We start from the raw sequence: 144,179 nt of genomic DNA on the forward strand, positions 1-144,179 counted from the left end.
CCAGAGGGCTGGGGCCACCACAGAGAAGGCTCTTTCCCGGGTCCCGCCAAACGACATTGTTTAGTTGACGGGCCCTGGAGAAGACCCACTCTGTGGGACCTAACTGGTCGCTGGGATTCGTGCGGCAGAAGGCGGTCCCGGAGATAATCTGGTCCGGTGCCATGAAGCTTTAAAATCTTTGTTCTGATACTAGACAATTTTACACAAGCCCATCTTTTTTTAGTGTGTCATTGATATATGACATTTTACTCCTGGCTTAAAAAAAAGAGGGACTCCGAGGCAGCGAGGAGGAGCACGCCCCTCCAATATACCCAGTGTGAGGCTGCCTCCCATACACTGTGCCAGAGAGAGAAACCCAGGCGGGCAAGAGGGGGGAACCTCCTGCTCCTTTGACCGAAAGCAGCTACTGCTGCTGCTGCTACCTACTTCCTCTTCCTTCCCATGGTGAAGGGCTCCCCTCTCCTCTCGTTTACTGGTTCGCTCCTCAGTTTGGCTGAAACCGAGTTGATCCAGCCGGGGCAAAGCACCACTTTTGCCTTTCCACACCCAGATGCTCTGGGAGGGAACTTCGCGAAGGGTGTATGGGAAGCAGTGGAAGGGAGTCACCACGGCGAAGTGGTTTATTCCCTCTCCAAGTGCCCAGAGAAGTGAAAATGCTTTGTTTGCTCTGGATTGCCAAAGCCTCCTTAAGCGGCACTGAAAGGCTCCTCTGGCAGCCCAGAAAAGCCCGAGATGGCCAGGATTAAAGGGGGAATGGCAGGAAACTGGCCAGGCCTTCGTGCCTCTCTCAAATTTCTTGGGAAATTTTTCCAGGCTCAGTTTCTTAAGTAGAAAATGGTTCTTAAGAAGAGGCAAAAAAAAAAAATATCATGAACAACCGGTTCTTATCTAGAAAAGTTCTTAAGTAGAGGCGTTCTTAGGTAGAGGTACCACTGTAAATAGTTTACACCCCTTTGCATTACTCAAGTGATGCTAATGACATAGATGAACAGTGTAACAGTTTGCTAAAAGAATGCAAATGGACAGCTGTCTGCAAGGAGTATAAATCTGTCCACAAGGACTATAAATCCTTTCATTCCCCACCATCCAGTTAGAACTGAAGAAGCTTCTTGGATGAGAAGTGAAACGTCTTCAAAGAAAAACAAGAAAGTCCAGTTGCTTCTTGAAAAATCCGCTTTGGGACAACCATGACCGGGATGACTGAGAATGTCCATAGATAACCATAACTATAGGTAATTAAGCTGTCCAGAGTTACCCTATATTATTTTATAATAAAATATTATTAAATAAATAAATACATGCGTAGGATTATTTAATAAACACATATTTCTAACACATTCTAATTCTAGTGGCGTAGTGATTAGAACCAAGTGTTGCAGGCAAAGCCTGGATTTTGATCCCGACAGAGCGCAATATGATGGCTGTCAGGATTCTGACGGATGTCCTAATTAATTAATGAGCCTCCAGCCAAATTTCAAAAGAAATCCAGTTATTTATTAGGAGCAACATGTTGGCATATACCCAAATGAAGTCAGCTCTGTCTCATGTAATTTACGTCCCAATCAAGGGTGGTTTCCTCTTATCTTTTCCTACCGCTGTGCTGTGAGCGCGTCACCCAGTGCAATTTTGCTTCCGCACATCCGCAAAGGGACAATTTTCCTTCTGTGGGTTGCCATGTTGCTCCATCAGCTTTCCCCCTTCCTACCTATGGCAACTTAAGAGCAGGTCAGGAATGCTTTACAAGTTGACATTGTCATTGTAAACTACCCAGAGAGTAAGAATGAAGGTCCATTCTCTGAGTTTCTGAGTTGGTTTCCAAACGTTTTGTTAGCAGGCTGGGTAATATTTTCAGCAGAGTTTAGTGGAAGAGTTTTTTTTACTAGACTGCTAATTAAACATTTGGAATTTCAGAGAATGAACCTTCACCCTCATCCTACACCCGAACTACAGATATTCACCACGATTGTATGGTGTGTGTTGTAAAGAGTACTGTAAAGCACTATGGACTGTTATATAAGTCTAAGTGTTACTTCTATTGCTATTTCTCACACTGATAAAGTTATCGTGGTTATGAGAATGACATGAGACTTGGCAAAAATCAGTAGGCAGGAGAACGATCACAGCTCAGTTCAATTCAGTCTTCTATTGCCGGTCAGGAAAAAAATATACCTTAGATTATTTTACTTGGAATTGGAAGACTATATAGGTTTGATTAATAGGATTGAGCTTTTTCAGTAATATTCATAATGCTATTGCTAAGGGATGTCCTGTTTTAGAGGGGCTGTGGGAGAATTTCTGCTTACTTGGGATAAATTCAGGAAAAAACACTATCCATGCTATTTTTTCATCTAGGATTTTGATGGAGGAATTCAATGGGCTGGTTTTGCCCAATTCTGTATCTATAAATAAGGTATAAGGGGGGAGGGGAATGAGATCCCTCTCAGAAATAACTTATGTTTGAAATAATCAACTATGTGGATTAGATTATTATTATTATTATTATTATTATTATTATTATTATTATTATTATTAATTAGATTTGTATGCTGCCCCTCTCTGTAGACTCGGGGCAGCTCACAACAATAACAAAGACAATGTAACAAATCTAATAATTTAAAATACACTAAAAAAAACATTATTAAAAGCAAGCATACACACAACATACCATGTATAAACTACAGTAGTCCCTCACCTATCGCTGGTGTTACGTTCCAGACCTGGCCTCGATAGGTGAAATCCGCGATGGGGAATTTATCGACTGATAGTACTTATTTAAGTATTTATATTGTAATTGTTTGGTAAGTTTTCATTGTTTTAAGTGTTTATAAACCCTTCCCACACAGTATTTATTTTATATACAGTATTTAAATACAGTATTTACAATTTTAGATATATATATATTTTTTAAACCTGCCGATCAAGTTCGGCGGGCTGTTTAAATCTGCCGATCGGCTTCCTCAGAAACCCGCGATGAAGTGAAGCCGCAGTAGGTGAAGCGCGGTATAGCGAGGGACTACTGTATATAGGCCCGGGGGAGAGGTCTCAGTTCCCCCATGCTCTCCTATATCTCCTATACCTTTCTTCTATTCCTATAGCTCTTCTTCTATTTCTTTCATTGATATATTTTATTCCTATATCTTCTCTTCTATTCTTTCTTAGATAAATTTTACTATGAGTATATCCTCTATAACCATCATTATGTATTTTACTATGTGTATACCCACTAAAACCCTCATTGTGTAATGGACAAAACCAATCAATAAAATTAATAAATAGATAAATAGTGTCAGGGTTCCAAATAGCATCTGAAATTAAATCAGAGTCTGAGGCACAGCATTCCTCAAAATTCCAATTTATTAACAGAGCCATGTTGGCACATCTGTGAGAAACCCAAATCTAAAGCTATAAGGGTTTCTCCACCCAGTTTAAAGTTCATTCCCTTGTTTCCACATCCACAAGTTTGTGACATTGACCAGTCTTCTGCCATGATATCCATTACTTCTATCAACTTCCAGTCAGGTACTGAATAAAGGATGACCTTGAAAATCTAGAAGAAACTTGTTATGGCTACATCTCTACATCCTTCATGCAACAGCCCCTCCTACCTTCCCACAGCACGAATACATTCTAAAGCATAAAGTGTGGCAAGCCAAAGTCTCTAAGTCAATGATGACTACCTTCATACAAAGAAATTTTCCAACTATAATATTAACAGTGATGGGCTCCTACAGGTATGGTCAGGTACGCAGTACCGGTAGAAAAAATTTGGGTATATTTTTCCTATAGCAGTAACTGAGGTTGAATGTGTATAGTTTTAGAAGAGCTGTGCGTCCGTGGGTGGGTGTGTACATACACATACAGTTTATATAGTATATAAAGTATATTTTTGTGTGCCTGTGTGTAATATGTATGTACACTTATGGCATATGTACATAGAATTAAATAGTATATTTTGGATGTTCAGTAATTGTAAATAGATAGGGAAATTGTATCTCTTTGAGGCGAGGAGAGGACAGGCACCCTAATCCTAACCCTAACACTAACCCTTGATGTGAGTGACGTCAAGTTGGCCACCTTTAAGCCAGTCACATAACCTTTAAGCCCCCTCACGGTCACATGATCATCAAGCCACTCCCACCTGGTCACATGGCTGGCAAGCCACACTCACAAAAAAGGGCATGCTCACATTGTGGTAGTAATTTTTTTTGTAGCCCTTCACTGAATATTAACCATAAATTTATGCAGGACTCAAGGTCAAGCACCTTTAACATCTGCATAATTTTAAGGAGTTTAAATTTCATGATGAGTATTAGTACTATAATGTGATGGTGATTGTGTAAAAATCTGTTTAGAATCGTCAGATGGGGGCAAAAAACTATTAACAATATATTATTTGGATATTTACTATCGTTTTTTCAGATATTCAATAATGTTAAGAAGCATTTGGAGGCGGGTTTTAAAAAAAATAAATGTGGATTACATTAAAACTACGGAGAGGGGCAGCATACAAATCTAATTAATAATAATAATAATAATAATAATAATAATAATAATAATAATAATAATAATAATAAAAAAAACAAATAAATTTGAAGACCTTCCAAGGTATCTTCACTTTTGACTGATGCAATATGCTATCATATCACATTTCCACCTATGCTCATAAAGAAACATTATAGTGTGGCTCACTAGTTTGCCAACATTTCATTTTTAGTCCTTTTAGTCCATTTTAGTTCAATAATATATTTGATCTTGTTTCAATTTTTTTATTCTTTGGAAAATATTGTTTAATTATTTTATGAATGTTAATTTAAAAAATTAAAAGTACTAGTAGTATTTTTTCTTCAGTCATTATTAGAAGAAAACTTTAATGGTTAAATCAACTTATTTTTGTCTAGTATTTTCTAACCAGTTGCAAAGAAATAGTGAGAACCATTAATCAGTAGAACAACTTGCCTTCAGAAGTTGTGATGCTCCATCATTGGAAGCTTTTAAGAAGAGTTTGGGTAGTCATTTGTCCAGAATGGTATAGGATCTCTACTCAAGCAGGAGGTTGGACTAGAAGACCTTCAAGGTCCCTTCCAATTCTATTATTCTGTATTCTGTATAAGATGAGCAAAAAACAGATTAGGAAGAGGTGATAGTGATAGTTGTTTTTGGATATCTTAAATGGTAATTAGAAAGTAATTAATAATTGTCAAGCAATCATGGGCTTCCCTAAATATGCCCATGTCACACCGACACTCTGCAGTCTGCATTGGTTGCCGATCAGTTTCCGGTCACAATTCAAAGTGTTGGTTATGACCTATAAAGCCCTTCATGGCACCGGACCAGATTATCTCAGGGACCGCCTTCTGCCGCACGAATCCCAGCGACCAGTTAGGTCCCACAGAGTGGGTCTTCTCCAGGTCCCATCAACTAAACAATGTCGCTTGGCGGGACCCAGGGGAAGAACCTTCTCTGTGGCGGCCCCAGCCCTCTGGAACCAACTCCCCCCAGAGATTAGAATTGCCCCCACCCTCCTTGCCTTTCGTAAGCTACTTAAAACCCACCTCTGCCGCCAGGCATGGGGAAATTAAGATTTCTTCTCCCCCTAGGCCTTTACAATTGTATGCATGGTATGTTTGTATGTATGTTTGGTTTTTGTATATTAAGGGGTTTTTAATTCGCTTTTAGTATTGGATTATTATTGTATACTATTTATGATTGCTGTTAGCCGCCCCGAGTTTTCGGAGAGGGGCGGCATATAAATCCAAATAATAATAATAATAATAATAATAATAATAATAATAATAATAATAATAATAATAATAATAGGAAGAGGGAAGATACAACTGAGAGTGAGCAGTGGAGAATACTAGTCCTATTCTATGAGGTTTTTGAAGAGGTATGTAAACTAGAAAGCTTTAAGTAATATTACAGATACCTATCCAAGATATCTCAAATCTTCCTGTGTTGCTTCATCATGTTATTGGTAATGGATGTTTCTGGGAAGTATGAATGAAGAATGTAATAAGTGTTTGCCAAAAATTGTGGAATGAACTTGAAGACATTATTAAGAGTGAATGCGAAAAGAGACTTCCTAAATGAATAAGAAGCAAACTGGATATCACAACAAACCTTGGAAGAGAAGAGAAGCCAAAGCCAAGACAAAATATTCAGTAATTAAGTTCAGGAATGAACTTAAAGCGTGTCAATGAAATGTTAGAAGCTAGAAGAAACAGTATTACAGCATCATCAATAAATGCACTGAAAATGGAAATAGACATGGAAAAGAAGTAAAGTGTTTCAAAAGATCTCTGATCTCAGAAGGAAGTCCCAACATCAAAGCTAACAGATGCTAATAGTAATAATTAATTAAAAGAAGATCCAAAATGGTGAAAATATTTTGTAATAGAGATGTAAATATCCAAGATACCTTTTTACAGTACCATCCAACCTTATGGGCACAAGGGATCAGTTCCATAGAGAGAAGTTTCTTTGAGGAGCAGAGGAAGTGTGGTTTTGTGTACTACCTGCATCCCATGGAAGGAGCTTCACTTGTTTGCATGGATCCCTGCATGCCATGGATCATTGCTGAGCCATGGATCAGCAGTTTTGACCCCTGTATTAGAAGATATTTCCTGCTTACAAGAACCTCTAGTAATAACAGATGACGTAAACATAGAAACATAAAAGATTGACGGCAGAAAAAGATCTCATGGTCCATCTAGTCTGCCCTTATACTATTTCCTGTATTTTATCTTAGGATGGATATATGTTTATCCCAGGCATGTTTAAATTCAGTTACTGCGGATTTACCAACCACATCTGGAAGTTTGTTCTAAGGATTTACTACTCTTTCAGTGAAATAATATTTTCTCATGTTGCTTTTGATCTTTCCCCCAACTAACCTCAGATCGTTCCCCCTTGTTGTTGTGTTCACAAGAACACAAGTTATGATCTTGTGTAAAATCATCACTCCAGTCATTATCAGGTTAGAAAGTTACAGGACTTTATAAAATACCGAACAGAAATTTGTCAAACTAACAGAAGACAAATAATTAAACATTCTAACCAAATTATGACAGCAAATCTGAAAAACAAAACAAAATTGCCAACAGATTGGAAAAGATCCATCTACATTTCAGTAGCCAAAAATAGATTTAATAGTGTACACAAATATCCTTAATTTTACATGCTAGCAAAATAATGGTTAGGATTGTGAACCATGGTGGTGCAGTGGTTAAAATATAGTATTGCAGGCTAAATCTGCCCATAGTCTGGAGTTCGATCCTGACTGGTTCAAGGTTGACTCAGCCTCCCATCCTTCAATCCTTCGGAGGTTGGTAAAATGAGAAGCCAAATTGTTGGGTGCAATATGCTGACTCTTTAAACTGCATAAAGAGGGCTGTAAAGCACTATGGAGTGGTACATAAGTCTAAGTGGTATTGCTGTTCCAATGTAGATTGAAGCCTGATATGGAAAAGGAAGTGCCAGATGTTCAAGATGGTTTTAGGAACACAAAACATCATTGGTAACTCATGCTGGATAATTACAGAAACCAAAGAATTATTATTATTATTATTATTATTATTATTATTATTATTATTATTATTATTATTATTATTATTATTATATTATTATTATTATTATTATTATTATTATTATTATTATATTATTATTATTATTATTATTTATTAGATTTGTATGCTGCCCCTCTCCGCAGACAGAAGTCTTGAGTATTTCATTGATTATAGAAAGGAATTTGGTTTTTTTGTCAATGTGGAATGTACTTAGAAAAAGGGGAATTCCTCCTGATAGGATCACACCTGCTGGTTCTCTTTACTTGGCCTTGTGTTGAACATCACGTTAACAGAAGGGAGGGAGGAAGGGAGAGAGGGAGGGAAGGAGAGAGACAGAGAGACACAGAGAGAGAGATCGGTCCAGTTTTCTTCTCAGGATCTGGTGAAAGTCAATTTTGAATGATTTGTAGTGATGTCTAATCATAGCCTAATGCAAATGAAACACTCAACAAGGAGATATTTCTGTGTGATCGTTATCTGTCCTGTTAGTCATATTTTGGCATGCGTACCAACATTACTCAGATTCAAAATTTATTCTGAAAAGAAAATCTGTGATTGAGAAAATGAGAAAGTAAACAAATTGGTATTTCAAAGTATTCCAGGGACAAAACTTTTTTTTTAATGCTGCTTATTGTATTCTTTTTAATTCACTGGCAAAGGATGGAACCTTATATTTCCCCCCAAAATATACTTCTAATTAAATTATAAAATATAATGCATTTAGATACATCCAGTTTCCTTGTACTTCAAATAATGAAAAATAATTCATTAACCTAGTCTAAATTTGAGAACAATGCTGATTAGGCAAAATAAATGTCCAATCTGATATTTAACCATATTTTCTATCTATTATCCAAACCCACTCTTGGGATTAAAAAAGATAAATAAAACAGGAAACAGGCTTTATTTTCTGAAATCTTATGGCATCTGAAGCTTATTTAAGCAAGAGATGTTTTATCGATAGATAGATAAATAGAGAGATAGACACACACACACACACACACACACACACACACACACAGATTCTTGAAATCAATAGGATGTGCCTTATGCCAAGCCAAGGGCTTTCATTTCCTGTGTTAGAGTTTCTACTAATTAAAGCATTACAACCAAACCATTTGTCACAGAAATTTTTTTGCATACTCATGTATGGAGTAAATTTGCATAGCTGCTGCTGATTGGTCAATATAGTAGCGGCAGATTTAAATGACTGTCACTGGTTAGCTGGGCTGTAAGGAAGCCCTTAAAAGCAGCTTCCCTCCCACTCCCACCAGCTTTTTCTGCCTGGCAGTTCTTCACTATAATAAAGGTGCTGAACTGTTCTATGTCTTGCCTCATCATTCCTGCACAAATGTAACAAAAAAGAATGTTGATTTTCAAATTTGTTAGGACCCTGTCCATAATGGTTGGGTTGGCAATATATAAACCAACAATATGTATTATAACTGAACTATGTCTATTTAGCTGAGGTGTTGCAGACTGCCAGAAGAGGGAGCTAGAGTTTATAGCTTATTTGTCTGAGTCACCCTCTCTGTTTCTCTTTGTCTGGCTAGTTACTGTTAATGACTACTAGCTGTTAGATTTGCTCAGCATTTTCTCTGAAATCTCTCTGCATTGTAGTTATATATTATAGCTAAAATTTGTTTAGGTTTGATATCTTTGTTTATTGATTATGACAAAGACAACTGGTAAGAAAGACTATGTACTTGGTAATATTTGGGTTGTTATTCTGATGTGTATGACTTTAGACTGTTTATCTGAATATGTTATTTCTCAAAGTAAACGTTAATTCAAGTTAGTGTATCTCTGTGTGGGTGAGTAGTTATTCACAACTAATCTAAATCTAAACATTTCTGTGTGTGCACAACCTTGGTAAACAAGGATTACTTTACTCATACATTAACAAAACTCATTAATGATACAGAAATTTTCCCAGTGACCTTTTGGAGAAATAACTTGTTTGTGTGCCATACAAGAAGAAAAGCCTTCATATGTAGATGGAAATCAATGGTTTTCTTACTATGTGAGATTTTTAGATGGTATTTAGGTAGATTTATTTGATTACATGTAAATAGGCAATATTCTCATTGCAGGGAGGCAATATACTATTTAATAGCTGCTTGACATTAGTTAATTTCTTCAGTCATTTAATCACTTCCAACTCTTCTTGACCTAACATAATTGTTCCTTTAAATTTTGCAAGTTCATACTTCTATTGTCAATAAATGCATGCCCAGCAATTTAAATCGCCTGCTGAAATTGCCCCCAGAGCTGGGCGACGCTGCCTGCAGCTCCGTGGAATTCCGAACTTCCGGTTTCCGGCAAAACCAGAAGTTCGGCTCTCTGGGGGAGGTCCTAGACTGCCCTATTTAAGGGTGGTCTGAACAGGACCTCCTCCTTGCTTCTCGGGGTGCCAAAAGCGAACACCCACCCACCCTCCTCTATCATACAGTGTGTCTTGAAGGGGTCGCTTCGGGGCCGAATAGGAATTTTTTGCAGCTTCCCCTACAGGGGCAGCCGTTTTTTCGACTATTCTACACTGACGGTAAGGATGGACTGGTTAGGGGGTGCGGCGCTATGTAGATATCATTCAATTAATTTGGCTTCCCTCTGGTCACTGGGGTTTGGCAGGTTAGGGGTGAAAATGGACAGTAGGAGCAACTGCACGTTCTTCTTTTGGGCATCTTTTCAAAAGATGATGGACCGCCTCTCTCCATGAACTATAGGTTGGTGCAACTTCGGGGATTGGAGAGAGGATGCCCATGGGACTCACCGGATCCAATTGCCCTCAGGGATTGGAGGGTGAGTTCCTCCTACATGCTTAAGGGCGTGGCTCGGATCCAGGTGAAGGTGGCTATCTTCAGCTGGTTCAGCAAGGAGTTATGCCCAATAAGTTGCCTAGGAAGATTTTGATAGGAATTTCCGCCCCGTTAGCTTTTGGCCTCGGCAGGTCCTTTGTTTACAGTTCAATTTGAATTATTTAAATTTACATTATTTAAAGTTACGTTATTTAAATTTATGCTAATTTAATAAAGTGACCCTATATATAAATCCATATACTGTCTCAGCTTCTTTACAATAGTATCAATAGTATCTTTCAATCCTTCAGTTTGTTTTTCAAGTGTAGTCAGTTTTTTCCAAATATCAGGAACTTGTTTTAATGATCTTTGCCTTTACATCATGCATCTGTAACATCTATCTTCTTTTCAGAATTTGATAATGCTGGATAAGGTGGAAGGAAAGAAAGCATGACCAATAGCAAGGTGGATGGACTTAATTACAGTGATGCTGGATACACCATTAGGAATCCTGAAGCACCAGATAAGCAGATTATCCTGGAGAATGTCTATCTGCATAAATGGTAATAGTGAATGCCAATTTGATGAAATGCAATATCAACAATTAAAAACACCTATTTACTTTTATTTATGTATATTTATTTATTATTAGATTTGTATGCTGCCCCTCTCCGAAGACTCGGGGCGGCTCACAACAATGGTAAAAACAATATTATAATGGCACAAATCTAATATTAAAAGAAATAAATAAAACCCAATCATATTAAAACAAGACAACACATACATACCAAACATAAATTATAAGGAACCTGAGGGAAAGGTGTCTCAACTCCCCCATACTTATCATTGTTAAGCTGTAATAGCAAAATGAGCAGTCCCATTTGCCTTATTCTTGAGTTCCTGAAATCTGCAACAGAAAGTAAAGCATATATTTAAACAGATATTTCAATAGATTCAATAGTAATTTCTATCCCCTCCCCCCCGATATTCTTGCCAGACCTCCATTTTTGATGCTACCTTCAGCATGTCCCCAAAAGCAAAGTATATCCCTAACTCAAATGAGAGGTCCATTCCTGACTTAGAGAGGAAAAATAGAAAATATATGGTGAGAGATATGGAAAGTTTGGAATTAAAAAAGGGAAGATGGATGATGAGATACCTAGATATATAAAAAACATGATATACCATTTCCCTTGTCAAGAGGTAAAACAAACTTTAAAAAGTCAATGGAGAGAAAATTGAGTATTGGGCTTGTTGGGCATGATACATGTTAAGAGAGAATTTATAGAAGTGAACAAAGTCAATAGCCTTTAAAACAGTTTTGAAATCTAAGCCACAACGAAGTGACTGTAACATTGAACTTCAATCCTCGACACTACAGCAAATGTTTTAACACGGCCTTGCTGTAATCCATATAAAATGCCTACCTACACTGCTCAACTATATTCATTAATAGAGGAAAGGGGGAAACCGTTTTTTGCCCTCCTCATACTTTATTTTTATTTATTTATTTATTTATTTTGTCCAATACACAATAAGGGTTTTAGTGGGTATATATCTATATACACATAGTAAAATATATGATGAAGGTTATAGAGGAGATACTCATAGTAAAATATATTTAAGAAATAATAGAGAAGAAGGTATAGTAATAGAACATATCAATGAAAGAATAGAAGAAGAGATATAGGAATAGAAGAAAGGTATAGGAGATATAGGAGAGCAATAGGACAGGGGACGGAAGGCACTCTAGTGCACTTGTACTTGCCCCTTACTGACCTCTTAGGAATCTGGATAGGTCAACCGTAGATAATCTAAGGGTAAAGTGTTGGGGGTTTGGGGATGACACTATGGAGTCCGGTAATGAGTTCCACGCTTCGACAACTCGGTTACTGAAGTCATATTTTTTACAGTCACGTTTGGAGCGGTTAATATTAAGTTTAAATCTGTTGTGTGCTCTTGTGTTGTTGTGGTTGAAGCTGAAGTAGTCGCCGACAGGCAGGACGTTGCAGCATATGATCTTGTGGGCAATACTTCGATCTTGTTTAATACTATTTGGAGAACAAAATAAGATCTGATATCTCAGAAATTAACAGTGCCTTGCATAGAAATTGCCCTGTGAAAAGTGGCAAGTAATTGAGTTCTGGTTGGCTTGGAATTATGGATATATAAAGAAAATTAATACAAAGGATACAGCTACCATACCTGGGCTGCAAAAATCTATTTAACCCCAGAGAGCAGGGGTTAGATTTACTACTTTCTCCGTGTGCTTGTAGGTAAAACAATAAATATGGAGAGCTGGAAGTATAAGTGTTAATTTTATCATACTTATGATTCTGAGACAAAGTCTGATTCAAAAGAGGGAGGAAAAGATTAATCCTAGTTTGTATACTGTTCTGCCGGGCTCTCTGGTAGGAGCCTCCCGAAAATTCAAGAGTACAAATTTCAGACACACACACGTTTGAAAATTCAAAACAATGTTCTTTATCACAAAAGTCAAAATAAACTAAGCACTCTTTTTGTATTGCAAAGAGTATTCTTCCCAAAACAACCGGGTAGTCTGTACAATTTCCCTTAAGCAGTCATTAAGTACTTAGACAGCAGCTGCGGAGAAACTTCACACCCCTTCTTCTTCCAACGAAGTGAGACACACACATACGTTGCTCTGCTTGGGTTTCAAAGGCGTGAAAAAGCAACAAAGTCCAGCACACAAGATTCCTGACGAAACTGCAACAGATATTCTTCCACAATGGCCAAACCCACATGTTGCTATTTATAGCAGCAGCCCTAATAACTATAGCCCCACCCAAACACAGGTGGCCTCCCTTATTTCCTGTAGTATGTTCTTACTTGGTCTCTTCTACGCATAATTCTGCGCTTGCGTGGATCCAAAATGTCATCATCTGAAGCTATAGAAGATAAGGAAGATTGACTGCCTTGGCTGTGTGCCAAGCCCTCCTCTGCCGAGTCACTCCCACCTTCTTCTTCGTCCGAGAAAACTAAACTCTGAACTGATTCTGTCAACAATAACACAGGCCTGTGACATGTTGAAGTTTCCCCTGCATCCACCTCCCCATTCCCTGGGGCAGGAGCTGGGCCAGAGCAAACCACAACAGATACTTTGATGATTTACAGATCTCCCGGTAGCATGGAAATTACACCTCAAATGTTCATCAATGGTTCTTTAATGAGCCACAGAGAGGTGTTGAATAAAGGCTATTGTCAAACTCAAGGCAAGTGTTAAGTACAAGCCACAAAGCTAAGGCCTAGACCCAACAGTTTTCAACATTTTTACTAATCGGTTGAATGATGAGGTGGAAAAAATGTTGGCCAATTTTTCAAATGAGACAAAATTGGATGACACAGGTAATATCTTAGAGACAATCCCAATCCTAACACTTTCTGTAGAGTCCATCTAAAATTATTTTATGGCAATTTATCGCATGAGAAAATAGGATTTAAAATTAACTATCCCTGGATAGTTCAATGGATTTCAAGCTGGCTGAAGCGTAGACATCAGAGAGTTATTGTAAATGGCGAGTATTCTGAGCAGAGACAGGTTACAAGCGGTGTGCCACAAGGGTCTGTTCTGGGACCTATTCTTTTTAATATGTTTATGAGTGACATAGGGGAAGATTTGGTAGGGAAGGTTTGCCTATTTGCCGATGACTCTAAAGTGTGCAATAGAGTTGATATTCCTGGAGGGGTCTGTAATATGGTAAATGATTTAGCTTTACTAGATAAATGGTCAAAGCAATGGAAACTGCAGTTTAATGTTTCCAAATGTAAAATAATGCACTTGGGGAAAAGGAATCCTCAATCTGAGTATTGCATTGACAGTTCTGTGTTAGCAAAAACTTCAGAAGAGAAGGATTTAGGGGTAGTGATTTCTGACAGTCTCAAAATGGGTGAGCAGTATGGTTGGGCAGTAGGAAAAGCAAGTAGGATGCTTGGCTGCATAGCTAGAGGTATAACAAGCAGGAAGAGGGAGATTGTGATCCCCTTATATAGAGCGCTGGTGAGACCACATTTGGAATACTGTGTTCAGTTCTGGAGACCTCACCTACAAAAAGATATTGACAAAATTGAACGGGTCCAAAGACGGGCTACAAGAATGGTGGAAGGTCTTAAGCATAAAACATATCAGGAAAGACTTATTGAACTCAATCTGTATAGTCTGGGGGACAGAAGGAAAAGGGGGGACTGAAAGAGTAGTAGATCCTTGGAACAAACTTCCAGCAGACGTGGTTGGTAAATCCACAGTAACTGAATTTAAACATGCCTGGGATAAACATATATCCATTGTAAGATAAAATACAGGAAATAGTATAAGGGCAGACTAGATGGACCATGAGGTCTTTTTCTGCCGTCAGTCTCCTATGTTTCTATGTTTCTATTAATTTAAATTGCTATCAATTTTTTTAAAATATTCCAGCCACAGGATCCAATAGTAAGGAAGTTGAAAAGCTCTGGATTATTAAGATTTTGGGGGAGGAAATTGGTGCATGGCTGGACACAAGAAACAAATTCAACGCTTACATGACATTTGATATGTTGACATTAGAGAAAGGTTGAGATGAGCTCTGCCAGACAACTGTAGCTGGATGGGGAACAGAAGGTATTTTTGCCAGACAAAACTGAGCAAAACTCACTGGAATAAAAGACAAAATCAAGCTGAATTTTAGGAAAACAATTCTTAATGGGAACTGTGTGACATTCAAGTCAGAATGATCCATGTGCACATTTCCTGCTGCCTAGAGATATGATGGACCTGAAAGAAAGTCATGATGGGAACGCTGCTGGGAATTGGGGCTCCTAAGTCCATAAACAAAGTTATTGCATAACTGCCCTATTAAATTAGCCTCTCTTTAAAAGAGCAAAATACTATTGCAATGTTGTTTGGTTAACTGAAGAAGTAACTAATATATTGGGTGCTGTACAAATTAAAATACAAAAACTTCTGCCCATAGTTTACAATCTCATCAGACTCTCCCTTCATCTCCAGTTAACTTAAATACAGTACTCTAAAACTTTGAATTGACTTTTAAAGACTAGAAATTAATGGAAAGTTTCAAGAAGTAACTTGTTCACCATCAATTAAGAAATTGTTTATTTTTATTTATTATATATGTCAGCAATGAGCAGGCAAAATTTTTACGGACACACTGTGGGTGCGGCTTATTTTGTGGGTGTGGCTTAATGGTCATGTGACTGGGTAGGAGTGGCTTGCCAGCCGTGTGATGAGGTGGGAGTGGCTTGAACGATCATCATTGTTCAAGTGAACTGTTAAGTCCTCCACTTACAACCTTGTCAGTTGCGTCACTCGCTGGGGTGACAATTTGCTTCGTGTTTCCTGTGTTCCCCTTCCTGGGTCATCCCCCATGCCTCAGGCTGTGTAGCTAGGCGAACGGGTGCTGCCATAAGCATAAATGCTGCCAGCACTGCTTCCACCCATGCCTTCTTGTGAAGAAGGCACAAAAGAAGCTGTACTTCCTGAGAATGCTCAGGAAGATAAATTTATTTCATCATCTACTGTTATCCTACTATTGCAGCACCATTGAGAGTGTCTTGACATACGGCATACTGGCTTGGTGTGGGAGCAGCTCTGTAGCGAACAAAAAGGCTCTACAGAGAATTATTAAAACTGCCCAGAACATCATTGGACTCCAGCTACCCGCCCTGGATGACATCTTCACATCTCGCTGTTCTAGGAAGGTGCATACCATTCTCAAAGATTCTTCTCATCCTGCTTACAATCTTTTTGAACTGTTGCGTTCTGGCAGAAGATACAGAACAACTAGAACTCGGACCACACGTTTCCTGAATAGTTTTTATCCCAGAGCTATACTCGCACTTAATAACGAATTAAGGGGTCACCATCAGTGAACTGTTGGACAATATTACTCAGTTTGTCATGCAGATGGTTGAGTGGTTTAGGGTGGGGAATTTGTAGTGGGTGGGACATTTTATTCTATTTTTTTATTCTATTTTTTATTCTATTTTTAAATGTACCTATTCTAATTTTATGTATGGTAGGACTGGTCTCTGGGTGTCACACGACTTTCGTTGCCAATGACAATTCATTGTTTTTGACAATGACAATAAATTTATTATTATTATATTCTGCTTGCACCTTAGGTGGGAGGTGGCCGTGGCAGGCTGGAAGGGAGGCGGGAAGGGAGAGAGGGAAGCTCTTCCAAGGCCAGGAAGGAGGAAAGAAGGAAAAAGCAAGGAGCCCAGGTGCAGCAGCAGCATCAGGGGAAAAAAGGAGAGCTGAGCCAAGACCAGTAATCCAGGAAGTGACAGCTGCCGATCAGCTGAAGCTGCACACAAATCCTCATTTACGTGGATGGAACTGTGTTCCACCCCATCCTGCCTGTTGCCCACCCTTGATATTTGTATCCTACCTTTATTATTTTTTACAAATAACTCAAGGTAGAGAATATATATATATCCAGCATACCTTTCTCCTCCTATTTGACTCACAACACTGTTGTTGGCTTTCATGGCTATGGCGGGCCATGAACTCACTGTCTCCACTTTCTAGCCTGGTGCCTTAACTACCAATTTGGTTCTAGTTCAAATTAATTAATTAATTAATTAATTAATTAATTAATTCGATTTTTATGCCACCCTTCTCCTTAGACTCAGGGCGGTTTACAACATGTTAGCAATAGCACTTTTTAACAGAACCAGCATATTACCCCACAATCTGGGTCTTCATTTTACCCACCTCGGAAGGATGGAAGGTTGAGTCAACCTTGAGCCGGTGATGAGATTTGAACCGCTGACCTTCAGATTTACCGTCAGCTTTAGTGGCCTGCAGTACAGCACTCTACCTGCTGCGCCACCACGGCTCAAATTACTAGTTTTGTGACTTGGTAATGCTCAGGAAAGCATATGATAAATTAATTGTCCAGTTGTGTTGAATCTTAGAGAGCTGTACATTTTTACTCAGGAGAAAATTCCATACTACCATATTTAATAATGATCTAATATGTGATCATATAAATGTTTATAAGATCACAACAGTCTTCATCAAATTGGTATCTTCCAGATACTCTGGACCTTGCTGCTGTAATCTTCTAATCTTTAGCCGTATTTGAGGATTATGGAAATTGAATTTCAGTGTATTTGAAAAGCATATTTAATAACGGTTCTATATTTTCAGGGATATTCAGGATATTGATCAGCTATGGCAGAGATTAACAACCCACTAAAGCTCTGGGTGCTTTTATTTGAAATCTTATTGATTGTCAAGATTTATCACAACATTTGTGAAGATTTTGATAATCTCATCTAAACTTTTCTGAGGTCACTGAAATTGAATGAGATTTTGAATTTTTGTATGTTTCAGCCTCTTAGTAGTTAAAAATGAAATTGCAGGCATAATTTGGAACTAGAGGTGTTCTATAATCCAAGAATATTTTGTCTCTGGATTAGCATTTTAGTATTTTACTCTTATTTCCACTATTTAGGTCATTTTTACAATGATAATAACTAGCTGCAGCATCACAGACATAATAGCTGTTTTTGCTAAAATCATACCAAAACTTAGTTGAAAACAGAAGGGCAATCAGAAATAGACTTGGATTTGAATTAATGACATAAATTTCCAGATGATGTAGCTCTTTCCAGACAGAACAAAAAAGAATGCACATGCATTATTTTATTTCTGATTCTTATAGTATATTTAAATTGTTTTAAAATTATACTGGAATTTTATTGAATTTTATCTTTTAGTATTGTTGAATTAAAAAAAACCATATACATTTCATAGATTCAATTGATAGCAACATACATGATTTCCCCCCTGTAAATCATTGCAATGTTGAGTAATGTTTTGTACATTTGTAATACTGTGAAGTAAGCTTTCATAATTACAGCATGCCAACACCCCCCTCCATGTTCAAGTCTTGATTTGTTTATGTATTCAACATGCTAATGAAAAGCTGAAATGATTGGAAAGTAAGACCACAAGGCCATAGTTAATTACAGGATATTTTCACAATTGGCTCCTTTCCATAGGTGTTGAACTACAGTCCAAAATTCTGGGGGAAATACAACAAATAAATTAGCATTCTTATGAATTTTCCCCATATTTTACTTCAGGGACTAATGATCCACATCAGGTAACAAATCCTAAAAAATGGAATATCCATTTGTATCGCTCATATTTAAAAAGAGAGGTACCATTTTGAAAGACATGACCTTTTGTCTTCGTGCTGTGCTGTATAACAAAATTCATACTATGAGGTCTTGGCACCGTTCTCCTTTTATCTTGATGAATTGATAAATGCTGCACCTGGTATACAGGGTGCCCCAAGGAAATGGCTTAATTAATCTGGAGGAAGGATAGAAACTTGGCTAGTTTTATGCAATCAGATTATTCTTTCCAAGGTGTAACATGCTAGTTTGGATGTATTAAAGGAGGCTTCATGTTACGCTTTTATATTTTCTGAGAATCCAAATTAGTATTATAATTTATCATGATTTTAGTCATGTTCATCTGAGTCATGAAATGTGTATACTATTAATTCAATCTTAAATTGATGACAAAAAATAGGGTTTAATAATGGACGACTGTGATTTGAATTGAAAGTCTGTCTGTCTATCTATCTATCTATCTATCTATCTATCTATCTATCTATCTATCTATCCATCCATCCATCCATCCATCCATCCATCCATCCATCCATCCATCCATCCTACCTACCTACCCACCCACCCACCCACCCACCCACCCACCCACCCACCCACCCACCCACCCACCCACCCACCCATCTATCTATCTATCTATCTATCTATCTATCTATCTATCTATCTATCTATCTATCTATCGCATTTATATGCCACTCAGTCCAAACGGACTCTGAGCAGCTAACAACAGGTATACATATAATATAAGTTAAAAAAAACCACAATTAAAATATCGCTAAAATCACATGTATCATAAAACTATACTTGCAACCACCAATCATAATTCCAGGCCTGCTGGAAAAGCCAGGTTTTAACAGCTTTCCGTAAAACTGGTAGGGAGGAGATAATATGAATCTCTGGGGGCAGTTGATTCCGTAGGGTCGGAGCAGCCACAGAGAAGGCTCTTCCCTGAGGTCTCGCCAACTGACATTGTTTGGCGGATGGGACTTAGAGAAGGCCGACTCCATGGGCCCTTAGTGGCTGCAATAAGATATGAGGGAGGAGGCAGTCCCATAAATAGTCTGGCCCTAAGCCATTTAGGGCTTTAAAGGGGATAACCAACACCTTGACTTGTGCTCGGAGACTGACTGGCAACCAATGAAGCTTGCATAGAGATGGAGTAATACGGGTGTACCCAGGTGCACTCATAATTGCACGCGCCGCTGCATTTTACACCAGCTGAAGTCTCCAAATACTCTTTAAGGGTAGCCCATGTGGAGCGCATTGCAATAGTCAAAAGTTTTCTGAGTTGTAAATCAGTCACACAATTCTTGGTTTACAAAGTGGATTACTCTAAACTAACCATATTTTTTTGACCACTTGTTGTCTGTTTGATAGTAATGCAGTTACCCAGTCATGTAGGAGTCCTGAGATGCCATAGGATTTCAGTTTCAGAAGTAGTTTATCACGAGCCCACTGAGTCGAAGGCTTTACTGAAGTCTATATAAATTATACAAATTATATGAATATATCTTACCCCTGATGAATGATCTTGGATTGATATGCAATGATGCAAGAACCTTGTTTAGTGGCATGTAGGTACATAGACATTTTGTAGTCTTCCAAGACTCTAGAAAGGAGATCATTGAATCCAACCAATCATCACCTCTAAATACTACACTGAAAGTTTGTTTGTTTTATTTAGTCTTTAAAATAGAATTTGCTTTCTATCGATTTTGCATAGTGCCTCCGGGTTCTCTATAGACACAGATTTTGTTAACTTGTTGAATGATCCAGGAAGGGAGAAGACAATCTATCCATTGAAGCATGATACAGTTGCTTAGCAGTCTACCCAAACATTTGAGAGCATTTGATTTACATTACCAGTATTGGCAAAGCAAAATGTGACTTAAAATCTGATACAGGTAGAGACCAGAAGGTTAGGTCTGCCATATCTAGGCTGCATATATCCATACGACTCTTGCAGATAGCAGAGGATTAGAGGTCTTGGTATCATTGCTGCCATCTAGTTAGTTCTCAACCTGTTTTTGCAATTGGGCTCAGTTAGGGTAAGTAAAGCAGTTTAGAACAAACCAACAAGCCAGCAAGCAAAAAGGAAACAAACTGTACAGTATAAATTTGGGTCACAGGAAAAAAAATGAGTTTGCTATCAAGGATATTGGCAGATTATTGTATATATCAGTGATGGTGAACCTTTTTTTCCTTTGGGTGCTGAAAAAGCGTATGTGTGTGCTATCGTGTATGTGTGAGTGCCCACACCATAATTCAATGCCTGGATAGGACGAAAACAACTTCCCCTTCCTCCTGGAAGCCCTATGGAGGTCTGAAACAGTTCATTTCCAAACTTCTGGTGGGCCCAGTAGGCCTGTTTTTCACCCTCCCCAAGCTCCAAAGGCTTCCCTGGAGCCGGGGGAGGGAAGAAATGTCCTCCCCCATCCCCCTGGAAGCTCTCTGAAAGCCAAAAATTCCCTCCCAGAGCCTCTGTGCAAGCCAAAAATCAGCTAGCCAGCACACACATGCATAAGTGCTAAAGCCCACTGCAACAATATCGCCAAAAAGGCTTCTAGAGTTGTTAACCTGATCCTACGTAGCTTCTGCTCCGGCAATCTCACACTACTCACAAGAGCGTACAAACTTTTGCCAGAACCATCCTTGAATACAGCTCATCTGTCTGGAACCCATACCACATCTCGGACATCAACACCCTTGAAAACGTCCAAAGATATTTCACCAGAAGAGCCCTTCACTCCTCCACTCGAAACAGAATACCCTACAAAAATATACTAACAATCCTGGGTCTAGAAAGCTTAGAACTACGGTGCTTAAAGCACGATTTAAGTATTTCCCACAAGATCATATGCTACAACGTCCTACCGATCAATGACTACTTCAGCTTCAACCGCAACAACACAAGAGCATGCAACAGATTCAAACTTAATATTAACCGCTCCAAACTTGACTGTAAAAAATATGACTTCAGTAATCGAGTTGTCGAAGTGTGGAACTCATTACCGGACTCAATAGTGTCAACCTCTAACCCCCAATATTTCTCCCTTAGACTCTCCACGATTGACCTCTCCAGGTTCCTAAGAGGTCAGTAAGGGGCGTACATAAGTGCACTGGTGTGCCTTTCATCCCCTGTCCAATTGTCTTTCCTTTATCTCATATATCATATATATTTTCTTCCTTTCATATATCTTCTCCTCTATTTTTACATATTATCTTTATATATGTATTGTGTATTGGACAAATGAATAAATAAATAAATTTTGGAGCTGAGCTAAGGCAACGGCTCGTCTCCTAGCAGATATGGCTGCACTTGCTACTTGTGGCACCCGTGCCATAGGTTCGCCATCACTGGTATATATCATCTATCAAGGTGTTGCAAAAGAAAAAAAAATCAAACCTTGAGTTTTAATCTCTTAAATTGCATTTTATGGCACTACTTTCATATTCACTTTCTGGAATCACAAAATATCATTTCTGGTTGAAGTCTTATGGGAAATATTTAAAAAGGATGCTTATTTCTGGGCATTGTTTGAGTCAGTGACCTTCTAGCCTTAGAACCCTTGCAGAATCCTCTCTCCAGTAATCAGTAATTCCATGAAGGCTTGAAGAAATGTTATGATATAAATCTGGACTCATATCTTGGTGGTGCCTGGTATTTTAAGGGGGATCATGGTGAAGAGCAGGTTAAGAACCATTGATCTTGAAGGCTTTCAACTTGTGCCATAAGCACACAAACAATATGAATACATATTGAATGATTTTACGAATTTATGTATTCAGTGCATCATTGCATTCAATAGGCATATATTAAGAAAGTTAGTCTCATTGAGGACCATATTTAACATGCCACAAAATCACAAGTAGTCCATGACTTACAACCATTCAATCATTCAAAGTTACAATGGCACTGAAAAAAATAACCTAGGATTGTTTTTCACACTTTGGACCAATACAACACACCCATGGTCATAGGATCAAAATTTGAATGCTTAGCAACTGTATTTGTGACAGTTGCAGACATGATCACCATTTGCAATCTTCCCAGCCGACTTCAACAAGCAAAGTCAATGGGAGAAAGATAGATTTGCTTAAATGACTGCATGAATGTGGAAGTAATGTGCCGGTGCCTGGAGGCTGTTGGGGTCTGGATGGGTGTCAACAGACTCAAACTCAACCCTGATAAGATGGAGTGGCTGTGGGTTTTGCCTCCCAAGGACAATTCTATCTGTTCGTCCATCACCCTGGGGGGGGAGTCATTGACCCCCTCAGAGAGGGTCCACAACTTGGGCGTCCTCCTCGATCCACAGCTTACATTAGAGAACCATCTTTCAGCTGTGGCGAGGGGGGCATTTGCCCAGGTTCACCTGGTGCACCAGTTGCGACCCTATTTGGACTGGGAGTCACTGCTCAGAGTCACTGAGGCCCTCATCACCTCGAGGCTGGACTACTGCAATGCTCTCTACATGGGGCTACCTTTGAAAAGTGTTCGGAAACTTCAGATCATGCTGAATGCAGCTGCAAGAGCAGTCATGGGCTTCCCCAAATATGCTCATGTTACACCAACACTCCGCAGTCTGCATTGGTTGCCGATCAGTTTCCGGTCACAATTCAAAGTGTTGGTTATGACCTATAAAGCCCTTCATGGCACCGGACCAGATTATCTCAGGGACTGCCTTCTGCTACACGAATCCCAGCAACCAGTTGGGTCCCACAGAGTGGGCCTTCTCCGGGTTCCATCAACTAAACAATGTCGTTTGGTGGGACCCAGGGGAAGAGTCTTCTCTGTGGTGGGCCCGGCCCTTTGGAACCAACTCCCCCCAGAGATTAGAATTGCCCCCACCCTCCTCGCCTTTCGTAAGCTTCTTAAAACCCACCTCTGCCGTCAGGCATGGGGGAACTGAGATATTCTTTCCCCCTAGGCCTTTACAATTTACGCATGGTATGTCTGTATGTATGTTTGGTTTTTATAATCAGGTTTTTTTTAGTTATTTTAGTATTGGATTGGATTGTTACATGTTGTTTTTATCATTGTTGTTAGCCGCCCCGAGTCTACGGAGAGGGGCGGCATACAAATCCAATATATAAATAAATGATTCGCTTAACAACTGTGGCAGAAAAGATTGTAAAACTGGGGCAAAATTCAATTAACACCTTCTTTGCTTAGCAACAAAAGTTTGGGGGGTCAGTTGTGCTCGTAAGTCGAGAACGACCTATAATATGTGCATCACACTGATCATAAATCAGCTATTTGCAGAAAGCTTTGATTCAAGCTAGATGTCATAACCTATTGGGGATAAATGACTAATGCTGTTAGACTGTGTAATTCCAACAAGCCCAGAAAGCCCAGACAACACAAGCAAGTGGGAAAACTGCTAGAGACAGTGATGGAGTGAATGCTTAATTTATTCTGATTCTTGTTTTTATTGTAAGTTGACTTGGAAATCGACCTTAATTAAATAGCAAAGATTCTTTTTTTTCTCATCTATGCTGTCCAGACACAGTCCTTCTCCGATTGTACTAACCATCCCTGTGCATGACAAAGTCTTAATTTTGAGAATTCCCCATTTCTAATTTCCAATATGCATTTAACAGATGTAGTTGCCAACTATGTCTTGAATTTTACTGAATAATAAGCCTTACTGAATTTCTTTAAAAAAATTTTTTTTTATTAAGATATAAAATGCAAGTATATAAAATACACAAGCAAATAAGAGGACAGTGAGCACTGTCAAGCATGAAGTTCAGAAGCAGTTTCCCTGTGGAAACAAAAGTACTTATATTCTTTTCATTAAACAAACTAGCCAATTTTGCCATTTCAGCCAATTCCGTCAGCTTCTGCAACCATTTTTCCATAATAGGAATCAAAGAATCCTTCCATTTTTTTCTATTCAGTAGTCTCGCTGCTGTTAACATATATAGTAACAAAGTTCCAAACTTTTTCTTCAGTTCTTTCTCCATTAGACCCAAGAGAAAAAGTTCTGATTTCATTTTTATCTCCATTTTCAGGATTTAGATATGAGTTATAAGTCTTTTTTTTTTAATTTATCATGTGTCCAAGCCTTACTGAATTTCTATTGTTGGGATTACTACAGATAATGACCCTACAAACATATAGATAATGACCCTACAAACATATAGAGAAAAATATGTACTATAGTAGCATTTTACTCAGATGGTAATAACTGTATTTTAAAGAATAGTAGTATAAAATATTGAAGCTGTTTAGAACTATCCTTACCCTTAGACTATCTACTGTTGACCTCTCACGATTCCTAAGAGGTCAGTAAGGGGCATGCATAAGTGCACCAGAGTGCCTTCCATCCCCTATCCTAATGTTTCTCTCTTACTAGCATCATGCATATAAACATTGCTATATCTTTGGATACTGCCAATCGCCTTAAACACGACCTAAGCATAGCTAATAAAATCATCTGCTACAACGTCCTTCCTGTCAACGACTACTTCAGCTTCAACCACAACAACACACGAGCACACTGTCACGCTGAATATTGCCAGCCTCAGAGACATTTAGTAATTAAAGAGTTAACATGTGTGCCTTGTCATTAATCTCCTCCCATATATTATGTAATATCCTGCCTTGTCATTTCCGTCTCTTTGCTCTGTTGTCCTTTGTCTTTCTTCTCTGCCTTAAGACTCTATGATGTAAAGTTTGTTCTTTTGTCTACCCAGACAATGTTTATTTTTACTTTCATAATAAAAGAAATCTTGTTTTAAATAACATGCTTGGAGCTCTAAATCCCACCGCCTCCACGGCTTAAAGTTCAAACGGACTTTTACAATCCATGACACACACAACAGATACAAACTTAAAGTAAACCACTCTAAACTCGACTGCAGGAAATACAACTTTAGTAACCAAGTAGTTGATACATGGAACGCACTACCTGACTCTGTAGTATCATCACCTAAACCCTAAAACTTTACCCTTAGACTATCCACTGTTGACATCTCACGATTCCTAAGAGGTCAGTAAGGGGCGTGCATAAGTGCACCAGCGTGCCTTCCGTCCCCTGTCCTAATGTTTCTCTCTTACTAGTATCATGTATATAAGCATTGTTACATCTTTGTACAGTGTCAATACATACTTGACAAAACAAACAAACAAGGAAAATAAATTACTAGAGAAGGTATAGGAGGCCTTGAGGGTACATTTTGAGGGTATTTTATAATTTTATATGTGTGCCAATACAGATATTTAATACACTTACATTTCTTCACCTTTTGAAAATCAGTGGAAAATTGCACTGCTGGGATTCAGTAGTTTGCTGCCAAAAATTGAAAGCATGAACTTCAGGCCTCCAGCAGTCACAAAAGAGTGGTGGGAAGTGCACACAATAGACTACTGATCTGCAGTGTGCTATAGAAGGCTACACTCTGGCGAAGGAATTTAGCATGCTGCTTAAATTTTCACATATTCTATTTTTATCTCAGAGGCAGGCATGGTTAACATAATTGCAAGAGCATGCTAACCAGGTCTCAGAAAAATGGGGTGGGGCTTTAACCACACAATTTGACCACCATCTTGATATTTTTATTATTTATTTATTTATTGTTAGAGTTGAAAGGGACCATGAAGGCCATCAAGTTCAACCCCCTGCCCAAGCAGGAACCCTATAGCCCACCAGTCGAGTGGCAGTTCAATCTTCTCTTAAAAATGTCCAGAGTGTTGGAGTTCATAACGTCCGCTGGTAGGTTGTTTCATTGGTTGATCTCGCTGACCATCAGGAAGTTCCTCCTTATCTCCATGTTGAATCTCTCCTTGGTCAGCTTCCAGCCGTTGTTCCTCATCCGGCCCTCTGGTGCCCTGGAGACTAAAGTGATCCCTTCCTCTCTGTGACATCCCCTCATATACTTGTAGACTGCTATTATGTCCGCTTTGGCCCTCCTTTTCTCTAGGCTATCCATGCCCAGTTCCCTCAGTCTCTCTTCGTAAGTCTTGGTTTCCAATCCCTTAATCATCTTGGTTGCTCTTTTTTGCACCTTCTCCAGAGTTTCAATGTCTCTTTTGAAGTGTGGTGACCAGAACTGAATACAGTACTCCAGGTGTGGTCAGACCAGGGCGTAGTAGAGTGGTATTAAGACTTCCCTGGTCTTGGAGTGTATTCCCCTGTTGATGCAGCTTAGGATTGTGTTGGCTTTTTAAGCTGCTGCTGCACATTGTTGGTTCATGTTTAGTTGATTATCCACCAAGACTCCGAGGTCTCTTTCGCAGTCGCTACTTCTAAGAGGGGTTTCTCCCAGGTTGTATGTGTGTCCAGGGTATTATACACCTAAAGACACACATGCCATGCAACATACTATGCACAACAGCAGCAGGGTGTTCTAAGAGGACTATATCCAGATTAGGTAGATCTTTAGTATACTTTTCATCTGATTATAAATTGAAAATTAGTAATTGCTACTCCTTGTAGCAATGGTGAACAAAAGTCCTATCTGCTTTACCTGAGGTAAACATTGGGGAGATTCCATAACAGTGATGGTGAACCTTTTTTTCTTTTCTTTTTTTTATTAAATATTTTTATACATTTTATTTATATACAGTAATACCTCGTCTTACGAACTTAATTGGTTCCGGAAGTAGGTTCGTAAGGTGAAAAGTTTGTAAGACGAAATATTGTTTCCCATAGGAAACAATGTAAAAGCGATTAATGCATGCAAAAAGAAAAAAAAATCGCAAAATGGCACTCCACTGGGCGCCGCCGCCTGGCTGTCACCTTTTAAAACAGCCAGGGGGCTTCTTGGCGTTCTCCCAAACCCGAATCCAAACCCGAACTTTTCGGGTTCGGGAGGCTGCCGAGAAGCGCCGCCGCCCGGCTGTCACCTTCTGAAACAGTCGGGGGGCTTCTCGGCGTTCTCCCGAACGCTGAATCTGGAAGTTCGGGTTCGGGTTCCAGAGGCCACCGAAAAGCGCCCAGCTGTTTCAGAAGGTTACAGACAGGTGGCGGCGCTCAGCAGAGCGCCGTTTTTGCGATCGGCGTCGTCGTTTTTGGCCGATTTGGAGGCTGGAAAGGAGGTGGGGAATCCCAATAGGGAATTCCATGGGCGGAGCTTTGACGTCATGAAGATGTCCGACCGACCGGCGCCCAGCGGAGCGCCATTTTGCGATCTGCGGTGAGTTCGTAAGCCGAAAAAAGTTCGTAAGAAGAGGCAAAAAAAGTTCGTAAGAAGAGGCAAAAAAAGTTCGTAAGAAGAGGCAAAAAAAGTTCGTAAGAAGAGGCAAAAAATTCCCAGGTTCGTATCACAAGGGGTTCGTATCACGAGGTATCATTGTACATATATATATACAATACATAAATCAATACCACTACATTTAAAAGAAAAACAAAAACAAAAGAAACATAGAACAAAGAAAAACAAACAGTATTTGAACAAATTTGCAGCATATCTTATAGAAAAAACTGTTCCAACTATGGTAACATTCTATTATAGCTCTATTATTTGCATATGCCAGTTTTGGAAAAGAATACACATCTTAAATTATACAAAACATTCAATATCTTAATATTAACAACCTTTTTTTCCTTGGGTGCCAAAAGAGCATGTCCATGCATGCTATCATGCATGCGCATGTGCCCACACCCATAATTCAAGGCATGGGGAGGGCAAAAACAGCTTCCCCCAGTCCCAAGAGTCCCTCTGGAGCATGAAAATGACATTTTTCCCAACTTCTGGTGGGCCCAGGAGGCTTGTGTTTTGCCCTCCCCAGGCTCTAAAGCAGGGGTGGGCAATTAATTTTACCATGGGGCTGCATGAGTGGACCCCGACCTCCGCGGGCCGGTCACAAACACTTCATTCCAAACTGACCTCTCTAGTTACTGTTAAATGCACCGGGGAAAGGCGGGAGGAAGGATGTTCCAGCCCAGCCACCCTTTACAAGGCACACTCACAGGATCAGCAGCTCCATGAAAACCATTTTGCTGCAGCCTCCCCCAAAAGCCAGCCCCACAACCAAAGAGGGGTGCATGGCATTGGACCAGAGTACCTCCGGAACCGCCTGCTACCGCACAAATCCCAGCGGCCGATAAGGTCCCACAGAGTTGGCCTTCTCCGGATCCCGTCGACTAAACAATGTCGTCTGGCGGGCCCTAGGGGAAAAGCCTTCTCTGTGGTGGCCCCGGCCCTCTGGAATCAACTCCCCCCGGAGATTAGAACTGCTCCCACCCTCCTTGTCTTCCGTAAACTACTTAAGACCCACCTATACCGCCAGGCATGGGGGATTTGAGATATCTTTCCCCCAGGCTCATTATAATTTATGTTTGGTATGTATGTGCTGTGTGGTTTTTAATTATATGGGGTTTTTAGTTATTTTTAATATTAGATTTTTGCCATTATAATATTGTTTTTATCATTGTTGTGAGCCGCCCCGAGTCTTCAGAGAGGGGTGGCAAACAAATCTAATAAATTGAATTGAATTGAATCCTGCCTAGTTAGGAAAAGAGCACCGGGGCTCCTGCAAACTCGAAGTCGGCACTCTGAGCGCTGCCCACGCTTCCTGCTCCAGGCCCTCTTTCGCCCTCCCTCCACTGCTGTAGTTCTGCAACTGCCTCCCTGCCAGCCGCTCCAGAGTGGGATAGAGTACGTCTCCCAGAAAACCCCATGCGTTCCATTCCTTTACACGTGTCCGTCTCTCAGCCAGGCCTGGTCGGCTTCCTAGAGGCCTTCTGGGAGTTGGAGTCCGTCCTTCTTCATCTTGAGCAGGGGTGGACAATTAAATTTACCATGGGGCCACATGAGCAGACCCCGACCTCCATGGACCAGTCAGATAGCGGGCGGGCCAGTCACAGACATCAGGTGGGCTAGATGTGGCCCATGGGCCGCCCCTTGCCCAGGTCTGCTCTAAAGGCTTCCCTGGAGCTAGGAGAGGGTAAAAAGCCCTCCCCCATCTCCCATGGAGGCTCTCTGGAAGCTAAAAACACCCTCCCGGAGCCTCTGTGCAAGCCAAAAGATGGCTGTCTGTCACACACATGCACATTGGAGCTGAGCTAGGGAAACGGTTCACGTGTCAGCAGATATGGCTCCGCGTGCCACCTGTGGTACCCATGCCATATGTTCACCATCACTGTTTCATAACGTTCAGATCACTGTTTCTTTGCCGTTAACAAACAATCTTGTTCTTCTGGCCCACTAATGGTGGATTTACTGGCAGTTGGAAAAAGACATTGGCGTTCACAGGGTTTCTGCAGGCCACCGAGAGATCAGCCAAAAGCTATGTGAGATCATTGGATTATAGTTTTCTCATATGTGAAGCAGATACAAGAGACATTTTACGTAATCCGTATCCTTTAACATGTTGCATATTAATCCTCTATGACAAGAGATTTGGAAAGTCCTGAATTGAAAAGGAAACTTAATTTCTTTCAGAGGGGATTGCATTGAGATTATAGTTGGTCTGGAGCCATTTAAACCCATCTTTTTTCATCATGTCAAGCAAAATGGGCCAATCAATAATTTAACATTAAACTCCCATGGTAAGAAAATTCACTCGCAGTGGATAAGAAATACATTAATTAAAAAAACCCCCACCTATCTCTGCCTAATCTGGCTGGTTCCCCAGATGTCTAAACTAATAATATGCCTACTGCTAAAAATTTTGGAAGTTGAAATCCATGCATCTGGAGAATGCTATAACTGCCACTGATAATACTTTCTTTGCTGTCAAGATAGGAAATTTTCTTATTCCTGAGCTCTATCTCTATTAGTTTTGGAGACTGGCTTGCTTATCTTCAAATATATCTTTTTTGAGAGGTCATTGGTGCTCTATGACCTTGATTGTTTTCTTGTAGACATTTCATTACCTAAACCATGTAACATAATGATTGCTAGCACTATTAATGAAGTGTCTGCAAGGGAACAACCAAGCTCAGGCAGCGCCAAGGACCCTTCATTTCAACCATGGGCTACCAATATTCTCCTTTATTAATACCTTTTGTTATTGGTCAAATAAAAGACCATGAGCAGGGACAGAAATCAGTGTCTCTATAGTTATTGCTGCACTATAGAACCTATCATATGCAATCGTACGCAACCCAACAAGACAGACACACACTTCAGAAGATAATCAGAACTGCAGAAAAAAAACAATTAATAATAATAATAAAAATAATTTATTGGATTTGTATGTCGCCCCTCTCCGTAGACTCGGGGCAGCTAACAACAATGATAAAAACAACATGTAACGATCCAATAATAAAACAACTAAAAACCCTTATTATAAAACAAAACATACACACAAACATACCATGCATAACTTGTAATGGCCTAGGGGGAAGGAATATCTCAACTCCCCCATGCTACCAACCTGCCTTCCACTGAGGACATGTATACTGCACGAGTCAAAAAGAGGGCGGGAGAAATATTTACAGGCACCTCACATCCTGGACATAAATTGTTTCAACTTCTACCCTCAAAACGATGCTACAGAGAACTGCATACCAGAACAACTAGATACAAGAACAGTTTCCCCCCCAAAATGCCATCACTCTGCTAAACAAGTAATTCCCTCAACACTTTCAAACTATTTACTAAGTCTGCATTACTATTAATCTTTTCATCATTCTCATCGGCCATCTCCTTCTACTAATGACTGTATGACTGTAACTTTGTGCTTGTATTCTTACAATTTATATTGACTGGTTCCTAATATGATTGGATTGCTTATTTTACCCAGACTATCATTAAGTTTGGCACCTTATGATTCTTGATGATATTATCTCTTTTTTTAGGTACACTGAGAGCATATGCACCAAGATAAATTGGGTGTCCGATCATACTTGGGCAATAAAAATTCTATTCTCTTCCATTCTATTCTATTCCATTCCATTCCATTCCATTCCATTCTATTCTACCCTACCCTACCCTACCTTACTCTACCCTACCCTACTCTACTCTACTCTACTCTACTCTAGTCATCATACTGGCTAAAGATGATGGGAGACAGAGTTGAGCAGCAGTTGGACCACCATAAATTATTTGGGTCAAATCCAAATGTGTCAATACTAATCTTTTAGTATTTGCTACTCATTTGTGGAAAACAGCAGCATTTGTATTTCAGAGACTGAACACCTATGCTGCAATAAAAATAGAATTTTACTGGCCATGTACCAAAGTTCCAATCATGAATTTTCACAAAAATCTTTTTGCTCTACTACACTAGATGAACTTTTAAAAACCATGCTAATGAGCATGCGTGCTCTTTAGATCAAATGATCAATGATGTGTATTATTTGTTTTAATCTGTCATGATATTTTAATCCCATTTTTATCTCCACCTGAGCTCTGTCGTTGCCCACATTGACTGCCATCTACTTCTTCATCCTCTGAAAAGAAAACTTACAAGATTTCTCAATAGCTTCCTTGGGAATCATTAGTATAAAAGAGAAATGAGCAGAGAAACAAGGTTCAGCAAATATAGCAAAGTTGTCTTTACAAGCACCAGGGAGAGTTGTCAAACAGAAAGCAGCTTCATGACTAAAGGGGCACCCTTCATTTAGTTTTATAGCATGAATTTCCTATCAAGTACTTCCAGATGTTTTAATGAATAATTATATTTACAAGGTGAGAAATGGAGTTTGAGGTTTGCATAGAATGCTGGGTACTCTGAATTTATAACACATTAGAATGCTAAACATCTCATGTGATTATTTTCTTTTTACTTTTATTAATGAATTTGCCAGAATTGTTCATTTTTTATTCAATAACATGCAGAACACCATTTACATAAACCTTCACTGGCCAAATTCTGTAGGTAGGACTAATCCAAAAAAAAGGAGAGGCACACACAATACCTTCTAGTCTTGTAAAATACAGTCCCTAATTCAGCTTACTGATATGGAGATCACTCATGTTTGGAATAAATTCTGCACCTTCATGCTCCTGTCATTCCAACAGTGCTTCCAGCAAGATAAAGATAGTTTAGTATAAAATGCAAAATATTCCAGCAGTAGGTCAATGGATGGTGAACAAGGTATTTTCTCTCTCCACATATTGCCATATTATCTATGGTTGCCATATTATCTATGGTTGACCTATCCAGATTCCTAAGAGGTCAGTAAGGGGCGAGTACAAGTGCACTAGAGTGCCTTCCGTCCCCTGTCCTATTGCTCTCCTATATCTCCTATATCTTTCTTCTATTCCTATATCTCTTCTTCTATTCTTTCACTGATATTGAAAGATATTGCTATATCTTCTTTTCTATTCTTTCTTAGATATATTTTACTATGAGTATCTCCTCTAGAACCTTCATCATGTATTTTACTATGTGTCTATATATATATATATATTATTTATTTTTATTTATTTATTTATTGGATTTGTATGTTGCCCCTCTCCGTAGACTCGGGGCGGCTAGCAACAGTAATAAAAACAGCATGTAACAATCCAATATTAAAACAGTTAAAAACCCTTATTATAAAACCAAACAGACATACAGACATACCATGCATAAAATTGTAAAGGCCTAGGGGGAAAGAGTATCTCAGTTCCCCCATGCCTGGCGGCAGAGGTGGGTTTTAAGAAGCTTACGAAAGGCAAGGAGGGTGGGGGCAATTCTAATCTCTGGGGGGAGTTGGTTCCAGAGGGCCGGGGCCGCCACAGAGAAGGCTCTTCTCCTGGGCCCCGCCAAGCGACATTGTTTAGCATATATACGAACTAAAACTCTCATTGTGCATTGGAATAAATAAGTAAGTAAGTAAGTAAGTAAGTAAGTAAGTAAGTAAGTAAGTAAGTAAGTAAATAAATAAATGTATGGGAGGAGCACATCATGTTCTGCTGCTTTCGTTTTAGAAAGGAGAGGAACTGCAAGCAAGGTCTCAAACCGATGTAATTTGCCCTGCAAAGCAACGGGGGTAATTGAGAGGCTTTCTCCTTCATTTTAGTAGGCACATTTGAAGTAGAGCATTTGGAAGAATGGTTCACAGTAACTATGTGAAGAGGAAAGTCATCAAAAGTGCACTGTGGAACAGTATCCAAAATTCAGTTTGTGCAATGAATGCCACCCACGTATCCTGCCCTATGGCTTTTGACACTGCAAAATATTTTGTAATTCCTGTGCCCTCTGTAATCTTGGCAGCCTGGCTGCTTCTGAATTGTTTAGCACTTTTTGCCTTGCTGTTTCACAAAAAGAAATGCATTGTTCTTTCAGTTTTTGACAGTCTCACTCAAAACGGGTGAGCAGTGTGGTCGGGCGGTAGGAAAAGCAAGTAGGATGCTTGGCTGCATAGCTAGAGGTATAACAAGCAGGAAGAGGGAGATTGTGATCCCGCTATATAGAGCGCTGGTGAGACCACATTTGGAATACTGTGTTCAGTTCTGGAGACCTCACCTACAAAAAGATATTGACAAAATTGAACGGGTCCAAAGACGGGCTACAAGAATGGTGGAAGGTCTTAAGCATAAAACGTATCAGGAAAGACTTCATGAACTCAATCTGTATAGTCTGAAGGACAGAAGGGAAAGGGGGGACATGATCGGAACATTTAAATATGTTTAGGCTCAGGAGGGAAGTGTTTTTAATAGGAAAATAAATACAAGAACAAGGGGGCACAATCTGGGGTTAGTTGGGAGAAAGATCAGAAGCAACATGAGAAAATGTTATTTTACTGAAAGAGTAGTAGATGCTTGAAACAAACTTCCACCAGACAAGATTGGTAAATCCACAGTAACTGAATTTAAACATGCCTGGGATAAACATATATCCATCCTAAGATAAAATACAAAAAATAGTATAAGGGCAGACTAGATGGACCATGAAGTCTTTTTCTGCTGTCAATCTTCTATGTTTCTATGTTTCTATTTCTTATTAATTTCATTGCCAAGAAATATTCACAATGCATACCGCCATCAAGGTTACCACTTCTGCCTAGTATCTAAGAAGAGATACTAGGTAAAAACACAGAAATGAAACCAAAATTGTTTATATTAGGAATCATTCAAGAGAAATACGAAAAAGGACAAATATATTTAATTTTAGGATATAAATTAAGGGACCTATATGAAGCTCCTCTTCAGAACCTTCCCTGCCAGGGACAACTTCATGTATCTCATTGTCTCATCCCGGAGACAAAGTTGATAACAACTGCAGCAAGATTGATTTATGCTCAATATTGGGGAAAAATGAAAGAACTTCATCGGAAGAAGAAATAATAGAAAAAATATTGACATGTGCAGGAACGGATAGATTATCACTGGAATTGAAGGACAAGGGAGAGGCGGAATACAATGCAACTTGGGATAAAGTTTATCAATGGATAGAAAGAAAAAATGATAGAAAAAGTAAAGAGTAAGAATTAGAAAAAAGGGAAAATAAAAGAGGGTTCGGATATAAACTAATAGCGATGAGTGATACATAGGTAAGATCACAAAGTACATTGAACAATAATGGTATTTATTGTTATGTAAGAAATATGCAAAGAATGACCAAACAGGATGGTCACAATGTGTCCAATGTTTTTAATCTTTGCTTGTGCAAATAAAAAAGTTTATCACTTCTGCTTGGCTTCTGGAACCCATTTTCTATGTTCTTGCCACCAGTCTCAAGTGAACCTTGTCCATTACTGTTGTGGTTAGCTCTGGCCCTGCTCCTGCCCCAAGGACTGTGGATGTGGGGGAGTCATCCACATGCTGCAGGCCTGTTTTGCCCCCCCCCCGGAATCTGCTGATGAAGGCTCCTCTGACCAAGAAGACATGAGTGACAGGGAGGAGGAGAGTGTGGCAGACAGCTCAGAAGGAGATAAATTATCTAGCTCCTCCTTGAATTCAGAACAAGAGTTAATGATACAGCCACGCATGCGGAGAGTGATGCATAGGCAACAACAACTGAGAGATTATTATCAAAGAAAATGAGGCCACCTGTGGTTGGATGGGGCTGTGGTAATTAGTGAGGCTGCTATAAATAGCAGCCTGTGGGTTTGGCCATTGTGGAGGATTATCTGATTGTTGTGTTTCATAACTGCTTTGCTGACTTTGACCTTTGTGTGCTGATTTTTCCCCACTTTGAAACTAACCCAGAGCAAAGTGTGTTTCACTTTGTGAAAAAAGAAGGACTGTGAATTGCCTCACAGCTGCAAGCTAAGTATCACAGAACTGATAAGGGACTTGTACAAATTACCAATTGGTTTGGAGACAAGTGCTCTTTGCTATGTTTATGTTTATGTTTATTTAGATTTGTATGCCGCCCCTCTCCGCAGACTCGGGGCGGCTCACAACAAAGTGCAAAAAACAATTTACAACAAATCTAAATTTCTACTATACAAAAAGAGTGCTCTGTTTATTTGCATTTTCGGTATAAAGAACATTGTTTTGAATTTTCAAACGTGTGTGTGTCTGAAATTGTATCTGAAATTGTATCTGTGCATTTTTGGGAGGATTCTACCAGAGAGCTCGACAGAACAATTACAATGGATGGAATATAGATCTGTTCATCAACGAAAAGCTTTAAGAATCTTAAAGAGTAGGACAAAAATGCACAGAATAAGCATTTTATATTAAGTAGCAGCAAAATACAGTTTGAGGCACCAGACCTGGCATGGAAGCTGAAAGGAAGCGTGAAAAAATGGAACATCCATGAGGCTTCCTATTAAAATGTTATTATTTCAAGCATGCATAATTTTTTCTTTTGCCAAGTTGAGGGTTGCACTTTGCCTTTGATGGCATGCCAAAAATGGCATTCTAAAAAGTATGCAAAGCAAATAATAATAATATTAATAATAAAAAGAAGTGGGTGGGTGGGACAGGACAACAGTTGAATTGGATATCATTTGCATATAAATCAAATTAAAATAGCATTTGAATTAATTACATTCTTCCGTGTCTAGATCAAACTGTAAACAGACAGAATGAAGGCACCTTCTTGGCTTTGTTCTTGAGAAATAAGTCATTATCGGTGCATGTGTGTGGTAGTAGCTGGCATACCAGCAGATGGGCCGGGCTCTGTGTATCTCTTCACATTTGCAAAGCCAGTAGTGAGTTGGTAGCAGTAGGGTTGAGGATGGTGCATCAGTAGTGCTTGGTATGCTGCACAAGAAGCTTTGGTTCCCTTCATATGCGCACAAGAAGCAAAATCTTGCATGGGGACATGAGCGTAAGATTTCAGCAATGTTTTGCTTCTACACATGTGTGGGAGCAAAAAAATCACCGAAATCACACATACACACACACACACACACACACAAACACGCATCCTCTCACAAGGTTTTGTTTCCTGATTATGCGCAGAACCAAAAACATGCTGGGACACATGAATACACCCGCATGCACCGGGAGCAGCAGTAATGGGAATTTGCCCCTGCACATAAGAGCCGGGGTGGCGCAGTAGGTAGAGTGCTGTACTGCAGGCCACTGAAGCTGACTGTAGATATGAAGGTCAGCGGTTCAAATCTCATCACCGGCTCAAGGTTGACTCAGCCTTCCATCCTTCCGAGGTGGGTAAAATGAGGACCCAGATTGTGGGGGCAATAGGCTGGCTCTGTTAAAAAGTGCTATTGCTAACATGTTGTAAGCCGCCCTGAGTCTAAGGAGAAGGGCGGCATAAAAATTGAATAAATAAATAAAATAAATAAATGTTATTATAAGCTAAGAACCTCTGTTTGAGCACATTGGTTTTACATTTAGGCACTCCAACTCTCAACCTATTCAGAGTCCTCCAAGTAGTAGTTGCCCAGAAAGTAATGCACCACATTTTTTTCTTCAACAATTATTTATTGAACATAATGAAAATGACACACAAGAAAGAATGATGTTTCTTCTATACTCCCTATTTCTCCATGTAATCTCTGTTTCCATCTATGTGTCCAGAGACTAACCGTACTTCTATCGACTACAGATTTTCCATAAACTGTACATAAATGTTTGTGAATGTTCCCAACAGTTTCTTTCTCTGTAGTGAGAAATTCAATGATGACACGCTGCTTTGCAGTTACACTGTACATACAACAGTCGCCAAGAAAGTAATGCACCACATTTTTTTCTTCAACAATTATTTATTGAACATAATGAAAATGACACACAAGAAAGAATGATGTTTCTTCTACACTCCCTATTTTTCCATGTAATCTCCATCCTGTTCTATGGCTTTCCTCCAGCGAGACACAAGGGTGTGTATGCCCTGTTGGTACCACTCCTTGTTCTGGTCATGAAGCCATTTCTGCACTGGGTGAATTACCTTTTCGTCATCCTCAAAACGTCTTCCACTACTAACCGTACTTCTGTTGACTGCAGATTCTCCATAAACTGTACATAAATGTTTGTGAATGTTCCCAACAGTTTCTTTCGCTGCAATGAGAAATGCAATGATGACACACTGCTTTTAATGTACATCACTTACAGGCACCATTTCGAAACACTGCTGCGGTTACACTGTACATACGACAGTCGCCCAGAAAGTAATGCACCACATTTTTTTTCTCAGCCTACAATAATGGTACAAATGTAAAACTTTAGATGTACATTATTTGAATTGTCAGGAGTGTGTGTATAAATTTTGTGTTTCTTCAGAGAGATAGTGTAGCTTCAGCAGTGTTTTGAAATGATGTCTGTAAATGATGTACGTTACCAGTGGCAGGTCATCAATAAATTTCTCACTGCAGAGAAAGAAACTTTTGGGAACATTCACAAACGTTTGTGTACTCTTTATGGAGAATCTGCAGTCGACAGAAGTACAGTTAGTCATGGAAGAAAGTCAATGTAAATGTATTATTTATTATTTATTAATTGGATTTGTATGTTGCCTCTCTCTGAGGACTCGGAGTGGCTCACAACATACCAAAACAATAAACTATATACATATCTAAAAATCCAATTAATATAGCTAAAAATTATAAGGATACAAGCAACAAAGATACAGTCATTCAGTCATTTGTGGAAGGAGATGGCTGATGGGAACGATGAGAAGATTAATAGTAGTGCAGACTTAGTAAATAGTTTGACAGTGTTTAGAGAACTATTTGTTTAGCAGAGTGATGGTGTTTGGGGGAAAAATGAGCTTAGGAGTTGAAGCCATTTGTATCCGGGATGTGAGGTATCTGTAAATATTTTCACAGCCCTCTTTTTGTCCTCTATGGAAGGAAGGTTGGTAGCAATTGTTTTTTTTTTACTAAGGTCATTGAAAAATTCTATTGTCTAAAATTAAGGATTACAGCGATAGTGTATTATTGAACACTACCCAGATTCCCATGGGTAATTCAAAATTGACATGGGCAGTTCAAAATTGTGGAAAATAAATAACAGATAGGGAAATGGAGAAGAAAGGTCATATTATGGGCTTTATATTTGGCTCAAACTGGTTGCTCTGGATCCCTGAGCTCTGTTGTGCAAAATGAAAGGATGTAGGCCAGTGTTTCTCAACCTTGGCCGCTGGAAGATGTGTGGACTTCAACTCCCAGAATTCCCCAGCCAGCTGGCTGGGGAATTCTGGGAGTTGAAGTCCACACATCTTCCAGCGGCCAAGGTTGAGAAACACTGATCTAGGCCCTTCTTGAACTGTGAAGGAGATTTACTACTGCCACCTAGAGTAGGATTTGAAAATGTGGCATGCTTCTACTTACACCTGTTGCTACTACTGAAGGATCTAGCAGCAACCAAGTTTATTGTGTCAGACTCACTAGCAAATAAATAAAATAAAATTGTGCACATCTGAGTATCTACAAGTTATGGTGAAAAGGGTCAAAATGGCAGTCACAGTGGTATTGCCATATATACATATTACACATATTTCTTTTTTTCCCTTCTGGGTGCTGGGTATGTTTTTCCTCTCTTGGTAAATGAGGTTGAATGTGTATAATTTTAGAAGAGCTGTGCATGCGTGTGTGTGTGTGTGTGTGTGTGTGTACATAAACACACAGTTTATATAGTAGATAATGTATATTTTTGTGTGGTTGTGTGCAATATGTATGCACACATATGGCATATATACATAGAATGAAATAATATATTTTGGATGGTCAGTAATAGTAAATAGATAGGGGAATTGTATCTCTTTGAGGCAAGGAGAGGCCAGGCACCTTAACTTTAACCCAAACTCTTGACATGAGTGATGTCAAGTTGGCCACCTTTAAACCAGTCACATGACCTTTAAGCCACCACCTGGTCACATGATCGCAAGCAGGGGTGGGCTACTGCCCGGACTGGGGGAACACAGTAGGGTAGTAAAAATGGAGCTCCACCCCAGAACACACAATTTGCAAAGAAAGATGTTGAAAGAAAATGTAGGGCATCCTGCATAAGCCATGCCCACATTGTGGTAGTAAACATTTTGGTAGCCTTTCACTGCTGGCAAACCACACCCATAAAATAAGCTATGCCCACAGTGTGGTAGTTTTTTTGCAGCCCTTCACTGACCTAACCATATCAAGAACATTATGGATTTCCTTACCTTTCCAATTCAAGGCTGCTAACTATGAGAAAGACACTAGAGTACCCAATACCATTCATATGTGGAAATACAGCTGGTTTCAAATCTTTCCGATTACTAATATTTATTAATTTCATGCCTAGCATTCATTCTTGAAGCTCGCTGTGTGCTAATATTACTTCAAATGAGAGTTTCTTTAAAAACGTGGAGCCTGCCAATCAGTAATAGGCAGCCAAAATTTTTACTGCCACGCTGTGGGTGTGGCTTATTTTGTGGGTGTGGCTAAATGGTCATGTGAATGGGTAGGAGTGGCTTTCCAGCCATGTGACTAGGTGGGAGTGGCATAAACAATCATAATCGTTCAAGTGAACTGTTAAGCCTTACAACCTTACCAGTGTCGCTCGCTGGGGTAACAATTTGCTTCGCATTTCCCGCACTCTCCTTCCTGGGTCGCCCCCCCTGCATCAGGTTGGGTAACTAAACGAATGGGTGCTGCCATAAGCATAAATGCTTCCAGCGGCACTTCCACCCATGCCTTCTGCTTGCACCTCAGGTGGGAAGTGGCCACGTGAGGCTGGAGGGGAGCTGGGCAGGAGAGAGGGAAGCTCATCCAAAGCCAGTAGGAAGGAAAGAGGAAAAAAGCCAGGAGCGCAGACGCGACAGCAGCAGCAGCAGGGGGGAAAAAGGAGACCTGAGCCAAGACCAGTAATCCAGGAAGTGACAGCTGCTGATCAGCTGGAGCTGTGCACACATCTTCATTTCCGCCGGTGGAACTGCGTCCCACCCCGTCCTGCCTGCTGCCCACCCCTGCTGCCAACGTTTCACACAATGCAATCCCCTCTTCTTAGCAAATGAAAAGCAAGGCTGGGATGATAACTCCTACACTCATTCATTCAGAGCTTTGGTCAGTTGCAGTTGGCAGTTGTTTCAAGCCCAGGTGTCGTTAAGAGATTTTGTCTGAAAGCCCAGGCACACCCCCTTCTTCATATACACACGTTAGCAGCTCGCCACAAAGCCTTGCAAGATTTTAGGTGAAAATGGCAAATTGCTGCAAAATTTGTCAACCTTGTAACATTTTGACCTTTTCCTAAATCACATTTGGCCTTTAATTTTTTTTTTAGACACAGTGACCCTTTGGAAGGGGGTAACAGCAGACATTGCTCAAGGAATGCATAGATACGTTCTGTAACAGAGGTCCATTTCAACAGTCTTCTAAAAAATGAAAATACAGGAATTGAGATTTTTGCACTGAAGTCTTCCCTGTTTTAAAATGTGTCATGTGTGGCTCCATCCTGACAACACATACAAACAAACACAATGCCCCTGTATTACAAGACATCTGTTTTCAGCAAGCTGCCTCACTTGGGGAAAAGTCCTGTTTATCAAATACTGCACAGAATCTGAGTTCGATAGTTGACATGAAGTATGTTTTGTTTGTTTGATAGAAAATGCTGTTTCTTAAGTTTGCCTGGCAAGAGGCCTAGTTTAAAATGCCTTTGTTCTCCCAAATTAAACTCCTGGTTCCAAGAAACAATTCTCAGTACAAATTTCTTCATAACAAAAAGTTTATACCAGGTAGCATTCTTGAGCTGATGATGGCTAGCCTTGTTTTATCTCATATCATCACCACCAACAGCAGCAGCTGCAAAAATTGATACCTTCCCCTTTTGACCTAGAGGGCTTTGCAAATGTAATATGCAATACTTTATTAATTTATGGCCAGAGATCCAAATTATGCACACAGAAAAGAAAAAATTTATTGGAAGAAATTAATACTAATATTCACAACTAAAAAAATCAATGTACAGTGTTCCCTCGATTTTCGCAGAGGATGCGTTCCAAGACCGCCTGCAAAAGTCGAATTTCCGCGAAATAGAGATGCAGAAGTAAATACACTATTTTTGGCTATGAAAAGTATCACAAGCCTTCCGTTAACACTTTAAACCCCTAAATTGCAATTTCCCATTCCCTTAGCAACCATTTAGATTATTACTCACCATGTTTCTTTATTAAAGTTTATTAAAAAAATATTTTATTAAAGGTGGACGAAAGTTTGATAATGACATATGACATCATCGGGCAGGAAAAACCATGGTATGGGGGGGGGGGGAAACCGCAAAGTTTTTTTTAATTAATATTTTTGAAAAACCGTGGTATAGACTTTTTGCAAAGTTCGAACCCACGAAAATCGAGGGAACACTGTACAACCAATATTATAAGGCCAAAACCTGATAAAATTGTGATCAAGTAGAACTTTCTTATATTCTTGGAGGTGTCAGGAAGTCAGCAAGTAAAACAATCAAACTGCATGAGTTAGGAAGGGTCATGTGGTAAGGGGACAATGAAGTAAAGCCTGGAGATTTGTCATCATATCTAAGGCTTGGAACCTATTTAATGTGAATGGTTCTGTAAATATTGTATGTTTGCAACTCGGTGGGTCTTCTGAATGACAGAGAACGTGCTTCGTAATCGAGAATAAAATGACCTGGATTCCAGTATCTAAATAAGCAGCAGTAATGCCACAATAATTTGGATCATCATAAGGAATATATGAGTTGCAGTGGCGCAGTAGTTAGAATGTAGTACTGCAGGCTAATTCTGCTGATTGCTGCTGCCAGTAGTTTGACAGTTCAGTTCTCACTGGTTCAAGGTTTACTCAGTCTTCGATCCTTCTAAGGTCGAAGAAATGAGGACCCAGATTGTTGGAGGCAATATGTTGACTCTGTGAACCTCTTAGAAAGGGCTGTAAAACACTGTGAAGCAGTATATAAGCCTAAGTGCTATTGCCATATGCCAGTAATTCTATTTTAGGCCAATATCTGTACTTATATTAAAGAGCTCTATACTAGTACAGAGATGAGCCCTGGTATCGTAGTGAGTAGAATGCCCACCCCCACAACAGTTTGATCCTGACTGGCTCAAGGTTGACTCAGCCTTCCAGTCTTCTGAGGTTGGTAAAAAGGGGACCCAAATTGTTGAGGGCAATTTGCTGATGTTTTAAGTGTTGTAAAGCAATATAGGGCAGTACAGTGTTCCCTCAATTTTCGCGGGGGAGGCATTCCGAGACCGTCCGCAAAAGTAGAATTTCCACAAAGTAGAGATGCGGACGTAAATACACAATTTTTGGCTATGAACAGTATCACAAGCCATCCCTTAACACTTTAAACCCCTAAATTACTATTTCCCATTCCCTTAACAACTATTTACTCACCATTATTACTGGTACTCACCATTGAATAAGAGATTTAGTGATCCTGATATTTATAAACATAATTATTTATTAACAATAATTTTTTTTTTGCGATAACAATGCTGATTGGCCCAGATTTCGGCCAATCAGCAATGGCAGACGAAAGTTTGGCGATGATGTATGACGTCATCGGGTGGGAAAAACCGTGGTATAGGAAAAAAACCACGAAGTATTTTTTAATTAATATTTTTTGAAAAACCGTGGTATAGGCTATTTGCGAAATTCATACCCGTGAAAATCGAGGGAACACTGTATATGTCTAAGTGCTATTGCTATTGCTATATTAGGTAGCAATAGTCATTATTATAAGTTTTTAATTGTTCCACTGAAGCACAAAAACACCCAGTATCTCCCCCCCCCCCCTCCACAACAACCCTTAGACTGTGGTTAGACTGAAACATAATGTCTGGCCTCAAATCATCCAGTGATTTCAGAAAATGTATAATAGAATTACGGTAGGAAGCAGCTTTCTCCAACCACCAAGAGCCATGTTGCTTAGCCGCCCCGAGTTTTTGGAGAGGGGCGGCATATAAATCCAATAAAACTTGAAACTTGAAACTTGAGACAGGTTAGAAACTTTGTACATAACCCTTGAATTTGCCAGACATTTCCTAGGCAGTTGGAGGACAGTAGCAAGAAAAAGGTCTTATTTTAGAAAGTAGTAGTGAAGAATGTATCTGTTTCTTATTTATGATTTGATTTGATTTGATTTGATTTGATTTGATTTGATTTGATTTGATTTGATTTGATTTGATTTGATTTGATTTGATTTGATTGCCGCCCCTCTTCATAGACTATATTCACAAAGTGTTTACTTTTCCATGTTTTTTGTGAATGCAACTTTCCTATAAATGGGTTCAAATAAAATGTGGATCGGTGATTCTCAGCCTGTGGTCCAGGGAATCTATGGTGGAGGGGCAATGTCAAGACAAGCAGAAATGAGGAAATGTTGTGATTTAAATCTTGAATTAACTCTTGGTAGTCTATGGCCACAAAAAGTATTTATAGGGAGACCGTGGTTAAGAAAAAATTGAGAACCACTAGTTCTAGCAGGGGTGTCAAACTCGATTTCATTGAGGGCTGAATCAGGGTGGAGTTTAACCTTGGTGGTTTGGGTAGGCATGGCTGCAGTGGGCATGGGTTTGGCAGGCATGGCCATGGTGGGCATGGCTAACTCAATATCACTTTATGTCAGAGGCACCTCAATGTCCCGGGGGTGGTGGTGGAATGCAGTGGGGCATCAAAAATGGAGCTCCACCCCAGAGCACCCATTTTGCACTGAAAGAAAATGCAGGGTGTCCTGCATAAGCCATACTACCACAGTATGGTAGTAAAAATTTTGATAGCCCTTCACTGTCAATGTCTCTTATGTCCATTTTTGCTAGTAGAGAGCTACAAGAGGCCATCATGGCTGAAAACAGAGGCCAGGAGGGCTACACATGTCATTTACAGCTATACAGGTCTGGCCCGTGGGCCTTGAATTTGATACCCCAGAATTTTTCCATGGGACCTTGATCCATAATCTTATTTCCAGGTTATCTGATAGCCATTGTTTTGTCAGTACAATGGTACTGACATTCCCCTTTGCCCTGTGATGCTACTTCAGATGGAAAACAGGGAAAAGATAAATAATAACCAAAGATGACACATATGAGACAAGCATTTCCCATCCCAATAGTCCTTTCTCAGAAGACAGATTCTGCCCCCACCCCCACCCCAGGCTGTAACTAACTTTGAAAAGTGTTCGGAAACTTCAGATCGTGCAGAATGCAGCTGCGAGAGCAGTCATGGGCTTACCTAGATATGCCCATGTTTCACCATCACTCCGCAGTCTGCATTGGCTGCCGATCAATTTCCGGTCACAATTCAAAGTGTTGGTTATGACCTTTAAAGCCCTTCATGGCATTGGACCAGAATACCTCCGAGACTGCCTTCTGCCGCACGAATCCCAGTGACCGATTAGGTCCCACAGAGTGGGCCTTCTCCGGGTCCCGTCAACTAAACAATGTCGGTTGGCGGGCCCCAGGGGAAGAGCCTTCTCTGTGGCGGCACCGGCTCTCTGGAACCAACTCCCCCTGGAGATTAGAACTGCCCCTACTCTTCCTGCCTTCCGTAAACTCCTTAAAACCCACCTTTGCCGTCAGGCATGGGGGAATTGAAACATCTCCCCCTGGGCATGTTTAATTTATACATGGTATGCTTGTGTGTGTGTCTGTTAGTATATGGGGTTTTTAAATCTTTAAATATTTTAAACTTACTCGGATTATTTATGATTTGTTTTACTCTGTTGTGAGCTGCCCCGAGTCTTCGGAGAGGGGCGGCATACAAATCTAAATAATAAATAAATAAATAAAATAACTAATGGGATTAAGACTTTCTAGCAGGTGTTTCTCAACAATAAAATAACTTTAGAATCATTTCTCACTTAATCTGAAATTCAATTCTGGGATACTTTTTGTTCTCAAAATCACATTGACACAAACAGAACGCTTCCCTTGTTTTAAAAGGGCTGGGTAAACTTAAAGAGTGTAGGAATCTGACAGCTGGCTTTTGACACATTTTACAAATTATTGTTTTGTACGTTTCCACTGCTTCCAAGGAGCAAGAATCGGTCTTGCATTTTGTTTTCTTCATATATGAACTTTCTGCCTGTTAAAAAGTGAAAGCCAATTAAGGAGCAGGATGTCTAGGGCTGTGTTCCTCTGATGGCTTTTTGATTTTCTTTCCTCTGTCAATCTAATAGATAGCTGTCCTAGGAAGTTGTCTTTTGTCTGGGACTCCTGCAATCATTTCACCTGTGCAGAAGGGAGTGTCACAAAAATAAAGGTAACAGCTGAGGTCACTTTAACCACTTTCTTGACTTCCTTCCCAGCATTCTTTAGACATCCCTCTATGATAATTTCCCGTAACCAGCTTGCATGTGACCAACTCACCATAGGACAACTCACTACAGGACAAGAGTTACATTAATATCAAAAATATGGTGGAATAGAATAATTTTAAAAAGGATGCAAAAGGAGGGACAGAATGAAATGTGTAGCAAAAATTAAAATATTTTTATTTATTTTAAATAATTAAATATAATTGTTAAATTCGACCACAATGAGTTGTCTTGCAGTGAGTTGGCCATGGTGAGTTCACCCACTGCAAGTTAGCTGTACTGAGTTGACTATGGTGAGTTGGCATGGTGAGTTGGCCATGACAATTTGGCTATGGTGAGTTGGCTGTGGTAAGTTGGCCTTGAGGAGTTGGCCATGGTGAGTTAGCCATGATGAGTTGGCCATGGTGACTTGGCTGTGGTGAGTTGGCCATGATGAGTTGGCCATGATGAATTGGCCATGGTGAGTTGACTGTGGTGAGTTGACCATGGTGAGCTGGCCGTATTGAGTTGACTGTGTTGAGTTGGCCATGGTGAGTTGGCCATGGTGAGCTGGTCGTGTTGAGTTGGCTGTGGTGAGTTGGCCATGATAAGTTGGCCATGATGAATTGGCCATGGTGAGTTGGCTGTGTTGAGTTGGCTGTGGTGAGTTGACTGTGGTGAGTTGGCCATGGTGAGTTGGCCATGGTGAGCTGGCTGTATTGAGTTGACTGTGTTGAGTTGGCCATGATGAGTTGGCCATGGTGAGCTGGTCGTGTTGAGTTGGCTGTGTTGAGTTGACTGTGGTGAGTTGGCCATGATGAATTGGCCATGGTGAGTTGGCTGTGTTGAATTGGCTGTGGTGAGTTGGCCATGGTGAGCTGGCTGTATTGAGTTGACTCTGTTGAGTTGGCCATGGTGAGCTGGTCATGTTGAGTTGGCCATGATGAGTTGGCCGTGGTGAGTTGGCCATGGTGAGATGGCTGTATTGAGTTGACTGTGTTGAGTTGGCCATGATGAGTTGGCCGTGGTGAGTTGGCCATGGTGAGCTGGTCGTGTTGAGTTGGCTGTGGTGAGTTGACTGTGGTGAGTTAACTGTGGTGAGTTGGCTGTGGTGATTTGGCTATGATGAGTTGACTATGGTGAGTTGGGTGTGGTGAGCTGACTATGGTCAGTTAGCCACAGTGTGTTGACCATGGTATTGGTCATGGTGAATGGGCCATGGTGAGTTGGTTGCAGTGAGTTTGTCACAGCAAGTGGACTGTGGCAAGTTGTCCATTACCCCAGAGAAACGCTGCCTTATGTGTGTCACACTGACACACAAGGCACAACTGCAGGGAGTTTCTCATTCATTCAAGGGAAGAGACGACTCTCAAACATATCTTATTTTCAATTCAATATTAATTGTGGAGCTATAGCTCTACCATGTAGTTAAGGAGCTCAGCTTCAGTTTTTAACAGTTAGTTATTTTAACATTAATGACATGCTTGGGAACAGAGGGGAGGATTGAGAAGGGTATTGAAGTTAGAGGTAGAGGAACGGAAGCGGAAAAACCAGGTATTAATTTGGGTATGTTTACTTCAGGGAAAAGGGGAAAGGCAGAAGACAGATTACTTTTTAACATTCTATGTTCTCATAGGAAAACAAGTTTTTTCCTCCCAAATAATTACCTGTGGGTTGGTATTTGTGTTCAGTCTGAGGTGTATCGAACATTTACTGGCATGAATAGAGAAAAAGTCTCAAACAAAAGAATTAGTAAGAAGTGCAAATAGATTGAGAGAGTAGTTCTTCCTTGCCTGAGACTCCTTCAGTGATAAGTTTAAATCTTCTTTGAAATACAAAATAAGGGTTTTCTTTCTCTTCGCTTTCCTCTTTACTGTAGTTAACACTTCTCTTTTTATCTTAATCTAGTTTGGATTTCCATTCTTTTGCCATCCTACTGCAGCTATTACTTTTTGTTACCTTTTTTCTCACAAAATCATGAAGTTGAAAGCAACCTTAGTGATCACCTAGTCCAAGATCTTTGCTCATTGTAAGATGCTTTAGGTTTCAAGTGACTCAAAAATATCCCTTCCTAATTAACTCTATTAAAAAAATCAGAGAAGATATTTATTTATTCTATCTATCTATCTATCTATCTATCTATCTATCTATCTATCTATCTATCTATCTTATTTATCGTATTTATAAATTTTTTTGGCACAGTCAATCTCAATAAAGTAGTTTTAGCCTTTCTGCATAATTGATTTTCTGATCTGTTCCAGTTACTAGAGCTGACATCAGTTTCACATCTGATTTTTGAGGTATTTCCTCCTCCTCCTTGTTCTCTGACAAATCAGGCAGATATCTGCTTGCACCTGATTGGTTGTTTTGCTGTTTTGAACTTTAAAAGGGTTCTTCAGCCCTTTTTGCTAGGCAGGTTTCCTGAACATCTCCATCAAGGAAATCTTCTTCATTCTGTACATAATCAGTGTAACCTCACCTACAAAAAGATTTTGACAAAATTGAACAGGTCCAAAGACAGGCTACAAGAATGGTGGGAGGTCTTAAGCATAAATCTTATCCGGAAAGACTTAATGAACTCAATATTTCTAGTCTGGAGGACAGAAGGAAAAGGGGGGACATGACCGAACATTTAAATATGTTAAAGGCTTAAATAAGGTCCAGGAGGGAAGTGTTTTTAATAGGAAAGTGAACACAAGAACAAGGGGGCACAATCTGAAGTTAGTTGGGGGAAAGATCAAAAGCAACATGAGAAAATATTATTTTACTGAAAGAGTAGTAGATCCTTGGAACAAACTTCCAGCAGACATGGTAGATAAATCCACAGTAAATGAATTTAAACATGCCTGGGATAAACATATATCCATTGTAAGATAAAATACAGGAAATAGTATAAGGGCAGACTAGATGGATCATGAGGTCTTTTTCTGCCATCAGACTTCTATGTTTCTATGTTTCTATGTAACAGTGTAGAGTGAAAAAAATATAAAGGATTATTATAGTATTACTAAGAAATCAGAGAAGATATTTATCTTAATTATTTATTTACTATAGTATAATATTTATTTATTTATTATAGTATAATAAATAAATAGTATATGTTATAGTATAGTATAGTTATTATAGTATTACTTTAATGTGTATGAGTGTGTATACATATGTGTGTATGCATTTGTCAGGCCGAAGCCATTTTATTGGGATCTGCCACACATTATACTATCGTACTATACATTTTCTACTGTGGGAGGGGGGATTGTTTGGGGGTTTTAATATGTAGAGAAGTATGTAGAATGTATGTTAATATGTAGAGAAGAGAAGCGAGCATTCCGCAAAGCCAGACCTGCAAATGCTGCGACAATTGTGCCCAACATGTGGCAGAAATTTCGTGCCCGTATGGGCCTTACTAGCCACCTGTGGACACATCGCATACAGCCCACAACCCATTAGACGTCAAGGTCCTCTTCGAACACGATGGATGAACATCAGTATGTAGCCATAACCAATTCTTTCTAGAAAGCCAAGGTCATCCTTTGTCTCTGTACCTCTGCACCTGCATGGAAGGAGATGGGTAGACTCTGCCAGCACGGCAATTGGAGATTGGACAACATGATGAATTTGTGGGTGGATGGCAAGGACCTGAATTTTCAACTGGGTGGTGTAACCCAGAAGACATCAGATTCAGGTTTCACCCAGATGTACCAACATGGCTCTAATATTAAATTGCAACTTTGAGGAATACAGTACTTTGATTGGGACTCTGATTTAATTTTGGATGCTATTTGGAACTCTGACAGCTTTATACGTACACACGTATATATACAATAATTTTGTGTATATGTAAAATCAGAATGAATCACCTCTGAACTACTCTAGACTCTGCTTTACCAAGCTCTGGATAGGTTGTGAAGCACTGGGTAGTTTCTGTATCCTCCTATTATAAAAGCCTGACTCAGACATTGTTTTCCTTATTTGAATTATAACAAGATTTATTCCTGTACATCATTGTCTTGTCATTTATCTTTTCCTTGTGAAACAGGAGGTTAATTGTTTCCAAAATTGCAACACCTGGGCGTAAAATCGCATACAGTAGAGCTTTATGAATGATTGTGAAGTTTTTTCAGTTGGGTGGATAATACTAAATATTTATATTTCTCCTTAACTTTAATTGTGTTTTCACACTTTGCTGCTTAGAGATGACAATAATTGAAGATACATACAGACCTAAGTAATTTGTCTAAACCCTGCAATTGATATTAGAGTTAATTAATGAACTTCAAGCATTCCTAGATTTTTCTTTGTGATCTTGGTTTTATAAGTCCTATGAATGGAGTGGAGTGGAGTGAAGTGGAGAGGAGAGGAGAGGAAAGGAAAGGAAAGGAAAAGCTTTTCTATTCTTGAGGAAGTTGGAAAATGATGTGCCGGTGTCTGGAGGCTGTTAGGGTCTGGATGGGTGTCAACACACTCAAACTCAACCCGGATAAGATGGAGTGGCTGTGGGTTTTGCCTCCCAAGGAAAATTCCATCTGTCCGTCCATTACCCTGGGGGGGGGGAATTATTGACCCCCTCGGAGAGGGTCCGCAACTTGGGCGTCCTCCTCGATCCACAGCTCACATTAGAGAACCATCTTTCAGCTGTGGCGAGGGGGGCGTTTGCCCAGGTTCGCCTGGTGCACCAGTTGCGGCCCTACCTGGACCGGGACACACTGCTCACAGTCACTCATGCCCTAATCACCTCAAGGTTCGACTTCTGTAACGCTCTCTACATGGGGCTACCTTTGAAAAGTGTTCGGAAACTCCAGATTGTGCAGAATGCAGCTGCAAGAGCAGTCATGGGCTTACCTAGGTATGCCCATGTTTCACCAACACTCCGCAGTCTGCATTGGTTGCCGATCAATTTCCGTTCACAATTCAAAGTGTTGGTTATGACCTTTAAAGCCCTTCATGGCACTGGACCAGAATATCTCCGAGACCGCCTGCTGCTGCACGAATCCCAGCAACCGATTAGGTCCCACAGAGTGGGCCTTCTCCAGGTCCCGTCAACTAAACAATGTCGGTTGGCGGGCCCCAGGGGAAGAGCCTTCTCTGTGGCGGCACCGGCCCTCTGGAACCAACTCCCCCCAGAGATTAGAACTGCCCCTACTCTCCTTGCCTTTCGTAAGCTCCTTAAGACCCACCTTTGTCGTCAGGCATGGGGGAACTGAGACATCTCCCCCGGGCATATACAATTTATGAATGGTATGTCTGTCTGTATGTTTGTTTAGAAAATGGGGTTTTTAAAATATTTTTAAACAGTAATTTAGATTTGTTGTAAATTGTTTTCACTTTGTTGTGAGCCGCCCCGAGTCTGCGGAGATGGGCGGCATACAAATCTAAATAATAAATAAATAAATAAATAATAAACTTAGAAGTGCATCCTCAGATTCTTCAAACATTGGAATTCAAATTAAATCAGTGTACTCAAATGTTCAGTTCACCAACATAAAGTAAACTGAGTTTTGAGATTTGACTCACAAATTTAAAATTTTTGATTGGAAGACCTATGGATTTCTCTGGCCCTCCTATTCTAATCCCAACACCCAATAAATGAAATATTTGTTCAGCAACATTCACAAAAAGAGAAGAGCACCACCTACAGAATTAAGGGAATACTCTTTCTGATTCTGGAGTTTTTCCTGCAAAGCTTTCATCCAAGGAGTCAATTAGTCTCCTTTAACATTTATAATGTCTGGTGAGATCATTGTCTGATCTTGTGGCTACAATCTAGACAGAAAGACTCAATATTTATTTATGGTATGCAGTTAAATGCTAATTGGAAATTAAACCTCCTTAAATACCATAATATCTATAGCGCTACATTTTTGTTCATAGGTTATCCATACATAGGATATATTAAAGATCAATGTGACTGTGCTGTAAAATTGAAAGTCAAACTAATTTCTCCCACTCCATTATAATACAATTGCACAAGTATGTGGCCGATATACTTCCCTTAACAGCACTCATTTAAATGAAAACCACAGTGTCATGAAATCTCAGCATATTCAAAGGCTAGTTTGTATGATTGCCACTTTTATTTGCTTCCCTTTTTTATTTGTTTGTTTTGGGAGCTTATAATGTTTTTGGTTTAGATTTCTCAGATTCTATTTATTTATTTTTTTCAATGTAACTGTTCTTTTATTTCTTCTTTGGTATATAGCAGTGATGACGAACCTTTTTTTGCCGAAAGAATGTGGGTGCATGCTATCCAGTGAAGGGCTACATTGTGTTACTGGCGTGTATTGTGACGTTACTGGTGCGCTTGCTCTACTCTCTCTCTCTTGTGCACAACCCTTGTGTGATTTTACTTCTGTGCATGCTCAGAAGGACTTTTCAGCCCAAAAAACAGCTGAGGAGCTGCTCAGCTGTGCTTCGGACGAAGACATAAAGGTCAATATTAATTAAAGGTAAATATTAATAAGCGGGGAGGATGGCTTTTGTTCAAATGTCATTTGGCGGGACCCAGGAGAAGAGCCTTCTCTGTGGCGGCCCCAACCCTCTGGAACCAGCTCCCCCCAGATATCAGAGTTGCCCCCACCCTCCTTGCCTTTCGCAAGCTCCTTAAAACCCACCTGTGTTGTCAGGCATGGGGGAATTGAAATTTTTTTTTCTCCCTTCCCCCTAGGCTTATAGAAATTATACATGGTATGTTTGTTGGTATGATTGGTCTCTTAAATTGGGGGGTTTTTTTAGATTACTTTTTAATATTAGATTTGTTACATTGTTTTTTATTGTTGGTAGCCGCCCCGAGTCTTCGGAGAGGGGCGGAATACAAATCTAAATATACTAAACTAAACTAAAGCAGAGGATGAGAAGAAGCCACCCAACTCCTCCCCAAAAAATCCCCCAAAATAGATGGCAGCACGCACAGACTGGCACAGAACCCTCATGCCAAAATTGCATCACCAGTGGGCCACTACCAGTGCACACCTACTGGTCCACAGTGGTAGGAACTCAACCCTAATCACATATGTAGACACAGTTGTGTCTTGGATTATTTTTTGTAGGTAGCAAATACTTCAAAAGAAAAGGATTTAGGGGTAGTGAACAGTGCAGTCAGGCGGTAGGGAAAGCAAGTAGGATGCTTGGCTGCATAGCTAGAGGTATAACAAGCAGGAAGAGGGAGATTATGATCCCGCTATATAGAATGCTGGTGAGACCACATTTGGAATACCGTGTTCAGTTCTGGAGACCTCACCTACAAAAAGATATTGACAAAATTGAACGGGTCCAAAGACGGGCTACAAGAATGGTGGAAGGCCTTAAGCATAAAACGTATCAGGAAAGACTTAATGAACTCAATCTGTATAGTCTGGAGGACAGAAGGAAAAGGGGGGACATGATCGAAACATTTAAATATATTAAAGGGTTAAATAAGGTCCAGGAGGGAAGTGTTTTTAATAGGAAAGTGAACACAAGAACAAGGGGACACAATCTGAAGTTAGTTGGGGGAAAGATCAAGAGCAACATGAGAAAATATTATTTTACTGAAAGAGTAGTAGATCCTTGGAACAAACTTCCAGCAGACGTGGTAGATAAATCCACAGTAACTGAATTTAAACATGCCTGGGATAAACATATATCCATCCTAAGATAAAATACAGAAAATAGTATAAGGGCAGACTCGATGGGCCATGAGGTCTTTTTCTGCCGTCAGTCTTCTATGTTTCTATGTTTCTATGTGTTTGATGCATTCTTATGAAATGACTCTTCAGTTTTGAACACCATCTTACAGTAAGTCTAGAAAGCAGTTTTCCATATGGTATTAATTACCAGGTCTTTTGACTGTATACATGGGTGGGCTTCAAAAAATTTACCATGGGGTTCTCTGCCTGGTTTTAGGGTGGGTGTGGTCTAGTCAGCCTCCTGCACCCTTGTGCGGTGGGGCATTTTTTCCCTCCCTGGGCTCCAGAGGGTTTGACGAGCCTCCAGGGAATGAGAAATGGTCTCCCCAGGCTCTGGAGGCTCTCTTCCAGGCCTGTTTCTGGTTTTCCCAAACTTCCGGTAGGTCCGGTTTTTCCCTCCCTGAGCCCCCGCATACCCTGCAATTACTTGCACCCAAAACAGGCCAGGGTTAGGGTGGGTGAGTGGGCCAGCCAGGAATGAGATTTGGGGGTTCTCCGAACTGCACAGAATCTTAGCTAGAGCTTCTCCTAAATCCCTATGAACCCCCAGCAGCCCACCCCTGACTGTATAGAATTTTAAGTAATTATTTTGACCTTGACCTGTGCATTTTTCTATTGAGTGCACAATCTAAAACATAAAACTTAGGAAAGAAAGAAGAAATTATTAAAGCCATATTTTTGATGATGATGATGATGATGATGATGATGATGATAATAATAATAATAATAATAATAATAATAATAATCCCGAAAAAGTGGTCAAAAATGAGCAAGCAAAACTATTGTGGGACTTCCGACTTCAGACTGACCGAATTCTGAAGCATAACACACCAGACATCCTGATTGTGGAGAAAAAAAGTATGGATCATCGACATCGCAATCCCAGGGGACAGCAGAATCGAGGAGAAGCAGCTAGAGAAATTAGTGAAATACGAAGATCTAAAAATCGAGCTGCAACGACTCTGGCATAAGCCAGTGAAAGTGATCCCAGTGGTACTTGGCACGCTGGGCACAGTGCCAAAAGACCTCAGCGGACATTTGAAAACCATCGGAATTGACAAAATCTCCATCTTTCAATTGCAAAAGGCCGCTTTATTGGGATCGGCAAACATAATTCGCCGCTACATCACTCAGTCTTAGGTGCTTGGGAAGCGCCCGACTGGTGATGAAATACAAAATCCAGCATAGTGATCTTGTTTGCTGTGTTGTATTGACATAATAATAATAATAATAATAATAATAATAATAATAATAATAATAATAATAATGACAACAATGATGACAATAATAATAATAATAATAATAATAATAATAATAATAATAATAATTTATTAGATTTGTATGCCACCCCTCTCCGTAGACTTGGAGCAGCTCACAACAAAATAATAATAGTGTAACAAATCTAATGTTAAAGTCATCTAAAACCCAACATTAAAACCATACAACACAATCATACCATGCGTAAACTATATGAGCCTGGGGGATCACAATTCTCCCATGCCTGGTGACATAGGTGGGTCTTAGCAACTTACGAAAGGCAAGGAAGGTGGGGGCGGTTGTAATCTCTGGGAGGAGTTGATTCCAGAGGGCTGGGGCCACCACAGAGAAGGCTCTTCCTGTGGGGTCTGCCAAACAACATTGTTTAGTCGAAGGGACCCGGAGAAGGCCAACTTTGTGGGACCTTATCAGTCGCTGGGATTTGTGCGGCAGAAGACGGTTCCGAAGGTATTCAGATAGCTATACTATTTCGATATTCTAAATTAGAAAAGAAAAAAAGCCATATTTTAGACAGCTATACTATTTTGATATTTTACATATAAATGCTGAATACATATGAATGCTGAAATCCAGCTTTTTAAGAATTTTTGCATCACAGTTTGCAATTTAAAAACTAGATACACAATTTCTCATATATTTAAGGAAGGTTAAACTCATATCTTATTATGGAATATTTGTTTTAGCCATAACGCACAAATGAATATAGAAACAGACTAAAAAGCGCTTGCAGTTAGTCATATAAGAAATTGAGCAAAAGCTAAAGGGACAGATATCCCCAAATAGAATATTTGTATTTATATTTAATGACTTCCAGGACTTTAGAATTTTTGGTTCAAATCCAGATTAAGTTTGGAAAAGTTTAGATAAGTTTTTTTTCCTTCAGTAGCTGCAATAGATACTGAATCACCAGCACTTTTGACTTTATTCCACCACCAATTATAGAATAATAGAAATTAGAGATGGAAAAACATATTAGATCATGCAGTCCATGTCTTTTGTCAATGGATACTTGCTTTCCAGACCCTGTCTGGTTTTAAAAATTCTGCTAAATCAGTTTTCATAATTTTTCTACGGGAATAGGTCCACATAATAATGGCTCTTCCTGTTGAGAAGTCATTTTAGATAGATGCAAGCCATGATCTTTCATCATCAATTATAACTTTTTGACACTGAACTACTAACATTGAAAACACTTAGCAGAATTGAATTTTCACAGAAAGAAATAGTCCCAATAGGAGACAATGCCATGACAATATATGTAAAACTATGGCTATCTTGCAAATACAGCACTCTTTATAAACAACTTCAGACATGAGTAACCTAATCCTTTGAAATCACTCCTAATGATCTTCTGATCTGTGTCAATTAAAGTGGCTTCAATAGAAATATAGAATGTGTTCAGTTTGTTGGTGGCATCTGTCTATTTTGTGAGCATGTGGGCTCCCTAAGGAAGGAATTAGGGTGTCATAAAATCAAGGACGGCATAGATGGATATTTTGAACTAAATTAAAAATTGCACTTGAGTAGAAGTTTTTGGAAGGACTCTTAGAGTTTTGTTCATAATCTTTGGGCCCATATAAGAATTTGATATCTATGAATATGAATATCTTTTTTTTAAATATTTTTTTTTATTTTTTCACCAACTTCATATAAACATCCATACATATACCATATTATTAAAACATACATAATTATACATTTCTGTCCAAAATCTATAAACAAATATCCTAAATTTGCACCTTTAGTATTTTTATCTCTCATCTGTTTTCCTCCTACATTCCATACTACTCCCCTCTGTGTCACTCTCTTCCCTCTATCTTCTTTATCCCTCTTTCCTTCTTTCCTACTTCTCTTCTCCCTCTCTCCCATTCCTTTCTAATTTATTTATTTATTTATTCATTCATTCATTCATTTAACATATCAATGAAAGAATAGAAGAAGAGATATAGGAATAGCAGAAAGGTATAGGAGATATAGGAGAGCAATAGGACAGGGGACGGAAGGCACTCTAGTGCACTTGTACTTACTGACCTCTTAGGAATCTGGATAGGTCAACTGTAGATAATCTAAGGGTAAAGTGTTGGGGGTTTGGGGATGACACTATGGGTTCCACACTTCGACAACTCGATTACTGAAGTCATATTTTTTACAGTCAAGTTTGGAGCGGTTAATATTAAGTTTAAATCTGTTGTGTGCTCTTGTGTTGTTGTGGTTGAAGCTGAAGTAGTTGCCGATCTTGAAGTAGATCTTGTTTAAGGCGTCTTAATTCTAGGCTTTCTAGGCCCAGGATTGAAAGTCTAGTCTCGTAGGGTATTCTGTTTCAAGTGGAGGAGTGAAGGGCTCTTCTGGTGAAGTATCTTTGGACATTTTCAAGGGTGTTAATGTCTGAGATGCGATATGGGTTCCAAACAGATGAGCTGTATTCAAGGATGGGTCTGGCAAAAGTTTTGTAAGCTCTGGTAAGTAGTGTGAGATTGCCAGAGCAGAAGCTACGTAGGATTAGGTTTACAACTCTTGAAGCCTTCTTGGCTATATTGTTGCAGTGGGCTTTGGCACTTAGATCTTTTGTTATTAGTATACCAAGGTCTTTAACCGAGTGGGGAGTATCTGTGATCATTTGATTATTCAGTTCGTATTTGGAGTTCAGATTTTTCTTCCCAATGTGTAGGACAGAGCATTTGCTAGTTGAGATTTGGAGTTGCCATGTGTTAGACCACTCAGAAACAGCGTCAAGGTCTTTTTGGAGAGTAGTTGTGTTATCGGTGGTGTTGAAGAGTTTTACTTTATCCTTCCCTGAGGTTTCTACAGTCTCTGGAGGTTCCTCAGGTTCCAGCTCTCCCTCACTGTCACTGTCTGATTCAGCTGGCAAGAACACTGGTCTAGGGTACCAAGATGGGCCCGGTTCATCCTCCTCAGAATCTGTCACTAACTGACCCATTTGTGAATCACTAACAACAAATAGTACCTAAAATTAGCTTTTCAGAGTGGTTGGGCGCTGGATGGCATACAGATCAAATCAAATCAGCTATTTATGTTCTTACACATATTTAAGCAATATGTTCTATGCCAACTGGATTCTGGCAATTTAACTTTTTCCAGGCCTGCTTTTTGTTTCATAGCATTTATCTCACCTTTCCTCTATTCCCAAACTTAAGGTTGAGGATTTTTTTTTTGTTCCCTGAAGGAAATGAGCAAGATTCTGCCAAATTCTGTTCATGAATCTTCCGTTAACATCACTTCTTGAAAAAAGTTAATCTAACAAAGTTCTTTCAGTCTAGCAACTTTCTGTGACCGAGACATGACAAGCGCTAGGTTCTCAGTGAGATGCCAAATTATATCTTTTGTTCTTGCAAAATGAATTGGAGAAGATCAGATAATCAGTGATTTTCAACCTTTTTTGAGCTGCGGCACATTTTTTACATTTACGAAACCCTGGGGCACATTGAGTGGGGCGGGGGGGGGGGCTAAAAAAAGTTTGGACAAAAAAATTCTCTCTCTTCCTCCCTTTCGCTCTATTTCTCTTTCCCTCTTTCTCTCCCTGCCTTCCTCTTTCTTTCTCTCTCTCCATCACTCTTTCTTTCTCTTCCTTCCTTCCTCTCTTTTTTGCTCTCTTTCTCTCTCTCTCCCTCCCTCTATGTCTTTCTCTCTCTCTCCTTCCCTCCCTCTCTCTCTCTCTCTTGCTTTCTTTCTCTTGTTCTCTTTCTCTCTCTCTCTCTTTCTTTCTTTCTTTCTTTCTTTCTCTCTCTCTTGTTCTCTTTCTCTCTCTTTCTTTCTATCTTTCTTGCTTTCTCTCTCTCTCTGAGCTTCGTGGCATACCTGACCATGTCCCACAGCACACTAGTGTGCCGTGGCACACTGGTTGAAAAACACTGAGCTAAATGACAGAGATGCATATATACAACATTGTATATTTAGCAGAAGGAAAGGGGGGAAATTGAGAGTAGGGATAATGATAAGAAGAAAAGGAAGGGGTTTGAGACTGTTTGGGAGGATAATTTACTTCTTGAAGGAGGTGCAAGATTTTCTGTGAGGAATCTAAAAGTGTGGTGTGGTGTTAAGAAGGAATAAAAATAGGCATATGCCTCCTTCTGTGATATGATGAATCAATTACAAGAATAAAAAGAAAAGGTATCCTGCTGCTCCAGACTGAAGTTCGTATTCACTACCTAAAATAGCCAATGAAGATTATGGGCCCAGGACAGGAGCACAATAGCACCCCTGGTTTGTTTTCCTTAGAAACTAGAATCGAGAGACAAGCTGCCTCCCATAGAGGAGGTAATATATAACCATCTCGACTAGGAATGATTTATAACCTTATCCTCTCTGAATTTGTCTAATCCCCCTTTTAAAGCCATCCAAGTTGGCAGCTGCCACTACATTTTGTGTTGGCAAATTCCATAGTTTAAATATGAGCTGTAGGAACGTAGGCTTTCTTTTGTTTGCCTTGAGTTTTAGTCCATTCATCTTCCCTGGAGGATCAAAGGTTCTGGTACTATAAGAATTTATTTATTTTAAAACCTGTCCCTACCCACATTCTCCATACTGTCCATTATTCTTCAATCATTCATGTTCTGCCGGACTCTCTGATAGGAGCCTCCCGAAAATTCAAGGGTACAAATTTCAGACACACACACATGTTTGAAAATTCAAAACAATGTTCTTTATCACAAAAGTCAAAATAAACAAAGCACCCTTTCTGTATTGCAAAGAGCACTCTTCCCAAAACAACCAGGTAATCTGTACAGTTTCCCTTAAGGAGTCATTAAGTACTTAGCTAGCAGCTGTGAAGAAACTTCACACCCCTTCTTCTTCCAACAAGTGAGACACACACACACACACACGTTGCTCTGCTTTAGTTTCAAAGGCGTGAAAAAGCAACAAAGTCGAGCAACACAAGATTCCTGACGAACTCCGATCAGATATTTTTCCATAACGGCCAAACCCACATGTTGCTATTTATAGCAGCAGCCCTAATTACTGGAGCCCCATCCAAACACAGGTGGCCTCCCTTATTTCCTGTAATATGTTCTTACTTGGTCTCTTCTACGCATAATTCTGCGCTTGCGTGGGTCGAAATCATCATCATCTGAATCAATGGAAGATAAGGGAGATTGACTGCCTGGGCTGTGTGCCAAGCCCTCCTCTGCCGAGTCACTCCCACCTTCTTCTTCGTCCGAGGAAACTAAACTCTGAACTGATTCTGTTGGCAATAACACAGGCCTTTGACATGTTGAATTTTCCCCTGTATCCACCTCCCCATTCCTTGGGGCAGGAGCTGGGCCAAAGCCAACCACAACAATTCATATACTTTTTAAAACAGAACCACCACCACCCAGCATTGGTAATGCCCCATCACAGGAGAAATACTCCCGCCCCGAGTTTGCGGAGAGGGGCGGCATATAAATCCAATAAATCTAAATCTAAATCTACTCCAGTCATGGTTACTTGGTTGCTTTTTTCTCCATTTCTCCAGTTGTGTAGTAGCCTTTGAAGATAACTCCAATGCAATCCTCTGGCTCAAATCAAATTCTTGCTCTTGCAGAAAGTCAACATATGTCCCTGAAAGAAAGAAGCTGCATTAGCCTCCATATAAACAAACCTCCTGATTAAATAAGGCCGTCACTTACTCAAGAGCTAAAACAATGCATTGCCATATTTGCAAAAACTTTTGCTCCTGCAAACCTTTCTGAAACCTGAGCGAGTGCCTGTAGGAACTGGCATAACTTTTGTCAGCTGGAAAGCAGGGGCTTAGCTGAATATTTATGTGATAAATGCCACCAAATGTCTGAACAACTCGATCTGAGTAGCGTGACTCAGAATTGCACACCAGTTCTGAGTTCACACATTATCCTTGCTTAGGCATGGCTGTAAAATAAGTTAGAATAACCACCACTTAGGACAAAAGCAATGATTTATAACCTGCCATGGTTGGGTTCACCAAAGACAGGCAAATTGCATTACATTTTCAAACATTCCCCCCCCTCCCCCCCAGATTTGGCTATTTTAAGACTTGGCAATTTTAAGATCTGTGGACCGCAGAATGTTGGCTGGGGAATTCTAGGAGATGAAGTCCACACATCTTAAAATCGCCATTTTTAATAAAAATACAGTGGTACTGCTAACTACAAATGGCTCTACTTACGAACTTTTCTAGATAAGAACCGGGTGTTCAAGATTTTTTTGCCACTTCTCAAGAACCATTTTCCATTTACAAACCTGAGCCTCCAAAACTATAACCAGAAAAGGCAGGGAGAAGCATTTGTGGGGCCTCTCTAGGAATCTCCTGGAAGGAAATAGGGCCAGAAAAGACAGGAAGAGGTGGGGAGATGCCTCCGTGGGGATTCTCTAGGAATCTCCTGGGAGGAAACGGGGCCTCCACCCTCCCTGTGGTTTCCCCAATTGCACACATTATTTGCTTTTATATTGATTCCTATGGGAAAAATTGCTTCTTCTTACAAACTTTTCTACTTAAGAACCTGGTCATGGAATGAATTAAGTTCATAAGTAGAGGTACCACTGCATCGTCTTAGGGACCAGATAAATATTGCAGAAGCACTTCCCTAGCTATATATAGCATGCATGGTTTGAGAAATAAGGTCTGGTACAGCAACTGGCCACAGTTATCATGATGATGAAAAGTTTTGGACCAGTCTCTGCACCTTGCAAAAATAGTGATACCGCTTATCATTGTTTTGAAGCTGTTATTTTGAAAATTATTTTCTTTATCACACAATACTAGGATGAGGAGACACTCCCTAAAGCTCATAGGTAAGAAAGCAAGGACAAATAAAGGGAAATATTTCTTCACCTAGAGGGTCGTTGGTTTATGGAATTCACTTCCAGAAGAGGTCGTGACAGCTGTCAGCCTTGAGAGCTTCAAGGCAGGATTAGACAGATTCATGGATGCCAAGTGTATCGGTGGTTATTGAAATGGATGTCCATGTACCGCATCTATGTTGGTTGAGACAGGCAGGATTCCCTTGGGTACAATTTGTTGGGAGTCGAGAGAAAGGGAGGGTTTTGCCTTCTCTTTCTACTCAAGATCCCCATGGACAATTGGTGGGCCACTGTGTGACACAGAATGCTGGACTCGATGGGCTTTGGCCTGATTCAGCATGGCTCTTCTTATGTTCTTATGTAAGCTGGAGACTGCTTGGCATCAGAGCTTTACTTGAAACTGAGTCGCTGCCATCCTACTCAAAATGCCATTCTTATATCACCTGGGAGAAGACTGACTTGGAAGTAGCAGTGGCTTAGCATCAGTCTTAACTGTGATCACAGTAGATCTAATGAAATCAATTGGCCTTCGTTGATCTGCTTTAAACTTGAGTGGGTTTGGATATAGCCCATCTTTGATATTTGGAAAAATGGTCATTCCAACTTCCAAATACTTTACTAAGGTGTTATTTAATCTGGGTTAGATTTTCCTATTTGTTTCTTAAAATGCGTGTGTGTTTGTGTGCACACACAATTGTATGTGTGTTATGAAGTGATAGGAATGCACAAACCAGTATGAACTAGTACTGCGTATGACACAATTTCTGGCTTTTACTGCAATCATAATTGGATGAGCCTATGATCCACCCACAGGAATAACACAAATCCTTTAACAAGAGACTTTAGAATTGTGAACCTGGGCCAATTCAGAAATAAACTTCCTCTGTAAACACACCTTATCTCAGGAAGGACAAACTTTGCTTGCCCAGATTTCAATTAACTTTGTCAAGATTTTGAGAAACACAGAGGTTTTCAGGCTTGATTCATCTTATGATGAAAGATAATTGCCTTCATAGTCTGACTTAGTGGAAAGATGGAAATATCCTTTGCCAGACAGGATTATATGGGTGAAAAACATGCATATGTCATTTAGATTATTTCAGCTTTTCTATACATTTTTGCTATGTGGGTGTCTGTGAATGCTGCGTAAAATCCCCTATAAAGGCTGTTCTGCATTTGCCCATGAAAACTCAAACATTAGATCACAGGCTTTTGTTTATATAAACTTCAATTTATTCATCAAGCAGAAATGTAAAGGTTTTCAGACAGGCAGATGCTTGCCACTCCACACATTTTGTTTAAAATGTTCTTCACGGCATCTCCTTTGACTCAAGTAACCTTGCAATTGTTCAAATCCTTTCAGTGAATGCTGAACAATGTTGCTTATACAAGAGTTAGCAGTTAAGTTAACCAGAGCAAAAATAGTACTCAATCCCAACAAGGTAACTAAACACCTGTCACTTAAGCTTAAATAGGTGTGGTTTGAATGTGGAGCTATCAATGCAGGTAAATGATCTTGATATTACACTTATACAGAGGAGTTTTCTTAACTGTTTCACTGTTATATTGTTCCTATTACTGTTGTGAGCCGCCCCGAGTCTTCGGAGAGGGGCGGCATACAAATCTAATAAATAATAATAATGTTGTGATTCAGCCTGAGGCTCCTCAGGGACCGGCTGCGTCTCTGCTGGATCCAGGCCTGGAGGAGGAGGACAGTAGCCTGGCTTCATTGGATGAGGAAGCACAGGCTATAATTGACATGAGACAGAGATGTGCAGCTCAGAGACGGGACCAATTAGAAAGGTATTGGCATCACTGAATTGGCAACAGCTGGGTTTGGGTGTGGTTCTCCTCAGCAGGGTTTAAAAGGCAGGCAAGCCATGTGGAGCGTTATCAACTTGAAAGTTCTGTGACCCTGCTTTGCTTCTCGGCGTCTCTGATCTTGGCTTGTGGCCTAGAAGACTGGAAGACTTGGGGGAGGCGTATGTTTGTTATCTCCAGCATTGTTTATGACAGCAAGAATCCTGTTTTACTTCATGGCCTTCGTGAAACATCTTTGAAGTTTCAGCGTGTTCCTGTGTGTAAGGACATTTTCTGTTACCTGTGTTTGCTTGAATTCTATAAACTGCCTTTGATTTTTACCAGTGTGTCTGGATTCTCTTTTTGGGTTGGTGTTTGCTGGAGGGACCCAGACAGAACAAATAATAATAATAATAATAATAATAATAATAATAATAATAATAATAATAATATGAGTTTTATAAATAATCCTCAACTTAACAACCATAATTGGGCCAGAATGTCCATTGCTAAGCAAGACAGTTGTTAATTGTGCCTTTATGACAATTTTTGCCATGGTTATTAAGTGAATTATTGCAGTTGTTAAAGAATTCTGGGAGTTGAAGTCCATAAGTCTTATAGTTGCCAAAGTTTGGAGATCACTAATGTAAATCATTTGGTTATTAAGCAAATCAGACTTCCCCCATTGATTTTGCTTGTTGGTAACTGGCTGGGAAGGTTGCAAACAGTGATGATGGGCTACCAAAATTTTTACTACCACACTGTGGGCGTGGCTTATGCATTTTGTTTCAACATCTTTCAGTGCAAATTGGGTGCTCTGGGGTGGAGCTCCAAATTTTGCTACCAGAACTGCGTTCCTAACTGTTCCTGTAGGAGCCCATCACTGGTTGCAAATGAAGATTACAAGACTCCTGGATGCTGCAACTGTTGTAAAAATACAGGCCAGTTACCAAGTGCCCAAACTTTGATCACATGACTGTGAGGACTAGGTGTAAATCAACTTTTTTTTAATGGAGGGTTGAAAGTCAAAGATGACTTGTATAATTTTTTGGCTAGCCATATAAAGGCATAAATAAATTGATATTAATGATGAATGACATTCATGGGACAATCTTGATTTATGCCAGGGGTGTCAAACTCGATTTCATTGAGGGTTCTATTTGACCTTGAAGAGGCAGAGTGGGCATGGCTATTGTGGGTGTGGCTAAGGTGGGCGTGACCAGATCGACATCACTCCAGTAGTGGGTTGCTACCGGTATAATAAAGGATGCAGCCTCACTAGTGATCGCTGTGTTGCGCACACAGCTTCAGTTTCCTTCCATGTGTGCACAAGCATCCCAACATGTTTTTGCTTCTGCGCATGCGCAGGATGCAAAATCTTGCGAGGGGACATTTGCATGAGATTTTGGCCATTTTTTGCTTCTGCGCATACATGGAAGCAAATAAATAATAACTGAAATTTCACACACGTGCACATCCCTTTGTGAGATTTTACTTCTTGTGCATAAACATAAGCAAAAACACACTGGGATGCAAGAACAAGAGGGGCACAATCTGAGGTTAGTTGGGAAAGATCAGAAGCAACGTGAGAAAATATTATTTTATTGAAAGAATAGTAGATGCTTGGAACAAACTTCCAGCAGACGTGGTTGGTAAATCCACAGTAACTGAATTTAAACATGCCTGAGATAAAAATAAAATACAAAAAATAGTATAAGGGCAGACAAAAAATAGTATAAGGGCAGACCTTTATGGCATCGGACCAGAATATCTCCGGGACCGCCTTCTGCCACACGAATCCCAGTGACCGATTAGGTCCCACAGAGTTGGCCTTCTCGGGGTCCCATCGACTAAACAATGTCGTTTGGCGGGTCCCAGGGAAAGAGCCTTCTCTGTGGTGGCCCCGACCCTCTGGAACCAGCTCCCCCCTGAGATTAGAACTGCCCCCACCCTCCTTGTCTTTCATAAACTACTCAAGACCCACCTCTGCCGTCAGGCATGGGGGAATTGAGACATCTCCCCCGGGCCTATACAATTCATGTATGGTATGTTTGTGTTTATGTCTGCTTTAATAACGGTTTTTTAAAATGTTTTTAAATTATTAGATTTGTCTTGAATTGTTCTATTGTTGTTGTGAACCGCCCTAAGTCTACGGAGAGGGGCGGCATACAAATCTAATTAATAATAATAATAATAATAATAATAATAATAATAATAATAGATGGACCATGAGGTCTTTTTTAAAAAAAATATTTTTATTATTATTCAAAAGACAGACATCACAAACAAAACACATAACATAAAAAGGAGCTACAATCGCTCCACTCAAAATAGAAGTCTTCATAATACAAAAAGGAAAAACTTATTGTTGTTTAGATCAATCCACAGTAACTGGATTTAAACATGCCTGGGATAAACATATATCCATCCTAAGATAAAATACAGGAAATAGTATAAGGGCAGACTAGATGGACCATGAGGTCTTTTTCTGCCGTCAATCTTCTATGTTTTGAAGCATACGCACGCACGCACGCAAGCCAACCAAAGCTGCACATGCAGCACACCGATAGCACTTGTGTTGGGGCACCTGTGGTGGTCCAACTGTTCTGCCAGTTTTTGGCTGGAATGGCCTCCTGCAACCCTCTGCCAGCAAAAAAGGAAACTCAGGTGGGCTGCATGCAGGAGAGCCTTGCAGGCGACCATCCCAGCCAAAAACGGAGATTGGAAGCCAGTTTTTGCTGGCAGAAGCCCCACGAACCAGTCCTTCGCCATTTCCAGGGAAGCCCCGCGGGCCAGATCTAAGCAACCTCACAGGACGAATCCGGCCTACAGGCCTTGAGTTTGATACCCCTGATCTATGCAGATTACTTTGTGAATCGTTAGGATAAGGCATCAGCCCCTATTTGTCAAGGAAAAAAAGCATTGTTTAGAGACTGTCTGACACAGAAGATTCCATTTATTCGCCGTCAAGCCTGTTTGAGCCTCAAGAGATTTTGTAGGATTTGGAGCTGACATGATTCTTCCCTACAGAGCCTGGGCTATAGCTAAATGAGGTTGCTATCGAGCCTGTCAGTATACCATTTAATACTTATAATTTTTTTTTAAAGCAACAGATAAAAATAAGGACAGGTAAGGCAGGGAGCCAAATAGGCCCCAAAGGAAGTCTGTGGAATTGCTAGTATATCGCATCATTTACCTCTCACTTCTGCTGACATGGCTGTTCCATTTTTTCTCTAATCTATTCTGGAAAGTGAGGAAAGTAAGTTCTCTGAAAGAAAAATGTCAGCATGATCATGAAAATATTTATATCTTTCCATTGGGTAAACCTGACTTACCAACTCGAACCTATCAACAAATTCATTCCACGTATTCACTCTTAACATTCCTATCACCATCCCTCATTTATACATTTAGTTTTAGGTAGTATTTGGAAACTGTCCTTAGCTGTCATAAATGTACATTTGTACTTTTAAAGGCCAGGACATGGGATAAAATATAATAATCCCAATAAGTCAGTGTTTGCTAGATAATAAAAAAAAACATCATCAAATTTGATTATTATTTATTAGATTTGTATGCCGCCCCTCTCCGAAGACTCGGAGCGGCTCACAACAACAATACACAATACAAATCCAATGATTAAAAACAGAACAGTTAAAACCCTTAATTTAAAAACAATCATACACACACACATACACACACACAAACCACAAACGCAGACAAACTTTGTTCATTAAGTCTGTTATACAAATAGTCTTTGAGTTATGATCACAATTGAGCCCGAATTTTCTATTGTTAATTGAGACCGTGGTTAAGTGAGTTTTACAACCTTTCTTGCCACAGTTGTTAAGTGAATTACTGCAGTTGTTAAATTAATAATAGCTTATGAAAATAAGTCCATGGTTTGCATTTTTTAAAACATTTTAATGAACAGTGTGAGATATTTGATTGCCTTCAATTATTTCATGGCTTCATCTTACGGAAGAAAATAAATTTGCGCCTTCAAGTTGGTCTTGATTTTCTACATTTTCCTCAGCCGCCTTTATAGAAGGAGCAAGTCTAAAATCCAATTATTTCTGGCATCCTTTTGGCTAAGTTGTTGCTATAATTCCAGCACAGAGGTTTTCTTTATTTTAATGTAAAAATGGTTGCTGCTTTGAAAACCATTAATCGGAAAATCAAATCTATAGTATTTTAATAAGAGAATGCTACAAACATATACAATAGATATTGATAAAGGAATTGCTATACGAGTCTTATGAAAATTGAGAGTTGGGCTGCCCTACATATAATCTGACACCAAGAAGTCAAGCTAAGCACCTTAAAAAAAATATTAAGAAGGAATTTTATTAAGAAAAGTACGTACATATCCACAAAGAAAACTTAAAATTTTACATGCCTAGCTGCTGACATAAGTTATTCATTAAAATGAACAAATACACACCAGGATTGTTTTTTTAAAGATCAGTTCTATAACCTATACTCCAGAAACTGTGGTTCTAATCTAAATCTACTCATTTACTTTTTAAAATATATTTATTGATTTGAACTATTCATTCGTTCATTCGTTCATTCGTTCATTCGTTCATTCGTTCATTCATTCATTCATTCATTGGATTTATATGCTGCCCCTCTCTGAGGACTCGGGGCGACTTTACTTTCGGGATTCCTACAAAAAGGCTTCTATGCACCCCTCACCCCCCCCTCTCTCTCTCTCTCACACACACACACACACACTTTGACAGGTCCATCAATCTACTTAAACATCATCTGAGTGGGTGATATATTAACTTTAAATGGGTTGAGAGTAAATGGAAGAACCTTTTGGTGAGTGATTGAATTTACTTTTAAAGATGTTTTGGTAAAAAAAATATATGCTTTTTTATTTTGACTTTATTTAAAATATATTTTTTTTAAAAAAAGATATTGCTACTAGTTTATGCCATAGCTTGTCTGTCTCCAGTCACTGGATACTGTTCATTTTTAAAATTGGAACCGAATTCCCTCAGGCCTTCCAGCTGGGTTGTCTGTCCTAAACTAGAAAGGAATGCCCTTGAATGACTTCTACAAAGTTATGGATAGAAACATCGAAACATAGAAGATAGATGGCAGAAAAAGACTTCAGGGTCCATCTATTCTGCCCTTGTATTATTTCCTGTATTTTATCTTAGGATAGATATATGTTTATCCCAGGCACGTTTAAATTCAGTTACTGTGGATTTACCAACCACGCCTGCTGGAAGTTTCTCCAAGCATCTATTACTCTTTCAGTAAAATAATATTTTCTCACGTTGCTTCTGATCTTTCGCCCAACTAACGGGATGGATCATCCTGTTTGCCAATCCTTCAAAGCCCCACACAGGTGACTCCGCTCCTTGAGGTCATTTTACATTTCCAGGTAAAAGAGTATACAACCGAGCACTTGAGTAAGTCAATGAGCCATGGGTTGTTTCCTCCTGGTTTAGACCTGTTCGCCTGAACCAGTAGCGACCAGCTACCAAATGGGATTGGTCAGACTTGATCCGTGGGTGCTGCCATCTTTAAAAAAATAATATTTTTTTAAATATTTTTTTTAATTTTTTAAAAAACAGTTTCTGGCATGCAATCAACATTTCTTTTTTGGCTTTTTTTCTGGACTTTTTGTTTCTATGCAATATGCCCACGTGTCACAGGAAGGAACTAACTAGCACCGAAGTAAGGTAGAACCTAATTTAATAATAATAATAAGAACCTATTGCTGCTTAATTTACCAGATTAATTTACCGCAGGCAGCAAATTGCCTCCATGCCATCTTCTAGGAAAAGGAATTGATAAGGGTGCTCAGACAGATCAAATCCAAATGTTTTGTTTCTAACATGTTATAATTAGGTGTTGTCACAGCTGTATTTTTGTGTCAGGAAGTAATTTATTAGGTCTGATTTGGGTGTGGAGAGCTCAACATTCCTGCAGCAGTTGGATAGAATTCCAGCCATAAAACAATGCCAGTAATCCACTGTAATATAAGAATAGCAAATCTGATTGTTTGCTGATCAGTAACAGTACAACCTCTGTGCCTATATTTGGATAAAATAATGGTACAGTATAGAATGCAATGTTAATATTTATTGTGGGCAAAGATATGCCGAGTTTCTAAGGTAGCTTGAAATTGGTTTATTGTGCACACACTCCAGCCCTGAAAATAAACCCTTGGAATGTGGTGAATGTGTGTTCAAACACACATACGCTACAACTTATTTTACAATATCTGTCTTTATTCTAGAATATTTGATTAATTCAGGAAAAGACTGGTATGAATTCAACAGCCTTTATTTCAGCAAAAGAAAGAAAAGGGAAATAAAAAATTGAAGCATATTAAAATTATAACTCAATAATTATAGCCTCAGAAATGTCCAGGAGTGAACAATCTTTCTTTTAAAAATGATCTTCCCAGCTCTTACCTTGCACGCTCTTTCATTGTTTCTCTCTACTAAGAATGTTTTCCAAGCCCTAAGTCTTTGCAGGGTTTTTTTTTTCATTGCTTTCCTTGCTCTGGATGTTTCTTTTCAGTTGCCAATGATGTTCTCAGCTCTTACTGGCTTGCAAGCTCTTTCATTGTTAAGATTCTTTTTAAAGCTCTAACCAGGGGATAAAATAATGTGTTGAAGTTGACCAGACTGTGGATGCTAGCCAGATGAATACCTGGTAAGCTGATTCTTTTCCCTATTTTCCTCCCCCAAAACGTCTTATACTCAGGTGTGACTTATACTCCGAAAAATATGCAATGTTATAATATTATTTATTTATTTATTTATTTTATTTTATTTATTGGATTTGTATGCTGCCCCTCTCCGTGGACTCGGGGCGCCTAACAACAGTGATAAAACAACATGTGACAATCCAATAGTAAAACAATTAAAAACCCTTATTATAAAACCAAACATACATACAAAACATACCATGCATAAATTGTAAAGGCCTAAGGGGGAAATAATCTCAATTCCCCCATGCCTGACAGCAGAAGTGGGTTTTAAGAAGCTTACGAAAGGCAAGGAGGGTGGGGGCAATTCTAATCTCTGGGGGAAATTGGTTCCAGAGGGCCAGGGCCACCACAGAGAAGGCTCTTCCCCTGGGTCCCGCCTAATGACATTGTTTAGTTGACGGGACCTGGAGAAGGCCAACTCTGTGGGACCTTATCGGCCGCTGGGATTCGTGCAGCAGAAAGCGGTCCCTGAGATAATCTGGTCCGGTGCCATGAAGGGCTTTATAGGTCATAACCAACACTTTGAATTGTGACCAGAAACTGATCGGCAACCAATGCAGACTGCGGATGAACAGTGTTGTTTTCTCATTTAATTTCCTTTTTCTCATTCCTCTTTTCTATCCTATTTATATTCTTATGCTAGATAGATTTCCTGGTTCCTATCTCCTAATTCTAAAGTCTGGTTTATGTTCAATTTTATTTCTTTCATGTAGCTTAAACTAGATTTTGTTTTAATGTTGCTAAGATTTTACCCCTTTTTATATCTCTAGATCATTCCCCCAAACCTGACCATTCATGAAAACCAGAGTTATCTGCATCATTAATTGGAAGCTGATGGAATCGCAGGCTCCTTAAAACAATAGTGGCTGGAGAGGCACAAACCAGTATGAGTTCGCGGAGAGGGGCGGCATACAAATCTAAATAATAAATAAAATAATAAAATAATAAATGATAGTTCACATCCTTCCTTCTGCTGTATAGTCTATGCAAATTATCCTCATGATTTCTAAATTGGCATTATGCCTATCAATTAGCATACAGACTTTTAATGCAAATTAGGTTCCTTCTTTTGAGCTGAGTTTTTCTTATAGCCAAGTTAGATCGTAACACTTTCCAGCAATCAAGATGCTATCTGAGTGCTATCTGAATCCAAGATAGCAATTGCTTTTTAAAAACAAAAACTTGCCAACAACAACAACAATAACATAGAAACATAGAAGACTGAGGGCAGAAAAAGACCTCATGGTCCATCTAGTCTGCCCTTATACTATTTTCTGTATTTTATCTTAGGATGGATATATGTTTATCCCAGGCATGTTTAAATTCAGTTACTGTGGATTTATCTACCACATCTGCTGGAAGTTTGTTCCAAGGATCTACTACTCTTCCAGTAAAATAATATTTTCTCATGTTGCTTTTGATCTTTCCCCCAACTAACTTCAGATTGTGTCCCCTTGTTCTTGTGTTCACTTTCCTATTAAAAACACTTCCCTCCTGGACCTTATTTAACCCTTTGACATATTTAAATGTTTCGATCATGTCCCCCCTTTTTCTTCTGTCCTCCAGACTATACAGATTGAGTTCATTAAGTCTTTCCTGATACGTTTTATGCTTAAGACCTTCCACCATTCTTGTAGCCCGTCTTTGGACCCGTTCAATTTTGTCAATATCTTTTTGTAGGTGAGGACTCCAGAACTGAACACAGTATTCTAAATGTGGTCTCACTAGCACTCTATATAGCGGGATCATAATCTCTCTCTTCCTGCTTGTTATACCTCTAGCTATGCAGCCAAGCCTTCCCTACCGCCTGACTGCACTGTTCACCCATTTTGAGACTGTCAGAAATCACTACCCCTAAATCCTTTTCTTCTGAAGTTTTTGCTAATACAGAACTGCCAATACAATAGTCAGATTGAGGATTCCTTTTCAACAACAACATGAGAAAATATTATTTTATAACAACAACAACATGAGAAAATATTATTTTACTGAAAGAGTAGTAGATCCTTGGAACAAACTTCCAGCAGACATGGTTGGTAAGTCCACAGTAACTGAATTTAAACATGCCTGGGATAAACATAGATCCATCCTAAGATAAAATACAAAAAATAGTATAAGGGCAGACTAGATGGATCATGAGGTCTTTTCCTGCCGTCAGTCTTCTATGTATCTATGTTTCTAACAACAACAGTAGGGTAATACACATGGCCATTTCATGAATGAAATGTCAGCAGGAGACTGCACAAAAATAAAATAATGAGTCTTAATTCCTCTTTGAATTTTGTAATCTTCCATTGCCTTTGTATTATTATGCATTTATAAATCTTTTTTTAAGGACATCAAGATATAACAAAGTAGATCACCCTGCCTGCTTTACTCTTTTCAACTTCTTAAGTAGATACAGGTGAAAAAATGTTGATTGTCCTGAGATGACCCAGAAACATAGATGAGAGGTGATATGAATCTCCTCAGCCCTATCTAATTACTGTATCATCCTGGATTGATTATTTCAGTGCTCTAAATCCAACCAGAAGACTAAAACATGCCTGTACCAGAAACCTCTTAGCTTGAGAGCTTCCAGCTGATGAATCCCAGATATCTCTGGTGGTTCATTGTTTTGGCAGGGCAGCATCTCATGCAAAATGCTTCATTATATCCCAATCTTCTCCGTAAGAGTTTCTCAACAAGACATAGAAACATAGAAGACTGACGGCAGAAAAAGACCTCATGGTCCATCTAGTCTGCCCTTATACTATTTCCTGTATTTTATCTTAGGATGGATATATGTTTATCCCAGGCATGTTTAAATTCAGTTACTGTGGATTTATCAACCACGTCTGCTGGAAGTTTGTTCCAAGGATCTACTACTCTTTCAGTGAAATAATATTTTCTCACGTTGCTTTTGATCTTTCCCCCAACTAAATTCAGATTGTGTCCCCTTGTTCTTGTGTTCACTTTCCTATTAAAAACACTTCCCTCCTGGACCTTATTTAACCCTTTGACATATTTAAATGTTTCGATCATGTCCCCCCTTTTCCTTCTGTCCTCCAGACTATACAGATTGAGTTCATGAAGTCTTTCCTGATATGTTTTATGCTTAAGACCTTCCACCATTCTTGTAGCCCGTCTTTGGACCCGTTCAACTTTCTTTAAGTCTCCTCACTGAACATCTGACAGGATCATGTCTCTACCAAAGGTGAAACAAAAATCCCACTGTTTATCCATTTGTTTAAATGCTGAAAAAAGAAGAAGAAGCTAAAGATGTAATCAGTCTGACTGTCTGAGGAAAGATCAAGATCTTTGAATTAGATAAGCTTCGACAGGGTTAGATATTGTATGGAATGTTATCCATTCCCCAGACATGTAAAACGGCTGAATGTATTTTCAGCTGTATCACCTGGCTTTCAAACAGTCCATGCTCTCTGGTCTGTTCTCCCAATTCTTTTCTTCTTGTTTGGCTTGTCCTTCCCTGAATTATTACATAGTTTTAGTAGCATCGAGCTATCCAAGAATAATAATAATTAATAATAATTTATTAGATTTGTATGCTGCCCCTCTCCACAGACTCGGGGCATCTGACAACAATAATAAAAACAAAACCGCTGGGTGAGATTATCCAAGGGCATGGGGTGAGGTATCATCAATACGCTAATGATACCCAGTTAGACATCTCCACCCCATGTCCAGTCAACGAAGCAGTGGAAGTGAAGTGCCGGTGCCTGGAGGCTGTTGGGGCCTGGATGGGTGTCAACAAACTCAAACTCAACTCAGACAAGACGGAGTGGCTGTGGGTCTTGCCTCCCAAGGACAATTCCATCTGTCCATCCATTACACTGGGGGGGAACTACTGACCCCCTCAGAGAGGGTTCGCAACTTGGGCATCCTCCTCGATTCACAGCTGACATTGGCTTTCGGCTGTGGCGAGGAGGGCGTTTGCCCAGGTTCGCCTGGTGCACCAGTTGCGGCCCTATTTGGACAGGGAGTCATTGCTCACAGTCACTCATGCCCTCCTCACCTCGAGGTTTGATTACTGCAATGCTCTCTACATGGGGCTACCTTTGAAAAGTGTTCTGAAACTTCAGATTGTGCAGAACGCAGCCGCGAGAGCCGCTGTGGGGCTTCCAAGATTCACCCACGTTTCTTCAACACTCCATGGCTTGCATTGGCTGCCGATCAGTTTCCGGTCACAATTCAAAGTGTTGGTCATGACCTTTAAAGCCCTACATGGCATGGGACCAGATTACCTCCAGGACCGCGTGCTACCGCACGAATCCCAGCGACCGATAAGGTCCCACAGAGTTGGCCTTCCAGGTCCCGCCGACTAAACAATGTCGTTTGGCGGGCCCCAGGGGAAGAGCCTTCTCTGTGGCGGCCACGGCCCTCTGGAACCAACTCCCCCTGGAGATTACAACTGCCCCCACCCTCTCTGTCTTTCATAAGAATAGAATAGAATAGAATTTTTATTGGCCAAGTGTGATTGGACACACAAGGAATTTGTCTTGGTGCATATGCTCTCAACGTACATAAAATAAAATATACATTTGTCAAGAATCATGTGATACAACACTTAATGATTGTCATAGGGGTCAAATAAGCAATGAAGAAGCAATATTAATAAAAATCTTAGGATATACGCAACAAGTTACAGTCATACAGTCAACATGGGAGGAAATGGGTGATAGGAATGATGAGAAAAACTAGTAGAATAGAAGTGCAGATTTAGTAGAAAGTCTGACAGTTTTGAGGGAATTATTTGTTTAGTAGAGTGATGGCGTTCGGGAAAAAACTGTTCTTGTGTCTAGTTGTCTTGGTGTGCAGTACTCTGTAGCGACGTTTTGAGGGTAGGAGTTGAAACAATTTGTGTCCAGGATGCGAGGGGTCAGTAAATATTTTACCCGTCCTCTTTTTGACTCGTGCAGTATACAGGTCCTCAATGGAAGGCAGATTGGCAGCAATTGTTTTTTCTGCAATTCCTATTATCCTCTGAAGTCTGTGTCGGTCCTGTTGGGTTGCAGCACCAAACCAGACAGTTGTAGAGGTGCAGATGACAGACTCAATGATTCCTCTGTAGAACTGAATCAGCAGCTCCTTGGGCAGTTTGAGCTTCCTGAGCTGGCGCAGAAAGAACATTCTTTGTTGTGCTTTTTTGATGATGTTTTTGATGTTAGGTGACCATTTTAGGTCTTGAGATATGATAGAACCTAGAAATTTGAAGGTCTCTACTGTTGATACTGTGTTGTCTAGTATTGTGAGAGGTGGAAGGGTGGAAGGGTTTCTCTTAAAGTCTACCAGCATTTCTACAGTTTTGAGTGTGTTCAGTTCTAGATTGTTCTGGTCACACCACAAGGATAGTTGTTCAACTTCCCGTCTGTATGCGGATTCATCATTGTCTCGAAGGAGTCCGATCACTGTTGTATCATCTGCAAACTTCAGTAGTTTAACAGATGGATCGTATGAGATGCAGTCATTAGTGTATAGAGAGAAGACTCAAGACTCATTTATGCCACCAGGCATGGGGGAGTCAAGATATTCCTTCCCCCTAGGCCATTACAAGTTATGCATGGCATGTTGGTGTGTATGTTTGGTTTTATTATAAGGGTTTTTAGTTGTTTTATTAATTGGATTTCTATATGCTGTTTTTATCATTGTTGTTAGCCGCCCCGAGTCTGCGGAGAGGGGCGGCATACAAATCCAATAAATAATAATAATAAATAATGTGCAATGTAACAAATCTAATATTTAAAAGAAAGCATCTAAAAACTCCGTCATTTAAAAACCATACAACACAAGCATAACATACATCAAATGATATAAGCCTGGGGGAGAGGTCTCAATTCCCCCATGCCTGGCGATATAGGTGGGTCTTAAGCAATTTACGAAAGACAAGGAGGATGGGGGCAGTTCGGATCTCTGGGGGGAGTTGATTCCAGAAGGCCGGGGCCACCACAGAGAAGGCTCTTCCCCTGGGGCCCACCAGATGACATTGTTTAGTTGACGGAACCTGGAGAAGGCCAACTCTGTGGGACCTTATCGGCCGCTGGGATTCGTGCGGCAGAAGACGGTGTCGGAGGTATTCTGGTCCGATGCCATGTAAGGCTTTATAGATCATTACCAACACTTTGAATTGTGACCGGAAACTGATCGGCAGCCAATGCAAGCCACGGAGTGTTGGAGAGACGTGTGCAAAAAGTCACATTTTGCAGAGTAACACAAGTTAAAGCTCTGAACTAAGAAGTAGTTCAGAAGTATTCAGGTTTTCATAGCTGTTATTAATTGGTAAAATGACTCTCAGGTTGTACTATGTGAGTCAAGGAGTATGCGCTTGCATTTTAGTACATTCTGATTTTACCTACTTCTTCAGAGCAAATATGAAATTAATCTGGTAAAGAGAAAGGCATTGCTTAATACTCTCTGAAGCTAAAATCCTTCCCACCTTCTTTCACATCTGGACACTTCTGTTCTTCAAGTTTTGTTGGAAAAACAAAAAATGGTCACAAGTCAAAAGATGAGGTTGGTGTTTCATCTTTTCCTAGATTCGCCCACGTTTCTACAACACTCCATGGCCTGCACTGGCTGCCGATCGGTTTCCAGTGACAATTCAAAGTGTTGGTAATGACCTTTAAAGCCTTCATGACATTGGACCAGAATACCTCCGGAACCGCCTTCTACTACACGAATCCCAGCGGCTGATAAGGTCACACAGAGTTGGCCTTCTCCGAGTCCCGTTTACCAAACAATGTTGTTTGGTGGGCCCCATGGGAAGAGCCTTCTCTGTGGCGGCTCTGGCCCTCTGGAATCAACTCCCCCCGGAGATTAGAACGGCCCCCACCCTCCTTGTCTTTCGCAAGTTACTCAAGACCCGCCTATATCGCAAGGCATGGGGGAACTAAGACATCTCCCCCAGGCTTTTTATATTTTATGTTTGGTATGTATGTGTTGTATGGTTTTTAATTGTTGGGTTTTTTTTAATGAAATTTTTATTATTAGATTTGTTCCATTTTTATACTGTTTTTTATTACTGTTATGAGCCGTCTCGAGTCTTCCGAGAGGGGCGGCATACAAATCTAATAAATAATAAATAATAATAATAATAATAATAGTAATAATAATAATAATAATAATAATAATAATAATAATAATAATAATAATATGAAAAAGCTTCTTTACTTTGTTTTGCATTATTTTTAGCAGAAATAACAGTGTGTATCATAGCAAGTAAGTACCTTCACATAATGGGGTTTTCTGGAATTTTTGTGTTGCTCACTAATTTAGAAATTGTAGGACAGATACTAAAGCAGGAGAAAGTTAAAGTGACTGCTAAGACTGAAGTAAACAGGATCATATTTATTAAAATTATCCCATTAATTACTTGCAATTATATACCAAGTATCCTCCCTAATTCTGCTGGGTGCATAGATGGCATAGATATTCTCTGGAATTTCTCATAAAGGCAAATTTTGTTGGGCAGATTTTATAGCCCAATTCTCTTTTGCCCTCTACCTCCAAATTGCACGGTTTAGCAACAGCAAGGGAAAGTTACATATTAATGAGGATTAAGTGCCTGGTAGGCATTGGATACCTTCTAGACAAAAGAGGGAAATAATTGTGTAACTTGGGTTAGAGCAGAAGTTTGTTATCTCACACCTTGCAAAAATAAATAAGAGGAGCTGGCTTGTCTAAGCAGCCTCTCTTTCAGGTGTTAATTGAAAAATGTGGGTCAATCACAGGACAAATGGTGGCCTGGCCATAATGTGTAGGCAAATTGCTTAAATGTCTTTTAGGATCTGATCTGGTCTAAGGCATGTTGCTGTTTTAGGCTGTAAACTCACAGATACTGTAACATCATATGTCAACTTCTGTGAAGACTTATGTCTTGCAAATATACAATAACAATAAACCTTGGTTCACAGCTAAACTTAAGCAACTACCTCGTTCCAAAAAGGAAGCCTACAGAAAAGGTGATTGCTGTACAATCAGTCCAGAAATGTATTAATAAGGGAGATCAGAGCAGCAAAAAGAAGCTACTCTGGAAAGCTAAGGAAACAGTTTTCAAAAAATGAAATACCAAACATGTGGAAAATTCTTAAAAACATCACCGCTTATGGCAAACCTCCTTCCCAAGCTGAAGGTAATAAGCAACTGGCAGGTGACTTGAATGTGTTCTACAGCAGGTTTGAAAGGAAACTACAGCCACCTATCCCCACAAATTCTATCCCAGATACACCCAAATAACCAAATCTCCTACAACTGATCTCATCCCATTGGGTTCAAACTCCTGATGGTCACCACCCTTGGGTTCACAACTCCTGGAGATCACAGAAAAGAAGCCAGAAAAACTACCAGGCCCAGACAAAATAACTCCTTCTTGCTGACCAACTGGCCCACTCAAATGTTCAACAAATCACTAGAGATATGCCATGCTCCTTCTTGCTTCAATTCTCCATTATCATCTCAGTGCCAAAGAATCTCTCCATCAAAGAACTGAATGACTACAGATGAGTTGCTCTGTAGTTATGAAAACCTTTGAAAGGCTAGTGATGTCCCACTTGAAAACTATCACGGATCCATTATTAGACCCCCTGCAATTTGCATACCAAGTAAATAGATTAACAAATGATGCTGTTAATATGGCTCGCACTACATCCTACAATATCTTGAATCTCCAAAGACCTACGTAAGGGTCCTCTTTGTAGACTTTAGTTCAGTATTCAATACCACCATACCGGACATTCTCCTAACTAAACTAAATCAGCTAGCAGTACCTGAACACACTTGTCAAGTGGATCACAAGCTTCCTAACAGACAGGAAGCAGCAGGTGAAGCTAGGCAAAATCACATCAGATACCTGTACAATTAACACAGCCCCCCCCCCAATCTGTGTATTCTCACCGCTTCTCTCTATATACCAATGACTGCATCTCAAACTACTGGAGTTTGCAACTGATACAACAGGTGTTGGTCTCATTTGAAACAATAATTAAACCACATACAGACAGGAGGTTGAACAGCTAGCCTGGTGGTGCGACCAGAACAATCTGGAACGGAACACATTCAAAACCATAGAAATGGTAGTAGACTTTAGAAGAAACACTCCCATTCTACCACCTCTTACAATTCTAGACAACACAGTATCAACAGTAGAGACCTTCAAATTTCTAGGTTCTGTCATATTTCATAACCTAAAATGGTCACCTAACATCAAAAAGTCATCAAAAAAGCACAACAAAGAATGTTCTTTCTGCGCCAGCTCAGGAAGCTCAAACTGCACAAGGAGCTGCTGATACAGTTCTACAGAGGAATCATTGAATCTGTCGTCTGTATTTCTATAACTGTCCAATTTGGTTCTGCAACCCAATAAGACCAACACAGACTTCAGAGGATAATCAGAACTGCAGAAAAAACAATTATTGCCAAGCTGCCTTCCACTGAGGACCTATGTACTGCAAGAGACAAAAAGAGGGCCCTGAAAATAGTTACTGACCCCTCACATCCTGGACATAAATTGTTTCAACTCCTACCTTCAAAACAACACTATAGAGCATTGCATACCAAGACAACTAGACACAAGGACCGTTTTTCTCTGAATGCCATTACACTGCTAAACAAATATTTCCCTCACCACTGTCAAACTATTCACTAAGGCTGCTTTACTATTACTATTAGTCTTCTCATAGTTCCTATCACCCATCTCCTCTCACTTATGACTATAACTTGTTGCTTGTATCCATACGATTTATATTAATATTGATTGTCTCCCTATTGCTTATTTGTATCCTATGACAATCATTTTGTGTTGCATCTCATGATTCTTGACAAATGTATGTTTTCTTTTATGTACACTGAGAGCATATGCACCAAAGACAAATTGGCCAATAAAGAATTCTATTCTATTCTATTCTATTCTATTCTATTCTATTCTAGTCTAGTCTAGTCTAGTCTAGTCTAGTCTAGTCTAGTCTAGTCTAGTCTAGTCTAGTCTAGTCTAGTCTAGTCTAGTCTAGTCTAGTCTAGTCTAGTCTAGTCTACGGAGAGGGGCGGCAATCAAATCAAATCAAATCAAATCAAATCAAATCAAATCAAATCAAATCAAATCAAATCAAATCAAATCAAATCAAATCAAATCAAATCAAATCAAATCAAATCAAATCAAATCAAATCAAATCAAATCAAATCAAATCAAATCAAATCAAATCAAATCAAATCAAATCAAATCAAATCAAATCAAATCAAATCAAATCAAATCAAATCAAATCAAATCAAATCAAATCAAATCAAATCAAATCAAATCAAATCAAATCAAATCAAATCAAATCAAATCAAATCAATAAATTCTATTCCATTCCATTCCATTCCATACCATACCATACCCTGCCCTGCCCTACCCTACCCTACCCTACCATACCATACCATACCATACCATACAAAAATAATGCCTTCTCCATCAATATACCCAAACAGACTGAGTAGTTACTGTAATTAAGTCCTTCTTCAATTCAGACTATGGGACAATTCAGACTATGCTCCATTGATCCTGAATGCAGTAGTCTAATTTAAAAGATGCAAGGCAAGCCAAAATTTTGCTACATCTTTCCAGACTCACTGGGCCTAGTGCCAATCCTTTGGATTGCCAAAGGCCCCTCTTTTGGGATTCTGATTCCATACATCCCAATATTAACAATAACTACAAGTCTGTGGGTTGTAGGGAAGAAGGCATTGCAAAAAAAGCTGGCTAATACAGATGGCATCCATCAACAGGCTTAAGAATAAGTACTTTTAAAAAATATGGCTATGGGGAATGCTAATATGTATTCTGTATTTCCATCATAATTCTATAACAGTGCAAAAATATGCTGCAGCTTTAACCTAATGTAATGTTATCCCACCCAAAAGCCATAATCCAGTGTCTGCTTAGTGTATACTTCAGAATAGAACCATGTTTGAAATATGCAATCTGCCAGTACAAGTAACAGCTTGCAGGAGACGTCTAGATTTAAGCTCTTTTTACTACTGAATTTATACAAGCGTAAAGTCTGAATTTATAAGGGTGTGCCATAACACCTTTTTAAAAAAAACTTTCAAAGTGGAAATCCATGGGAATAATTGGAACAAGCATTTCTTATGCTCACTATAAATGGCCACCAGATGTATTGAAACACTCTCTCTTTCTCTCTAACATCAACCCAGCCTTCTGGGAATTGTGGGATTTGTCTTAATAGCCATAATTTGAGGCAAAAGGAGGCACATCACCAGGCACAGTGAGCCAAGATTAAAGGCCAGTGGACAGATTTGAAATGTTGAGAACATGTTACATTATTCACCAAATGTCAGCCATCGAAAAGAACTCTGCACACGCAAAGCCTGCCACTTGCGGGTGGCCACAATTTTCCTAAAGACAGACTGGTAATTTGCTATCTGCCAACCTCTCTAGTGCTACAGGATTGCTGAAGATACTGGTCTAGAAACCTGGGGACTCTGAGTTCTAATCCTATTTTAGGCTTGAAGCCAGCTGGATTACTTGGACCAGTCATTCCATCTCAGACGTAGGAAGGTGGCCACTTCCAAAAATGTTGCTAAGAAAACGTATGCCTTCATCACCTCACGGCTCAATTACTGCAATGCTATCTACATGAAGCTACCTTTAAAAAACGTTCGGAGACTGTAGCTAATCCTAAATATAGCTGCGCGAGCCATTATGGGCCTACCGAGGTATACCCATATATCACCATCACTCAGTAAGCTGCATTGGCTACCAATTGGTTTCCAAACACAATTTAAAGTTATCAGCTATAACTACATGGCTGAGGACCAGACTACTATGAAAAGGAGGGCCAGAGCGGACATGATAGTAGTCTACAGGCATACGAGGGGTTGCCACAGAGAGGAGGGGATCACTTTATTCTCTAGGGCACCGGAGGGCCGGATGAGGGACAACAGCTGGAAGCTGACCAAGGAGAGATTCAACCTGGAAATAAGGAAGAACTTCCTGACGGTCAGAACGATCAACCAGTGGAACAACCTACCAGCGGACGTTGTGAACTCCAATACTCTGGACATTTTTAAGAGGAAATTGGACTGCCATTTGGATAGGATACTATAGGGTTCCTGCTTAGGCAGGGGTTGGACTTGATGACCCGCATGGTCCCTTCCAACTCTAACAATAAATAAATAAAATAAATAATAAATAATACTTACAGAACCATCTCCTGCCTCACACATCCCAGTGGCCAGTCAGATGCCACAGAGTCGGCCTTATCCAGGTCCAGCCAAGCAATGTTGCCTGGTGGGGCCTTCTCTGTGGCAACTCTTGTCCTTTGCAATCAATTCCCCCCAGAGATTCACACCTCCCCCACCCTCTTAGCCTTTTGAAAGGTTTTAAAAACACACCTTTGCCAGCAGGCTTGGGGCAGTTGAGCGTTAGCATTCTGCTCTGGGTGATAATATAACTGTGATTTGGATGAATTTGGTTAAATGGTTTTAATTGTTGGGGGTTTTAAACTTAGATTTTATGTTTGGGTTTCTTAAATTTTGTATTTTGTATTTGATTTTATCTTGTAAGCCGTCTTGAGTCTGCGACCTAGAAATTCAAATAAATCAAACAAATAAAAATAAAATAAAACAGGTTGAGCCTAGAGGCAAACTTGTGATTAGAAAGGGTGGTAATTTGTTTTATTTATTGGGTTTCATTTGTACCTTGCCAGCTCCCATTTAATTATAAGAATGTGGGAAAAGTACAATTTATGGGACAGGTTTCTTATCGTCAGCCTAGATATTTCCATGAAATTTCTAGGATAAATTAGGACGATGCAGTATCAATCCATATAAAGGAAAACTGCTGCACTAGAAATTCCACTACATGATCATCTAAACTACTGTGATTTATGGCTAATGTCTAAAAATGAAATGAACCTCATCAAGAGTTTAATAAGTACTCACTGTAGCCACCATCAGCCTGCCAAAGTATTCACAGGACATGACCCTTTGAGCTGCATGTTTAGCAGTGATTTGAAAAGTGTTCTATACATATGATAAAGTATAAACCCCATTTTTGGCTGTTCATTGAGGGCAAGAGACGTTTCCAAAAATTGACTAATCCCTCAGATACATTTCTAATTCAAAATGAAAAGAGCGTTTTTGTTTAACTCTTCCCTTCTTCCCCCGAGATTCTTTCCTTGTTAAGTATAGCAACTTCATGATGTAATGAGACTTATTTAGCTGTACTATGATCTTAAATTCAGAAATTCAAAAACAATGTTGACAAAGGTTTCTCCATTTGGAAAAATTATGAAGACTGAAGATGTGTTTAAGAAGTTTACTCTCACGAGGCCAAAGTTTTAAAAAGGGGGTTATCCCAGGAAGAAGAAAAAATACAGTCATCTTAAATGTACTTAATTTGACACATTTCCACTGAAATCAATAACACTTAACTTTTGCTTAAATAAAGTTTTAGTTGCGGCAGAAATGTTAAAGTTAATAAAAAATGGGAGAACAGCTAAGCAGATGACTCAAAAAAGATAGATAAGTCTAATAATAGAGCATATTAATGTTAATGGATTAGTTTAATTATAAATGAAGTGGATTCCTTAGAAATTTCAGGACCTGAATAAAAAAAAAATAGAGGAATAATTCATATTAGAGTTTTCTGCTGTGCACACGAAAAAGATGTTGCAACTTCAGGCTTTATTGTTTATACTTATTGGCTCTATTCACAAATGAATTTACTGTAGCCTTGTCCAAGTAGCTCATGTGGTTGGTGTATAGCAGTGATGGCGAACCTATGGCACGGGTGTTACAGGTGGCATGTGGAGCCCTATCTGAGGGCACTCAAGGTGTTGCTCTATGTCAGCTCCAACCCGCATGTGCCCACTGGTCAGCTGATTTCCAGCCTTCTTTTCATCCATTTTCACTCTCCCCAAGCTTCAGGAAAGCCTCCTGAACCCTAGGGATGGCAAAAAACGGCTCAACAGGCCTACCAGAAATCTGGAGGCTTCAGTGAGGCCTGTGTGCACGCCTGGGGACAATGCAGGGGTTGTAGACATACGCGGGGAAGGGCATTGTATTATGGGTGTGGACATGCATGTGCACACTATCCCATGCGCTCACTCCCTTTGGGCACCCAAGCCAAAAAAGGTTCACTATCACTGGTATATAATGTTGTGGATCTCAAAAATTGGATTGTATGAATAGACATGATCTAAAGTCTATCCTTTGCTTTTTGCAAAACATAATAAGGTAATTGTTTTGCTTTGGGGTTAAAATACACCCTGATCTTAGTTCCAGAAATTTATTTTCAGAAGATACATAGGAGGTCCTATGGAACAGTTCCTGAAGGCTCTGAGGAACCTCCATTGGACTCAACAAACCAAAATAAAACTATCTTTTTATGAGACACAGTTGATTCTTCTCACTGCCCCTCAGCCCAATTTTAGGCCCAATCTTGCTGTTTCCCAAAGAATTGCCAAACCTGGGGAAAATTCCAAACTTGACTGTAAAAAATATGACTTCAGCAACCGAGTTGTCGAAGCGTGGAACTCATTACCTGACTCAGTAGTGTCAACCCATAACCCCCAACATTTTTCCCTTAGACTATCCACGATTGACCTCTCCAGGTTCCTTAGAGGTCAGTGTGCCTTCCGTCCCCTGTCCAATTGTCTCTCCTTATCTCATTTACCTTTTCTTCCTTTCAAATAAGTTCACCTATACTTTTATATCTTTTCTTCTATTCTTTTCTTTATTTATATTATTACTTATCTATTCTCTTCAATGTGTATTATGTATTGGACAAAATAAATAAATAAATAAATAAAATAAATAAAATTGACTGAAACACAAGATTTTGGCATCTGACATACAGCATATGCTCATGAATGAGGAAACTCCTTTCGATTAAAAAAAATGACAACAGAAGTGACTGAAAAAAACTTTCGACAATGGGCATGAGTTTAACCATCAAAACGTGGTGTAGAGGCAGCTTATCCACCTCACTGAGAAACCTTCTTTTTCAAGATAGGTTTCAGCTACATTTAAACATGATTTCACAATTTTGCTGAATAAATGTTCAGAAAAATTGTAAAATCATGTTTAAATGTAGCTCACACAACAGTAGGACAATAGGGGCTTGGGGGGGGGGTTGCTTCTCTTCAAAACTCCAGTGTTGGAGCACCCAAAACTTCTGGAGGCAGGTTATTTCACTGATTAATTGTCAATAAATATTTCCTTATGTCTAGGTTGCTTCTTTCCTTCATCCATGGCTTCTCGCCCTCCCATTGGGTGCTTTGGAGAAACATAGAAACATAGAAGTCTGATGGCAGAAAAAGACCTCATGGTCCATTTAGTCTGCCATACTATTTTCTGTATTTTATCTTAGGATGGATATATGTTTATCCTAGGCATGTTTAAATTCAGTTACTGTGGATTTATCTACCACGTCTGCTGGAAGTTTGTTCCAAGCATCTACTACTCTTTCAGTAAAATAATATTTTCTCATGTTGCTTTTGATCTTTCCCCCAACTAACTTCAGATTGTGTCCCCTTGATCTTGTGTTCACTTTCCTATTAAAAACACTTCCCTCCTGGACCTTATTTAACCCTTTAACATATTTAAATGTTTCGATCATGTCCCCCCTTTTCCTTCTGTCCTCCAGACTATACAGATTGAGTTCATTAAGTCTTTCCTGATATGTTTTATGCTTAAGGCCTTCCACCATTCTTGTAGCCCGTCTTTGGACCCATTCAATTTTGTCAATATCTTTTTGTAGGTGAGGTCTCCAGAACTGAACACAGTATTCCAAATGTGGTCTCACCAGCATTCTATATAGCGGGATCATAATCTCCCTCTTCCTGCTTGTTATACCTCTAGCTATGCAGTCAAGCATCCTACTTGCTTTCCCTACCGCCTGACTGCACTGTTCACCCATTTTGAGACTGTCAGAAATCACTACCCCAAAATCCTTTTCTTCTGAAGTTGTTGCTAACACAGAACTGCCAATACAATACTCAGATTGAGGATTCCTTTTCCCCAAGTGCATTATTTTACATTTGGAAACATTAAACTGCAGTTTCCATTGCTTTAACGATTTATCTAGTAAAGCTAAATCATTTACCATATTACAGACGCCTCTAGGAATATCAACCCTATTGCACACTTTAGAGTCATCGGAAAATAGGCAAACCTTCCCTACCAAACCTTCCCCTATGTCACTCACAAATATATTAATAGCTTGGTTCCTTCTTCTTTATGGCAACCCCTTGGATATTAGAACACTACTATCATGTACCCCTTAATCCTTTTTCATTAAACTAAAAATATCTAGTTACTGCAATCATACATTTTAGCTTCCAGTCCCCTGATCATCTTAGTTGCTCCCACTGCCCAAAGTTGAATGCCCTTGGAAAGCAATGCCAGGGACTGGATGGGGTCTGTGTAAGAGCTTTAAGTGCTAGGATTATGAGATGAATGACATGGTCACGAATGCTGTGCATTGGTCTCCACCTATGGTAAAACTAACTGCTTAAAGAAGAAAATACTATTTTAATAGCAGCTGTAGTAGAGATAAGTTTAAATTGCCCAAATTCCAAGTTGAGAATGAGCTGAGACAATGTCATGGGAACACTGCAGAAAAAGAATTTGCCAGATTATGTTTGTGCTATGATTAAGTGCAAGCGGGAAGAGGCCTCTTGGACAGAATTAATTATTTTCATTTTTCTTTGGGGAATATGAAAATGTTGACTTGTAGTGGACATTACAATATAAATAAGCTAGAAAACGAAGGTGGGGTAAGTTATGCAATATGTTTTAAGATCTGTGTAACTGATAGCACTGTGTAAAAACTGAGAAATGTTCACATACGGAAAAAGATGGGCAAGTTATGTCTATATATACTGCTCAAAAAATAAAGGGAATACTCAAATAACACATCCTAGATCTGAATGAATGAAATATTCCCATTGAATTCTTTGTTCTGTATAAAGTTGAATGTGTACAACAGCATGTGAAATCGATTGTCAATCAGTGTTGCTTCCTAAGTGGACAGTTTGATTTCACAGAAATTTGATTTACTTGGGGTTATATTGTATTGTTTAAGTGTTCCCTTTATTTTTTTTTGAGCAGTGTATTTCATTACCTGAGTATATTAAGATAAATTGATGGTCTTCTCCTTCCAGCTAGCTTGGATTTCAACTCCCATCACCCTAGTGCAGTATGATCATGAGAGCCATCGTGGAGCTTCCCAGATTCGCCCACGTATCTACAACACTCCGTGGCCTGCATTGGCTGCCGATCAGTTTCCGGTCACAATTCAAAGTGTTGGTCATGACCTTTAAAGCCCTACATGGCATTGGACCAGAGTACCTCCGGAACTGCCTGCTATCGCACAAATCCCAGTGGCCGATAAGGTCCCACAGAGTTGGCCTTCTCCGGGTCCCGTCGACTAAACAATGTCGTCTGGCGGGCTCCGGGGAAGAGCCTTCTCTGTGTCGGCCCCGGCCCTCTGGAATAAACTCCCCCTGGAGATTAGAATTGCTCCCACCCTCCTTGTCTTCCGTAAACCACTTAAGACCCACCTATACTGCAAGGCATGGGGGATTTAAGACATCTTTTCCCCAGGCTCATTATAATTTATGTTTGGTATGTATGTGCTGTTTGCTTTTTAATTATGATAGGGTTTTTAGTTATTTTTAATATTAGATTTGTGCCATTATAATATTGTTTTTATCGTTGTTGTGAGCCGCCCCGAGTCTTCGGAGAGGGGCAGCATACAAATCTAATAAATTGAATTGAATTGAATTGAATCAGTGGCTAGGAACTGAAGGCATCCGTACCCTTGGAGGACACAAATAGCCTGTCCTTTTAGTAATGATTCAACTACCTCTTTCTTAGTGCATAAATGGAATTATAACGGAATACTATTCTAACCAGCAACCTGTTCCCACTTCTTGAACTCCCTAATACAGAAAGAGAAGCACTTTATCCTTTCATTTTATTTTTCTGTAAGAAAGTGAGTCTGTCCAGATTGCTAAATAGCTAATCCTCCTTCATTACTTCACCTTTTTTAAAAATAAAAAAGGAAGGTGTTTTTAATTAAAAAAAGAATAAATACATTGTTTTCCAGCTTCAGTCCAATGCATTCCATCTGGGTCATGGACAAAGTTTGTACCTTGGCATAAATTGTAGCAGTCCCTGGAATGTAAATCACAAGCTAATGAAAAAGGCCAGGTGACCCATATTAAAATATATGTCATTCAGAGAAAGAAGAAACAATCAAAAGTTCTTCTTTCCTAGCCATAAATAGGACCAGGAGCTTTTTCAGTTCTCCAATGAAGAAACTGTATGGATTTATTCAGTAGCTCATAATTTTCCCCACTGGTTGGAATCACTAAAGCTGGAAGAATCTAGGTTAAAGGACCATGTTCCAGAATCATATATCCCCAAGAAGCTTTCACGTGATTATATTCAGAGGTGGGTTCTTCTCGGTTTGGACTGGGTGACTTGAACCAGTAGTGACCTGCTGGTGATGTCACAGTCGGTGCTAGTTCATGGAGGCTGCCATCTTTTTGTTTTGAAATTTTTAGCGAATTTTTCCCTGTTTGGATGGCTTCTCCTCCTCTGCTCCCAGGGTTAATACTAACCTTTATTTCTTTGCCCAAAGCACAACTGATCAGCCCTTCAGCAGGAGGAATCCTGCTATTGAGCATGCATGTGTTGTGGTTAGCTCTGGCCCTGCTCCTGCCCCAAGGACTGTGGATGTGGGGGAGACATCCACATGCTGCAGGCCTGTTTTGACCCCCTGGTGGAGTCAGCTGATGAAGGCTCCTCTGACCAAGAAGACATGAGTGACAGGGAAGAGGAGAGTGTGGCAGATAGCTCAGAACGAGATCAATTATCTAGCTCCTCCTTGGATTCAGAACAAGAGTTAATGATACAGCCACGCATGCAGAGAGCGATGCATAGGCAACAACAACTGAGAGATTATTATCAAAGAAAATGAGGCCACCTGTGGTTGGGTGGGGCTGTGGTAATTACTGAGGCTGCTATAAATAGCAGCCTGTGGGTTTGGCCATTGTGGAGGATTATCTGATTGTTGTGTTTCGTGACTGCTTTACTGACTTTTTGTGCGCTGATTTTCCCCCGCTTTGAAACTAAAGCAGAGCAAAGGGTGTTTCACTTTGTGAAAGAAGAAGGACTGTGAATTGCCTCACAGCTGCAAGCTAAGTATCTGAGAACTGATAAGGGACTTGTACAAATTACCAGTTTGTTTGGAGACGAGTGCTCTTTGCTATACCAAAAGAGGGCTTGGTTTAAGTGAATTTTTATTATAAAGAACATTGTTTTGAATTTTCAAACGTGTGTGTGTCTGAAATTTGTACCTGTGGATTTTGGGGAGGAGTCTACCAGAGAGCCCGACAGAACAGCACGGAGCAAAATTGCAGGAGGGGATGTGCCCAAAATGTTCCGATGCAAACTGGTGGTGAAGGTAAGTGGAACCCACCGCTGGTTATATCAATTACTATTTTCTCCATTAAATTCATTGGGGGTGGATAGGCATGAAACACTGGATCCCTGATAGACTGCACATTTAAAGTTAAAATGTGATTGTGGATCAGTATTTTTTGTAAATGAGTGTCCTATACATCCAAAATGTATCTCTGTATTGTAGGATGGCTAACTTAACTGAGTAATAGGAATACGATGGCCGTGTAGCTCTATCTTCCCCCAAACAATGAACATTTGGAGGTTAAGCAGGAAAACCTTAAAATAGAATTACTAGACTTGAGTTGCAGATCTCTGGATAGCCACTAGATATCAGCAAAGAGGGGTTCTTAAATTTCTTTGCTCCCATCTAATGTTTGTAGACATTTTTTGCAACTCAGGTTTAAAGGCTTAAATCTTACAGCACAGGGGAAAGCCACCATACAACGTTTCGTAACTGCTTACTCATAAGAACTTATCTTTAAACTTTAAATAGTTAGAACATACTGTGTTTTAATGTAACAGTTATCCATCTTTTTCTTGGAAGTGTTAAAGTGCTATTCTGTCTTGTTTTCCCCCTCTAAAAATCGTGTTCAGCTTTCTACTGACATTCTTTCATTTGTTATACTCTTGGGTATTAGTTTGCTGTACACAGTCCGGAATACAAAATTGAAGTAGTGTTGTATTCCAATATAGTGTGTAAGAAAACACAGGGTTCTCCCTTTAAATTATCATTTTGTTTTATTTTTCCTGTGTTTCTTGAAAGGCAAAGTCTCCCAGCCTTCCTTCACTTTTCAGAGAACTCTAGTGCAACACATCTGGAAAGCTTAAAAGTCTTGGGGAAGGTTGCAGTAGCTGAGCTTTTTTTTCATTCAGAGGCCCAATCATTTGATATAGTTTTGTGAAACCTGGATGCATTTCTAAAGTTATGTGAGGAAAAACTCTTACTTGTTCCAAAAGATGCAAAACAAAACAACGATAAAACAAAACACACTTCAAATCTTTGGTAAATGTTTATTCCTTCAATGGAGATCTTTTAAAAACATTCTGTTTTCTGTTAATATAGGGGCGGGGAAGAAAACTGTGAAGCAATTACATACAAAAGTATACCAGATGCAAACAGAGAAGTGCAACATGGCTTGCCATGTTTTTCAAATTAATTTAATTTCTTCATCAGTAAGAAACAAAGAGGTATGTTGTAGTTCCAGCATCCCCTAAGGTGAACTTATTGAACCAAGAAGGAAAAAGTAATAAAAGATGAGGCAAAAGATTGCATTTTCCAAGAACAAAAGAGAAAGGGGGAAAAAAACCCACAGGAAAATAAAAGAAACAGACATGGAATTAAGAATTGTACCAAGTATCACACCAAGGATGTTGTGCAGCAATAGTTCAAGAAGTCATGCTTTCAGAAAAATTAATCACTTGGGCTCACTATTTCCTTTATAACTTCTACCCTCTTTGTCCGAAGAAAATAAATTCTTCCTCAAGTGTTGTGATTGGCACTGCCACAAAAAATCCTTGCTAGTGCCAAACAACTTTTTGATGGTCAGTCACCTTAGTCAAACCGCCTTGCTCTGGAGGAAGGACAACTCAGAATAAGGCATTTGGAAAACTTGTCCTAACTATTAGAATTGGTCTCCAGAATGGCTCTACTCTTTTATTCTGAGGCAACAAACCTTGGCAACTTTAAGACTTTTGGACTTCAGCTCCCAGAATTTGAGATCATCCAGCGGCATGGCATGAGGTATCATCAGTACGCTGATGATACCCAGCTGTACAACTTCACCCCATGTCAAGTCAACAAAGCAGTGGAAGTGATGTGCTGGTGCCTGGAGACTGTTAGGGTCTGGATGGGTGTCAACAGACTCAAACTCAACCCTGATAAGATGGAGTGGCTGTGGGTTTTGCCTCCCAAGGACAATTCCATCTGTCCGTCCATCCCCCTGGGGGGGGGAATTACTGACTCCCTCAGGGAGAGTCCGCAACTTGGGCATCTTCCTCGCTCCACAGCTTACATTAGAGAACCATCTTTCAGCTGTGGTGAGGGGAACCTTTGCCCAGGTTTGCCTGGTGCACCAGTTGCGGCCCTACCTGGACTGGGTGTCACTGCTCACAGTCACTCATGCCCTCATCACCTCAAGGTTCGACTACTGTAACTCTCTCTACATGGGGCTATCTCTTCAGAGTGTTCAGAAACTTCAGATTGTGCAAAATGCAGCTGCGAGAGCAATCATGGGCTTCCCCAGGTATACCCATGTCACACCAACACTCGGCAGCCTGCATTGGTTGCCTATCAGTTTCCAGGCACAATTCAAAGTGTTGGTTATCGGACCAGAATATCTCCGAGACCGCACGAATCCCAGCGACCGGTTAGGTCCCACAGAGTTGGCCTTCTCCGGGTCCCATCGATGAAACAATGTCATCTGGCGGGACCTAGGGGAAGAGCCTTCTCTGTGTGGCCCCGACCCTCTGGAACCAACTCCCCCCGGAGATTAGGATTGCCCTCACCCTCCTTGCCTTTCGCAAACTCCTTAAAACCCACCTCTGTCGTCAGGCATGGGGAAACTGATTCCCCTGGGCCGTTTCCGCTGTACTTATGGTGTTAATGATTGTTTTTTATATTAAGTGTTTTAAATTGTTTTTCACTATTGGATTTGTACTGTTTTGTTGTTGTGAGCTGCTTCAAGTCTCCGGAGAGAGGCGGCATACAAATCTAATAAATAAATAAATAAATTCTCCAGCCAGCATGGGTGGATGGAATATTCTGGGAGTTGAAATCCACAAGTGTTAAAGTTGCCAAGTTTGAAGATCTCTGACAGTGCTGTGTCTTGAGGTCATGCTGACTAAAAGTGAAGCAACAGCCCTTGCTAGAAAATATATTCCTGAATAATCGGAGTGCTGAAAAAAATTATTTTTAAAGTAGTAGACCATCCCGTTGAAATGACGATGGTCATAATACCACTGTCTTGGATGCAGATGCACTGTCTTGGTAGGGGCTACTACCTAGAATGCTAACCATAGTTCCCTCTAAGCAATTTTAAAGTGAGCAATGAGCAATCGCTCACTTAAAAATCATCATCAACTCAGAGTTTTCCAAACCTGCCCAGAAGCCGAGAGGGAAAGAATGAGAGGGAAGGAGAGAGAGAGGAAGAGAGGAAGAGAGAGAAACAGATAGAAAAAAGAGAGGAAGGAAAAGAGAAAGAAAAAGAATGGGAGTAAGGAAGAGAGAAAGAAAATCAAAATCTAGTTTGAAACTAGCTCAACTATTTAAGTGGCATTTTGATATTGATAGAGTTCCCTATTATGAGCTCATTGTTATAGACACACAGTACAGTATTTTATTTTGAAATTCTCTGAGGAAAAACATGGTGGGTTTTTTATTTGTTTGTTTGTTTGTTTGTTTGTTTGTTTGTTTGTTTGTTTGTTGGTTGGTTGGTTGGTTGGTTGGTTGGTTGGTTGATTTGTTTGTTTGTTTGTTTGTTTGTTTGTTTATTTATTTATTTACTGCCGTTCAGACACTATACTTTTCCGCCCACCCACCCCAAAAAATTAGAGGGAACACTGATGCTAACATGCATTCATGTTTTGAAATAAAAGCCAGATTTATTAGAAAAGAGGTGAGGATACAATAGCCCTATTTGTCTTTAAATTGCATCTTGAAGACAGAAAATTAAGGAGAAAGAAGAGAAAATGTTTGCTTTGTCTCCTACACACAGTGACTAACATTTGGCCAAGTGAGAAATAGGCACAAGAGGTAGTGTGTGAATACCCTTCTCTTGATCTAATCCTGACCATTTGCCCTAATTGTTGCAAGGCTCCTTGATTTAAAGAGAGGATGGACTCTCCATCAACCGTATAGTCTAGTATTGCATAACTAATTAAGCTAAAATTAGGCAGTTTATGATTCAATGTGTTGTGTAATCACAGACAGTAAGTTACCAGAGAAATTGAATATTCTGGAAGTTGGAGGAAACAGTGAGATTCTCTGGAGGACTATACATTTTGGGGTCTTGATCACTCTTAATTTGAGAGTGTTCTCAGATCAGATTAAGAGTATAGCTTGATTTTTTTAAAAATCGTGGATACTACTTGCAAGGCTGGTTATGACATCCTGTACCCAGTTCGACTTCCTTTCCCCCAGTTCCATGAGTAATATAAAATATAGTGAATTTGGTACACATGTAAACACATAAACTCCAATGCAAATCTTTGTGGATTCATATGTTGTCAGAGTTTTGGAAAGAACCTGCTGATCATCAGATACAGAGAACAAAGCTCGGTTACTAACATCGTATTTCCTGCAGTTGAGTTTAGAGCAGTTTACTTTAAGTTTGTATCTGTTGCGTGCTCGTGTGTTGTTGTGGTTGAAGCTGAAGTAGTCGTTGACAGGAAGGACGTTGTAGCTCATAACATTACTCATAACATTACCTAAACTGTTTATAACATTATGTAAAATCCACATCACCCAGCCAACATTATCTTATTTTTCCTCTTTCCTTCTATCCATCCATCCATCCATCCATCCTCAGTAGTCCTAATTTCAAAGCTGGCATCCATATACCAGAGATTCATAGCTACAGGCAGTGATGTCTTTCCTCACCCTTAGAATTAAGTTACCCACTAAAGTAGTGTCACTCTATCACTCTTTGTTGTCTCCCCCTGGAATCTCTTGCCTTAGATTTTGATTGGCTGGTGTTGGGGAGTGGTGGATGAGCTGAGATTTAAAATGGGTGGAGGTGGAAGTAGGTTTTGTGAGGCTATCTAGGGCAGTAGGCTTGGCTCCTTTCAAATTAAATGAATAACCTCAGTTCCTGTTTGCCAAACTTTCAAGAGTTTTGGCTGATGTTCATAAACCGATTGAACCTTGGAACGAAAGCTCAGTTCAGAAGGGTTTGGAGTTCTGAGATAAATATTGTGCTCCGCTCCAGTTGTGACATAAGGATGATAGAGCGAAACCAGGATACCGAAAGATAAATAGTCACCCTACTTGTTGAACTAGCAATTTACCCTTTTCCTATCTTTCTTTCCTTTCCACTGTTTTCTAAAAAGAACCGGTAAACCAAATACTGCATTGCCTATGCAACGTAAAATGTTGAGGTCCGTCACATTGAATACTGGTCATCTATCATGCGGAGTGGCTTGTCAGAGGCTTAATAAACTTCTTCATTTTTCTGGCTGCCTGAAAGTACAAATGTGCTTATGTATGGGTGTGCGCGTGTGAAACCTCTGGCAGGCGGCCACCATAAATACATGGCTGGTGAGTTATGTTTGGCTTGTTGGGTCGCAAGCTGATTGAGCCAAAAGCAGGATATTTCTTTGGTTCTCATCCTCTCTTGTGAATGTATTTTCTTCATGTTGAGTACTGCCACTTTTTGCAACTGGAAAAAAGGCAACTGTTCATTTTAACAAGTATTGACCAGCTGTATCACTTGCAAACAAGCTTAGGAAAGAGTTTTTTGGAGAAGTGCACAACACTCATGCCCTTATCACCTCGAGGTTCGACTACTGCAACGCTCTCTACATGGGACTACCTTTGAAGAGTGTTCGGAAATTTCAAATCATGCAGAACGCGGCCATGAAAGCTGTCGTGGGTCTTTCCAGATACACCCATGTTTCTCCAACACTCTGCAGCCTGCATTGGCTGCCGATTGGTTTCCAGACACAATTCAAAGTGTTGGTGATGACCTAAAAAGCCCTACATGGCATCGGACCAAATTGTGCTGACCTGTCTGGGTTTTTAGTAATTATGGGTTTTAATTTAGTTTCTTATCATTGGATTTATTGTATTGCTTTTGCTGTTGTGAGCTGCTCCGAGTCCTCGAAGAGGGGTGACATACAAATCTAATAAATTATTATTACTACTACTACTACTACTACTACTACTACTACTACTACTACTACTTATGTGACCACCTTCTGCTGCGGCCAATAAGGTCCCACAGAGTCTCCAGGTCCCATTGACCAGACAATGTCATCTGGCGGGGCCTAGGGGAAGAGCCTTCTCTGTGGCGGCCCCGGCCTTCTGGAATCAGCTCCTTCCAGAGATTCACACTGTCCCCATCCTCCCCACCTTTTGCAAGACCCTTAAGACCCATCTATGTCACCAGGCATGGGGCAGCTAGATCGTGCCCCCTTCTTCTCTGACCGTTAAATGTTATGTGTTGATGTGATTGAGTAGAGTGACTGTTTTTTACATAAAGGAGATTTCTCTCTCCCTCTCCCTCTCTCTCTTTCAGCGAGGGGGCTGAGAGAGCGCTTTCTCCGAGTTCTTCGGGAACACCTGTCCTGCCTCTACTGCAACCCCCTTGCTGAAAGCTTGGGAGGAAAGCGCTCCCAGCGAAGGGGCTGCGAGAGGGGTGGGGTGGGCATTCCCGAAGCGCGTGGAGAAAACTCTCTCTCGCAGCCCCCTGGCTGGGAGCACAGGAGGCAGAGGAGGAGGAGAGCGAGGGGGCCGGAGGCATGGTGGGGAGGCAGGGGCGGCCGCGGCTCCCTTTCCTTTTACTGCCGGCGCCTCCCCGCCCCCCCCCCCTGGGGGGGTGGCAGGGGATGGGGAGCACGCGCCCGTGGAAAAGGGCGCACGGGGGGTATTTGGGGGTGCGCACCTGCTCACGGGCGCAGCTTATGGGGAACGGTGGCTCCAGGTCCTCAGAGAGGGGCAGCATACAAGTCTAAATAATAATAATAATAATAATAATAATAATAATAATAATAATAATAATAATAATAATAGGCAATCTCAGAATATCCTTGGCTGAGTTCAACAAATCAGCATCGTGGCTACTACTTCTTGGGTGTGAAAAATGTAGGAAAGGTCAGGGTGGTAGGTTAACAAAGAAACCATCATCATCAGACCACATCTGGAATCCAGTTTTGTTTACCACAAAGGATTACAAAAAGGATGTTTAGACTCTGCAAAAAAGAGAGAGAAGAGAGAGCAACTAAGATAGAGATGTCAAACTCAAGGCCCTGGGAAGGATTCAGCTTAGTTCTGGCCCAAGGACCCACCCTGAAAACAGCGAAGGACTGGCCCGTGGTGCTTCTGCCAGCAAAAACAGAGCTCGTGAGGGCTGCACAAGGTCCTCCCAAGCTCAATTTTCATTGGTTGAGGAGGAGCTCAGGAGCTTGCAGGAGGTTGTTGCAGCCAAAAACGGGGCTCAGAAGCCCATTTTCTCTAGCACAGCATTTGGGCCACCGCTGGTGCTCTTGACACGAGTGGCATTGAGCTGGCCATGTCCACCCTGCCCACACTCATTCTGTCCCAATCCCCTGGTCAAACACAACCCTGGTGTAGCACTCAATGAACTTGAGTTTGATACTCCTGAACTAAGATGATTAAAGGCCTGGAGACAAAAACCTATGAAGGATGGTTGACCATGGAATTGGGATGCAGGAATTGGGAATGGCCACTCTAGAGAAAAGAAGGACTAGGGGTGACATGGCAGCAGTATTCCAGTATTTTGAGGGGCTGCCAGAAAGAAGAGGGGATCAACTTATTTTCCAAAGCACCAGAGGGCAGAACAAGAAACAATAGATGGAAACTAATCAAGGACAGCGGCAACCTGGGATTAAGGAGAAACTTCCTAACAGTGGGAAAAATTACCCAATTAAACAGTTTGCCTTCAGAAGTTGTAGTTTTTAAGAAGAGACTGGACAGCCACTTGTCTGAAATGGTATAGGACAGGTGGCACCTAGAGCCATAGAGTCTTGGTGGTGCAGTGGTTAGAGTGCAATACTGCAAGCTACTTCTGCTGATAAAGCATCCTTTAAGACAAGGTCAAATGGAAATGACCTTCATTGACCCATAGATGTCTTGGCAATAATAAATTTGCCATTTGCTACTGCCTTCTTGTGAGATTTTGATTGTTGGGTTTTTGTGGGTTTTATTTTGCCTTATGATTGTAGTATTTGATAAATAATAATAATAGCAACAGCATTTAGACTTATATACCACTTTATAGTTCTTTTACAGTCTCTCTAAAAAGTTTATAGAATCAGCATATTGCCCCCAGCAATCTGGGTCCTCATTTTATTCACCTCGGAAGAATGGAAGGCTGAGTCAACCTTGAGCCAGTGGTGAGATTTGAACTGCTGAACTACAGCTAGCAGCCTGCAGTACTGTACTCTACAGCCTGCAGTACTGTACTCTAACCACTGCGCTACCCCGGCTCTTATCCAAATCTGCCCCAACAATTAGCTTGTGATATGATAGCATCAGCCGTCCCGAGTTTTCGGAGAAGGGCGGCATACAAATCAAATAAATTGAATTGAATTGAATCATTCTATATACTCAAAATCTCTATTTTCTTGTTTGCTATTGTTGACTAAAAGGTAACATTTACATTTCAAAATATTAATTGGAGAATTTTGCTAAAACAGTGTTTACAATTCAATCTTCTTTTTTTAAAAAAGTCTTTATTAAATATATAAAAGAAAACAAACAAACAGTTCTACATCCAAACAGATAGGCGCATGTAGCATTATATACTGTAGACACATATACATTTATGTATGAATAGTTATATAGAAAACATTCAGCATAAATGTCAACCATCCTGTTTACCTTTTACAGCTTATGAGTACCATACTATAATTATCCTATATAAATAATTTTTATTTACCTTGGTATACTTTTTATCTTATTCACTTCTATTAAGATAATGCATTTACACTGTCTTCAAATAATTTTAATTTTCTATTATTTGTTCATTTACTTATTTGTATCAGTTCTTATTTGTATCAGTTCAACAACAAGATTTTTTATATGCATAATTGCTATTTTAGATTTTAATTATTAGATTTGTCTCTATGTACCGTTTTATCACTGTTGTGAGCCGCCCCGAGTCTACGGAGAGGGGCCGCATATAAATCTAATAAATATAAATACAAATAAATCTTTTGTTCAGTTCCATCTATAAGTTAACAACCTTGTAAGATTACATATATCCACTTGGTTTCTTCTGGTCTGTACAGAGAGGCAAGCAGTTATTGCTCTTTATCTTATGTTGGTTGGTGTTGTGTAATTGTTACAATTTTTGATATAATTATTTTGATAATCTTAAGTGGATCACTCACACAGAAGTCTCAGAATAAATGATTATGAAATACTCATTATGTGCAGGAATCATTCTGTTTCCGCAGTCACATTTTTAGCTGAATTTCTTTCTTTCTCTGAATTTTTGCATGAGTTTCCAAATCTGTCTGTCTGTCTCTCTAACTCTATTATTGTGCAATGAATTGTATAGAGAAGTGATGCCAATCTACCCTACTCTACTATAATGACTAAGTCTAGATTCAACCTAACATTGATAATGTTGTGGAGGGGAAAAGCTTGTAGCCATACTACTTAAGCGTACTCTGTTTCAAAACTTTGCTTGTTGGAAGCTGCTCCTAGTCCTCGGAGAGGGGCGGCATACAAATCTAATAAATGAATGAATGAATGAATGAATGAATGAATAAATAAATGTTTTAAGTTAAAAAAAACAGTTACATAAAAGAGGGCTCCTACTTCTCCTATACTATTCAGTTTCTACATTCACAAGGAAAAACATTATTAAAAATGCTGTGATATGTCTATACCAGGGTGTCTGTGGACCGAGTCTGGCCTGCAGGGTGCTTTGATCTGCCCCTGGAAGCAGTGAAGGACCATCCACATTGCCTCTGCCAGTAACAAGAGAGCTTGGGTGGAGTGCTTGGACACCCACAGTAACCCCCAACATGAATGACATCAAGCTGGCTGAAATGATCCGAGTAAACGGCACTGAGTTAAAACGCTTTATTCTCAACAGGGAAACAAAACAGCCGCGACTTACTTTCACTCCCGAATGAATCTGACAGGAGGCGCGTAAGCCCGGTAGCACAGGAAAACTTTCACCCGGCAACAAGCGACGCCTGACAGCTCCTTCAGTTTGGCGCCAAAGCCCAGCGGCCAATCAGAGGCAAGTAAACAGTCCTGTCTGAATATAGTGACTTTTGCTTAACAACAACTTCTTAACTATTTTTCCTAGTTACAGAAACTTCTGGATTTAACACTGGCCACACCCATCTTGGCCATACCCTCCCCAAGTTCAAACACAACTGTGGAGTGGCTCTCAATTGAGTTTGAAATTCCTGGTCTGTACCTTTATAGGTAAAAATAGTGCTGGCAACTGAGGAACAGTAAGATGCAAGTAGCAATATTCACTGACACAATTTATGGAAATAAAAGTTAGACTTTGAATAAGTAGGATAGGTATAGATGAAAAATTGATGTTTCTGAAGTTTGGTATTGAAAAAGACTCCTGAAAATACTGTCAAGGAAACAAAACAATGGGTCATCAAATACATCAACCCATACTTCTCACTCAAGGTACAAATGACTTCTCATTTGTGTTGTGGTTAGCTCTGGCCCAGCTTCTGCCCCAAGGACTGTGGATGTGGGGGAGACATCCACATGCCGCAGGCCTGTTTTGCTCCTGGTGGAATCTGCTGATGAAGGCTCCTCTGACCAAGAAGACATGAGTGACAGGGAGGAGGAGAGTGTGTCAGACAGTTCGGAAGGAGATCAAGTATCTCTCTCCTCCTTGGATTCGGAACAAGAGTTAATGATACAGCCACGCATGTGGAGAGCGGTGCATAGGCAGCAACAACTGAGAGATTATTATCAAAGAAAATGAGGCCACCTGTGGTTGGGTGGGGCTGTGGTAATTAGTGAGGCTGCTATAAAGAGCAGCATATGGGTTTGGCCACTGTGGAGGATTATCTGATTATTGTGTTTCATGCCTTCCTTGCTGACTTCGACCTTGGTGTGTTGCTTTTTCCCCGCTTTGAAACTAAAGCAGAGCAAAGGGTGTTTCACTTTGTGAAAGAAGAAGGACTGTGAATTGCCTCACAGCTGCAAGCTAAGTATCTCAGAACTGATAAGGGACTTGTACCAATTACCAGTTTGTTTGGAGACGAGTGCTCTTTGCTATACAAAAAGACGGCTTAGTTTAAGTGAATTTTCATTATAAACAACATTGTTTTGAATTCTCAAACGTGTGTGTCTGAAATTTGTACCTGTGAATTTTCGCGGAGGATTCTACTTGAGAGCCCGACAGAACAATTTGTGCCTCTCATTATCCTACTTGAGTCATATTATGCAATGATAAAGTTCTTTAATGCTGGGAAATAGCAATAACAACAGCATTTAGACTTATATAGTGCTTCACAGTGCTTTAAAGCCCTTTCTAAGCGGTTTACAGAGAGTAAGCATATTGCCCTCAACAATCTGGGTCCTCATTTTACCGACCTTGGAAGGATGGAAGGCTGAGTCAACCTTGAGCCTACTGAGATTCGATCTGCCAAACTGCTGGCAGCCGATGATCAGCAGAAGTAGCTTTCAGTACTGCACTCTAACCACTGCACCACTGAGGATCTTCAAGGTAGAGGGAATATAAAGGACAACCGGCAGCAAGATGGATGGAGTTTGTTACAGTAGTTGCACTTTTGGAAGAGCTGAAAGATCAGATTAGAGTCAGATCATCAAGGATAAACACAATCTATATAGTTTCTAATGGATTTATATGCCTCTGGAGAGGGGCGGGATATAAATCCAAGTAGGTAGGTAGGTAGGTAGGTAGGTAGATAGATAGATAGATAGATAGATAGATAGATAGATAGATATTATTTATTTTATTTTATTTATCTATTTTTATTTATTTATTTTGTCCAATACACAATGTGGGTTTTAGTGGGTATACACATAGTAAAATACATAATGAAGGTTAATAGAGGATATACTCATAGTAAAATATATCTAAGAAAGAATAGAAGAGAAGATATAGGAATAAAACATATCAATGAAAGAATAGAAGAAGAGATATAGAAATAGAAGAAAAGTATAGGAGATAGATAGATAGATAGATAGATAGATAGACAGACAGACAGACAGACAGACAGACAGACAGACAGACAGATATTTATTGGATTTGTATGCCGCCCCTCTCCGCAGACTCGGGGCGGCTAACAACAATGATAAAAACAGCATGTATAGATAGATAGATAGATAGATAGATAGATAGATAGATAGATAGATAGATAGATAGATAGATAAGATAGATAGATAGATAGATAGATAGATAGATAGATAGATAGATAGATAGATAGATAGATAGATAGATAGATAGATAGATAGATAGATAGATAGATAGATAGGATAGATGGATGGATGGATGGATGGATGGATGGATGGATAGATAGATCGGTAGGTAGGTCGGTAGGTAGGTCGGTAGATAGATAGATAGATAGATAGATAGATAGATAGATAGATAGATAGATAGATAGATAGATAGATAGATATTATTTATTTTATTTTATTTATCTATTTTTATTTATTTATTTTGTCCAATACACAATGTGGGTTTTAGTGGGTATACACATAGTAAAATACATAATTAAGGTTATAGAGGATATACTCATAGTAAAATATATCTAAGAAAGAATAGAAGAGAAGATATAGGAATAAAACATATCAATGAAAGAATAGAAGAAGAGATATAGAAATAGAAGAAAGGTATAGGAGATAGATAGATAGATAGATAGATAGATAGATAGATAGATAGATAGATAGATAGATAGCTGCATGAGCATAATTGAGAACATCCCAAATAGGACAGATTGTTAGTTGCTGTGTTTCAAATCTTTTACTCAATGCAATTCCTCTAGAGAGCATCTTTCTTCTAAATATGATTCTTTTTGTGGACTTTTTCCAATCCATAATTCTTCAACCGTCATGGAAGCATAAAATGTGATAGGTTCATCTGATTTTCACATGACAGTCAATAGAATTTATTGTTCAGTGGTGACTTAAGATTAGGCCAAAGGAGTGGTTTCTTTCTTGTTGGCTTCTTTCTGTAAGGACATTCCACAGGTTCTTTGCTAGAACTCAGTTTAAACTCTTGATGTAACATACTCCATTAATTTATTAAAAAGCCTTTTTTGTCTTAAAGCAAAGCCTCCTAACTTTCTTCTTTTCAGTGTGGAATGACTTATTCTCCTACTATCTTTCCCTCCCCATTTTTTCTTTTAGTAGCATGCACATACAAACACACATGTTCATACCTTTCATAGCTTCCACACATACATATACAAATAAACATATACCTTGGTATTTGTCCATACCCAGAATGTACCATAGTTCAGTAAACTATTTCAAAAAGCAGCTCAGTGCAAACGAACAATCAAATGAAAAAAATAGTTGAATAAAAAACAAAGATTAACTAAGATTTCAAAAAGAAGATCCTCAAAGCTTTACAACTGACTCCTTTCCCCCCTTCTAAATTTGGTTTTAATAGTTTAATCTACTTTATACAGCAAATGTTGGGGAAAGCAATTGAAAGCAGAGTGCACATCTGACTTCAACAACCTATGTGACCACTTCAAATGCATTAAAAACAAAACATTGTCTGACTGTTGCTAACCAAACTGTACTAGCCATAAATGACATGTGGCAATTTAGGAAAACAAGAATGCAGGTACCAAAAAGCAAAAAGGGTAAATAATTTGTTTGTTTGTTTGTTTTGTTGAACAAGTATAGGATTGTAGTTTGTATAAGCATAACATAAGTAGTTAATAATTATAAAAACAGACAATGGGACAATAGGACAGGGATGGTAGACACAATGGTGTGCTTATACATGCCCCTTACAAACCTCTCAGAAAATGAGAGAGGTCAAGTGTAGACAATCTGAGGTTAAAGATTTTTGGGGTTTGGGGAAGAAACCACGGAGTCAGGTAATGCATTCCAGGCGTTGATCACTCTATTGCTGAAGTTGTCTTTTCTGCAATCTAGTTTGAAGCTGTTTACGTTAAGTTTGAATTTATTATGTGCTCATGTGTTGTTGCGGTTGAAGGTGAAGTAGTCACTAACAGGAAGGACATTTTAGTATATAATTTTATAAGCTACTGTTAGATCAGATTGGAGGCCATTGTAAATTGTCTAATCACAGTATTTCAAGTCCGGCGGAATAAGGTGTTTAATAATGAATGCTGTAATAATTGAGCTAATTTTCCTTCTTTTAAAATTCATAAATACATAGACTGATAGGCCCCATAGCAGGGGAGGGTTCTAACTTACATCACTGCCAGTTCGCTAACCCTTGCGCCACAAGGCCAAAGGCACAGTGCTGAACTTTTTTTTAAAAAATCAAAAATCAAAGCCGAAAATAAGATAGTGACGCATGCCCAGTGTAGAAAACTCAGCTTCTGCATATGCACAGAAGAAGAAAAAAAAACAGAAAAAAAAATCCTCTCCAAAAAATAAAATCCCTCCCCCCATATTTTTTTTTTAAAGATGGCAGCTCCACGGACTGGCACTGACAGAATTGCTTCCATGGCATCACCGTGACATCACCAGCAGGTTGCTACTGGTTCGGGCCACCTCTGCCCCTTAGGGCTAAACAAAATACATTTTATTAATGAATATTGTTTTCAGGCAATTTGTTACTGTACTTAGGAATATTCAATGGCCATATGTGAAGTGAGTGAGGATGTAGCTAGAAGAAAATGGCAGTCAATTCAAACTTTTAATATAATTTATATAATGAATTATCAGTGGGGCTAAACCTTTTCTATTGGGCTTGACTTTGGGGGTTCACTATCTCCCTCTCCCCCTCCCTCTCTCCCTCCCTCCCCCTTCTATCTATCTATCTATCTATCTATCTATCTATCTATCTATCTATCTATCTATCTATCTGAGTAATCTATCTATCTATCTATCTGAGTAATCTATCTATCTATCTATCTATCTATCTATCTATCTATCTATCTATCTGAGTATATCTATCTATCTATCTGAGTATATCTATCTATCTATCTGAGTACTCTATCTATCTATCTATCTATCTATCTATCTATCTATCTATCTATCTATCTGAGTACTCTATCTATCTATCTATCTATCTATCTATCTATCTATCTATCTATCTATCTGAGTACTCTATCTATCTGAGTACTCTATCTATCTATCTATCTATCTATCTATCTATCTATCTATCTATCTAGCTAGCTAGCTATCTAGCTAGCTAGCTAGCTAGCTAGCTAGCTAGCTAGCTAGCTAGCTATCTCTATATCTATCTAAGGAAAGACTTAATGAACTCAATCTGTATAATCTGAAGGACAGAAGGGAAAGGGGGGACATAATTGAAACAATTAAATATATTAAAGGGTTAAATAAGGTTCAGGATGGAAGAGATTTTAATAGGAAAGTGAACACAAGAACAAGGGGGCATCTGAGGTTAGTTATTACCATTATTTGAGGTTAGTTATTACCATTATTTATTAAATTTATATGCTGCCCCTCTCCGAAGACTTTCCCCTAGTTGGTAAATCCACAGTAACTGAATTTAAACATTCTCCAAAAAAAAAAAAAAGGGAACACTCAAATAACACATCCTGGATCTGAATGAATGAAATATTCTCACTGAATATTTGCACAACTATTCTATTTGCACAACCGCATGTGAAATTGTTGTTTCCTAAGTGGACAGTTTGATTTCACAGAAGTTTGATTTACTTGAAGTTATATTCTGTTTTTTTAACTTTTCCCTTTATTTTTTTTTTAGCAGTGTGTGTGTGTGTGTGTGTGTGTGTATCTCCCAATATATATATATTAGGTAAAGGAGCTTCCATCCATTGAATACTGTAGGCTGACATGGACTGCCACCACATGGCCTTTGGGAGAACAGGACAAAAGTTCTTTCTAACTGGGGTAAAAGATCCACAATTCTGTGTTCCCTAATCATTATCCACAGGTTATTTTATTTGTTCGCTTTATTTTTCTCCTGTTCTTCCATTGAGATTTAATACTCATGCTTTCATAAAAGAAAGGGACAAGCCCAATTCTTCGGGTTGCAGACTGAAAAGATGACACCCAACAAGAAAAGAAGTTAAGGAAGAACCTCAGTTCTTCAAGACAGGTTGAGACTTTTAAATCCATATTTCATACAGTTTGTGCTTAAAAATAATAATTGCTGAATTATCTGTTAACTGTCATGTACTTGTCATATGAGTATTCTTTTAAAAGGAAGAGCAGACTGAAGGACCAAGTAGGATTTATTTATTTATTTATTTATTTATTTATTTATTTATTTATTTATTTATTTATTTATTTATTTATTTTATTCGATTTTTCCCCCTTTCCTTCTCCTTAGACTCAGAGTGGCTTCCAACATGTTAGCAATAGCACTTTTTAACAGAGCCAGCACATTGGATTTAACTTTAGAAATTAAGCAGAATCATGCTACCTCGTCCTGATTCTGCATAGGTTAACCTGATTCAAAGTCTGGTTGGGCAGCCCACAAAATGTTTATTGAAATGTACAAGCTACCTGTATTTTTACCACTGAAGGTAATGAACATAATGATCCCTCCTATAATTTTCCCTACAATAACGATGCTATGAAGTGGATTGGGTTGAAGGATAATGATGGCCCGAAGTCTATGCTGTAATTCTGCCTTAAAAAGAAACAAAGAAACATAGAAGACTGACGGCAGAAAAAGACCTCATGATCTATCTAGTCTGCCCTTATACTATTTTCTGTATTTTATCTTAGGATGGATATATGTTTATCCCAGGCATGTTTAAATTCAGTTACAGTGGATTTATCTACCACATCTGCTGGAAGTTTGTTCCAAGGATCTACTACTCTTTCAGTAAAATAATATTTTCTCATGTTGCTTTTGATCTTTCCCCCAACTAACTTCAGATTGTGTCCCCTTGTTCTTGTGTTCACCTTCCTATTAAAAACACTTCCCTCCTGGACCTTATTTAACCCTTTAACATATTTAAATGTTTCGATCATGTCCCCCCTTTTCCTTCTGTCCTCCAGACTATACAGATTGAGTTCATTAAGTCTTTCCTGATACATTTTATGCTTAAGACATTCCACCATTCTTGTAGCCTGTCTTTGGACCGGTTCAATTTTGTCAGTATCTTTTTGTAGGTGAGGTCTACAGAACTGAACACAGTATTCCAAATGTGGTCTCACCAGCACTCTCTCTATATAACAAGTTTCTTGGTTTCTATTGTAACATCTTAACACAGTGTTGCTCAAACTTGTCAATATTAAGATGTGTCTCCCCATCCATCACCATTGCCTTAACCACTATACCAAACTGGTTCTCACTTCCATTAATGGTGTAGTAGTGCTTTCTACAGTTTTGTTTATTTTTATTTATTTATTTGTCGTGTCAAGTACATACTGGAGGTATGTAAAGATATAATAATATTCATTTACATGATACTAGTAAGAAGAAAAGAAAAAGAAAAAATAAGAAGAAACATTAGATATAATATTATTCATATGCATGGTACTAGTAAAAAATAAAAGAAACATTAGGACAGGGGACAGAAGGCATGCTGTTGCACTTATGCATGCCCCCGACTGACCTCTTAGGAATTGGGAGAGGTCAACAGTGGATAGTCTAAGGGTAAAGTTTTGGAGGTTAGGAGATGATACTATAGAGTCAGGTAGTGAGTTCCATGCATCAACTACTGGATTACTAAAATCGTATTTCCTGCAGTCAAGTTTACATGAAGTTTATATCTGTTATGTGCTCATGTGTTGTTGTGATTGAAGCTGAAGTAGTCGTTGACAGGAAGGACATTGTAGCATATGATGATGTAGTTCTAAGCTTTCTAAACCTAGGATTGTAAGTCTAGTTTTGTAGGGTATTCTGTTGCAAGTGAAGGAGTGAAGGACTCTTCGGGTAAAGTATCTCTGGATATTTTCTAGAGTGTTTATGTCCGAAATGTGGTATGGATTTTCAGAAAAGCCAATTTAGTTGAAAAGAAAAGTTCAAATGGATGGTGTCCTCCAGAGAAGGTGGTTATTTCCAAGTAGCCTGGATTTACCTAGTTTTGGGAAGAGAGTTTGCAAACCCTACCTTGTGATTCTCTATAACCTTCAAGTTGCTCATCTTATGTAGTGGGTGATCTATAGAAGTTTTTAGTTCTGCTTGCCATTTATTGCTTTGATATTCATTATTTCTAGATTTCTATCCTTTGTAGACTGCAGTCTTCTCATGAGAAGCAACTGTATGGCAATCCCAAATGCTCTCCTTGTCCATAGAGGAATTGTTTCAGTGTACATGCTGTACTTGTGAAAGTGTAAGCATCTTTTCACTTCATCATTTTTTCCAAAAAAAAATTTGGGTGCAATTTATTTCTCAATAAAGAAAAACATTTTTTTAAAAAAAGTTACAAAAGATCTTAGCATTTCAATCTTGACATGAAATAACAAGAAATTACTTCCTGGCTTGCAGGCTTTACTAAAATTGTAAGTGGTCCAGGGCAAAATCTGTTCTATTGTCTTCTATCATTACCTTTCAACATTTATTTATTTATTGGATTTGTATGCCACCTCCATGGACATTACTTTTCTAATATTTTATTTATACAAATTACCATACTATCATTGTTTGGCATAGATAGATAGATAGATAGATAGATAGATAGATAGATAGATAGATAGATAGATAGACAGACAGACAGACAGACAGACAGACAGACAGACAGACAGACAGACAGACAGACAGACAGACAGACAGACAGACAGATAAATCAGTAGAATAGATACTTAAAATATTAGGCCTAATCTAAAACCTGAGAAAGATGTATTGATTTATTTATGCATTTATATGAACACCTGACAAAAATATTGTAACTACGGACAGTGTGCAATAATTAATTGTATCAACTTTATGTTTGTACTTTTTAAATAAAATTACTATTTTAAAGAAAATGAGATAAATTGCATCCAAGCATAAAGTCCCAAATGAGATAATTAAGGGAGAACAATAGGCAAATATTGCATTTCATAATAATAACAACAACAACAACAACAATAAATATTTATTTATAATGCCCTTTTAACAAAGGGCATAACAGCAACCCATATACAACTAACAAAGACAGACAGGAGGCAATACAAACACTTATCAAGAACACGTCTAATAAAACCACAAACCTTATTAAAATCACCCCAAACTCTCCAATGTCCTCCCCTCTTGCTGATCCCCAGAACAAGGATGTCTGATCTCATACTTCTTTTTGGGACAGAGTTTTTAGATCATTTAGTTCACACACTGATTGGCTTCTGTATAGTCCTAATTACAACCAGGGTGTTCTGTTTATTACAGTCCTTGGCCATAATGAAGATGATTTATTTTGTCTGTCTAGTATTCTTCTAAATTAACTTTCTTGTCCAATGAGTTGCATTGTAACATAAGCCACACAGGACTGGTTTCATGACAATGATGTATTCAAAAAGGAATGACTACTTTTTAAACTATATTGTTGAACAGACATTAAATAAATGAGCAAATGTTTTCCAGTGCCCAATGGCACCATTGCAAAAGTAAGGACTTCAAAACTATTTGCAGAAAAAGAACACACAGTTTTGGTTCTAGCTTAAAAAGAAATAGAAGGCAAGAAACAGACATTCCTGAAATTGTCATTTTTAGTCTGTAATAGTTCTTCTTGTAAGAGCTTCTTATTCATTCATTACTCAGCTTTCCTGTCATCACCAGAGATAAAAGTCAACATTTTAGCAGCATTTTAAATCTGTTAACAAGATTTAAATCTATGACTCTACTGTATGTGTATGCTTATAAAAGGCTTCTCCATGCAAAAAACTGTATCAGTAAACTCAAATTAAAACAGAGAACTCTTTAGGCAAAAATGCCAGATAACTATTCTGTCCACACCAGTAGCACTCAAGAGAGATTCAATATGTTCTCCACTACTCAGCTCGCAATAGACTTGAAACAGACTTTTCTTCCACCAAACTTGAAATTTTGGGCTTAGACTACGTCGCTTTTGATCTGATCTAAATGTAGTTCATCTGCCACAATGTCCTACCTGTCAATGAATATTTCAGCTTCAACTGCAACAATACATGAGCACACAACAGATACAAACTCAATGTAAACAACTCAAAATTCGACTGCAGAAAATATGACTTCACCAACAGAGTAATCAATGCCTGGAATGCACTACCTGACTCAGCGTTTTCTTTAATCTTAGACTGTCTAGAGTAGTGATGGCGAACCTTTTTTCCCACGGGTGCCGAAAAACCATGGGCATGCACCATCACGCATCTGCAAGTGCCCACACCCATAATTCAATGCCTGCAGAAGGTGAAAACAGCTTCTCCCGCCCCCCCGGAGGCCCTCTGGAGGCTGGAAACAGTCTGTTTCCCAACTTCTGATGGGCCCAGTAGGCTCATGTTTCACCCTCCCCAGGCTCCAAAAGCTTCCCTGGAGCTGAGGGAGGGTAAAAATGCTCCCCCCCCCGAGGCTCTCTGGGGACCAAAAATGCCCTCTCAGGGCCTCTGTGAGAGCGAAAAACAGCTGGCTGGCACACACATGAATGTTGGAGCTGAACTAGGGCAACGGCTTGCATGCCAGCCAATATGGTTCTGTGTGCCACCCGTGGCACCAGTGCCATAGGTTCGTCATCACTGGTCTATAGTTTTTTAAATTTTTAACCTTAGAGTTTCTACAGCTAACCTCACCCCGTTGAGGCCTGTAAGGGGCATGCAAAATTGCACCATTGTGCTTATTGTCCCTGTCCTACTGTCCTATTGCCCTAATTTACTTGTACCTACTTTGCTAATGTTTACGTTGATACCAATACCTGCTATCTTGTACATGTTTGACAAACAAACAAATAAATAAAATGTTTATTTTACAACTATCTCCTATACAAGATTTGTTTGTTTGTTTATCTATCTATCTATCCATCCATCCATCCATCCATCCATTCTTCCTTCCTTCCTTCTTTCCGTCCGTCCGTCCTTCCTTCCTTCCATCCATCCATCCATCCTTCCTTCCTTCCTTCCTTCCATCCTTCCTTCCTTCCTTCCTTCCTTCCATCCATCCATCCATCCATCCATCCATCCATCCATCCATCCATCTAGCTAGCTATCTGACTTCTATGTTGCCCAAACCAAAGGACTCAGGACGGCTTACAAAATAATATAAAAACAATACAAAAAATACAATAATAAAAGAAGTCGGATATAATTTTAAAACAAACCCCGTAATAAAACCCATAGTATAAAAAACAATCACAATCATATACATACACACCATTCATAAAGTTTGGCTTTCCCAAAACTCAAATCAATTTCTCACAATTTGTAGGAGCTGAAAAGTAGTCACCTTGGTCAATGGACTTCTGCTAACAAAGGAGTTCACCAAACTGGTATAGCTAACAGACGCAGTGCAATACCTGTGGCACCAGTAACAAGGAGGCAGTTGGCTGGCCACAAAGTAGTGAGGTTTGAGTATGAAGCAGAAGACGGTGAAATAGCAGTGTGCAAATCTGAAAGGACAGCAGTAGTTTGGTTTCAATGTTTCTGAAGGACAATGAAGAAAAGAGCAGGTCTCTCCAAGAAAGTCCAAGTTCAAACAGGGGCCTCAGAAACAAAGTCAAAACAATGAAAGTTGTTCCTCAAATTAAGTCCACAACCCCCAACATAGGAACAACACACTGAGATAAAGCAAAAGAGTGGAAAACCGTGCTCAGTTTGGGGACCTCACCTACAAAAAGATATTGACAAAATTGAACGGGTCCAAAGACGGGCTACAAGAATGGTAGAAGGTCTTAAGCATAAAACGTATCAGGAAAGACTTAATGAACTCAATCTGTATAGTCTGGAGGACAGAAGGAAAAGGGGGGACACGATCGAAACATTTAAATATGTTAAAGGGTTAAATAAGGTTCAGGAGGGAAGTGTTTTTAACAGGAAAGTTAACACAAGAACAAGGGGCCACAGTCTGAGGTTAGTTGAGGGAGAGATCAAAAGCAACATGAGAAAATATTATTTTACTGAAAGAGTAGTAGATCCTTGGAACAAACTTCCAGGAGACGTGGTTGGTAAATCCACAGTAACTGAATTTAAACATGCCTGGGATAAACATATATCCATCCTAAGATAAAATACAGGAAATAGTATAAGGGCAGACTAGATGGACCATGAGGTCTTTTTCTGCCGTCAATCTTCTATGTTTCTAACATTAATTAGAGGTTGATTAAAGTAATTAGAGAGGCTAAGGAAGCTTTTTTTATATACAGTTATCCCTCGATTTTCGCGGTCTCGATTTTCGCGAAACGCTATACCACGGTTTTTCAAAAAATATTAATTAAAAAATACTCCACGGTTTTTTTGCTATACCACGGTTATTTTGACCGCCCTCTTTTGCAGTACTGTATATAAAGTCCTCAATGGAAGGCAGACTGGCAGCAATTGTTTTTTCTGCAGTTCTAGCTCAGAAAATAATTTTTAAAAAACCCTATACCAGGACAGCTAGAAATCTCTCAACAAGAAGAAAATACAAGAAATGCAGTTTAGCGGCTGCGCTCGAATGGATTTACTTTCCCCTTGGTGCCAAGGGGCTCCAAGGAGAAGGCGTGAGCCGTCGCGACGACGGAGAAAGGCAGGCGGCAGGCTGGGCGTGAGGGTCCGGCTGGCTGGAAGGGAGCCTCCCCCTGACCCTCCTCCTTCTTCTTCTCCTCTACCACCACAGCAGTAGCAACCTGGGCCGGGCCGAGAGGCAGAGGCTCTCGGGAGAGCTCCCCCAAAGTTTTACAGAGTGGCTGTTGCGCTGGCGGCAATGTGGCTGCTGTGGCTGTTCCTGGGCTCGGCGGGTGAGTGGGAGCTGGACGAAGGGGAGCAGAGGCGGGCGAGGACAGCTGCCCGCTCCAGCGGAGAAGAGGCGTGAGCTTGAGGGGCGAGCCAAGGGGGAGATGCTGGGGGAAGGGAAGCCTTAGGGCAGCGGGACGTGGGACTGCCTCCCGCCGCCTCTTCTCCTTCCCGCCCCCTTCTCGCTTTGTACAGCTCTTGGGCAGAGGGCGGGAAGTAACCAAAACATGGCTTGCTTGGTTTGGGCTGTGTGCGTGTGAGTGTGCGCGCGGGGAAAAGTTGCTTAGCCGTCCTTAACAGGTTGGACAGAAGGGAGTGGGCAGCGGGCGGGCGGGCGAACGGCGAACAGCGGGCGGGCGGGTGCCTACGAGGAACGGGGTGGGGCGGGCAGGCGGGCGGTAGCAGCGAGGGCGCCGGAGGCAGCCAAAAATGGTGTTTTTACTTCCGCGCCGCTATATCGCGGAAAATCGATTTTCGCGGGAGGTCTTGGAACGTAACCCCCGCGAAAATCGAGGGATCACTGTACCACTGCCTGCCAGAGTTGGAGGGATGGATATATACCACAACAATATACCACAGCAGTTAAGACTGAGAAGCAAAAGGTTTTTGTCACAATAGGTCAGAGGTAGTAGACTTTCTTCTCATCCAGAAATATATTCAAATTGCTGTTTTTTCCTGCATCCAATGGCAGACATGGTGGGTTTCCATTGAGGCAAGAAGGATTGCTAGCTTGCCTGGCTAGGCACATCTGAAAGCTAGCAGATGTTGAAGTTGGCATTCTGTTGTTTGGCTAGCTGAACTGAAAGGATGTGTGCTCGCTGTGATCTGACTGCTGGGACTGGCTAGAAATGTGTTGGATGCAAGCTAAACTCGAAATAGTAAGTCTTCGACAAATGTGGCCCCTTTTCTTGCAAGCGTAACATTCTGCATTCCTGAATTGTCACTCGTTGTGGTTATGTTGGATATTGCCTATCTGGAAGGTCTTAAGTATAAAACATATGGTGGAAGGTCTTAAGCATAAAATGTATCAGGAAAGACTTCATGAACTCAATCTGTATAGTCTGGAGGACAGAAGGAAAAGGGGGGACATGATCGAAACATTTAAATATGTTAAAGGGTTAAATAAGGTCCAGGAGGGAAGTGTTTTTAACAGGAAAGTGAACACAAGAACAAGGGGTCACAATCTGAAGTTAGTTGGGGGAAAGATCAAAAGCAACATGAGAAAATATTATTTTACTGAAAGAGTAGTAGATCCTTGGAACAAACTTCCAGCAGACATGGTTGGTAAATCCACAGTAACTGAATTTAAACATGCCTGGGATAAACATATATCCATCCTAAGATAAAATACAGAAAATAGTATAAGGGCAGACTAGATGGACCATGAGGTCTTTTTCTGCAGTCAGACTTCTATGTTTCTATGTTATACACCATAACCCTTGTAAGCTCATGAATAAGAATAATTTGGCTTCTATGAGTTGGTTGGGGGAAAAAAACCCTTCTGATTCCTGCTCATCTTGAAGCATGAGCGCAATGGAAAAATCTGCACGACAGATTTCTTTCACATGTTGTGGTGCAGCTTCTCTTTGCCAAAACGTTTCCCTATGCCGTAGTGAGGGTCAGATCTGGTTCAAGAAAGAGGCCATGATGGACTGCTTCGTTGTTAATTCACAAAGAAAACAACAACCACAAAGCAGGCCCCCTCTCAAGTCACAGAATATAGCAAAGTGCCATGGTTGATTCCTAATCATCTCTTCTGCTTTCTTTTGGGCCATTCTTAAAAGCATTCAACTTTTGTTTGGTAACTGACAGCAGTGGACTATGAGCCGGAACGCTAAGTTGTGGGGCCAGCGCGATTTTGCTGCTGCACCTGTGGAGGTAGCAAAATCACACACGGAGCCGCAGGTGAAACCTCGCCGAAACACGGGCGCACCTGTGGCTCCCTGCGCGATTTTGCTACCTCCACAGGTGCAGCAGCAAAATCGCGCTGGCCCCACAAGAACTTACGAGCCGCAGCGGCAAGCAGAATTTAGTGTTCCGGCTCGTAGCCCATCACTGGTAACTGATTACCATAGATAAAGAAGTGCATCCACCCAGGCAACAATTTCAACAGAATTGGAGCTTGGGAAATCTGGCTCAGTAAATCCATGGACATTAAGTATTTGGGATTTTTTTTATTACTCTCACAGGTCACCAAAAATTGTGCTGCTAGCTTCAGGGCTCTCAATGTTACTAGTTGTCGCCAGAAATAGAGCCAGGTTAGTCTAATGATTAAGGCACCTGGATGCAAAGCAGGAGATTGTGAATTCAATTTCCACCAGCTGGGTGATTTTGGCCAGCCAGTCTTTCTTAGCCCAATCTGCCTCACAGGGTTGTTATTTTGGGGAAAAGAGGAGTAAAATAATATGTTGGAAATGTTTGCCACCTTTAGTTATTTGTAAGAATAACTAAAAATGATACAAATAAATATTAATTTAATGATTTAACGATTTAATGATTTAATGATTTAATGATGTAACGATTTAACAATTTAACGATTTAACGATTTAACGATTTAACGATTTCACGATTTCACGATTTCACGATTTCACGATTTCACGATTTAACAATTTAACAATTTAACAATTTAACAATTTAACAATTTAACGATTTAACGATTTAACAATTTAACGATTTAATAATTTCACGATTTAATAATTTCACGATTTAATAATTTCACGATTTCATGATTTCACGATTTAATAATTTCACGATTTCACGATTTCACGATTTCACGATTTCACGATTTCACGATTTCACGATTTAACAATTTAACAATTTAACAATTTAACAATTTAACAATTTAACAATTTAACAATTTAACAATTTAACAATTTAACAATTTAACAATTTAACGATTTAACAATTTAACGATTTAATAATTTCACGATTTAATAATTTCACGATTTAATAATTTCACGATTTCACGATTTCACGATTTAATAATTTCACGATTTCACGATTTCACGATTTCACGATTTCACGATTTCACGATTTCACAATTTCACAATTTCACAATTTCACAATTTCACAATTTCACAATTTCACAATTTCACAATTTCATAATAAACATAACTAATATGTAATAATATGTATTGCCTCTTCTCAAGAACCATTTTCCACTTACAAACCCAAACTTCCGAAACTGTAACCGGAAAAAGCATGGAGAAGCCTCCGTGGGGCCTCTCTAGGAATCTCCTGGGAGAAACAGGGCCAGAAAAGGCATGGAGAAGCCTCCGTGGGGCCTCTCTAGGAATCTCCTGGGAGGAAACAGGGCCTCCATCCTCCCTGTGGCTTCCCCAATCGCACACATTATTTGCTTTTACATTGATTCCTATGGGAAAAATTGCTTCTTCTTACAAACTTTTCTACTTAAGAATCTGGTCATGGAACGAATTAAGTCCGTAAGTAGAGGTACCACTGTACTTATGTGTGAGATGCCCCAAGCGCTTTTGTGGTGAAATGATTAACCGGTGATATCGCTGTTGCCCAGGGCATGGCCAGTTGGGGGTTCCTTTCATGTCCCTGTTAATGAACCTACCAAAGTGGTACCTATTTATGTACTCATGTTTGCATGCTTTCAAACAGTTAGATCAGCAGGAACTGGAGCAAATGTTGGGAGCTTGCTCTGTCAGACAGCAGCACTCAGGCTTCTAACACAGGCTTGAAAATCATCAACCCAGCATTCTAACACATGAGAAATAAATCAAATGCTGCTTGAATCTATTAGCTGTTGTTGTGGTTAGCTCTGGCCCAGCTCCTGCCTCAAGGGATGTGGAGGTGGATGTGGGGGAGACATCCACATGCCGCAGCCCTGTTTTGCTCCCAGTAGAATCTGCCGATGAAGTCTTTTCTGACCAAGGAAGCGTGAGTGACAGGGAAGAGGGGAGTTTGGCAAACAGCCCAGGAGGAGATCAGTCATCTGTATCATCCCTGGATTCTGAACAAGAATTAATGACACATCCATGCCTGCATAGAGTGATGCATAGGAGACAACAACTGAAGGATTATTACAAGAGAAAATGAGGCCACCTGTGGTTGGGTGGGGCTGCTGTAATTAGTGCTACAGATAAAAGTGCAGCCTGGTGTTTTAGCCTCATGGCAGTTTATCTGATTCATTGTTTCGTCAAGATCATGGTTTTTGCTCTTCAGGATTGTGTGTGTGGACTCTCTGGACTTTAGAATTGGACTCAATTTCCCAGTTATTGGGTGAGCAATTGGACTGCATTTAACCTGTGCTTTATGTGTACCAGAAAATCCCTTTGACATTTAAAAAGGGAGCTGTTTCTGTTTTCCTGTTTATAAAAACTTTTGGGTTTTCCTTTTATCGTGTGGTGTGTGTCTTCCTGGACTAATTACCCTGTAATTACAGGCGGTTGAGACACGCTGGCAGAACAGCTGTAGTATTCCATCCTTCACTACCATAATCTTAATGCTACAATACATAAACTTAGCTCTTCTCATAGAATAAAACATATAACTATTGCTAATGCCAGAGCAAGTGTCTTGAACTTGAACTAGATATCCATCATGCATTGAGGCATTCACCCAGTATGAAAGCATCTAGAGCAGTGGTTCTCAACCTTGGGGTCGGGACCCCTATGGGGGTTAAATGACCATTTCACAGGGGTTGCCTATGACCATGGGAAAAGACAAATTTCCAATGGTGTTAGCAACTAAAACTTCTATTCTGGCATCTCGGAACATATTTTTACAATCCAACCAATCAGGCATTTACAGGGGGCGGGGTGTCCCTCTGACCTCTTGCCAATCAGCTTAAAGATCTGTTGGAAGAAGTGGTGCTAAACTTATAGTTGGGAGTCACCACAAGATGAGGAACTGTACTAAGGGGTTGCGGTTGAGAACCTGTTTTGTTGAGCTCTCTGGCAGAATCCTCCCGAAAATTCAGATACAAATTTCAGACACACAGACGTTTGAAAATTGAAAACAATGTTCTTTATAACGAAAATTCACTTAAACTAAGCCCTCTTTTGGTATAGCAAAGAGCACTTGTCTCCAAAGAACTGGTAATTTGTACAAGTCCCTTATCAGTTCTGAGATACTTAACTTGCAGCTGTGAAGCAATTCACAGTCCTTCTTCTTTCACAAAGTGAAATACCCTTTGCTCTGCTTTAGTTTCAAAGTGGGGAAAAAGCAACACACCAAGGTCGAAGTCAGCAAGGCAGGCACAAAACACAATGATCAGATAATCCCCCACAATGGCCAAACCCACACACTGCTCTTTATAGCAGCCTCACTAATTACCACTGCCCCACCCAACCACAGGTGGCCTCATTTTCTTTGATAATAATCTCTCAGTTGTTGCTGCCTATGCAATGCTCTCCACATGCGTGACTGTATCATTAACTTTTGTTCTGAATCCAAGGAAGAGAGATAATTGATCTCCTTCTGAGCTGTCTGCCACACTCTCCTCCTCCCTGTCACTCATGTCTTCTTGGTCAGAGGAGCCTTCATCAGCAGATTCCACCAGGAGCAAAACAGGCCTGCGGCATGTGGATGGCTCCCCCACATCCACAGTCCTTGGGGCATGAGCTGGGCCAGAGCTAACCACAACAGAACCACTGATCTAGAGAATCAGCAATGGCTTGCCAATTCACCTCGTGGTCAAGGGTTACAGACAAATATTCTGAAACACCTACGCAAACAAACTCACATGAGAGAACAAATAAGATTGTTGCAATATTGTTTTACTGACTACAAGTTGTTCAACAAATACGTTCAATCCAGGAAGCACTCAAGGTCATTTTAAGTTTATTTATTTATTTATTTATTTATTTATTTATTTATTTATTACTTAGATCTGTATGCCGCCCCTCTCCGCAGACTGTCAGGATGATGAAGAAAGATTGTCATGAAAGATAGGGGCATCTGCAGAACACCAGGAAAGGTTGCTTTGGTAGATAGAAAATGAAATACAATAATCGGCATATTATTATTACTACATAATCTAGAGTTGAAGATTACATAATAATTTCTGAATATAATGTTTCTGCCATGCAGCCAAGGTGGTTATGTGAAAAGAACCAAGATGGTTTCAAATCAATTTCAAATTCTTCTAAATCAGCTTAAATTTAGAATGGGCTTAGTAGTTAAGGTATTGGACTACATTCTGTTCCATGTTCAGCTAAAGAAGTTTACTTCTCTCAGCTCAATATATTCTCAGGAGTATATGGAAGCGGAAATAGAAGGAAATTGCTCTACATGTGCCATTTTAACCTTCAGGATATAAAATACTTAGACAACAGTAAACATGAAAAATTAAAATTTGTAGTCAAAATATTTCTTGTACTCAGAACATCCATGTTTCAGTGTTTTATATACATCTGGTAGGAGCCGGCTATGAACAGATTTCCTTAATAATAACAATATTGCATAATTTGGATGGGCCTTTTCTTTTTTGCTTTTTGTATAGTGCAAATGAGCTCAATTAAATGTTCTGGAGAACCAGAGCAGTTGTTCACAAATTTCTGCGTTTTCAAAATAAGGATACTGATCCATTTAGGTTTAGTATTTTTTTTACAGCGTCTTCTTTAGATTTATTGTTGCATTGATATCATTGATTTCCACCTAACCTAATCCTTCTTTATCATATGGATGTTATCAGATACATGCTACCAATATGCAACCCACCAAGCAGTTTTCCATAGTTTGCCAGTATTTTTTTAAAAGGATTAAATTCACCATGACTACCACCACCGTCCTCGAAAAATCCATTGCTGAGGGCCTCCAATCTCACTACCCCTGGTTCTGCTGTGTGGCCACCAACAGCTGATCAAAGGACCAACTATTCCTTTAAATATATATATGTGGCCATTTCCCCAGCCTTATCCACACTGTCAACATCATAGCAATAGCACTTAGACTTATATACCGCTTCACAGTCTTTTACAGCCCCTTTCTAAACGGTTTACAGAGTCAATCTTGGTGCTGATTTTACCCACTTTGGAAGGATGGAAAGCTGAGTCAACCTTATTTATTTTATTTTATTTTATTTATTTATTTTGTCCAATACACAATGAGGGTTTTAGTGGGTATTTATTTATTTATTTATTATTTGGATTTGTATGCCGCCCCTCTCCGAAGACTCCGAAGGGTATATATCTATATACACATAGTAAAATACATGATGAAGGTTATAGAGGAGATATTCATAGTAAAATATATCTAAGGAATAATAGAAAAGAAGGTATAGTAATAGAACATATCAATGAAAGAATAGAAGAAGAGATATAGGAATAGAAGAAAGGTATTGGAGATATAGATATAGCCTGGTGAGACTCAAACTACCAAACTGCAGGTAGCTGGCAGTCAGCAGAAGTAGCTTGCAGTACTGAATTTTAACCACTACTCTACCACAGCTCATAATTGTTTCTGGTTATTCTGCCAAAGAATAAATCAAAACAATAGGTTAATGGTTTTTTTTTTGTCCAGCTATGGACAGGACAGGTGAAACCCAATGCCTTCTACAGAATATATTCTATATAAAGGTTAAATCAATGTCATCAATCTGATTTTCTATTTACCCCCCCCCCTTTTAAAAAATATTTAATTGTGCATGAGGACTTTGTGTGTATGGTTGTGTGCCCTTGTACCAAGAAAGTCAGAAGTGGTTTGCTATGGCCTATTTCCTATGGCTGAGGAGAGAGGGACTGACCAAAGGTTTTATGCCTGAAATAGAACACAGTCTGCTGGTTTTCAATCTTGGTGTCTCCACCACTATACCAAACTGGCTCTTGTGCATGAAGCCAACCAGGGGTGGGCAGCAGGCAGGACGGGGTGGAACTCAGTTCCACTGGTGGAAATGAAGATGCATGCACAATTCCAGCTGATCAGCGGCTGTTACTTCCTGGATTACTGGTCTCGGCTCAGGTCTCCTTTTTCCCCCTGCTGCTGCTGTGTCTGTGCTCCTTGCTTTTTTCCTCTTTCCTCCTTCCTGGCCTCGGATGAGCTTCCCTCTCTCCTGCCCAGCTCCCCTCCAGCCTCACGCAGCCACCTCCCGCCTGAGGTGCAAGCAGAAGGCGTGGGTGGAAGCGGCGCTGGCAGCATTTATGCTTCTGGCAGCACCCGTTTGCCTAGCTACCCAGCCTGAGGTGGGAAGGGGTGACCCAGGAAGAAGAGCACAGGCAACACGAAGCAAATTGTCACCCCAGCGAGCGACACTGGTAAGGTTGTAAATCGAGGACTTAACATTTCACTTGAACGATGATGATCGTTCAAGCCACTGCCACCTGGTCACATGGCCGGCAAGCCACTCCTACTCAGTCACGTGACCATTAAGCCACACCCACAAAATAAGCCACGCCCACAGTGTGGCAGTAAAAAATTTGGCTGCCCATTGCTGAAGCCAACCCTGTTTAAAATCAGACACCCAAAGTAAGGCTGAAAGCTTTTCCTCTAAGTCATTTTGTTCCCTTTTTACACACAAAGATGTAGAAAACAAGCAGATGAAAATTCTGCTGGTGCCAACTCTAGGGTTTGGTTGTTGTGTGCTGCTTGACAGAAGTGTTGGAGGCTTTGAAAACTATACGGCCTTCTCACCTGTGTATGTTAATAGGACATAGGGGGGACAATTTATTCCCAGAATTGGTTTGGACATAATTTCACACTGGATCAGTTTGGTAATGTGGATTTGGAAGCCCTTTCTACCCTTCAGTCTAAGTTTTGATCTTAGAAATAATGATACTGTATGATGGCAAACAATCATGTTCTCTATTATATAAGGAGCAGAATGCTCCAAAATTAATAGCAATGTAATATCTTTAATTGAGAAAACAGATGTTGCTCTGTTCAAGAGTCAATTTAATATTAACATACTGATCTTGCAGTTAAGACATGCAGCTAAAAGGAAGGCACTAATGCATAATACAGGCATATGTTAATAAATACCCATATTGTATGTAAACCTATATACTTACCAATGCCCTGCATGAGGAAGACGTGAAGAACAGTTACATTATGACACATGTTAATATGTCGAACTCTACAGAATAAAACAAGCCATCATTTGGGTTATATTAGCTTACACAGATGGAATCTATTTGGCAAATTATGAATCAGTTTGTTAAGCTTTTTAGCAGTCTGTTTCTTTTCAAATGAAACAATATTTCTATCCTTAAGAAATGAATTAGAACTATTTATGTGACTTTTTACAAAACCAGAGATTCAAATCTTATTGACATCCATCTAGTTTTTTGGCCTTTTTTGGCACAGTACAAAGGCAGGCACATCATTCCACTGAGTAAATATTTAAAACATAGTAAAAAGGATGAAATACATACATACATACATACATACATACATACATACATACATACATACATACATACATACATATCCCTTAAACACAAAAGGAGAAAACAGCCCTAGAATAGAATAGAATAGAATAGAATAGAATTTTTATTGGCCAAGTGTGATTGGACACACAAGGAATTTGTCTTGGTGCATTTGCTCTCAACGTACATAAAATAAAATATACATTTGTCAAGAATCATGTGGTACAACACTTAATGATTGTCATAGGGGTCAAATAAGCAATGAAGAAGCAATATTAATAAAAATCTTAGGATATATGCAACAAGTTACAGTCATACAGTCAACATGGGAAGAAATGGGTGATAGGAATGATGAGAAAAACTAGTAGAATAGAAGTGCAGATTTAGTAGAAAGTCTGACCGTGTTGAGGGAATTATTTGTTTAGTAGATTGATGGCGTTCGGGGAAAAACTGTTCTTGTGTCTAGTTGTCTTGATGTGCAGTGCTCTGTAGCGACGTTTTGAGGGTAGGAGTTGAAACAATTTGTGTCCAGGATGTGAGGGGTCAGTAAATATTTTACCCACCCTCTTTTTGACTCATGCAGTATACAGGTCCTCAATGGAAGGCAGGTTGGCAGCAATTGCTATCAATTGCTATCAATTACCTATCAAAAGGAGTACCATAAAAGACAGATTAGAAATGCAAGTGAAAATAGACAAGAAAATGGAAATAGGACACCTATCCAAGCTAGATGAGTTCAAATCCCCAAGGCCAGATGGATTACACCCCAGAGTTCTGAAGGAGCTAGCAGGCATGATCTCGGAACCACTGAACCATATATTTCATAATTTCTGGAATATCTGGAAAAGGGGGGAAAAGCATGGATCCAGGAAACTACAAATCAATCAGCCTAACATCAATACCTTGAAGATCCTGGAAAAGATAATCAAGGTACTTTGCAAACAGTTCAAAACAAGCAAAGCTATTACTAGAGGTCGATGTGGAATTGTCAAAAATACTTTAGTTGACAAAGTGACTAAATTAGTCGACCAGGGAAATGCTGTTGACATAGTGTACCTGGATTTCAATAATGCATTTGACATAGTGGACCATGGTACACTTCTTATTAAGATAGGAAAAAGTGGGATAGATAGCATTATTACCAGATGGATCTGAAACTGGCTGACCAATCACACTCAATGTGTGATGTTCAATGGAATTACATGGAGGGAAGCAGCGGTAAGGTATCCCAAGTTTTGCCTTAGGCCTAGTACTCTTTAATATCTTCATAAACAGTTTAGATCAAGACCTGGACATTTTAGAGCCTTTAGGCCATCCAGCCCTTTGACTATCCCTCTCTGACCCATGGCTACAGCAGTGGTGGTGGGGTTGGTAACCAAGGAGGGGCAGCAGCAGCCCTTCATATCTGTCCTTCCCAAGTGGCCCCTTGGGGAAATTGATTGCCCACCTCTGATTTAGATGAGGGATGGAAGAGCAATTTGTCAAATGTGCAAACGGCATCAAACAGGAGGAATAGCCAACACTTTAGAACAGGGGTAGGCAAACTTGGCTCTTCTATGACATGTGGACTTCAACTCCCAGAATTCCTGAGCTAGTATGATTGGCTTAGGAATTCTGGGAGTTGAAGTCCATAAGTCCTAGAAGAGCCAGGTTTGCCTACCCCTGCTTTAGAAGATAGGGTCAAGATCCAGAAGGACCTGAACACTGGGACCTATCCAAGAAAATGCAATTTAGTGGTGAGAAAAGTAAGATTTTACACTATTGCAAGATGAATCAAATGCATAGGAATAGAATAGGTCGTACCAAACTCAACAGCAGTACTGTGAGAGGGATCTAGGATTCCTAGTGGACAACCACTTAAATATGAACCAGCAATGTGCTGCAGTTGCAAAAAACACACAGAAAAAAAAGCCAAAGCAGTCATAGGCTGCTCCAACAGAGAGATAATATCAAGATCATGTGAAGTGTTAGTATCACTTTAAACTGCTTTGGTAACATCACACTTGGACAGTTTTGCCATGATACAAAAAAGATGTTGAGACAGCATGCAGAGAAGAGTAATAAAGAAGATTAAGGAGCTGGAGGCTAAATGGTTATGTCTAATCTGATTAAAAGAAGGACTAGCAGTGACATTATAGCAGTCTTCCAATATTTGAAAGGCTGTCACAGAGACGAGAGGAACAGCCCATTCTCCAAAACACCTTGGGGCAGGACAAGAAGTAATAGATGGAAACTTATCAAAAAGAAGTCAATTAAGATTGGATTGTAAGGAGGACTAAGAACTTTCCTGACAATGAGAACAATTAACCATGGAAGTACTTGCCTCCAGAAGTTGTAGGTCCTCCATCACTGGATGTTTTAAAGAAAAAATTGGACAGCCATTTGTCCAGAATGGTATAGGGCAGGGGTCCCCAAACTTTGCTGGCTTGAGAATTCTGGGAGTTGAAGTCCACAAGTCTTAAAGTTGCCAAGTTTGAAGACCTCTGGTATAGGGCCATGATGATGAACCTATGGCATGTGTGCCGGAGTGGTACATAGAGCCTTCTCTGTGGGCATGCACATCATCCCCCAGCTAAAACAGCTGGTGGTTGGGCTTCTGAGGTGCGCGTGCATACTGTCCATCTGCTTGTCAGGTTTCTGGTGCTCTAGCGTGCACCTTCTGTTTTAGGCACTCTGTGCCTAAAAGGTTTTCCATCACTGATATAGGGTCTCCTCCTTGAATAGGAAGTTGGACTAGAAAATGTCCAAGTTCCCTTCTGACTCTGTTATTTTGTATTCTGACACTGATATCAGGATTAGTATTGTTCTGAGATAATATTCCAATTACAGTAGAAAGGCGCTAACTATTACAAGTGGAAAAACTGCTGAGTCATGACGAATGTGCTACTATATGATTGGTTTAGAATTGTATAAACTGTAATGCACCTCTGCATTGGCGTGGTTTGTGGTTTGTAGTGGTTAGCTCTGTGTGATTCGTTGTAGCCTGTGGTTAGTGGTGGTGTGCTGTATAGTAAGATAGCATTGGTGTTCTGTAAATAAAATATAGAGAATATAATTTTGCTACAAAGAAGAAGTAAAATACTTCTCAAAAGTTCCTGCAGTGTTGTCTTCCTTCTTCAACATCTTCAGTTCCTGATATCTTGGTTGTTTCTGACCAACAAGCTTCTGAATACAACTCTAACAACTGAAACCTTTATTTAATTTTAGGACCACAACACATTGAAATATGGTTGGTTTTAACAATAGTTTGTCAGACAAATCATGGAGGATATATGTAAACCACAAAGCGTTTTTATTAAACCACAGTATTTGGATTCATGCTAAATGCTGTGCCAAAAGTCTGTATTGTGTGGTTAAAAACTCAGGAGAATCAGGTGTTCCTAAAAGATATGTCTGGGATTGATTTAAAAAAAGCAAATAAACTTCAGTGCAAGTTTGAAGTCCATGTTGGTGCAAACATTTGTCTATTTTAACATAAACAGTGATGGGAACTTGGAGCCATTTGAAGATCTCATTTCAAACTGACATCACAGCAGAACGAAATCAACTACCTTAAAAATAAAACATTAAATAAACAAGAGGCTTATGCTTCACACAGCAGAAATTACTTTTGCCCATAGCCAGGCGGTCCTTCACCCAAATCTCTAGAACAATGTTTCCCTCTCTTGGCAACCTGGCATGCTGCCTAGGGAATTCTGGGAATTGTAGTCCACTCAGGGGTGGGTTCTAACTTTCCCCGCTGCCGGTTTGCTTCCTCCCATACTGCGCAGCCGCATCTTGTGGGCATGGGAGTGCTTTGCGTGCACACACATGTGGAGTGCCGAAAAAATGCCCCCTCCAAAAAAGCTAAAAACAAAATAGTAATGCATGTCCACGGCTGGAAATTCAGCTTCTACACATGCTTTCGTAAAGCTTTAAAAACCTTCCTCTGCTGTTGGGCATGGGGGTCGTGAGTGATGAGACTGTCTCCGGCCGTTGCAAGATATGATTAGATGAATGTGTGTGAGTGTATATGGGATCTTTTAAAATGTAGGATTTTTAGTAATTTTTTATAATTTTTATAGTTATTTAGATTTCTTGTATATTGTTATATTTAATGTTGTACGCTGCCTTGGGTCCTCTTGAGAAGGGCAGCTTAGAAATCAAATTGATAGGTAGGTAGGTAGGTAGGTAGGTAGGTAGGTCGGTCGGTCGGTCGATCGATCGATAGATAGATAGATAGATAGATAGATAGATAGATCGGTAGGTAGGTAGGTAGGTAGGTAGATAGATAGATAGATAGATAGATAGATAGATAGATAGATAGATAGATAGATAGATAGATAGGATAGAACGGTAGGTAGGTAGGTAGGTAGGCAGATAGATAGATAGATAGATAGATAGATAGATAGATAGATAGATAGATAGATAGATGATAGGATAGAACGGTAGGTAGGTAGGTAGGTAGGTAGGTAGGTAGATAGATAGATAGATAGATAGATAGATAGATAGATAGATAGATAGATAGATAGATAGATAGATGCTCAGAAGAAGAAGAAACTGGAATTTTTTTAAAAAAATATTACTATTTTTTTAATTTAAAGGTGTTGTTGTCCATAGACGGGCACCAACCGAACCTGTTCCATAACGTCATCAAGACATTACCAACAGATTGCTCCCAGTTTGGGTGAATCAGTTCAAACTGGCAGTCCAGTCCACCTTCGAGTCCAGTCACTCAAAAATTACAACATTGAGAAACTTTGCTCTAGAGAAAGGTAGGACAAGTTACTGATTGTACAGAAATGACAAAAAGAATGAAAGGAGGAGATGTTTATATTCCTCCATCAGCCAGATAGTCTGGCAATGGGGATCTTGTTGTCTCTCAAGCAACCTTTGGTTTGAATTTTGCAGAAGCTATACTCCGTTTTATAATTTTTGTGTTAGCAGCTGATGACTCAGGCTATTTTTGCCATGTTGCTAAATTTCCCAGTAATCCTCTGCGAGAGCAATTTCATTAAGACCCACACACATCCTAGAGCAGGGGTCTCCAACCTTGGCAACTTTAAGCCTGGTGGACTTCAACTCCCAGCTGGGGTATTCTGGGAGTTGAAATCTGCCAGGTTTAAAGTTGCCAGGTTTGGAGACCTCTGTCCTACAGCAGTGATTTTCAACCTTTTTTGAGCCACGGCACATTTTTTACATTTACAAAACCCTGGGGCATATTGAGTGGCAGGAGGGGGGGCCGGCTAAAAAAGTTTAGACAAAAAAAATTTCCTCCCTTTCGCTCTATTTCTCTCTCCCTCCCTTTCTCTCCCTTCTTTTTTCTCTCTCCATCCCTCTTTCTTTCTCCCTTCCTTCCTCTCATTTTTGCTCTCTTTCTCCCTCCCTACCTCCCTCTATGTCTTTCTCTCTTCCACCTTCCCTCCCTCCCTCTCTCTCTCTTGCTCTCTCTTGCTTTCTTTCTCTCTTGTTTTCTTTTTCTCTCTCTTTCTTTCTTGCTTTCTCTCTCTCTTTCTTTCTCTCTTTCTCTCTCTCTTGTTTACTTTCTCTCTCTCTCTTTCTTTCTTTCTTTCTTTCTTTCTCTCTTTCTTTCTCTCTCTCTCTCTCTCTTTCTTTCTCTCTCTCTTGTTTTCTTTCTCTCTCTGAGTTTTGCGGACACCTGACCATGTCTCACGGCACACTAGTGTGCCGTGGCACACTGGTTGAAAAACACTGTCCTAGAGCATTCTCTAATTTGCACCTGAAAGCTAGGCAATAGGTGTATCCTTGTCACATTTGATAGTAGAAGCATGCTACAAAATAAATCTAGAGATTGAGTCTAAGCATAGCTGCTGCTAGGAAAATGAAAGAAAACTAAAATCCATATAAAGAAAAAGTCAAGTTGGCTGGAATTGAGGGGCCAAATTTAGTTGTCCTTCTGCTTATGCAATTTAACCAGCTTAGTAAAGAAGAAAAAATGGATAAAGTCAATGCCATAAAGTAGCCATTTCTCTCCAGTAGAAAGAAGACATTCGTGCACATATAATGATTATAATATTACATACTGATATACAAGGCTCTGTATTCAAATATCTCTGTACAGTTGACCCTCAACTTAAAACCACTCATTTAGTGAGCATTTGAAGTTACAAGGGCATTGAGAAAAGTGACTTACAATTGGTCCTCATACTTGCGGCATCCTCATGATCTCAAGATCAAAATTCAAATGCTTGGCAAGCAGTGTGAATTTATGATAGTTGGAGCATCCCTAGATCATGTGTCTGTCATTTGGAACCTTCCTTGATAGATTCCGACCAACAAAGTCAATCAGGGAAGCTGGGTTTATTTAACATGCTTCCAAAGACATTGGTAACTACACTAATAGAAATAAGCACAGTCATTCATTTCAGGTGTTCCCTTGTCATCTGTATTTTCCATGTAAGCCTGAATAAAATAAGAAATTTTAATCAGAGAAACATATGCAACGTTTCTTTAATGTTCTTTTTTAACAGAAAGAAGCCACACGGTTAATTAATGCAAAGATAATATTTTCTTGAGATCTTTGAGGAATGCAAGTGGGTGAATATCCAGGACCAAAATTCCATTGTTGTTTTTTCTTTAGCCAATTTGATTTTTATCGTGGGTATTAATTGTTGTTCGGGGAATCCAAGCACCATGAAATCAGACTTCTCCCAACCAGCGGTTCTCAAAAATGTTCTCTGATAGTATTTCAGCCTGTTTTATTATAAAATTACATCTGTTTAAGGAGACTCTGGTCAACTTAACTTTGCCTTTCATTTCTTGAACAAAGAATGATTTTGGTAGTAACCACAGTATCAAATAGTCAGATGTATCCAATTTTTTTATTTCTTTATTGAAGAAAAGCTATCCAAATCATGTAACGAAAATAATGAACATGATTCATAGTTTACCTCCAGCTCCTCTGTTTCTTCTTTCTTCTTTTGAAAAATATAGAATTGATTCTGCCGCATGAATCCCAGCGACCGGTTAGGTCCCACAGAGTTGGCCTTCTCCGGGTCCCGTCAACTAAGCAATGTCGTTTGGCGGGACCCAGGAGAAGAGCCTTCTCTGTGGCGGCCCCGACCCTCTGGAACCAGCTTCCCCCAGATATCAGAGTTGCCCCCACCCTCCTTTCCTTTTGCAAGCTCCTTAAAACCCATCTCTGTCGTCAGGCATGGGGGAATTGAAATTTCCCTTCCCCCTAGGCTTATAGAATTTATACATGGTATGCTTGTATGTATGAGTGGTTCTTTAAATTGGGGTTTTTTAGATTGTTTTAATATTAGATTAGTTTACATTGTCTTTTTATATTGTTGTTAGCCGCCCCGAGTCTTCGGAGAGGGGCGGCATACAAATCTAATAAATACAAATACAAATATACAAATATATTTAATCTGCCTCTCATCCTGTATTTAAGGCAGCGCTCCATTTTCAGGTTTCTTTGAATAAAAGTTAGCGGCTAAATAAACTTTCCTTCCATAACCATAGTAAAAGGAGATAATCTGGAACCTTTAAAAAATCTCCTGAGTTACTAGTTGCTTTCCATACAAAATATTAACCAATGAGGCTCTGAAGCAGGGACGGATGGCTCCTACTGTCGCTATCATTGCAATGCGGGTGTCATCCTGCGCATGTGCACGAACACATCCCAGGGTGTTTTTGCTTCTGCACATGTGCAGGAAACAAAATCTCGCGAGAAGAAACACATGAGATTTCAGCATGTTTTTTTGCTTCCGCGCATGCACAGAAGCAAAAAATCACCGAAATCTCACACGCATGTCTCCTCATGAGATTTTGCTCCTCGCGCATGCATGGAGACAAAAACATGCTGGGATATGTGCATGCACACACAAGGCACCCGAAGCACAACTTTTGTTACAGGCGCGGCATTCTTTACCATTCCGGTAAGAACCCACAACTGCTCTGAAGATTTTACCCAACTTCTAATTTCTCCCCTATAACCTTTATAGTCTTTGACACTAAAGAGGATTTTTCTCAGATATTTGCTATTTCTTTCTGCAGACTCATCTCCCTCCTTTGGTCAATCTGCTGCTTTCCCTCCTGTCTCGCAAGGTCATTCCCACATTTATTTATTTATTTATTTATTTATTATTTTATTTATTTTATTTAGATTTGTATGCTGCCCCTCTCCGCAGACATTACACTAACATACAGGGTGCGTTCCAAAAGTAACGCAGTAATTTATTGTAATTTATTGAACAGATTTGCACAAACACTTAAAATTCTTCAAAGTACTTTTCTTGGGCCTCTACACCTTTTTTCCAGCGACTCTGCCATGACCGGTACGCACCCTGGAAGGCGTCTTTGGGGACCTCTCGCAAGGTCTTCGTCATGGCTGATTGGATCTCTTCTATGGATGAAAAACAGGTTCCTTTCAGGGCTGCCTTAATCCAAGGGAACAAAAAGAAGTCTGCTGGGGTGACTATAGGACTATGGGGGGGGGCAGCGTTGGCACCGGGTGTTTGGCCAGGAACTCGCAGACTCGTAGCGCGTTGTGGCAAAGCGTGTTGTTGTGATGGAGTTGCCAGGTAGTGGAGATGTCTTTTTTCGTCCTGATGACCCTTTTTCGGAGTCTTTCCAGCACATCCACATAGTAGGAGCGTTAACTCTCCGTCCTTGAGGAACAAACTCCTTATGGACCACTCCTTTACTGTTGAAAAAGACAATGAGCATTGTTTTCATTTTTGATTTGCTCATTCTTGCCTTTTTGGGCTTGGTCAGTGTGCCACTTAGATCTTTGGCATTTTGTTTCTGGGTCGTATTCAAAAACCCAGGTTTCATCACCAGTGATGACGTTGTCCAAATAATCAGGTTCAATTTGTATAAGTTGCAAAGATCTTCGATTCCATTTTTTTGGTGACACGATTGGCACACAGAGGTTTACAATAACTGACTTCCTGCCGCTGCCACAGCTTGGAGGGCACTGTAACCGGTTTCGCGGCAAAGCTTAGCGTCCCCCTCCCTACTCCAAGTGCTTCGGTCCCACTCCAACCAATAGGAGCAGCACAGGAAATTCAATTGCATTACTTTTGGAACGCATCCTGTATTCTAAGACCCAGATTATATTGCTTATCTGATATATAGTTTTTATGTTAAAAATTTTAACCACAGGAAGCCCAAACCAAATGAAGAATGTAATAGAAGGAGAAAAGATATGTGTAAGTAGTGGCTTCATCATTATAGGTATTACTAAATGGGAAATGAACAAACCAGCTTGAAAGATAGAAACATAGAAACATAGAAGTCTGACGGCAGAAAAAGACCTCATGGTCCATCTAGTCTGCCCTTATACTATTTTCTGTATTTTATCTTAGGATGGATATATGTTTATCCCAGACATGTTTAAATTCAGTTACTGTGGATTTATCTACCACGTCTGCTGGAAGTTTGTTCCAAGGATCTACTACTCTTTCAGTAAAATAATATTTTCTCATGTTGCTTTTGATCTTTCCCCCAACTAACTTCAGATTGTGTCCCCTTGTTCTTAAATTCACCTTCCTATTAAAAACTCTTCCCTCCTGGACCTTATTTAACCCTTTAACATATTTAAATGTTTCGATCATGTCCCCCCTTTTCCTTCTGTCCTCCAGACTATACAGATTGAGTTCATTAAGTCTTTCCTGATACGTTTTATGCTTAAGACCTTCCACCATTCTTGTAGCCCGTCTTTGGACCCGTTTGGGTGATTTTCCTATAGTGGTATCTTTAAAGGAAGGAACAAAAAATATCTAATGGGACATTGAAATATAGTGCTTGTTTGTCTGGCTTGTTCTGTTAAGAGGAAGACTAACAAATTGATTGCTGCTCTCTCTGCAAAGTGCTTCTAAACAAGGTATTTGAGGTGGGAAGAGGAAAACAAACAGCCAGTAAAGACGTCATTCTCATGAACTGTGTTGAAATTCTGGGAACATTTATTCACAACAACCCCATTTGGGACACAAGTCATTCCATTACAAGGTTAAAAAGCATTTCATCTGAAAAACAAACGATGCCTTGAAAAAAAATGCAACCAAGTTAATAACCTCTGGCAGGTTGGAATAAAATGAGTTGCTTTATCAAGGATAAATTGATCCTGGCATTGGGGAGAATTATCTCTAAATGCAAGGAGCTCCTTTGCTTGTACCTTATGCCAATCTTGTAATACTACTGGAAAGCCTGATAGTTATAATTGTTGTTTGTTTACTATGACTACTATTACTACTACTTATCAGAAACAAAAACAGCTTTTATGACTGCCTTTTGTACATCTAGTACAAGAGCAGGCAATCAAAACGGGCTGCAAATCCGGTTGAACAAATCTATAAACACACAACCATTTTCTTTTCATTATCACTTAAAGAAGTGAAATTATAGGTTCTTGTTGATTTTATGGGGAAAGAAGCTTTAATATTGCCCAGCTTAAGCAGTCCATATGTAGGCAAGATTTTCATTTACTTGTTGGTAATGGTTGACATAGAAAAATAAACAACGCTCCTTGGGCTGCCCACAAATAACAGGAACTATAAGTGATTCAGAAGAAGTCATTGCCTATATGTGAGCTATGCAAATAAGATACTTTGTTTTGTTCTTTTGAATAAAGCTATTGTCTTGATCACAATATTTTTTATGCTTTATTCTTTCTTTCTTTTTTTCATTTTAAAACCATCACAATGATTTTACACAGATCAATACTGATCTCTTATATTATATCAATTCTATAATCTATTATTGTTGTTTATATTTACAATATATTTACATGTATTGTTTATATTTACATGTTTCCAATTTTCATATGTTCTTTCACATTATATCACTTTGCTTTTATTTTATTTTCCATCCAATTACACCATTTATTCCAAGTTTTCTAATATTCTGAGTTGTTTAGTTCCTTGATCCACATCATCAGCCTAGCTATTTCTGCACATCTATAAATTTTATCTATAACTATGTTTTTTGATGGTGTTGTATTATTTCCCCAATATTGTACCTAGAAAATCCTGGATGCTATTATTATATGGATTATTAAATATTGAATCCTTTGGGGTCTTCACCACAATTTTATCAATATATTTCTACCCATGCAAAGAGAAATGATTGTGAAAATGATTTCAGGCTCAATATCTCAGATCCTTGTGGACATGATCAAAGACAGTAGTGATAGCTGATGATGATGATGCTATTTTTCTGTTGGACTACAAAACTGATTCTAAATAATGTCAAGAGTGAACATCATATCATAGTTCATTTGACAATATCAGTTCCTGGTTACATATTCTGTTTGTTAGCTGAACCTTCTTGGAGGACTGCTGTCTTCCATTATTGGGTTTCAACCCCATAATCTCCATGTCTTTCTACTTCTCCTGGGTGTAAAGGTTTTTTTCCTTCTTCTCCAAGATGTTGCCACCTTACAGAATTGCCCCATTACCGTAAGTCCTCTTTGCAAAATTCCTCCTCGCAAACACCAAATCTCTTTCTTTCTTTTTGCCACCACTCAGAAAGAAACCTCTCCTATCGATCCACTATCACAGAATTCTTCCCAGCTTCATTCTCCTTCTTCCTCAGAATTGCCCAGTCACCTTGGGTCCTGGAGACTCACTTTACTGCTAATCAGTCCACAATCTCAGAGAGTTGTTTCTATCTGTCTCTTGTTATTCTTTTCTCTCTGATTTCTCAAGCTGCTTGACACTTTTCTCTTCTATAGCTGAAAGTTCGGGACCTCATGCCTCCAGAACAGCCATGCAGGCCCAGTTTCTTCGTGCTGTTTAGGAGAGTTCTGCAGGTCCCATGGGAGCTGCACTTCTCTCAAAACCACTGAGGTTACCCCTCTTTTCCCTTGTTCCCTCCAGGATGCAATCTGCCCCAAAAGGCTTCCAAAATGTGACAAAAAATGCATGACACAAGCATAACCCTGTCTGTTCCAGCCACTATCTATCTATCTATCTATCATCTATCTATCTATCTATCTATCTATCTATCTATCTATCTATCTATCTATCTATCTATCTACCCACCCACCCACCCACCCACCCACCCACCCACCCACCCACTCACTCATTCATTCATTCTATTTTTATGCCCCCTTTCTCCTTAGACTCAGAATGGCTTACAACATGTTAGCAATAGCACATTTTAACAGAGCCAGCTTATTGCCCCCACAATCCGGGTCCTCCTTTTACCCACCTCGGAAGGATGGGAGGCTGAGTCAACCTTGAGCCGGTGATGAGATCTGAACCGCTGACCTGCACATCTATCAATCAGCTTTAATTTTAGCTTTTTAGTTTTTATTTAGCATTATTATTATTATTATTATTATTATTATTAATTGGATTTGTATGTCGCCCCTCTCCGCAGACTCGGGGTGGCTAACAACAGTGGTAAAACAACATGAACAATCCAATTAATAAAAACAACTAAAAAACCCTTATTATAAAAAACCAAACATACACACAAACATACCATGCATAACTTGTAATAGCCTAGGGGGAAAGGATAACTTAACTCCCCCATGCCTGGCGACAAAGGTGGGTCTTAAGTAATTTGCGAAAGACAAGGAGGGTGGGGGCCATTCTAATCTCTGGGGGAAGTTGGTTCCAGAGGGAACTATAGCATGATGTCACCACCAGAAGTCCAGGAATATACTTTCAAACCCATTTTCTTTCCCCATGGATCAGAACTAATCTAGCAGTGCAACAATGAACAGTTTTCATGATAGAAAGAAGCAATATGTCAACATAGAGCAGGCCCCTTCCAAAACCATCAAAAAGATGGTCAAAAATCCCTTGACCCATAAAGATAAGAAGAAGAAACCCTCCTCCTATAATTTAACCCTTGAGCCCAGACTCACTATGTACTACAATGTATACCTGCCTTTATTCTTGCCTGCAATAAAGAGATTAATCTTGCTCAGTCCTTGAACCTTCTGCCTAATAAACCAAATCCTGATAAGGGTATAAATTTTCCAGGGAGCCCAAATTTACTGCTGTCTCACACAACAATTTTGTTTTAAAGAGAACATAGGAAACTAATACCAGGAAAGGCCATCCATCCATCTCCTTAAGTATTGGCTATTCTAGTAACTAGTAACTTCTCTAAACCTTTCATCTTCCCATGAGATTATAGGAATTGGACAGTGACTTTCGGCATCAAAACATTGTGTTCTGCAATTGAGCTATGCCCCTTCACTTACTGTCACAGTACAACATTATAACGCTCACAGTAAATACTGCAAAGAAGTATCATTTATATCCACTAGCACATTTCCACAAGTAATAGACTGATTTCCTATTTTCTAATTTAAAGGCAAGTCAGATTGATGTGTCTGGGAGATTTTATGAGTCTCGGATTTGCAAAATCTGGAGTCTGAGTTGATTTCCTTGAAGGCGTTTTTGGTCAAGAATATCCAGGCTTAGAATTTGAAAAGACTAACTTAGTTATATGTCATTGTGGAATCTAAATTGATCCCTCATTCCTTCAAATCAATCTTCTCTTTGAGAAATTTCCACTAGAGAAACCAAGAATTCAACCCAACAGCGGCATCACATTTTTGAGTTTGCAGCTTGGAAATGCTTGCATATATACAGTATGTGTCCAAACATAACAATACCAGAATGCTTGGAATTATATAAGTGTCAATTTACAAGTGTTATTGCTGTTGTTGTTAGTCTTATGCATCTAATAATAGCTGCCCCGAGTCTACGGAGACAAATCCAATAAATAAATAAAAATAAATAAATAAATAATGCCATAGACAAGAGATGGCGAACCTATGGCACAGATGCCACAGGTGACATGCGGAGCCATATCTGCTGGCATGCGAGCCATTGCCCTAGCTTAGCTCCAGTGTGCATTTGTGTGCCAGCCAGCTGATTTTTGGCTCATACAGAGGCTCTGGGAGGGTGTTTTTGGCTTCCAGAGAGCCTTTGGGGGATGGGGGGGGCATTTTATCCTTCCCTGGCTCCAGGGAAGCCTTTGCAGCCTGGGAAAGGTGAAACAGGAGCCTACTGGGCCCACTAGAAGTTGGGAAACAGGCCATTTCCAGCCTCCAGAGGGCCTCCAGGGGGTGAGGTAAGCTCCTCCTTTCAAATTTGTTCACCTATACTTTTATATCTTTTCTTCTATTCGTTTCTTTTGTTATATTACTACATATCTATTCTCTTCAATGTGTATTATGTATTGGACTAAATAAATTAAATAAATAAATAAATAACTGCTGAGAGAATGCTTGAACCAGCAACAGGCATGGGGAGAAGTTGAAGAAAAGGAAATGCTGTGGCAAGACCTTGCATGGGATGTACCCATTGACAGCTGAGTTGCCACACAATGGAGAAATCATAATAGTGGAGCTAAAACACGTTATTGTGGTACTGATCAGATGGTAGCAGCAGAAGAACAGGATCTAAATCACCAGATCCACAGAAGCAGGGGTCAACCACATTAGAGAAGGTGAACAGTATTCAGAAAGACATCACAGACAGTCCAATACATTGTGCAGGGTGTAAGATACAGGCAGAAACCACATACAGTGGTACCTCTACTTAAGAACTTAATTCGTCCTGTGACCTACTTTTCTTAAGTAGAAAAGTTTGTAAGTAGAAGCAAATTTTCCCATAGGAATCAATGTAAAAGCAAATAATGTGTGCGAACCCATTAGGAAAGAAATAAAAGCTCGGAATTTGGGTGGGAGGAGGAAGAGGAAGAAGAGGAGGAGGAGGGTCGTTGCCCAGAGCGAAGGGAGCATTTCTTTTCTCTGGGCGCTGGCAGAGGTTTATTCCCTTTCCAAGTGCCCTGAGAAAGGAAAATGCTTCATTCACTTTAGACTGCCAAAGCCTCCTTAAGGGCCATCAAAAGCCTCCTTTGGCAGCCCAGAAAAGCCCGAGATGGCTGGGATTAAAGGGGGAATGGCAGGAAACTGGCCGGACCTTTGTGCCGCTCTCAAATTTTCCAGGCTCGGGTTCTTAAGTAGAAAATTCTTAAGAAGAGGCAAAAAAATCTTGAACACCTAGTTCTTATCTAGAAAAGTTCTTAAGTAGAGGCATTCTTAAGTAGAGGTACCTCTGTACATTGAACAGAACAAACAAGTAGCTGGCACTGTACACACAAGAGACAAAATAGTAGAATGTGGCCAAAATACATGAACTATGTATGGATCTGTTTTAATACTAGGCTTTCTTTTAGACATTTTGCAAAGAGTTGCTTTCACGACAGAGCAGTAATGAATACAACAGATCATCTGGTCTTTTTACGTAATTTCACTCTACAAGGCAATCACTAAGGTCTGAATTTCATAGAAATACCTGAACATCCTACTTCTTCTAAGGTTTCCACACTGAGGTTAGCGGTAACTTAATCTTTCAATGGGAACGGTGCAAAATACGGTTTCTTCTTCTTCCATGAGTAAAACTGTCTACACTGGATATTTAAAAAAACAAAACAAAACAGCATATCATTTTTTGTGTTTTTAAAAATGCATTTGATACATCGTAACTTGGGTATTGAAGAAAAACTTATTTTATAACTTTTGACGAATTTTCTGTACCTCCCAATATCCATTTCATTATTGTTTTAGAATTAACATCATTTTTAATAATTTCTGTCATCAAACAATTTTTAAAGACATGGAAATAGTAGTATTTCTTATGGTTTTACTTAACATTTTCATCACGGTGAACGCTATGTTAGTTTATCTGGGAAATCATACAAGTAGTCTGACACCAACACTAGATGGTGAAGGATGATTTTCAGAATTAATGCTCACTGGAGAGATTATGGAAAATACATCCAACAGGATTTATCACGTACTAAACTTAGATCATTTACAGAGCTAAAAAACAGAGCAGTGATTGATCTGACTGCGCCATCTCAATCTGCCTGTCCATTTTGTTGCTTTATGATTTATATTGATTGTTTCCCAGTAGGATTTGATTGATTATTTGTAATCAATCATTGTCATAGAAACATAGAAGACTGACGGCAGAAAAAGACCTCATGGTCCATCTAGTCTGCCCTTATACTATTTCCTGTATTTTATCTTACAATGGATATATGTTTATCCCAGACATGTTTAAATTCAGTTACTGTGGATTTACCAACCACGTCTGCTGGAAGTTTGTTCCAAGGATCTACTACTCTTTCAGTAAAATATTTTCTCAAGTTGCCTAGGGTACAAATATGATTCTTGATGAAGGTATCTTGTCTTTTTATGTACACTGAGAGATTATGCACTAAAGACAAATTCCTTGTGCGTCCAATCACACTTGGCCAATAAATAATTCTATTTTATTTATTATGTATTCATTTATTGGAATTGTATGCCGCCCCTCTCCATGGATTCTATTCTATTCTATTCTACTCTACTCTATTCCATTCCGTTCCATTCCATTTATATTATTTATATTTCTATTATTTCTATTCCTATTATTTCTATCATCTGTTGAAGATGATCAATCTCTTTCTTTGGAGATTTTAAGAGCAAGAATATTTCCTTAGATATGAAGTATATATCCATAAATTAGATTTTTGTATCACCTTTTTGAGTGAAGACTCTGGGGGGAAAAACTAGAATGTAATCTGTAAAAGAAAGCATTTGATCCCAAATGACATATTTTTACAACCAGTGTTTTCTCAACTTCCCATCTAATGTTATTATATACAAGATAGCCAGGCAAAAAAATGGCTTAAAAACCAATATTACATATAACCCACAACATTTTACCCTTAGACTATCCACGGTTGACTTCTCCAGATTCCTAAGAGGTCAGTAAGGGGCGTGCATAAGTGCACAAGTGTGCCTCCTGTCCCAGCTTCTATTGTCTCTCCTATACCTCATATATCTTTTCTTCCATTCTTATATCTCTTCTTTTTCTATTCTTTCATTAATATATTTTATTCCTATCTCTTCTATTCTTTCATTGATATATTTACTAGGATTGTATCCTATGTAACCTTCATTGTGTTTTGGACAAAATAAAAAAAATAAAAAATGAATAAATATTCCAATTATCTTTCTGTTCACATAAACCATGTGAAAACAGAGGATTAATTTCCATTCTTCCCGTGCCTTGCAAATGTTGAACATTCTTGCAACCAGATAGGGATTATGGCCCTTCGTTCTTCATTAACCAGCATTAGAAGTGAGTTGCAGGCATTCATTGACTGGTAACCAGAAGGTTCGTGTGCCAAGCAGGATTGATGTTGGGTTGTGACTTGGAACCCAGGGAATAAGTCAAAAGCTGGAACCAATAAAAAGAACTCTCCCCCCCAAAATGGTTCTTGCTTGGAAAGGAGATTTGTATTGCTTATCCTGCTGAGGACAGCCAATAGGCATATTGCATGGAAAGAACATTTCCACCTGGCTTGCTGAACCATTATTGACCACAAAATGTTCCATTGAATTATTCTTCAATTCAAAGAATTTGTCATGGTGCATATGCTCTCAGTGTACATAGAAGAAAAGATACATTCATCAAGAATCATAAGGTGCAACACTTAATAATAATAATAATAATTTATTGGATTTGTATGCCGCCCCTCTCTGTAGACTCGGGGCGGCTAACAACAATGATAAAAACAGCATGTGACAATCCAATAATAAAACAGCTAAAAACCCTTATTTATAAAAACCAAACATACACACAAACATACCATGCATAACTTGTAATGGCCTAGGGGGAAGGAATATCTCAATTCTCCCATGCCTGGCGGGATAAATGAGTCTTGAGTAGTTTACGAAAGACAGGGAGAGTGGGGGCAATTCTAATCTCCGGGGGGAGTTGATTCCAGAGGGCCGGGGCCGCCACAGAGAAGTCTCTTCACCTGGGGCCCGCCAAACGACATTGTTTAGTCAACGGGACCCGGAGAAGGCCAACTCTGTGGGACCTTATCGGTCGCTGGGATTTGTGCGGTAGCAGGCGGTTCCGGAGGTAATCTGGTCCAATGCCATGTAGGTCTTTAAAGGTCATGACCAACACTTTGAATTGTGACCGGAAACTGATCGGCAGCCAATGCAAGCCACGGAGTGTTGAAGAAACGTGGGCGAATCTTGGAAGCCCCACGATGGCTCTCCCGGCTGCGTTCTACACGATCTGAAGTTTCCGAACACTTTTCAAAGGTAGCCCCATGTAGAGAGCGTTGCAGTAATCGAACCTCGAGGTGATAATGTTAGACATGGGGTATAAATAAGCAATCAAATCACATTAAGAAACAGTCAATATAAATAATAATACAGTCATGCAGTCATAAGTGAGAGGAGATGGGTAATAGGAATGGTGAGAAGATTAATAGTAGTGCAGACTTAGTAAATAGTTTGACAGTGTTGAGGGAATTATTTGTTTAGCAGAGTGATGGCATTCGGGAAGACATAACCTTGCTCATTATTATCTGAACTAAGAGACAATATGGCTGGAAAGCTTCCACTGCACCTTCTAGTATCTCTCAGTTGTGATGGCCATTGTGCCTTGATTAATGATAATGGCTCTATTAAATGATTCTGAGATATTAATTTATTTGTATAATTTGTATTTATTTGTATCTTGTCTTTATTTTAACAAATAATTCAAGGTGGGAGACATTTCTAACACACTTTCCCAAAATAACAACCCCATAACATGGGTTAAGCTGAGGAAAAGTGACTGGTCACTCTGGTTTTCATGCCTAAAGAGGGACTAGAACTGACAGATTCTCATTTTCTAGCCTAGTAACATTAATTTACTGACCCCTCACACCCTGGCCATAAATTGTTTCAATTCCTACCCTCAAAATATCACTATAGAGCACTGCACACCAAGATAACTATACACAAGAACAGTTTTTTCCCCCAAATGCCATCACTCTGCTAAACAAATAATTCCCTCACCACTGACAAACTATTAATTAAGGCTGCATTACTATTACTATTAGTATTCTCATAGTTCCTATCACCCATCTTCCCTCACTTATGACTACAACTTATTGCTTGTATCTTTAAAATTTATATTGATTGTTTCCTGATTGCTTATTTTTACCTATGGCAATCATTATGTGTTGTACCTCATGATTCTTGACAAATATATCCTTTCTTTTATGTACACTGAGGCACCAAAGACAAATTCCTTGTGTGTCCAATCACACTTGGCCAATAAAGAATTCTATTCTATTCTACAGTGTTCCCTCGATTTTCGCGGGTTCAAACTTCGCTAATAGCCTAAACCACGGTTTTTCAAAATAAATAATTAAAAAAATACTCTGTGGTTATTTTGCACACCAAGGGTTTTCTGGGGCTGCTCGATGTACAATACTATGCGTTTTAATTCTCCTCCTCCCCCCCTCCACCTCAGCCATCCTGCTTCTTTAAATAAAAGCTCCATTTCCACCTTAGCCTTCCGATCCCACCCCTTTAATTATTGGAGCATTGGTACGCTCCAATTGAAGCCGAGCCTTACTACCGCCGCAGCGAGTACAGCAAAGCCCCCTGCTTGCCACCCCATTGCCCCTGTGGGTTCTGGGGGGTAAGTAAAACCAGGAATGGAGAATGGAGGGAGGAAGGAAAGAAAGGGAGCATCTCTACTTCGTGGAAATTTGACTTTTGCGGGCGGTCTCAGAACGCATCCCCCGCGAAAATTGAGGGAACACTGTATTCTATTCTATTCTATTCTATTCTATTCTTTTCTTTTCTATTCTATTCCATTCCATTCTATTCTATTCTTGCTTCCTCAGACTACTACTCAGCTGTGGTAATATATTAGCGTTATAATAATTAATAATTAATAATAATAATAATAATTTCGGCTCGTAGCTCACAGCTGTGTGCCCGTTTCGGTGAGGGGTTTTTGCTTCTGCGCATGCCAAAACATGGGCGCACCTGCGGCTCCATGCGCGATTTTGCTATCTCCACAGGTGCAGAAGCAAAATCATGCTGGCCCCACAAGCACTCATGAGCAACTGCAGTGAGCCCAATTTAGCATTCTGGCTAGAAGCCCACCCCTGCTGTTGCCATGCCTCTGGGTCATGTCATCCTCTTTTATAACCTTCTCACAAAGTCCATTCAAAAACTAAATTTATTATTAAGAAAAAAAACAATACAAATCTCATATTTGTCTTTGGTTTATGATTGTTTTCTGTACTGCCAAATTGGAAAGTTGCATGAACTTACCTTCAAAACGTCGCTACAGAGCACTGCACACCAAGACAACTGCCTTCCGTAAACTCCTTAAAACCCACCTTTGCCGTCAGGCATGGGGGAACTGAAACATCTCCCCCTGGGCACGTTTAATTTATGCATGGTATGTCTGTGTGTGTGTCTGTTAGCATATGGGGTTTTTAAATATTTAAATATTTTAAATTTGTCTGATTGCTTATGATTTGTTTCTACATGTTGTGAGCCGCCCCGAGTCTTCGGAGAGGGGCGGCATACAAATCTAAGTAATAAAATAATAAATAATAAATAAACTAGACACAAGAACAGTTTTTTTCCGAACGCCATCACTCTACTAAACAAATAATTCCCTCAACACTGTCAGACTTTCTACTAAATCTGCACTTCTATTCTACTAGTTTTTCTCATCATTCCTTTCACCCGTTTCCTCCCATGTTGACTGTATGACTGCAGTTTGTTGCTTATATCCTAAGATTTTTATTAATATTGCTTCTTCATTGCTTATTTGACCCCTATGATAGTCATTAAGTGTCGTACCACATGATTCTTGACAAATGTATATTTTATTTTATGTACGGTGAGAGCATATGCACCAAGACAAATTCCTTGGGTGTCCAATCACACTTGGCCAATAAAATTCTATTCTATTCTATTCTAACTTTGTATCAACTGAGAATGAAGCTTGTAGGTCTTACCAGACTTATGCTGAATTGCCCTGTACATTACTTTGTTTACAAGTCAGTATCTGATGAGTGACAAGGTAGTGCCTTGGTACATAGAGGAAAATGGTCGCTGAGAGATATGTTTATTTCAGGAGCTAGTTGATGCCATTATATCTGGTAAGAGGATGTCAACTGGTGCCCTCAAGTGGAGATGGCTGCTATTACATCCAGGAAAAGAAAATACAATTTTCACTGCAAAAAGTAGATAGACCACAAAACATTTTTGTAAGAATTACAAAATATACAACACCCATATATTGACAACATATATTTATTTATATAATATATAATAAATTAAATTATTCCACATATCAGAATTCCAAAGATGCCTGTGTTGTATTTTGAAATAATAATTTATTAGATTTGTATGCCACCCCTCTCCGCAGACTCGGGGCGGCTCACAATAACAATAGTACAATATAACAAATCTAATATTTAAAAAACACATCTAAAACCCATCATTAAAACCATACAACACAAACATACCATACATAAACTATATAGGCCTGGGGGAGGTATCTCAACTCCCCCATGCCTGGCGATATAGGTGTGTCTTAAGCAATTTACGAAAGACAAGGAGGGTGGGGGCAGTTCTAATATCTGGGGGAAGTTGATTCCAGAGGGCCGGGGCCACCACAGAGAAGGCTCTTCCCCTGGGGCCCACCAGACGATATTGTTTTTGTCGACAGGACCCGGAAAAGGCCAACTCTGTAGGACCTTATCAGCCGCTGGGATTCATGCAGCAAAAGACTGTTCTGGAGGTATTCTGGTCCAATGCCATGTAGGGCTTTATAGGTCATTACCAACACTTTGAATTGTGACGGGAAACTAATCGGCAGCCAGTGCAGGCCACGGAGTGCTGGAGAGATGTGGGCGAATCTAGGTAATCCCACGATAGCTCTCGCAGCAGCATTCTGCACGATTTTTCTCCCCAAATTTCTTTTACTTTCATGTTTACCATTATGGTCATCTAGATTTACTTGCCACCTGATTCCAGAATGACTCTGGGTGCTTTACACCTATTTTAATTTTTTTTTTAAAAAAAACCCCACTTTTTAAACACCATAAAATAATTATATTGAATCATTGGATGTGATAAGAAATAATTTGTTCATTCATTCCTTCATTTACATAGCTGCTCATCTTAAGCAGCATAATCTTGGGCAGTTCACAAGCAATAGTCCATCAACCAAATAAACTGAGGTTGTTATACTTACATATTTTTAAAAGATTTTTAATGTTGTATACTTACAATATTAAAAATCGTCTGGATTCATCCTGTTCTTTTAATCATCAATCAGAACCAGGAGTAGGTTCTAGTTTCGCCTTCTGCTGGTTCACTCAGTGTACCGTAAGGGCATGCATGTATGTGCAGCATTTAAAAAGAGCTTCTGCCCATGCACAGAAGCAAAAAACAAGATGGCGGTACCATAGGCACCATTTGCTTCTATGCATGTGCAGAAATTCTTTTTAAATACTCTGCATATGTGCACTGTGCCACCCAGAGAATGTGCCGCCTATAGTGGCACCTATGTTGCCGCCTGGAGAACCAGCTCGGGGCCGCCAAATTACTACCAGTTCTAGAGAACTGGTCCGAACCAGGAGAAACCCACCTCTGATCAGATACCTT

The 144,179-nt window shown here is 39.6% G+C and overlaps 1 long non-coding RNA gene across 1 annotated transcript; it reads left to right on the forward strand.

The window, feature by feature from the left end:
• The first annotated feature begins 9,149 nt into the window (after positions 1-9,149).
• On the forward strand, positions 9,150-99,660 carry LOC139162693 (uncharacterized). Its single transcript, XR_011558362.1, has 3 exons — positions 9,150-9,253; positions 10,776-10,926; positions 99,511-99,660. It is a non-coding gene; the product is annotated as an uncharacterized lncRNA (long non-coding RNA).
• Positions 99,661-144,179: the final 44,519 nt, after the last annotated feature.

Source organism: Erythrolamprus reginae, chromosome 2 (assembly GCF_031021105.1).
Source record: "Erythrolamprus reginae isolate rEryReg1 chromosome 2, rEryReg1.hap1, whole genome shotgun sequence".
Taxonomy (NCBI): domain Eukaryota; kingdom Metazoa; phylum Chordata; class Lepidosauria; order Squamata; family Dipsadidae; genus Erythrolamprus; species Erythrolamprus reginae.